Source organism: Mesocricetus auratus, unplaced genomic scaffold, assembly GCF_017639785.1.
Source record: "Mesocricetus auratus isolate SY011 unplaced genomic scaffold, BCM_Maur_2.0 Super-Scaffold_100008, whole genome shotgun sequence".
NCBI lineage: Eukaryota > Metazoa > Chordata > Mammalia > Rodentia > Cricetidae > Mesocricetus > Mesocricetus auratus.
The window spans coordinates 25,266,781-25,410,959 of record NW_024429192.1 but is presented as its reverse complement, the minus strand read 5'-3'; positions in this window follow the sequence as shown (position 1 = coordinate 25,410,959).

Below are 144,179 nucleotides of genomic sequence, written 5' to 3'. Positions count from 1 at the left end.
AGAATACTTCATAAAATTTTGGAAAATTCATTTAAGAACATAGCTTTTCAAATAAAACTATATCATAAAGAGTGTAAACTTATATCCTGAGTTCTGGGAATATTTTTTTAAATTAAAATGCTTAAACTTGTTTTTGAAAAGCTTTGAATGCTGTTTAAAATACAATTTATTCCTCTAAAATTATTCTTTTATGAAAATATAACACTTCAATAGTTAGAATATTTTATTTCTTTTCTATTTTATTTTCAACTATTTAGGTACCGAGACAACGATATTCTGTGTGAATAAAATGCCATCATAAAATATAAGATATTAGGCAACTTAAACAGCAGAGATCCATTAGAATTTTAAAGTTTGGGTGTGGAAAGTGTAATATCAAGATTTTTATCCATTGACTTTTGGTAAGCATTGTCTACTGCCTTTTACTTCCTTTCTCGGCCATTTAATATCCTGCCCTTTAAAAATTCATATACAGAGATTTAATGTCCATTTTTCTTGTAGTGGCTCCAGTAATACTATATGAAACTCCCTTAAAATGATGTCATTTAATCCTAAATACCTCTGAAAACTTCTGCATTATTTTAAAGTTCTTGTAAGTTTCTTAGATGCGAGTGCATGTTGCCAATAACTCTGCTTGGATGAAAATATTAAGGTGGATATCAGCCGAATGGTTGGAGCATATGCCAAATAGGCCATATGGTACCATGCACACCAAGAGAACATATGTAAAATTCCATTCTTAAAGGAACTACATCACTTTTGAAAAGTAACCAACTGTGTGAGATTATTACTGTCAACCATTACAAGAACACAAGTTGAATTAGTGATGATTTTGAGTACTAGATAGTGATAAATGTCAAAATCTGTTCATTTTAATTAGTAGTAATTTATCTCTAGTAATACTGAATTGAGTTTTAATATCTTATGAAAATTAATATGTTGTTAATATTTATATTGCAATGAATTATTTATCTCATGCAATTTATCAGGATACTATATGAGAACTGTTTATGGAAGGATTCTTAGCTTGTATTTTTTTCTTTTTTTAAGTCTTTTTTATTTTAAATTTAAATTAGAAACAAGGTTGCTTCACATGTCAATCCCAGGTCCCTCTCCCTCTCCCTCCCCTCCTCTCAAACCCTCCCACCAACCCCCCTTCCCCCTCCCCCAATCCACATTCTTTTCCACCACAGAGGGTAAGGCCCACCCTGGGGGGGTATACATAGTCTGTAATTTGATCCAGGGCAGGGCTTAGACCCTCCACAAAGAGTTCAGACTGAGAGTGCATCCCTCATTGTGGCATGGGCACCCAAAGTCCATTTGTATGCCAAGGATAAATACTAATCTACTACCCAAGGCCCCATAGATTGCCTAGGCTCCTTACTGACACCCACCTTCAGTGGGTCTGGATCAGTCCCATGCTGGATTCCCAGCTAATAGTCTGGGGTGCAAGAGCCCCCTTGTTCGGGTCAGCTGTTTCTGTGGGTTAAACAATCCCAGTCTTGACCCCTATGTTCATCAGTCCTCCCTCTCTGTCTCTGGGTTCTTGAGTTCCCCTCAGTGTTTAGCTGTGGCTGCCAGCCTCTGCTTCCATCAGTTATTAGTTGAAGGTTCTGTTTTCCAGATTCTCTGGCCATGGGATTGTATGCTGGCACTCCCCTGATCCATATCTAAAATCCATATATAAGTGAGAACACACCATGTTTGTCTTTTTGTGACTGGGTTACCTCACTCAGGATGGTTTCTTCTAGTGCCACCCATTTGCCTGCAACTTTAAAGATTCCATTGGTTTTTCCACTGAATAGTACTCCATTGTGTACCACATTTTCTCTATCCACTCTTCAGTTGAGGGGCATTTTAAAAGAGATCACATGAAAAAATTTGATAGGTGCATAATTGATATACAATATTTGTTTTACCTTGGAATGCTATCCTATTTATTATTAATTCTGTAAGATTATCTGTTGTCTATAAGATGTATTACAGAAAACAATTTATTACCTGCATGAAATTTATATTATTCATTTTTCCTCAATATATGTTTTTATTTAAATTAGAAACATGAATGCTTCACATGTCAATCCCAGCTCCCTCTCCCACCCCTCCTCCCTTGTCCCTTCACCAGCCCCCTAGCTCCCCACCCAATCCCCATATCATTCTCTAGGGAGGGTGAGGCCCTCCTAGGGGGATCTCTAAAATCTGTCATTTCTTCCAGGGCAGGACCTAGGCCCTTCCCCATGTGTCCACTGATATACTACCCAAGGCCCCAGTGATTTCTGTGGCCTCCTCACTGACACTACATTCATGGAGTGTGGATCAGTCCCCTGTTGGCGTCTCAGCCATCAGTCTGGGATTCAAGAGCTCCCCCTTATCCAGTCAACTGTCTTTGTGGGTTTCACCATCATGGTCTTGACCCCTTTGCTCATCACTCCTCCATCTCTGTCACTGGGTTCCAGGAGTTCAGTTCAGTGTTTTAATTATTAGTTTTGGCCTTACATGCATTTCTCTCTTGACATTTTTAATTGCTATATTATACCTCTCTTTACCTTGAATTAAGAAGCCATGGATTAAAAGATGACTCTGCTCTATGCTATTTTTGTGAATCTGAGCAATTTTCTTATCTATCCAAGACTGCATTCTATTTGACAGAGACACTGATGCTTAGCAAGACTAAGGGTGAAACAATGACCTGTTACGGAGCAAGAGGAATGTAAGAATTAATGAAGGGACTCTTAAGGGACAAAGATTGTTGCATAGTTATTTCCTAAACAGAATATATATAACTGCACTTAAAACTGATTATAGGCCACGTATGACATATGAGGTTAATGCTCAGTTGAAATGATTTCTTTTTTGCTATCAAAGTTGATATTATATTTTTATATATTGCAAGTGTAAGCCAAACTTTTGTCACCTGTGCAATATGGCTTTCTAATATTCTGTCCCTCTCTCTGCCTTCCCCTCACCAAGAGGCATGTGGCAGAAAAACAAAATAAACAAGAACAAAAGACAAAACTAAATAGAAATCCCAATCTACAGAGGTTCTCTAGCCTCAAGCACCTAAGGGAGCTCATTTTTAACAATGGATTCTCTATCTATTGGTCTCTAGCCAGTATTCAACTTTTGCTTTCAGGTATTTATACATAAATTTTCTCTTTTCAAAGCCATACTAAAGGGAGAGATGTGAACAAGACTGTACCTGTAGATATTTCAAACTTGATTTTAGACTAATGCCACATTCACAAGATGAACTTTTATATTTGAAAATACTAATTCTAACTATGATTCAGTATGAATATTTTGCTAATTTCAGATGCTAATTTTTATATTTCTTAAAATTTCCTTTTAAATCTCTTTTTTATTTTAAAATGATCTTTTCTCATTTTACATATCAATCCCAGTTCCCACTCCCTCGCCTCTTCATACTCTGGTCACTTTCCCACAACACCATCCTGAACTAAGAGTACAAAAGAACGTAGGATAGAACTAAACATGACTGGCAAAAAAATAAGTCAATGAATACTTTGCTATACCGCTGGATTGTTGATATTCTAAATATCATTACAGAGGTTTTACCCTGCACCAGAGGCAGACCCACAGCCAAACATTAGGCTGGGCTTAGGGAATCCAGTGGAAGAAAGTAATTTAGGACTGTAGGAGAATGTGGGCTTAAAGGCACCACAAGAAAACCCAAAGAACCAACTAAGCTGGGCTCATAGAGATTTCCATGGGACTTATCTAGCCCTCTACATATGTATTAGAGGTCTGTAACTAGGCCTTCTTTTGGGATTCATAACAGAGGGATCAGGTGCTATCTCTGACTTTGTCATGGGAGGCTTGCCCTTTTCTGAAAAGAAACAGAGGAGGAAAAGTGGATGGAGGAAGAAGAGGGGAGGTGATGGGTTGGGGTGGTGCATTGGGTGGAAAAGAAGGAAGGGAAACATTGCTTGGGATGTAAAACCATAAAGAAATGAATAAATAGTAACTAAAACGTAGAAAGCCTTTAATAGGCTGGCAAGGTGCTTCAGTTGATAAAATACTTGCTCTATTGAGTTTAGATGCTTAACCTCCACATAAAAGCCAGATGTGGAGTCATGTGCACGAGGGAAACAGCAACCATCAGATGTGCAGCTTGTTGGTTAGCAAGAATGAATGAGGCACAGGCTAATAAGAGGTCATGCTTCTAAAGAGGGGAGAATAGTCATGGAAACACCTGAAGTAGATACCTGCCCTCCGTAAATATGCCCACAAACCTGCATGTGTTCATACACACAGCGACTCAAACACAAGAATATATACAGCTGTAAGCTCACACATTTTATCAGTACCCACCTTATCAAAATTCTTAATAAAGACTGTGCTGTACTTCAAATAGTAATTCTAAATACTACAACAGTATAATAATAATTTTCAACACTAACCAATAAATAAGGACATGTTGTGTTGAACTTGTTTTTCCACAATGAAAACCATAACCATGATTAGAAAGCGCTTAAAACCTGGCGAAAGGCTCACAAAATCAACTAAAATATTAATTACCAATTAAAAAGACAATATGAATATAATGACATGTTTTAATATATATGTATTCATCTACAATCAAAATTTTAATTATAAAAGTTTATTAATACTAATTTTATTTATAGACTTTTAGTTACCTAATTAATTTATGAATTAAAATAGTATTTGTGATCCAAAGAAATATTTATTTTTCAATGATAGTAAGTAATTATTGCCTTATGCAAAGAATATGCAAATAATCAAATGATTCTATTGACAAAGTATCATTATTTAACAAAGAAGGTTTTTCTAGTACCCAAGCTATCCAAATTCAGAATGCAAATTATGTTATACTTCAAACAGAAACTCTGAATACCATAGGCCATTTCCCTTATGAAGACATTTTAATAGCTATGTATTCAAAATTCAAGTAATGAGATCCTTGGCCTGCATTTGGCAATTATTCAAAGCTGTGAGTCAGAATATGAATATATTATGTGTCTTTATTACTATTACATTAATCTGTGATAGCTACACATGTACAAAGGCTCTGACTGGCTACACTGTGCGGTTAGAACAGCTGGTTGCCTGTGGCATCTATGTATTAGAGTAGTGAAGTGTTCTGGGGCTGTTTATTATGTGAATGATTACCTGCTATAAGGAGGAGATATTTTCATCTAGCCTTAGGCAATGAAACCCCTTAAGATGGCATTTATCTTGTTGCTTCAGCAAGAGGCACAAGGAACATAATGCATAAATTAGCATCTCAACTTGACAGAGGTGAGTAGTCTGTATATTAACCCTGGGTATTCCTGAGTATGATGAATACCTCTGAGTACTGCATTTTATACATACTCAAGCATTGCAAGATTAGTCAATGGTACTGTGCAGGTTGCATTTCAAAATAAAGGATTTCTAATATGTCTCTCTACAGAGTGGCGTTGCTTAATAAGTCGAATCACAGTGATGTTTCATTGAAACTTTATTCCAATATGCTATAAAATATTCATTATCATTATGAACTTAAAACATATACATAATGGCTACTATATAGGTAATAGAGTTGAAATTTATCTTTTATCATTAGTCAAGAACTGTCACACCTAGTATTCATAACAGAAATGCTTGAATGCCTTTTTACGTTAATTATTTGATACAATGGTGAGTGAAAAATGATTAGTGTCCAATCTTGTTTCACATCATACAAAACACCAGCAGGCAAATATATTGACTACTACTTGGAAACTTAAAGACCTCTGTTGCACAGGAACAAAGTGATAGTCAGGAGTTAATACCTGAGAAGAGCTTGCAGTGAGGAAAAGGACCCAAGGTTCACTATTATGAAGTGCTACATAATGACACATTCAGGGTTTTATTGTTTCCATATGTACTTTGAGTTGAGAACATACAGTGTAATTTAAACATACACTTCTCACCAGTTATGCAACCATAAAAAGGATTGAGAAATTCAATTGGAAAAATGTAATATGGTCCTTAAAAATTGGTTTGACTTTTCATTTTTTATGTTAGTATAAAATTACATTAAATGCCAGTATGGTTATAATATCACAAACAGAAAACAGAGATTATTATTGAAAGTGACTTTTTTGCCTCTTCTGAGAAGACAATGCATAAGTGTATCTAGAAGATAAACTTGACACAGTGATTTTAGTCAGTATAATACATATCTTATTGAAAAACTTGAACATTACTTATCAAATATTCATGAAGGAAAATGGAGTTGAAATAACTCAAAATATTTTTTATAGATAGAATAATATAGGGAAAACTCTAGGAAACATCCTTCAAATTCCTACAATGACACATATTGCCCTGGCTTGAGTTTCTTTCTGATGAGTGCCATGATGGTGTTGATAGACAATCAATTCTGTCAGTCACAATGGAGCCGATTACTGACGGGTTTTATTGTCTTAGACTCAGTAACATCATGTTAAAAAAGATACTTTGCTCCAGATTGAATTCCTGACATGCAATCAAAGCTATGAGAGTACAGAAGACTACAGAAAGAATTGTCACTAGGAACAATTGCCAAAGAATGATCCATAGGATCAGGTCAAGGATTTGTGAAATGTTTACACAGGATGGAATGTCAAAGCTCTAAAAGTAGTTAAGTGTACTGAGAAACTTTATTCCCAGCCAAAGTGTCATTTATGTCTGTGTGAAGAAAACTGCAAATTCTGAAACTGTGGTTGCAGTATTAGTTAAACAACACTCTTGTAAGCAATGCAAATGTACGAAACAATATCTCATAATAATTTTAATATATTAGAACACATTCTCCATATGTGAGACAAAAGTAATTAAGAGCTAATTTATTAATTAAATGACTAATGATCAAACCATAGAGAAATGTCATACAAATAAAGACATAAATTTTGTAAATAAATATTCTTGGAACTTTGACACAATGTTAAGTAGTTTCCCTATGCAATTGAAGTATGAAATTTCATAACTACAATCACTCTCCTGAGGTTTTTTTCTCATGACTATATTATAGATATTTAACGATAGGTTTTGGTAGAATGTTATTAATACTTGATAGTAGAACTATTTTTAAAAACCCCAGAGGTAAATCCTGGATAACATAGAGATTTAGGGTTAATATTTAAACTATTTTGATTTTTCATACCGACCCTGGGGCTAAATATCAACATTTTAAAAGTTGGATCCAAGTAATTCTACAATGATTTATATCAAATTCAAGACTAAGAACAGAATACTGATATTCCTGTCACTTCAGATACTTCGCACAAATGTTCTGACCACCAACTGCAAATATGAGTTTCCTCATGTGCTTTCTTTTTTTTTTTTTTTTTTTGGTTTTTCGAGACAGGGTTTCTCTGTGGCTTTGGAGGCTGTCCTGGAACTAGCTCTTGTAGACCAGGCTGGCTTCGAACTCACAGAGATCTGCCTGCCTCTGCCTCCCAAGTGCTAGGATTAAAGGCGTAAGCCACCAACGCCCGGCTCCTCATGTGCTTTCTTAAATTCAGTAACTCATAAGCAGTCAAAGAGTATGAATTTCCACAAATATGACTGTGAGTAGAGAATAGTTAAAATTAAAGAATAATGAAAAATTGAAATACCAAATCAATGATGAAACAATATACAGGAAGTTTCCATAACGTGTACCTACTTCAAAGTTGCAATAAGATCATAATGTAGAAATATATTTACATAAAGCTGACTATGTTGATTCATTGAAAATATTTTAGGTATGGAACATTAATAAACTAGACACATTTTAAATACATCATAAATTGAAGTTCTTCAAAGTGTTTAGAATTTAAATTTTCTTTGTTACTCACCTATGAAAAACACCCTACAATAGAAACAGACTAAAAGCCTTTTAGAAGATGTTGGATCATGAGCAGACACTGACAAGAGAAAACTTGGGGTGACAGAGTGCGCAGTTACTGCTCTGAATGTGCAAACAAACCTTTGTGCCTGGAATGCTTTCTTTCACATAGTTGATAAAGTCACTATTTTGCAATCGCAAATGTAGGGAAAGATTCCATCAGGTAGCAACAGAGATTCTAAACATACAATAGGTGAAGGAAGAGCTGGCATGAAACAAAATATCCTGAGACTACCAATGCATTTCTTCAGAGATTATTACTAATCTCAAAGCTAAAAAAAAGGTATCAAAACATAGAGATTAACAGGTATCATTTAATCAAATGATCATTCTTAAGATAACTACAATTAGGATATGCTCTGCTATGAGCATTGTTTTAAAAATGAAGTTTGAAACAAAAACTGAAAACTCTTTTTTAAACTGAATTAAGGAGTATATGAATTCAGCCAAATTTACCAATTATAGTGTTCTGTACAGAAATTATTCTAGATTGCTAAAAGTCAGTTAGAAAATATATAACAAAATGTTCCTGATTTAAAATTTTGATGAAAAATGTAAACATAAATATACCATTTTTATAAAAATTGTATTTCTCTTCTATATTATTAAGATAAAAAGCAAACAATGCAAAGACACTGGGATAAAGTTTCTCATATATTACTCAGTGTTACATAATTATTGGAAATGCTTTCAGGTATAAAAGGATAGTGTTAGGGTGGAGAATAATGACAGTTTTCATAGAGGATCGATTTGAATAAATGAGTGCTCTACTGTGATCTTACAGTTTATTTTTGTACAACTCAGAATACCGAATAGAGAAGGAAAGTAGTAAAACCTTAATTTTGTAAATGTATGTGCTGATATATTTTAATACTTTATCACAAATGTTTTGATTTTCCTACAAAAATAATTTTTCAAACTAATATTCTCTTGCTTCCACAGCAAATATTCTGAGCAATGTAGCCTTTTCCTGAATTTTTAACACCTGCTTTATTATTTTACCTATATTGATTTAAAATTTATCACATTGTTCTGATGAAATTGAGGTAAATGCAAAGAACCATTCTCTGTTTCTTCAAAAGCTTCAACACATGAGCTATGGGAGCATTTATATTCTAACCATAATTGGCCCTTTGATTCTGAACATGAATCAGGTATGTGCTAAGATTGCTGAGCAGATTTAGCAGTTATTAGCCAATGCACAGATAACATCTCCCAATAGTTATCTAATCAATCACTCTCATGTGCCTATTAATTTTCAATTGTAATACCCTCCTCTCAGTGGCTACTGACATCCAACTGTCCTATGACTTATAGAGCTGAGATCCTTTAAATTATCTAACAACGGTGATTTAAACCTACCACTATGACCACCACTCTTGTTTTTACACAATGTGCATGGACAGAAAGATTTCTGTCCATTTCTCCTTGGTCCTCTGGCTATGGATTATTGAAATTACGGACCCATCTTCACTCATTCAAGATTTTGTAATGCTGTTTTCAATTATCCTGTTCTTAAGAGAAGGTACCTTATTAAATATTTGACTCCAACACAATAGATACATACAAAATACCGGGTAATTATTTTAATTTTTATGAAAATTTAAGATAAACTAATGCTATATAATCACCTCAAATATCTGTGAAAGTTGCTCTCAAATTAATTCCTTTTCTCTTTTTATTTATGTATTTATGTTTGGATTTTCATTAAGATACTTACATTTTCATTCAGTATACCTTCAACAATTTTTCTTCTCAAAACACCTGTCTTTCTGCTTCCTTTTGTTGAACAAAACATCAAAACAAAAATGAAGCTGATGAAATGCAAATGTTCCAGGCAGGTGTTTTCATTTATCCCTCTAACTGAATTGAGTGCCTAAGAAAGGGGGGAAAGCCATGTTGTCTCCTGGATACGGGGATGTTATATAATGTGCAACACTACTTGTAATTTGAAAGAAATTGCCCAGCTATTATGAAGTAAATCCTTTTGAAATTATGGTAATTCTGAAGTCCAGGAGCTTTCACTCATCACCACTCCATTGTATGGGGCATATTTACTACAGTCTATTTAAATAATAGTTGTCACATATTTATCTGTTTAGCTATTCTTGTCTTCATGAGATAATAGTGACTGTTGCCAATGTTTGTATCAGAGTTGCTGTCTAATTTCTCTATAAGTTAATGTATTTCTTGGGAGCATTTTGCTAAAAGAAGTTACATACAATGAATATGCAAATATATAAAGTATTAGATATTTTCTATTGAAAGTATGAGCTAATATTTTCAAAAACAATTGTAAGACACACAAGTCAAGATTGATCCATACTGTTAATTTATCAAACTGAAAGGTAATGCTTTCACATCATAAATTTTTTGTATATTATTCTCTCTTTTCTTTCAATTCATCTGAATGTCTTTAAGAGATTTTTCGCTGCTGTCATTGCAGAGTTGACTCTATGGCATCAGAATCTTTCGAGATTAGGATCTGGCTCAGGTTGAAATTATGTACACCCCTCACTTTCTGCATCCCTACTCAAAAGTTTCACAATCACATCTTCATAAAGTGCTGAAATTGGCAGCTTTGATGTATTGTCTAATTGAGTTCTCTCTACCTGTATGTTTCACATCTCAGTGAGGAGGCATTAGATATTACTGTATACAAAATAGATACCAATAATTAGTTCTTGATTCAATGAATTAATGAAGATAACAACACTTTCATTGGGCAATGACTTATTGATGAAATTATTTCGTTTCATGAAGGAATTTTTTCATTTATCTGTGTGCCATACTGTGCATATGTGTGCATATGCAGATGTAGGAGATTCAGATGACAGCTTAGATACCAGTCTTTGTCTTGCTTTATCTTTAGCCTGAGAGGTAGGTTCTCTCCCTGTGTCTAAAGGCCACATGTCATCTACAATCCAGTAATCCAGAGACCTTCATGTCTTCACCCACCTTAAGCCTGTGGTTACAAGAATTTGAAGGAATTCCTGGCTTGTTTTGTGGTTATTCGTATCTGAATTCCGGCCTTTGTTCTTATAGAGCAAATGCTCCTTACTGCTTAACCATCTCTTTACCCCACAAGTTCATAACATTTCTCAATGTTACAAGGTTTTCTAAGACTCAAAAAGTATGTTTATGACACATTAAGAAAATGTTGGTTTTATTTTGCTTCCCCACAAGAGCAAATTCCTATGCAACTTGTCTTTGAGATAATAAAACACACATATATTAAAAATTAACATATGTCAATATATATCTATATATATATATATATTCTCCATGTTTTGCTGTTTCAGTATTGAATGTAATGTTTCCACCATACAAATTTAGGGATTATGTGCATTAGAAAATACAGACAAAAATTTTCCCATTAAAGTATAGTGGAAAGCTTGTACAATTTGAAATCAGAATGATCTAAATTTGAATGTCTCGTCATATTAGCATCTAAGTCTTTAGGATCAAATACCTATGTAGCTTGACTCTTTTCTGACTTCAAAACTGGAGCAATAACTCTTATAGTTTTGTTGAAATGCACTTCATAATTTAATAAACTTCATACTGAAACTATCACAGGGCACACTATTTACGTGCTTTCCATACATACTAACAAGAAGCAAGTGTAGCAAGAAAAACTCTAATAGTTGTACTTTAGAGTAAATAATTTTCACCTTTACAATTTGAAGATCTTTAAGGAAATTTTGAAAATAATATGTCATGATAAAGAGACCAATTTATGGAAATTATAAGGTGAAATCCAAGTAATACAAAATTTTTTAAAGTCAAAATCACCTTCTCCATCTGGAAAAATGGAACTTTTCTTACTCCTGAGACTATATGGTTTGTTGGCCCTCAGTTGTATCTAGTGAGAGGCAAACCTTATATATTCTTCACTTTGCTTCCTATCCAAGAAAATTCAGTCGGGGTGACTGGAAAATATATTCAGCATTAATGCAAATTTCTCAGATAATCAGTATGTACCATACAGTGTTAACCCACATTCCCTATTCACTGTGAAGCTTCGGAATATGAAAAGGGGGTTCAGAGTAAACAAAGAAATAGGAAAGGGGGCTGGATGATAAGTGGACTCGTGTTATTTTAGTATTAATTGATCTGTCTTTTCCTGTCTGCTTCTTTCTTATCAGAATGGCCATTTTCCATACAAAGTGTTTAGAAAAGCATGCTGCATTTTGAGAAACTCGCTGCCAGAAAGGTTATTCACTAGAACAGAGTAAGAGACTTTCCCTTTTTTAAGCAAAACAATTCACAGTGGGCAGTACTAGGCATGGAACCAATTACTTACCCACTTGGCCGTATACCTTTTGTTACATGAATATTTTCACAGTGTGATTATCTGGAAGACTCACAAAGATGCTTTCAGCAGATCATCTAAAATGGGTTGTACTTTTAAAAATACTTTTAATATAGGCACAGTAATCTTGATCACACTACGGGAAGCACAACACATTATAAAAAAAAACAATAAGCACATATCCGCACCAATTAGTTCTGCTTTTTGTATCGACTTTAGAGGAATTTGGAGAGTACATATGCAGACAGTATTCTGTGTTTTCCTTGCCCTGTATGTTATAAACTTAGAAGGAAGAAAAGTTTCAGCATCGCAAGGCAGTCAACATATCTACTTAGACTACTTGATGAAGGTCTTGCATACAAATGGATGATGAAATAGCAATGATTCAATATCTGCTTCTTTAGTTTGTGTGAATGCTGCATCTTCATCTAGTTTCTACCCTCATCTCTTTCAAATTTGTTTAAAACCTATGCAGACAAGAGTGAGGTTTGACTAAGTACTTTTTATCTTCACAATTCTTCCCTCTCTTCTGTGCCCACTCTCCCTTCTCTCTCTCGCATCTTCTAAATAATACACACCCACACATGCACAAACGCACGCACACACAGAGAATGCTAAAATCTTGCTTGGTTATACAGACTTAAAAAAGGTAGGGTTTCATAACTTTAATTCCCAACTACTCATCAAATGTCATTGATTAGATTGGGTTATCTGTTTCTTATTCATTACATCCTGTTTATACCTGGTAATTTGTCACATTAGACTGAAAATCTGTTTAACAAATAATGGTGATGTGGCTGGAGAGATGATGCAATAGTTGAGATCATTAGCTGCTTTTGCAAGAGACATGAGTTACCTTCCCAGTACACTTGTCCCTTAGCTCATAGCAATTTACATATCCAATTGCAGTGGATGCAACTAGTCTGTCCATCATGAGCAACTGGACTCACATGCTCATTTATGCAGAGATACAAATTTTTCAAAAAATAATAAAGCTAATAAAAATTTTAAGTAGCGAATATTACTCCAATTGCTCATACAGTCTCATTCAATCCATTCTAGTTGTTTAACAAATAATTTAGATATAATTCACTTGTGACGAGTTTAATCATTCTAAAATATACAAATAATCATTGCTCCAAAAGGGATTGTCTGAGTAAATTGTCCTAGACAACTTTGCGTTTTCCTTAAAGCTAATAGAAGTATTTGTTTCTTATTCTTTTCAAAACCATCATGAAATTTTCGTGATGTCTATCTTACTAAGGACAGTCTCTCTCTTTTTCTCTCTGTCTCTCTCTCTGTCTCTCTCTCTCACACACACACACACAAACACATACACACACACACATATATATACATAATTATAGCTATTTGGCTATTATTTGACTATTTGTAAATAATTTTTTCATGGTATTTTTCACTCAGTCCATCTCCAAAATATCTCCATCATATTAAATTTAGAGTCAGTTCACCACAAAAAAGCTCCATCTCTCCATCCCTTTGGCAATCACCATTTGACCTTCTCTTACAATCTGATTGCCCTTTCTAGCTAGTACAATAAAGTAAGGCAATGTTCATGACATATTCATGTCATTCATGACTACTTTGTTTTATTCAGCATAATATTTTCTATGCTGATATGCTACACTGTTAAATTTTTTATGAGACTTAATTAGTGTGAATAAATCATTTCATTAATTATTCCATTATAAGCTTTTCAAGTTTATGATTCACAAATCTGAAACTAAAACACTGCAAAACATTTTGTATGTCTTTCTGGCCCCCTTATCAGGACAGAAGGCTGCAATTCTGAAACATTTGCACATATGAACTCTTTGTTAGAATAATAGGAACAATGTAGTTAGTGATTAGTCCCCATACATTCTAAATGTTAATGATGAATGTTATATACAAACAGTAGGATTCCTCTGGCCACAAATGTTTATGAAATAAATTCCTGCTTCTTGGTTTTATTGTGCACATCAATGTGGAATGTCCAAATGCTTCAAGAAGGTTTGGATTATACCTTCATTCTTCACCACATTCAGAAATTAATACATTGTAATCAATCATGTCATCCGCAGATAATTTCAACAGTACTATAACACAGAGATTAAAAAATGTATTTAAAATTATTTGTAAATTTATACTAATTCACTAAATTGTTCACGTCTCATTAAACAACATTTTATGTGTTGAGTTCAGGTTTTCCCTTTTATACTTTGTCCATGCTTCATCCCCAATCTCAGATATCGGCAGGGTGTAGACATAGGAAACAATTCTGCTATTGTCTTTCTGGGGAGAATTCACGTTGATCTCTAGCATTATCCCCCAAATTTCTTCAGTGCAACAATATTTTCTTAGTTAATTGGATCAGTTTTGAAATCCAAAGTCAGTCACTGCTCACAATGTGACTAGTTAATTATAACTTAGTGAAAAATGAAAGTCCCATCTTGCATAATGGTACCACAAGACCATTATAGTAGTAACCGTTTAATAAGTAGTATCAGTATCATGCAGACTGCTTCTCCACTTTCTTCAGGAATACCATTAGCCCTCAGAACAATTTATGTTCCTTTATTCTAATATAGAAGGCAACTGTCTCCTTTCTGATTAAACTTTCTTAAGAGAGCAAACAGAATATGCCAAGTCCTTAATAACATATGCTCTTTTCAACATATATTTTACTTTTATCCCGCAGAAAAGATGTAGCTAGTATTATCTTTCTACTTATCCAAATTTCTTCTTATTGATTGTTCTCACAATCTCCTGTTGGAAAGAAGGTGGGATATGCACTGTTTTTAAAGTCATCCTTAGTGAAACTAAGCATGCAACACCTACAGAAATAACTTGAAAACAAGTTTACACTGTGGGGATACATGCTTAGACAAACATAGTAATATCTAAACTCATTAAAAATATTACTTTGAAATTAAAACTCTAGCAGTTAAAATACATATTCCAATACATCTTATGGGTTAGAATGATTTATACAAAGAAAATAAAAGAATCAAAATACCAATATTTTTATCAATCCAAATAAAGCTTAGAGTCCTCTAAATATTGATTTTATTATTAAAAAATCAAAACCCTCACTGAAAAGAAAAGAAATGCCTTAGGTTAAGCTGAAAAGGCAATGACTGAAATTAGACTGACTGTTTTATTCATTTAGCTATTGGTAGACAACAAAGTCAATCCTCTGAAGACAAAAGCCTCCAAAACAAGTAAGGCCACACTGAAAATCGACTTCCTATTCTCAACTAATGGGCAATGGTGAAACACATGACAAATAAACACACACTGATTTTAAGGTGCTTATTAGCATGTAAATAGTTAAACAGAAACAATATTCTTTAAAAGAGTTCTTGGAAAAAATATAATATCAGGTTCATACCTGGCTAAATTCTTATTTCATGTTGAACTTTCAGTAGCAAGAGCCACATGTGAAATCAAAAAGGTGCACTAGACAGTTATCTAGAAACTACCTTTCATTTTTCAAATCAGACAATATCATCTTTTATTAGGCAGCAGTTTCATATAATGGCCCTGAGATGTATGATTTGCAGAAAGATAGACTTATTAAATGGACTTAATTTTTTTATTTCTCTCTTGCTTCCAGATAAAACCTCATACTGAGAACTTAAACAGGATCTCTCTATGAAATTACTTGTCATTCATTTAATTAAATTTATTTTATTATTAAGTGTTACATAACTAACTTATAGACAAATGCAATGAATGTGTTTTCCATATGACCTAAAAGAAACAAAGCCATTAGTATGTACCTATTGTGGGGTATCAGGACACCTGATCAAGACCATATTTCACAGATACTTAAAGGAAATTAAAAATATTTATTGTATTTTGAAATACATTGATTGACACAATGTTAAAAGTTTTCCTACATTAGTAGTTCCTCAAATATGCAACTTATAACTTCATTCTGTGAAATTTTATGTTCCTTTATTCTTTGCCAAGAGCTTTCCTGAAAATGTTGCTCTTAAAACATCCATTTTGAATTAAAATGTGTCTCAATGCAAACAAGATTTTTATTATTGAAAACTTTTATAAAGCTTATGTCTTTGACATTGATTTTAGAGACACATGATGTGTTTGAAGTAATCATACATTTCACTTATTTTGAAATATTTACAATAATCAAGAGGTACCATTTTCTGTCCCTGTTGTGGGACACTTGGACTCAGCGTTGGATTAATGCATAAATGTACTTGACTTAACACTAAAATACATGATAATATTGGTATCTATGGATGAGCTATCTATTGAAAACCATGACTCAGATCTTTCAATTCATGATGCTTTTTATCAAGCAGAGAATTTATTCTCTTAATCACTCTCCAATGGTAAAGACATTACGAATTCCAAGAAGAAAACTAGGGGTTGGTTAACTTCATTAATCTAAAGAAAATAAACATCCATGAGACCTACAATTTGGTCATTTCAAGAAATAATAATATGAAGTGCATTTCATATTATGAAACAATTTCTGCATTAAATATCTGACAGATCACTCATAAAAGCTTGTAACAGGGACTTGAACTCTTTAAAACACTGATGTTAAATAGTGTGATTCTCAGGTTAACTATTCATAAAAAAGGAAGTAAATTTGAAGTATAGATTCCTTAGGATTTCAGCTCTTTGTGATTGCTCTCATGTCATCTCTATTAAGTTGTACAATTTGTGACTTTTCTAGGCAAAAGCCAACCTTGGCAATGAATCAACTTAAAAATCCAGCAGCAATGAAAACAATTCTAAATGACGGGTCTATCACCCAGACAAAGTTTTGTTTCAGCCACTGGGAATTTAAGAAAAGTTAGCTCTAGAGCCCAGAATAGAGATAAAGTAACAGGTTTGCCCAGGATTCTTTCAGTTTCAGTTAGGAAAGAATACCTAGTCTAAGCCACCCTTCTCTGGCATGATTTTATGGGAAGAACTACAAATAGAGTCTATTTAGAAAAGACCTGTGTAAGGTGACAGAAATTGAACTTATGTTACACTTAGGGTACTCTCATTCCTCACTGAGGGAACTTCAAGTGAAAAAACTGACAGATGAGAACACATCTTTGTTAGGGTATAAAAGTGAATGAAAGGACATAAAATGGGGGTCTGTATTTGCTTTCCTTTAAGCCAACAATTTTTGAACATGAAACCGAAGTTCTCACTAAGAGCAGGATTCTTTTTTTCTTCTTTTATTATTTATTTTTAAATTTGGATTTAAATTAGAAACAAGGTTGCTTCATAAGTCAGTTCCAGGTCCCTCTCCGTTTCCCTCCCCTCCTCCATTATCCTCCCCCCAAACCCCCCCTATGTGCCCTCATTTTCCCAGGGAGGGTGAGGCCCTCTTTGGGGGTGTCCATAGTCTGTAAACTGTTCTCAGGGAATGTATTATGGATGGGAAATAAAGTAAACACAAACTTAACCAACTGAATGAGGAAAAGATTTTTCCAAGAAAAATTTAGAGAAAGTAAAGTCTATACATAATTAACAAGCCCCCAGATATCACTATAGATACTGAGATAAATTTTAATGTTGTCAGGGATTTTAACACACCAATTATTAGACATTGATAGTCATTAAAAAATTAAATATGCTAATTCTCCCCTTAGGTTAGAATTACAAAAGACAACCAGAGAGGATATATATTTTTTAAAAAGAAATTCAAGATGTTTTATATATAAGCAATGTTTATGAAAAGTGACAAGAGATATAGTTATGTCTATGGGGAAATAGAAAGATAGATAGAATTATATATATATATATACATATATATTCTTCAGATATTTTCTATATATTCTGCATTAATTGAAAAATATGTCAGGTCAATGTAATAAATAATAAAGTCTTTCTCCTATGAATTCAAGCAGTAGAAAAAAATTTTAAAATTATTCTTGAACTTTATATTATATTAATGTCCTTAATTTCTACAGATGCTGTAATACTTTCTTTTGTTTGGATTTTCATTGTTGATGTTGCTATTTTTTATTTAGACTGATTCTTTATTTGAAGTCAGAGCTAACCTGAAACTTGCTAGGTAGCATATGTAGGCCTGGATCAAAGAGAAATCGTCCCAGTTTGTTTTTTTTGTTTTTTGTTTTTTGTTTTTTTTTTGCCTCTCAATTGCCCAAATGCAGGTGTCAATGTCAGCTCACCATTAAAAATATAATGGCTGTCATTCATATATTTTATAACTTGATTCTAATGAACAACAGTACCATTATGGAGAATAAAGGAGCTTGGAAACAACCAGAAAACACACTGCTTGAAAAACAAATTCTGTCTGATTAAGACGGTTCACTTTATCAGCTTGAGAGTTCCTGGGAAGGTCTGTGAGGACATCACAAAACAACACCTCCCCTCAGGCTAACAAGTATCTTTCTCAGTTCAGAATATAGACTGCAGGAAAACACTACTGTTGTGTGCCTTCCTTTTCTTCTTCCTTATTGGTCTATCTATAGTATTGCAGGTCCTGAGGGTGATGCCTTATTGGCCTCCTAATAGGCATTACAAAATCAATTAAACTTACTGGGATTTCTCATGTATTCATTGCCAGACTGGAGCTGATAAGGTATCCAGGGTTAGTCACCTTCCTAAGGTAATTGTTGGATTGTTGGATGGCCCAGTAACCTTTGTGAATTACATTTTAAAATATGTATTCATTCTATTCCATTTGTTCATTTTGATAATCATAATAAAAAGTATATGAAAATAATTTTAACTTGCAAAAGAAAATATATTTGAAAAGAAATTCAATTTAGGACTTAACAAATTAATATGAGCAAAAAAATCTGAATACTTAGACATTAGTCATAAAATAAAATATAGAGGTAAGCTCTCCTACAAAATAATCTTGAATGTTTTCTAAACATAATAAGAGAGTTTAAGGGTAAGAATAAAATATAAAATGGATGATATTTAATTCCAAATATTTATAAGTGTTGGAAAATGAACTTGTAAAATTTTGGATTTTTTAAAATATGCTAAAGTTATAGTTGAAAGGTTATTACTTCACAAGGGTGAAAGTGCAGTTTCGTGAGGAGCCTCCCAGCCACCTAAACGGCCCCACTTCATAGATTCTGTTCACAAAGACCCATCTCACTGCAGACTCCCTTAGACTTCTTCACCCTCTCTGAGACCAGCCCCTACATCCAATTGCAGATGACATCCGCAGCACAGGAAGAGGCCACACCAGTCAGAAGAACAAAGACACACTGTTTCACCAAAGGCCAAGTCAACTGCCAAATAACCAACCCTCAATTTGGACAGAGGGTGCCAACTGTCTCAAAGTCATGCTGCCTGCCAGAAATTGAGGCCACAAACACCAGAAGACCAAAGAAACAACAGAACACAAAGAACAGGATATCCATGCAACAAAGATAACTTTTAAATAAGTACCTAAGCCTCTTATCATCCCAGACCCAGACGCCTAAACAAAAAAACAGTCAGGGCAGCATGGCACCATCAGAGCCCATCTGTCCTATGCTAGCAAGACTTGAGTATTCCAACACTGCATGCAGCCTGAACTGACCACCTTCTGTAAGCAGGAAAGGCCTCAAATGGAGGGATTGCAATTTCAACACGGCCACAAAACATTCGATGTAAAGATTGCCCTGGCTACAGATTTTTCTGAGTACTGAGCCTAGCTGAGTTCTCATCAACAAGACCAGAAGAAACTTCATCTATAAACTGATGGAAACAGATTCAGAGTCCCGCAGCCAAACATTAGGTGAGCCCAGGAAATCCTGCTGAGGTGGGGCAGGAAGGATCACAGGAATCAGAAGAGTCAGGGACACCATGAGAACATGGTCAGGAACTCATGGGACCTCACAGAGATCAGGGAGCCTGTAGGGGTCAAATTTAGGTCTTCTGCATATGTGCTATGGTGGAGTAGTTTTCTTGTGAGATACTGAATAGCAGAAAATGGGATTTCATTGATTCTTTCGCCTACTTATGGGACCCTTTTTCTCCTGCTGGGTTACCTCATCCAACCCTGATGTGATGGTATGCACCTGGGGGTACAGTAGAATATTATGTCATTTTTGATAGATGTTCCCAGAATGTCTGATTTTTTCCCATGGTAATCCTCAATACTTACATAGTAAAATAAAGTCTATTTTTCTGTGCACATATACTTTCCCAAAGTTTATAGATTATATGAAAATGTGCATAATGTGTGTATCATATACTGACCTAACTGATGCACTTGCTGATATGTGACTATACAAGTGATTACAGTGAAACTTAAATACCCGAGAGAATTGGTTTGTAATTAACTTTTTAAAGCTCTATAAGCTTCTATATGTTTCTAGGAATTACCTTATATATTAACACATTAATTCAACATTTGGGTCACAGAGTTCTAGATAAGTAGTAGCTGGTTCTTCTATCTTTTCTTTAGTTCTGTATTTCACAGAGTTAGTTTAGATAAGTTATCTCAGTATTCATCAAATATCTGCCCATTATTCAGTATTTCTATTTTACCTTCTTTGAGGAAAATATTATTTCTATCATTATTAAGGAAAAAATTTTACAACACAGCAAGAAAAATTACTGGGGAAAGATCAGAATGCCTTTTAAAAGAATAGTGGGGATTTATGTTGCTCACATGTAGAGTATAGAAAAATTGGACAATAATCCGATTTTGAACTAAATTTGTCTTACAAAAGTATTTAGAATATAATAATAAGCTGAAAAGATTTTGAGATTTTTGAATGTTTTAAGTTCTACCACTTAAAATAAGCACACTTTTATTTCTGCAACGTGATGATCCTACATTTGATAAAGAAAATATGTGTTTATTAAAATTCGGCTCTCCATGTAATCAGTTTTGTTTTTATTTGCGTTCATACTTTATATTAACCCTATGGACTGAAAATACATGTTTCTAAACACTTTAGGGTTTTTTAAAAGCCAATTATTTTGCGTTATAAAAGTAAACAAACAAATTATATCATAGTTTTATTATAATTATATGTTATTTGATACAAAGGCAAGGAAATAACTGAGAATATTTAGTATTTAAAAGCATTTAAATGCATTGGTGCCATGAGACTCTACTTGTTTCCGTGGGTCTGAGGTAATTCCTTCTTTGATTTATGTTCCTTCACATCAAGTTGACAAACTGTGGAAAGATGTATCTATTGTAGTCATCATTAAAGTCTGGTGTTAACTAATCCATTACAGCATCATAGACCTCAATGTTTAAGGATTTTCTTTAAGTTTCCTTTCAAATACAAAGAAGCTTCATTGTTATGGACGAGTCTAAAGTGATCTCCATGATTCTTATGCCATGATATCTGCAACCTAAGTAATTTCCTCTGCTAGACTATAAAGGAATGTGTGCAAATGGAGGAAATTTTGACCTTCTATTTCTATTGTCCTTATGTCACTATTATCACATGCCTCATGCCTTACAAAAGCCAATTAAAAGAGGAGAGGTACATTTTGGCACATAGTTTCAGGAGACATGGTATATCATTGAGGGAGAGTGTTGAAGCAGCATAGTGTTGAGTGGTGGGAATATGAGGTAGAGGCCTTGCAAAATTTGATGTATCAAATCAGACTCTAGGACCAGAAATGGAGCTGAGTTATAACCCTGAAAGGACTGTGCCAATGGCCAACATTAGCTATCTAGTCTGCACTGTTTCCCAATGGACACCTCTGCATATGGACCAGGTCTTCCAAAATAAGTGTCCATAACATACGTTTCTACCTGCAGCCATAACAATTATACCACTACATTATTAATATCATGGAAATATCTTCCACTAACCCAACTTCTTCTTTATTAATTTTTTCTCTTATATTTTTCATTTTATATGCCAATTCTAGTTTCCCATCTCTCCCCTTATCCCGAACCCCATGTCCGGTTTTTCCCCCTTCCCAACCCAACCCACTTCTCAGAGGTGGTAAAGCCTTCCTTGAGGAGGCCAAAGTCTGGCATACCAAGATGAGACAGGATTGTGTCCCTCCCCTCTGTATCAAGGCTAAACAATGTATTCCTCCATAGGGAGTGGGCTCCTAAAAGACAGTTCATATACCTGGAACAAGTCCTGTTGCCACTGCCAGTTCCCCCTCTCCAACAGATCAAGTCACATAATCATTGCCCATATTCAAAGAGTCTAGTTCGGTCCCATGCTGGTTCCCCAGCTGTCAGTTCATAGCTGTGAACTCTCACTGACTGGGATCAGCTGTCTCTGTGGTTTTCCCATCATGGTCTTGACCCCTCCTCCCTTACCTCAACTGAACTCCAAGATCTCAGTCCAGTACTTGCCTGTGGATCACTGCTTCTGCTTCCATCATTTACTAGACATGGGTTATATGACGACAATTAGAGTGATCACTAGTCTGACTAAAGGGAAGGTATATAATGTAAAAATTCATGTACAATTTTAATCATCATTATGACAGATATTTTAAAATTTTACCTCTTAATCATTTTTCCAATTTATTTAAAAAAGAAGTAAGTCAATCAAGTAATATATTTTCAGATGTTTCAGTATTTGTAGAGGATTTATTTGATTCTGATATTTATATAAAATAAAAATCCAATGCCAAATTTCATGATGACAATAAACACTGAAAATAAAGTGTTAAAATAGGTGTCATACAGCTCTTATATTTTATTTATTGCTAATAAATAAATCATAGGAGCAATGATATCACCAGATAATTTGAAAAATGGCTATATATTGACATTAGTAAACATATATCTTTTTCATGGTTATCAAATTTCCACCCCTTGATTAATCATCAAATGTCACAGTGACTAAGTACTAAGTGAATTTTCAGAAGACATAGGTTCAGTTTGAGGCACATACTTTGTTGTTTTGGTGTCAATGGTTACCAGGTACACATGGTATACTTAAGTACATGCAGGCAAAATACTCAAACACATGAAATAAAATTACAACTACTTTAAAACAGTAAAATGAAATACCACTGCAAATAAAAAATATGGTTTCCAATTATTAAAATTATATTACAATAACCCTACAGCCATATATAAAGCAATATATTTTTGACAATATTATGCAGTAACTCTAATGAAATATATACAGAACTAGATCAATGAGTTGATTGGGTAAAAGGTAAAGGAGAAAATCCATTCATTTTTCATTTTTCAGTAAAGGCCAGACAGTGTGTTAGTGCTGGAGAAAAGCTATGAATCAAACCAGACAAACAGTTTGCTTTTATGAAGCTTAAGCTCAGGTAGGGACAGGTACCATAAATGGAAAATATGTCATTTGTCAAGGGGGATAACTGCCTTGAGATAAAACACAGGAGACTAAAAGAGCAGAAAGTGATGATGGTGGAGAAGTGTCTTGTCACATGAAATAGAGGAGTGCTATCGCAGAAGGTAAAACTCAGAAGGAGTGAAACACATAGTGTTCAAGACAAAGGTCTTCTCAAGAAAGAGTGGGAAAAAGTGGTGGGCAGACAATAAAGATAAATTTTTAAAAGCTTTATGTTTTTGTACTTGGAAAAGTGTGCTTCTTCTTAAGTGAAACTGTGGCGCTTATTTATATGAAAGGATAAGAATGTCAAGATGATTATTATAGGCAATGATTCCAGGTTGCAATAAGCATGATGCTTTGGGGCAAAGATTAATCTCCAGTGAGCAAGCATTAGGGCAGACCTGTGGAAATCACTTATTTGTATAAGTTCTCACACGTTTTCCAAAGTGTACAGGTTGCAACACAAGGTGGTTTTAGCCTCAGTGTAGTAGGTTTCAGAACATTTCTCTTCTCTGAGAAATGTACTTCCTCTCCTAGAACAATTGAGAGAGGCTAGGGGATTTATTTAATTATTTAGTTAATTATATGCTTTTAATACCTAATGAGAAAAATCAAACAATTAATGCTCATTTTTTCACTTTCAACCAACCAAACATGCCAACTCCAACTTATTCCCAGAGTCCATTTATATGTAAGATTTTATAATCTAAAACACAGAATATCTACTATATAATTTAATTATATAAGAATGTTATTGAAAAATGTATATTTAAATTTAGAGTGTTTATGTCTGTTGTGATATATTTTTTATGATTTGATAAAGATTGCCTGAAGTATCAGAATGCAAAGCACTAGTTAGCTATAGAAGATAGGTAGTGGCGGTAGTGACCAAAATTATTCCCAAGACTCAACAGACAGAGGTTGATGGATGTCTAATAAAGGAAGAGCACACTTAGCTACACAATATTGATCTAGTCTAAAAGAGAAACAGTTCACAAAAGGTGATTTCAGTACTTGGGATTCCATGCCTTTAATCCTAGGACATGAAAGGTATATGTGTCTCATGAGAGAATTAGTCTCTAGCCATGCTGAGGAGAGGTAGCAGTCTGAGAATAGAGTCTGAGGCTTGGTAGAGTCAAGCTACCCATTTCAGTCTGAGGTAGAGGTAAGAGTTAGTGGCGAGCCTGGCGGTGGTGGCGCACGCCTTTAATCTCAGCACTCGGGAGGCAGAGGCAGGCGGATCTCTGTGAGTTCGAGGCCAGGCTGGACTGATAGCCTCCAAAACAATACAGAGAAACCCTGTCTCGTAAAAACCAAAAAAAAAAAAAAAAAAAAAAAAGAGTTAGTGGCGAACTGCTTTGCTTTTCTAATCTTCAACTTGAAGATGGAACCCCAATTTACGTCTGTGAGATTTTATTTTTCATGTTACATATTTCTTTGAATTTGCTTTACCCTAAATTTTTTGAAAAAATATGAAAATACACTACATTAATTTCCTAGGCTGCTGAATAACTCACATTTATTTGCTTCTTGTTTTTGAGATAAAGTTCTTTCAGTGATAGTTATTAAGATATAAATAATTTTCTTCATTTCCATTATCACTGTATTTATTTGTGGTGGATGGCAATGTATTATTTCATTACAGTTATGCAATTTATAAGAAATTAGCTTAAACTGGAATACGAATAGTGAATGATCAAACACTTACAGAAACTGCTTAAGACAGAAAAACTTTTAAGTCTCATGATCTTTAGGACATATGCCTAATATAACTGTCTTATATTTAAATATTTATACTACCTATTCAACCTTGCTTATGAGGAACAAGTTCAGGGTCTTGCACATGAGAGGCAAACTCTTTCTCTGAGCAATACCACCATAAAAATGCATTTAGTGAAGAAAGAAGTTATAACTTATAAATCAATGAGGCAGAAATGAATAATAACAGAAAATTTAAAAATATTTTTGTGCCCAGTGTGCTCATGAATGCAAATTTCATATATTGCAAAGTAGAAGCTCTAGATTATTAGGAATTGACAACAAAATAAACAGACATATGTTTTAGAAACAAATATTAATTCTACAGATAACACATGTTCTTGATTTACTGTCTCAGAGAAGGCATGATGATATAGCTTTTCTCATCTGACCGACCTCCAAACACTAGTGATGTTTGCTTCCAGGTGCAAAAAGGATAAACAGACTGAGCAGGTTATATTTGGGAATATATAATTATATACTAATACATATAATAACATAATGAAAAAAGGATATACATTTGAAAGAGGTGTATATAGAAGGATTTGCAGAGAGAAAAAGGGAAGATGGCAATACTGTAATTATAATATAATTTCAAAAATAAAAGAAGAAAGAATCCTTAGTTTATCTTTTTGAGTTTCTCAGTAATGCCTTTATCTCTAAAAGTTATAGTCTACATATATTAAAGTTAAAGAAATAAGAATTAGTTTCTCAGTATTCTTGTGTTGATAGTACTGACGTTAGTATTCACCCTATCACCGTGGCATGGCACAGCTTCTACCTTTTGCTAACACTGTTGGGACTAAAGAAATCTTACATGGATGAGGAATAGTGAGAATAAAGAGACATGGTAATATCTGGGATGCCTTTCTTATATCAATAGATAATGAGAGAATGGAATCAGAAGAATACTTTGTAAAAATCCAAGGAGAGTTCCTCAGGAAATACAGTATTGAAGAATAAAACAGGAAGAAGACCAGGGAAGAAGAAGGAAAAATCCTTAGATTCTGAGTGCTAGTTTTGAAATCCAGTCCTTGGGCATGTTAAACAGGTTCATTACCACTGTGATACATCTATAGACCACCTAAGTGCATTGTAGCACTCACAGTCTCAACCCAGTTTGAGACAATTTATGTTACATTCATAAAATATTCTTTTAATAAATATTCTCCATTCCTATCCAGCAAATGTTAACTCAACAATTAAACTTAATATATGAGTCTCTAACACTTACAATCCATGTTGCTTCCTTCTTCTTGGACAAAATGTAAGTTTTCAGTTTCCTGCTGTTATCATCACACTTGCCTGCTGCCAAGATTCCCCACATCGATGAACTCTTATCTCTCAGGAACTATAAGCTCCAGAAATTCCTGACTTCTATAAGTTGCCTTGGTAATGATGTTACATTATAGCAATAGAAGAACTTATGCACATATTTTGTTCAAAGGCCAAACTTCTCTTGACTGCTTATGCTTGAAATAGGGCAATCTTTTCTCTTTTTTCCATAAAAAGAACTTTCTGGAGTATGCAGTGAAGGAACATCTTCTCCTGATGCTAGAAACAGAATTATTATCTCTGAATGAGAGGTGCTTTTCCACTGTGTCTCCTACCTTAACTCTAGTAAATGATGCTTACATTATTTATGCAGGATTTGGGAATGTTAAGTATACTGTATATGCATATTGAAAATTTTGGAGTAATCTATAACAACAATAAATATAAATTTCTTTTAACTGTTATATTAATTCCTGAACCTACTGAAATGCGATAAAAATCACAGCTAGTCAGTGCAGAATTCTACCAGAAATTCAAAGAAGAGCTCATTCCAATACTCGTCAAAGTATTCCACACTATAGAAGCAGGAGGCTCACTGCCAAACTCTTTCTACGAGGCTACAATTACCTTGATGCCCAAGCCACACAAAGACACAACTAAGAAAGAGAACTATAGACCAATTTCCCTCATGAACATTGATGCAAAAATACTCAATAAAATACTTGCAAACCGGATTCAAGAACACATCAGAAAAATCATCCACCATGATCAAGTAGGCTTCATTCCAGGAATGCAGGGATGGTTCAACATTAGAAAATCTGTCAATGTAATCCACCATATTAACAATCTGCGAAAGAAAAACCACATGATCATCTCACTAGATGCTGAAAAAGCCTTTGACAAAATCCAACACCCCTTCATGATAAAGGTCCTAGAGAGATCAGGGATAACAGGAACGTACCTGAATATAATAAAAGCAATATACAGTAAACCAACAGCTAACATCAAACTAAATGGAGAGAAACTCAAAGCAATTCCTCTAAAATCAGGAACAAGACAAGGCTGTCCACTCTCTCCATATCTCTTCAATATTGTACTTGAAGTTCTAGCTACAGCAATAAGACAACAAAAGGAGATAAAGGGGATACAAATAGGAAAAGAAGAAGTCAAACTTTCATTATTTGCAGATGATATGATAGTTTACATAAGTGACCCAAAAACTCCGCAAGGTCACTCCTAGAGCTGATAAACACCTTCAGCAATGTGGCAGGATACAAGGTAAACTCAAAAAAATCAGTGGCCCTATTATATACAGATGATGAAGTGACTGAGAAAGAAATCAGAGAAACATCACCTTTTACAATAGCCAAAAACAGCATCAAATATCTGGGGATAATGTTAACCAAGGAAGTGAAAGACCTGTATATCAAGAACTTTGTGTCTTTGAAGAAAGAAATCAAAGAAGATACCAGAAAATGGAAAGATCTCCCATGCTCTTGGATTGGTAGGATCAACATAATAAAAATGGCAATCTTGCCAAAAGCAGTCTATAGATTCAATGCAATCCCTATCAAAATTCCATCACAATTCTTCAAGGACCTGGAAAGAACATTAATCAACTTTATATGGAAAAACAAAAGGCCCAGGATAGCCAAAACATCCCTATACAATAAAGGAACTTCAGGAGGCATCACCATACCTGACTTCAAGCTCTATTATAGAGCTATAGTCCTGAAAACAGCTTGGTATTGGCACAAAAATAGGCAGGTAGACCAATGGAACCGAATCGAAAGCCCTAATTTTAACCCACACACCTATGAACACCTGATTTTTGACAAAGAAGCTAAAACTGTACAGTGGAAAAAAGAAAGCATCTTCAACAAATGGTGCTGGCATAACTGGGTAGTGGTATGCAGAAGACTGCAGATAGATCCATGTTTATCGCCTTGTACAAAACTTAAGTCCAAATGGATCAAAGATCTCAACATACATCCAGCCACACTGAAACTTTTAGAAGAGAAAGTGGGAGATACTCTTCAACGAGTTGGTACAGGAGACCACTTCCTAAACATAACACCAGTGGCACAGGCACTGAGATCAACAATTAACAAATGGGACCTTCTGAAACTAAAAAGCTTCTGTAAGGCAAAGGACACAATCAAAAAGACAAAAAGGCAGGCCACAGAATGGGAAAAGATATTCACTAACCCTACATCTGACAGAGGGCTAATCTCCAAAATTTACAAAGAACTCAAGAAACAAGTCTCCAAAACACCAAAGGATCCACTTGAAAGGTGGGGTACAGAGCTAAATAGAGAATTCTCAGTAGAGGAGGCTAAAATGGCCAAGAGACACTTAAGAAAGTGCTCAACATCCTTAGCCATCAGGGAAATGCAAATCAAAACAACTCTGAGATACCATCTTACTCCTGTCAGAATGGCTAGAATCAAAAACACCGAAGACAATTTATGCTGGAGGGGATGTGGAGAGAGAGGAACACTCCTCCACTGCTGGTGGGAATGCCAACTCATACAGCCTCTTTGGAAATCAGTATGGAGATTCCTCAGGAAAATGGGAATTAATCTACCACTAGACCCAGCAATTCCACTTTTAGGCATTTATCCAAATGAGGCAGGTTCATACAACAAGGGCATCTGCTCCACTATGTTCATAGCAGCATTGTTTGTAATAGCCAGAACCTGGAAGCAACCTAGATGCCCCTCAACTGAAGAGTGGATAGAGAAAATGTGGTACATTTACACAATGGAGTATTACTCAGCAGAAAAAAACAATGGAATCTTGAAATTCGCAGGGAAATGGATAGCACTGGAAGAAACCATCCTGAGTGAGGTAACCCAGTCGCAAAAAGACAAACATGGTATGTACTCACTCATATATGGATTTTAGATATGGATCAGGATAGTGCCAGTCTGCACTTCCACAGATAGAGAGTCTGGGAAACAGGAAAGAACCTAAAAGATATGCATATATGCATAGTACCCAAGAGAAGAGGATGGAGACAAGATCCTCTGAATGGATGGGGAACAGGGCGAGGGGGGGTAGTGGGACCTGGGAAGAATAGAGGGGGTAAAGAGGAAGGGAGTTGGTCATGGGGGAACAGGAAGTTGAGGGGGTGGGGGTAGAATAGGGGGAAGAGGGAATCATAGGATCGAAGACAGATCAGGCACCAGAGTGACCTCGAGTGATCTAAAGGTATAACATCAATTGGCAAGCTAAGCAATAGTGGAAGGACCACCTCGAATGCCCATTCCTGATAATGAACTTGATGTCTATAACTATCCGGGAACCTACATCTTGGGACTGATGGAAGCAGAGGCAAACACACAACTAAGCACTGAACTGAACCCAAGGAACCCAGTGACAGAGAGAGAGGAATGATGAGCAAATTGGCAAAGAATGGGCTGGCAAAACCAGCAGAGACAGCTGATCTGAACAGGGGAGTGCTCTTGGACCCCAGACCGACAGTGGGGAGGCCAAAATGGGACTGATCTGGACCCCCCAAATGTGAGTGTCAGTGAGAAGGCCTGGACAACCTATGGGGCTCTGAGCTGTGGATCAGTGTCTATCCCTGGTATACAATCTGTCTTCATGTGCCTATAGCACAAAGAGAGATGCTCTCTCAGCCTGGACTCTTAGGGGAGTGCCTTGACCCTACCAAGAGTAAAATGATAGACTCTAGACATCCCCTATGTGGAAGGATTTGGCAATAGGGTGGGAGGGAGGGTGGAAGGGGAGTGCGGGAGGAGGGGAGGGAGAGGGAACTGGGATTGACATGTAAAACAAGCTATTTAAAATTAAAATAAATAAAAATAATGTAAATCATCAAAAAAATCACAGCTAGACCTCCTAAAGTTTAAAACTATTTTATGAGTACCACTTCTTATCTGAATTTAGAGTTGAAACACTATATCAAAATAAGATATCTATAAGATAATCCTTAAATACAGCACATTACTTTTACAGAAGAATATTGGTTTTTTATATTGACTCATTAAGCAAATTTTAGCCCTGCATTATTTGCTAACCTATGTTTGTATGTATGGATGAGGAAGAAATCTTCTTATATGCAAAAACATTCAATTTCTATAGACATAAATGATATAGAATCAAAACGAAGCCTCGGAGCAGAGAATGTCTAAATTTCCTGGAAAATACTCTCATATACTTATTTGTTATAAAAGGCATGATATTTTAAAAAATAATATTATGAAGAAAACTGAGTTGAGAAACATAGTGGATAGTTTTATATGTACTTGTGAATAAATGAAATTTTACTAAAAATTTTAAAGCTGTTTATGTATCATTATTTAATACAACCCCAAATAACAATTGGATTACATAAGACAAAAATGAAACTGGGCTGACAAAGTATTAATTGTTGTAAGCTTTGCTTTCATTGGTACACACTTAATATACATGATGCCCTTTGATACAAAAGAGAGAAAGAGGTACACACACATACACATCAACATATATTCATACTTTAAATTTAATTACAAGTCTATGAAACACAAGAACATAAATTTGATCTGCATTCAGGTATCTGTTCTGCTGAAAAAGCACCATCCTGTGAAAAGCAGTATGTGGCAGACATCAGTTCTTATCCTTTGCCATGTAAGTGTGTCCTTGTTGGGTTAGGCCCAGTGGTAAGCTATGTGAGAATCTATATGTTGAAACACTTTTACAGTGATCTCAAACTTTTATTTCCACTCAAATTACAGAAAGTTGTGCTCAGGCTACTTTCCAGATCAGCAAATAGATCTTGGTGATTTAATGATTTGGTAAGGACCCTTAATAAATGTCCAAGATGTGGCTATAGCTTGCAGTTTAGATAGACAAGATTTATAAAATTACTAATCTGAAGTAGAGGCCAGTCTCCACTGCAGAGATAACTCTTGATGTTCACTGCTATTGAATGACTGGATATTTGCCATTTACATATAAGAGCATATCCATTCATATATTCTATTTTGTGATTTAAGGAAGAATTCATTGTGGTAGCAGAACTCAACTTTATCTGATCTTCTTAGATCCCCAGTTTCTTATATGTGCAATACTCACAAAATTCTGCAAGGGCATCCCTTTTGGGAATTGTCATTCAAGTAATAAAATCATTTTTAGCCTCTTGGCTCCTGTTATAGGAACAGATGGTTTACAATGAGAAAAAATTATAAATTATAAAGGAGAGGCAAAATTAGACAACAGTGTTAAAGATATGGTGAAACCCTGGCAGTTCAAAATGGAAAAAAAAACTCATGCCAAATTCAAGGCTGGATGAAACTCCTTTATATTAAAAGAGAATAAAATCAAATTTAAGTTATTTCAATTGACCATGAAGGTTAGAAGTTATACTTTTCTCTACTGTTACTGTTTTATGTCACTTTCTCAAAATTAAGTTCTGCAATATCAGGAACTGAGAATTTAAAGGGAACTAATTAAAGTGAGCAAAATTTTGGAAACTGAAATGTATATTAATTGATAAATATAAAAGGTTTAAGAACATGTTCAATAACTTTAGTTTCTAAGATACTTTGATAAAAGAAGTTTCAGATACATTTTCAATCCTAAATAGGTTTTATGGTGGTTAAAAATAATGCATAATTCTCAAGGGATAATAATGAAAACATAATATTTAATTATATGAGATCCCTACATTTATGGACTATCACCATTTGCACTAGTTTGAAATGCATTTGGAGACAATATTATGATTTACTGTCCAAACAAAGGAAGAACGCAATTTCTTTGATGATTTAAGCATCACAAAAAATATACTGCTTATTCCAAGTATATGATACAATAACAGCCAAAGGAAAATAAAAGGTAAAAGTAACAGTGGACGGGAATTGGAAACTCAAGGAAGGATCTCATTTCCATTGCACTCAATGATACATTCCAAGTTAGCCATGTCCAACCACAACTTTTAATAAGTTTGCTTTTGATATGTTGAGTTCTGTAAATGCCTACTGGAAAATTTGCTCCTACAATACTAAAAACTTAATAGTATTAACTGTACAATTAACTAAACATTTGATATTTGACCATGTGGAGTTTGCTCTTGCACTGTTTCCAGAACAAGAAACATCATGAATCCAATATTTTACATAGAAGACTAAATTTACCTAAGGGTAGTGTGTAGTGGTAAACTGTTCCTAAGGAAACATGAAAAATGTCTAAGCACCTCACATGTAAAATCAAGAGCAGCTAAAAGGAAGGACATCACTAAAATCCATCAGGTTGAATCAGTGTATTTCATTGTGGCTACTCAGGAACATGGATGACGGAGTACTTGCAGCAGTAGAAATGACAACTGCGTCACCAAAAGTCCACCTCACTAATACTCATACAATTTTGCTTCACTGCCAAGCTTTTCTGCTTGACACCATGTTTCCCAACATGATGGGCCATGAAGTCTAACCCTCAGGAACTATGAACTACAAAATGAAATGCTTTCTTTATAAATGGCCTTGGTCACTGCCTTTCTTTACAAGAATATAAAAATAACTAAGACACCTAAGTTACTAAATTTGAAATTTCTTCAATTTTCACTTTGGAAAACGTATGACATTCTTGTGAACAGATATATCAAGGTTTGTCTCTTCTTCTGGAATAAATTTTCGACTAAGATGCAGAAATAATGTTCTTTTTGTTCTCATTTTAAATCTGTGATTTTAATTTAAGTTTAGGAATTCCTTATAAAGAACTATCCTTTTTTGCCATCATTTAATTTTAGTGAAGAAAACTCATGCCATCCTCTGAATTCCAATGACCCTTTGATCTTCATGTAGATGTAATAAGCTAGATATGTAAATATTCTTTAACAGTCTTTCTCTGTCTGGCCTAGACAGCAATATTAAGACAAATCCAAAGGGTTGAAAATGTGGAACATCTGGATACATTTTGTAATTTGAAGGTGATATGACCTAGTATGAGTTTCCCATCTGGTATACTGAGAAGTGTTTGCTCTGAGAGTTTTCAGTATTAGTATAGTATAAGAATACTAAAAGACTCACAATTAAGCAGTATTCAAGGGACACAGCGGCCATAATGTTTCTGACACTAGAATTAATAGATATATAAGAATTTTAAAATAGAGGATTCAATTTGGTCTTTTTTGATGCTTAAATAAAAGTCCTTATATTATGTATTTATCTGAAAGGACTAGGAAAATAGTAGATTAGTTAATAATGATAAGTATTTTCTTTCAGTTTTAAGATTTCTGAGTAGATTTAGCAGCTACCATTTACAGAAAGTTAGAAATATGAATATTTTAATTTGAAAAATATCATTAGTTTATTCCCACACAAAAATTTTGTGATAAAGCAAATCAAATAGTATGATCCCTTTCTTGTGAAAAATGTACGATCAATTTTCATCATTGGAGCTGCATAGTATGAGTGAGTCTAGGTGTCCACCTGTATTTGTTAGTAGCAGAGACTTGTTGACTGTGGGCTTTGATTACTGCACCATTGAATTAAGGTTCATAGCTATCTTTACATAGTCTTTTATTTTCATTACAGAAGTGTGAAGTTAAAGTCATGAAGCCAAGATTAATATCCTCTGTAGTAAGGATATTAGACTCAAAGGGCAAACATTTTTTGAGAAAAAGTTAAGTAAAACAGGTTATCATAGTTTTATTGTATTTCTATTTCTAATGCATTTTAATTTTTTCATTTAAATGGAGTTTGAGGGCCATGTGTTATCTAACTTAATCCGCACTACAATCCTCTCACCAATTTTTTTCGTTTTTAAAGACCATAAAAGTGAGGTTCATGCTGAAGATTTTCCCTTAGGTATCATGACATGAATCTGTGTTCCAAATTTATGTTCATCCATTCATTTATGCTACACCTTCTGTGTATTCCCATACCAAGAAAAAAGTTATCATCATTGTAATATAACCTACTCACTTAGAGCAAATATGTCACCTTTGTTATTTTTACAGATATCTTGAGGAAATTTTCCTAATATTAGAGTCTTTTCAAAGTCTAAATCAGTCCATATTTTATTTAATACAAAAGTTTACATTTTCAAAATGTAAAGAATAAATAATACTTAATACAGAAGACATACACATATATACAACCACAGATACTAAAACACTACTTCCCACTTTGAAAATAAATATTAGCTATAATTCATCCTCTTCTACACAATTACATTCCCCATAGTGCATCATTGCCATATCATCATTGGTTTAAGAAATATTAGTAATCATCACAGTTAGCAATAACTTTATGCTTTTGATCCAGGTACTAAATTAAAGCATTGTAATAGGATAAGATGAATCTCCTCACCAGATGGCTGCTCTCTCAGGGAGCAAAGTCCTGTCTACAAAATTAGCAGAGCTGACAATTTCTCTTTTCTTTGACCTCAGTTCATATACTCTTGGTTCAACCTACTTTAAAACTTTGAAAAATAACTCTTCAAAATATTTCTCTTCCTTTACTCCTCAGTCTGAAGGATCTATTCATGCTAAATTAGGTTCTTTCATTTAGCAGTTAGAATAAGGAAGCTTATTTGCTCATACCAATTTTACAGCTTCAAGTTCAATAGCTTTATCTCTTGAAATACACAATAAGCAATAAGAGCTTCTTTCTCCTCCTCTTGATTGTCATCTCATGCAGCATTAGAGACACAGTGACACCATGAGCTATCCAGGTCAGGATTCTGGGAAATGGACTCATCAAATATGTTAAGCCCTACATTAGACATAATGACACTTTTTTTTCCCCTGTCATTGTAGAAAGAATGTGACCAAAGTTTGCATATGGCCTTCATGGACTACATTTAAAATAAGTACTTTCCAAATTCTTTTGACAAACATTTCAGAGGGACCTTTTTCAGTGTAATCTAAAAAGTTAATAGACATTGTTTTAAATATTGGAAGAGAATAACTATAACGAGGAGAAATGATGGCGAGAGCTCAACCGCATGCTTTCTCTATATTATGAGCATGTGCTATCTGTTTTAGTCACATATCTATCTCAATCTGGAGTCAATTAAGATTCATATTAAATCCATATCCAAACCTGAAACACATAGATATCATTTATCATATGCATATATTTATTGCTGTGTATATATTTTAATATATAAATATTCACTTTACAGATATATTTGATTTCCTAAATTATTAACTAGTGTATTTCACACAAATCGTTCAGCAACTGCTTCCCAGTGAATCTTGCATTATTAAAAGGTTTATATATTTACATATAGATGTGATCTATATTTTATCACTGATACTGCAATATGAGCAAATTTAATGAGGACATAATTACAAAGCTGATGGTCAAGTTTCATTATCCTTCAACTTTCAACTCAGTGACAACTGTCTTTGTAAGACATGGTTAATAAATATACATATAAATATATAATATATATAAATATATAATATTTAACCATCATTGTGTTGTGTGAAGTTTTACTCCTTTTACTCTGGACTTTTTGAGGGGCCCACAACATAGCTCCCAAATAACTCAAAGGGAGATGGAGACTTATTCTTGGTTATGAGTGCCTGGCCTTAGCTCAACTTGTTTTTTGCCAGCTTCCCTTAACTTAAATTCTCCCATCTACCTTTTGCCTCTGGCCTTTTCCTTTTCTTACTTCCATGATCTTACGTTCTCTTTTACTCTGTATTTGACTGTCTAACTGGGTGGCTTGTCCTTAATGTCCTCCTCCTTCTCTGGCTCCTCCTTTCCTTGTTTCTCCTTCAATATGTCTATCCACCTGGCAGCCTTTTCTATCCTTGCTTCTGTCTCCCGATTGGCTGCTCAGCTCTTCATTAGCACCATCAGGTAATTTAGACAGGCAAAGAATCACAGTTTATCTTAGAGTTAAACAAAAGCAACATAAACAAAAGTCACACACCGTAAAGTAATATTCTACCACACCATTGTAATCATGATGTCACAGCAATTCTGTCTTTCTGCACTTATTCTGTATAAGATTAAACCTCTAAATGAATGGTAACAGGTCAAGTAACTTCTCACAGGCATCTCCCTCACTATTGATCTAGTGACTATTGATGGACTCTGGGGCAAACAAGATATTGCCTTCAGTTTCATAATAATTGATGAGGCCACCATGATACTATATGTAGTTCCAGACCGAGGGTTCTGCAATCAGGCAGGTTTAACTCACTATGTCAGAAAACAAAACAAAAAGGCATGTAAATAGAAATAGGACCTGTGGGGGAGAACAGAGGATTGAAAGTGTTGTGAAGAACTGAAGAGGAGACAAGGCAAAAGTTATCAGATTGTGTTAGACATGAACACTTGCACAAAATTGTTAAGAAGCAAGTGAAATAAGAATTATAAGTACAAAACAATGCAGCACATTAACTTAAAAATTCAAAAAAATTGATGGAACATAACAGAGGAAGATAGCCCATGGAATTTTCTGGCCCTTTACAAATGGGTGAATCCACCAGCCCACATGTGTAAACATAACATTTATGCATAATACAGACATACTATCTTTTATTCATTGTGTTTGTGGGATGAACACCATGACCCAAGCATCTAGCAGGTTGTCTTAGTTACTTTTCCATTGAATTTATGACACCATTGCCAATGCAACTCACTGAAGAAAGCATTTAAAGGAGTCTTTCAGTTCCATATGGTCAGAGTAAACGGCCACCATGAAGGGAACATGACTGCAGGCAGGCAGGCATGATTCCGGAGCAGTAGATGAGACCTTACCTCCCACCAACTGGCATTAGGCAGAGAGAGAACTAGCTAGGAATAGTGTGGGCTTTTGAAAGTTAAAATATCACCTCCTGAAACAAGGTTACACTCCTTAATCATTCCTGAACAGTTCTGCAAACTGGGGATCAAATATTCAAACATATGAGCCTAAGGTGGCTACTCTAATTTAAACCTCCATAGTGCATTATTTGTCTCCTTTAGTCTTGTGGTCATAATGTTATATAACGTAATATGACTATCAAGGCTAACTAGGACACTCTAATCCTCCTGAACTTCACAAGCAAGCACATTATTTTAAACCACATGTTAATATCCCCTTTGTCCTCAAATGTTCATGTTAATATTATAGCATAAAATATAGTGCAATTGTATAAATCCATTGGCTTATAAAAATTCCAATGTCTCGGTAGCTGTCCCTCTGGCATCATCAGGTAAACAGGCCAGCTTCCCGGCCTGAGTTCCAGAGCCTGCAGATCGCCTGGGAACTGCACAGAGCTCCCAATCCCGGCGGGAGCATCAGGTAAACAGGCCAGCTTCCCGGCCTGTGTTCCAGAGCCTGCAGATCACCTGGGAACTGCACAGAGCTCCCAATCCCGGCAGGAGCATCAGGTAAACAGGCCAGCTTCCCGGCCTGTGTTCCAGAGCCTGCAGATCACCTGGGAACTGCACAGAGCTCCCAATCCCTGCGGGAGCATCAGGTAAACAGGCCAGCTTCCCGGCCTGTGTTCCAGAGCCTGCAGATCGCCTGGGAACTGCACAGAGCTCCCAATCCCGGCGGGAGCAAAGCACCCCAGACTCCAGATCTTCTCTCCCACCAACGATTCCAGGAAAGGAGAGGAGGCTGGGAGTACAGGGAAGTAGCTGTCCCTCTGGCATCATCAGGTAAACAGGCCAGCTTCCCGGCCTGAGTTCCAGAGCCTGCAGATCGCCTGGGAACTGCACAGAGCTCCCAATCCCGGCGGGAGCATCAGGTAAACAGGCCAGCTTCCCGGCCTGTGTTCCAGAGCCTGCAGATCTCCTGAGAACTGCACAGAGCTCCCAATCCCGGCGGGAGCAAAGCACCCCAGACTCCAGATCTTCTCTCCCACCAACGATTCCAGGAAAGGAGAGGAGGCTGGGAGTACAGGGAAGTAGCTGTCCCTCTGGCATCATCAGGTAAACAGGCCAGCTTCCCGGCCTGAGTTCCAGAGCCTGCAGATCGCCTGGGAACTGCACAGAGCTCCCAATCCCGGCGGGAGCATCAGGTAAACAGGCCAGCTTCCCGGCCTGTGTTCCAGAGCCTGCAGATCGCCTGGGAACTGCACAGAGCTCCCAATCCCGGAGGGAGCATCAGGTAAACAGGCCAGCTTCCCGGCCTGTGTTCCAGAGCCTGCAGATCGCCTGGGAACTGCACAGAGCTCCCAATACCGGCGGGAGCAAAGCACCCCAGACTCCAGATCTTCTCTCCCACCAACGATTCCAGGAAAGGAGAGGAGGCTGGGAGTACAGGGAAGTAGCTGTCCCTCTGGCATCATCAGGTAAACAGGCCAGCTTCCCAGCCTGAGTTCCAGAGCCTGCAGATCGCCTGGGAACTGCACAGAGCTCCCAATCCCGGCGGGAGCCAAGCACCCCAGACTCCAGATCTTCTCTCCCACCAAAGAGACCAGGAAACTACAGGAACCAGGGAGACCAGGGGAGTAGCTGTTCCGGATCAGGTACAACAGGACCCAGCATAGGGTCCAGGGGACCAGGTAGGAGGCTAAGCGCCCCAGATTCCTGTTCTTCTTCTCTACCCACGGACCAGCATTTGGACAAGGCATAGAAGAACCACCAGATTACTGGACTTACTAGCACCCACCAAAAGGGAACTCTGGTCCCCAGACCAGGAAGGGGCTCTTTCTGCACCCACTAAAAGAAGAGATGGGAAAGAGACAATACAAAAACACAGTCAGCAACAGAAAAACAAATATGACACCGCCAGATTCTAGAGACTCCACACCAGCAAGACCCCAATATTCAAACGCGAAGGAAGCAGAAGAGAACGATCTTAAAAGCACTTTCATGAAAATGATAGAGGCCCTAAAAGAGGATATTGGAAAATCCCTCAAAGAAATGGAAGAAAAAACAAACCAAAAAATGCAAGAAATGGAAGAAAAAACAAACCAAAAAATGCAAGAATTGGAAGAAAAAACAAACCAAAAACGGCACGAAATGGAAGAAGAAATGAAGCAAAAAATGCAAGAAATGGAAGAAAAAGCAAAGCAAAAAATGCAAGAATTAGAAGAAGAAACATACCAAATAAGGCAGGAAATGGAAGAAGCAACAAAGCAAAAAATGCAAGAAATGGTAGAAAAAACAAAGCAAAAAATAAAAAAAATGGAGGAAGAAACAAACCAAAAAAGGCAGGAAAGGGAAGAAGAAACAAAGCACAAAATCCAAGAAATGGAACAAAAAGCAAACCAAAAAATGCAAGAAATGGAAGAAAGAACAAACCAAAAAATTCATAAAAGGCAACAAACGGACGAACAGATAAACAGAAAATTGCAAGAAGCAATGCAAATGCTGCAAGGGTTGAAAACTGAAATAGAGACACTAAAAAAAACACAATCTGAAGAAAGGCAGAAAATAGAAAAGCTGGACAAACAGTCAGGCACTACCAATACAAGCATTACCAACAGAATAGAAGAGATGGAAGAGAGAATCTCAAGTGTTGAAGATACATTAGGAGAAATGGATTTATCAACCAAAGAAAACCTTAAATCCAACAAATCCTTAACACAAAACATCCAGGAATTATGGGACACCATGAAAAGACCAAACATAAGAATAATAGGTATAGAAGAAGGAGAAGAAATCCACCTCAAAGGGGCAGAAGGCATATTCAACAAAATCATAGAAGAAAACTTTCCCAACCTTAAGAAAGACATGCCAATGAAGGTACAAGAAGCCTACAGAACACCAAATAGAGTGGACCACAAAAAAAATCCCCTCGCCACATAATAATCAAGACCCCAAACATACAGAATAAAGAAAGAATATTAAGAGCAGCTAAGGAAAAAGGTCAAGTAACATATAAAGGCAGACCTATCAGAATTACACCTGATTTCTCCATGGAAACTCTGAAAGCCAGAAGGTCCTGGATAGATATTCTACCTACACTAAGAGACCATGGATGCCAGCCCAGACTACTATACCCGGCAAAGCTCTCAATCACTATAGACGGAGAAAACAAGATATTCCATGACAAAACTAGATTCAACCAATATGTGTCCACTAACCCAGCCCTACAGAAAATTTTGGAAGGAAAACTCCAACCCAAGGAAGCTAACTACAACCAGAAAAACATAAGCATTAGAGAATCCCTCTCTACCAACAGCCAAAAGAACAAAGGGGCGAAATTCCACCCATAATTCCACCAACAACAACCATCGCAAATCGAAGAAGGATGAGCAATCAATGGTCATTAATATCCCTCAATATTAATGGCCTTAACTCACCCATAAAAAGACACAGACTAGCAGAATGGATTCGAAGACAGAACCCTTCCTTCTGCTGCATACAAGAAACACACCTCACCCTCAAAGACAGACATTACTTGAGAGTTAAAGGTTGGGAAAAAATTTTTCAATCAAATGGACCCAAGAAACAAGCAGGGGTAGCAATCCTAATATCTAACAAACTAGACTTTAAAATAAAATCAATCAAAAGAGATGAAGGAGGTCATTACATACTCATCACAGGTGAAACCCACCAAGACGAAGTGTCTATCCTGAACATCTATGCCCCCAATACAAAGGCATCCACATTCGTTAAAGAAACATTATTAGAACTTAAATCTCATCTAAAGCCCCACACAGTTATAGTGGGAGATTTCAACACACCACTCTCACCACTAGACAAGAATACCAGACAGGAACTCAACAAAGAAGCAAAGGGTCTAATAGAAGTAATGACCCAACTGGGATTAACAGATATCTATAGAACATTTCATCCACATAAAAAAGAATATACCTTCTTCTCACCACCACATGGAACCTTCTCAAAAATCGACCACATACTTGGCAACATATCAAACCTCAGCAGCTACAAAAAAATTGGAATAACTCCATGCATCTTATCAGACCACCATGCCTTAAAATTAGAATTCAACAACAACACAAAGTGCAGAAAACCTACAAACTCATGGAAATTGAATAATGCTCAACTGCACCATCCCTGGGTCAAAGAGGAAATAAAAAAAGAAATTAAAGACTTCCTCGAACTCAATGAGAATGAAGACACAACATACCCAAACCTATGGGACACTTTGAAAGCAGTGCTACGGGGAAGTTCATAGCACTAAGTGCTCACATGAAGAAACAGGAAAACAGTTATACCAGAGAATTAACATCACAGCTAAAAGCTCTAGAACACAAAGAAGCAAACTCCCCCAGGAGGAGTAGACGCCAGGAAATAATCAAATTGAGGGCTGAAATCAACAAAGTAGAAACCAGGAAAACAATACAAAGAATCAATGCAACGAAGAGTTGGTTCTTTGAGAAAATCAACAAGATAGACAAACCTTTGTCCAAACTTACCAAACAGCAGAGAGTGAACACGCAAATTAACAAAATCAGAAATGAAAAGGGGGACATAACAACAGACTCTGAGGAAATCCAGAGAATCATTAGGTCATACTTTGAAAACCTGTACTCCACAAAATTTGAAAATTTAAAGGAAATGGATGACTTCCTGGACAGCTATCATTTGCCAAAACTAAATCAAGAACAGATAAGCAATTTAAATAGACCTATAACCCCTATGGAAATAGAAGCTGTCATCAAAAGTCTCCCAACCAAAAAAAGTCCAGGTCCAGATGGCCTCAGTGCAGAATTCTACCACAAATTCAAAGAACAGCTTATACCAATTCTTCTCAAAGTGTTCCACACAATAGAAGCAGAAGGGTCTTTGCCAAACTCTTTCTATGAGGCTTCAATAACCTTGATCCCCAAGCCACACAAAGATACAACCAAGAAAGAGAACTTCAGACCAATATCCCTCATGAACATTGATGCAAAAATACTCAATAAAATACTGGCAAATCGGATCCAAGAACACATCAAAACAATCATTCACCACGATCAAGTAGGTTTCATCCCAGGGATGCAGGGATGGTTCAACATACGAAAATCCATCAACGTAATCCACCATATAAACAAGCTGAAAAACAAAAATCACATGATCATCTCACTAGATGCTGAAAAAGCCTTTGACAAAATCCAACATCCCTTCATGATAAAGGTCTTGGAGAGATCTGGGATAACAGGGACATACTTAAACATAATAAAAGCCATATACAGTAAACCAACAGCCAACATCAAACTAAATGGACAGAAACTCAACGCAATTCCTCTAAAATCAGGAACAAAACAAGGCTGTCCACTCTCTCCATACCTTTTCAACATGGTACTTGAAGTTCTAGCTATAGCCATACGACAACAAAGGGGGATCAAGGGGATACAAATTGGGAAGGAAGAAGTCAAACTTTCACTGTTTGCAGACGATATGATAGTTTATATCAGTGACCCAAAGAACTCTACCAGGGAACTCTTACAGCTGATTAACACCTTCAGCAAAGTGGCAGGTTACAAGATCAACTCAAGAAAGTCAGTAGCCCTACTATATACAGATGATAAAAGGGCTGAAAGAGAAATCAGAGAAACATCACCCTTTACAATTGCCACAAACAACATAAAATACCTTGGGGTAACGCTAACCAAACAAGTGAAAGACCTGTATCGTAAGAACTTTGAATCTTTAAAGAAAGAAATTAAAGAAGCCCTCAGAAAATGGAAAGATCTCCCATGCTCTTGGATAGGTAGGATCAATGTAGTAAAAATGGCAATCCTGCCAAAAGCAATCTACAGATTCAATGCTATCCCCATTAAAATCCCAGCACAATTCTTCACAGACCTTGAAAGAACAATAATCAATTTTGTATGGAAAAACAAAAGACCCAGGATAGCCAAAACAACCCTGTTCAACAAGGCAACGTCCGGAGGCATCACTATCCCTGACCTCAAGCTCTATTATAGAGCTATAGTCCTGAAAACAGCTTGGTATTGGCACAAAAATAGACAGGCAGACCAATGGAATCGAATTGAAAATCCGGGTATTAACCCACACACGTACGAACATCTGATCTTCGACAAAGAAGCTAAAAATATACAATGGAATAAAGAAAGCATCTTCAACAAATGGTGCTGGCATAATTGGAGACTGGCATGTAGAAAAATGCGGATCGATCCATGTTTATCGCCATGCACAAAACTTAAGTCCAAATGGATCAAAGACCTCAACATAAATCCAGCCACACTGAACCTCTTAGAAGAGAAAGTGGGTGGTACCCTTGAAAGAATTGGTACAGGAGACAGCTTCCTGAACATAACACCAGTAGCACAGACAGTGAGATCAACAATTAATAAATGGGACCTACTGAAACTGAGAAGCTTCTGTAAGGCAAAGGACACAGTCAGCAAGACAAAAAGGCAGCCCACAGAATGGGAAAAATATTCACTAATCCCACATCTGACAGAGGGTTGATCTCCAAAATTTACAAAGAACTCAAGAAGCAAGTCTCCAAAACAGCAAAGGACCCAATTAAGAAGTGGGCTGCAGAACTAAATAGAGAGTTTTCAATAGAGGAGTCTAAAATGGCTGAGAGGCACTTGAGAAAGTGCTCAACATCCTTAGCCATCCGGGAAATGCAAATCAAAGCAACTCTGAGATACCATCTCACTCCTGTCAGAATGGCTAAAATCAAAAACACCAATGACAATTTATGCTGGAGAGGATGTGGTGAAAGGGGGACACTCCTCCATTGCTGGTGGGAGTGCCAACTGGTTCAGCCACTTTGGAAAGCAGTATGGAGATTCCTCAGAAAAATGGGAATAAACCTACCACAAGACCCAGCAACTGCACTCTTAGGCATATATCCAAAAGATGCCCATTCATATAACAAAGATGTCTGTTCCACTATGTTCATAGCAGCTTTATTTGTAATAGCCAGAACTTGGAAGCAACCTAGATGTCCCTCACCCGAAGAATGGATAGAGAAAATGTGGTACATCTACACAATGGAGTACTATTCAGCAGAAAAAATAATGGAATCATGAGATTCGCAGGCAAATGGATGACACTAGAAGAAACCATCCTGAGTGAGGTAACCCAGTCACAAAAAGAGAAACATGGCATGTACTCTCTCATATATGGATTTTAGACATAGATCTGGGGAGTGCCAGCCTACAATCCTATGGCCAGAGAGTCTGGGAAACAGAAACTTCATTTACTGGCTGGTTAAGTACTGAGCTGAACTCAAGAAAGCCAGTATCAGAGAGGGAGGACTGATGATCAAAGGGATTAAGACTGGGCTGGTTGAACCCCCAGAAACAGCTGACCAGACAAAGGTTAACTCTGAATCCCAGGCATCAGCCTGGGAATCCAGCATGGGACTGATCAAGACCCCTGAATCTGGGTGTCAGTGAGGAGGCCTAGGTAATCTATTGAGCCTTGGACAGCAGATCAGTACCCATCCCAAGTATACACACGGTCTCTGGACTCCCATAGAACAATGTGAGGTGCACTCTCACCCTGAACTCTTGGGGAAGGGTCTAGGCCCTGCCCTATATGAAATGACAGACTATGGACACCCCCATGGAGGGCCTCACCCTCCCTGGGGGAATGAGGGGATAACGGGGGGGGGGATGGGGGGTGGGCACAGGAGGAGGGGAGGGAAAGGGAGAGGGACCTCGTACTGACTTGTGAAGCAACCTTGTTTCTTATCTAAATTTAAAATGGAAAATAAAAAAAATATTAATATAAAAAAAAATTCCAATGTCTCTTTGTAAAAGTCAAAATCTCTTATGCAGGGGTTCCTGTTACAAATTTATGTACTTTATTATTTCAAACTGGAAGTGATCATACGGAATACAAACTACCACCCTTCAAAAAGAAAAACCAATTCAGCATCGCAAACCCTGGTCCTTTCATTTAGTGTCCAACATGTGGAGCTCTCACATCGTGTTGTCATTGTCTTCTGGTTCCAAAGACTTTGACAGACCACCTCTGCAGCTACACCATCTGAGGAGCACACAGTTTATCTTATAGGTTCAGAACAGCTCAACTTCACAGCTGCCATTGTACATGGTGGATGACCCATGGGCTTTCATTCTCTGATATTCTGGTGTTTACCTTATGATAAATGTAGTACCTTCACAGTATATTATATTGGCTTCTCTTCAAAAACTCTGACACTGACACATGGTCTCAAGCCTTAGACATTCTTCATGGTACCCCAAATCTTGAATCTTACATTTCTTTAAAACTATTGTCACTAAGGAACAGTATATAGTGCCAAGTTCAGCTGCCAATTTGAGATGGAGTCTGAGGCCCTTGGGTAACAGTATTGAAATATTTTCCTATTGTTCAAATATTTCAAATAAATAGAGCTAATCTTCCCTAAATCCCAATTCTTTCTCAACCTCAGCTGTTGAGCATATTAATGTCCCCAGGAAATATTAAGTTTTCACTTCAGTGATGTTAATCACTTGTCATTAACAGTAGATTTTTCAGGCTTCACTGAGTAGCACATAACTGATACTTTATCCAAAATATAAGATATGTTATTAATCCAAATATAAGATTGAGAACCACTGATCATCAGTGGTTCTCAATCTTATATTGAGAACCACTGATCATCAGTGGTTCTCAATCTTACTAATGCTGTGATCCCTAAACAAAAATTATTTTGTTGCTACTTTATAACTGTAATTTTGCAACTGTTATGAATTATAACATAAATATCTGATATGCATGATATCTGACGTATGACATCCATAGGGGTTGTGATACAGGGGTTGAGAAACAGTACTGTAAAGCCAACCCTCTACTGTTTAAATGTCTCTGGGAACCTGATTTTTGAGATCATATAGAATATCCCATGAAGGTCTGAACATCAAAGATCTTTCTTAGTTCAAAATTCCAAAATCCTCCACAAATATACAATAAAAGCATTCAAAGGCATAAAATCCTCATGGTCAGGGTATTCCAGAAACTCTTCACTGGAAACTAGTTTGGACTTTGGTATCATTCTACTGCCATGATGAGTACCATAAGTCAGGGAAACTGGAGGATCATCTTAGCAAGGTTTCTTTCATTGTGATAAATCACCATGATAAGAAGGTATTTGAAAATGAAAGGGTGTATTTCTACTTACAGTTTCACATCACAACCAATAACAGAGAAAAGTCATTTCTGGATCTTAAACAGGAAAAGAACCCAGAGAGAGGAACTGATGAAGAGGATATGTAGAATACTGCTTAGGGGCTTACCTGCTCATGGCTTGCTCAGCTCAGACTGCTTCATTATAGCAGCCATAGGAACTAGACTAGGTATTGCCTCTCACACAGTGAGCTGGGTACTCACACATCAATCACCAAGAAAGAAATTGCACCACAAGTTTGCCAACAGGCCTATCTAGTGGGGAAATTGTCTCAGTTGTGGTTCTCCGTTTCAAAATTATTCTAGCTTCTACAAGCCAAAATAAAACCAGACAGTACCACTGATTTTTGTCAACTTGACCTGCAATATCATTTTTAAGTTATTACATTTTTCTTGTTTATTCCCAATAGCCCAAAGATTCTGGAAACTGTTATAATGAAATGAAAACAAAACCACAGACCAACAGTTTAAAGCTCAGAGTTGGTCTTCTGGGTTCTAAAGGGCATCCAACAACTCATCAATTAGCATGTTTTCTAGGTGCAGACTGTTTCCATTTCATAGCAGCTACAGGCCTTAGTGGCCATCCTATGATATTACCATATCCAAAAATGCTGTGGTCTCCACTGCTACGGGTCTGCTTCTTCACCAATTGCTTCCTACTTGGCTCTAATCCAGATATGTGGTGCAAAACTTTAACATTTGTTCATGATTCCTTCAGCCCTCAGCCTTCAATTGAAAGTGAAGCTTCACCTTCTCCAGTAACCTCTACTGGTTCATATTCATGGAAACTATTTCTGCCAACTGGTTAAGCATCATTTATTCTTCATGGCCACTTAATGGCTTGAAACTCGTACTGCCTAGGTGACTCTTATGTATTACTAAGTTTGCCTGCCAGCATGAAATGCATTCTCAGTCTATTTTTGACCCCATCTTCTGATTGATGACACTGAAGAAATATTCTCAAATTTCACATGAATGATACTTGTCCCTTCTTAATCACAATATATTCTTCATCATCAGATGACAGGCATTAGCTGCCCTGGCTAAGCAAAATTTTCCCTTTACATGGCCTTAATTAAATGCATAATACACATGTTTCCAATAGTCATTGAAGGACTCAAAAACTTCCCCCAAAACTTTACATTTCAGGTTTAAATTGCGTACATTATTCTTAGCTATAGACTTCATCTTCACAGTTTCTACAATAGACCATTAATCTTTGAGCACCTGGTAGCTTTTCTTACCCAAAGTTACAAACTGTTAGCACAACACTCCCTCAATAACATGAACTGGCCAATCTTAGTTAGGGTTTCTGTTGCTGTGATCAAACACTCTGATGAAAATCAACTTGGTAAAAGGTTTTAATTCTGCTCACAGCTCTACATAACAGACCATCACTGAGAAGTGATGAGGGTACAAACTAAAATATGGTAGGAACCTGGAGGCAGAATCTTATGCAGAGATCATGGAGTTCTGCTACATGCTGATTTCTTCTTCATATCTTGTTCTAAGTACTTTCCTATAGCACCCAGGACTACTAGACAAGGAGTAGTTCCTCCCTAAATGAGATTGGCCCTTCTAAATGAAGAAAATATAGCATAGGATTGCCCACTGGGCAATCTGGTGTGTCATTTTCTCAATTCCAGTTTCCTCTTCTAAAATGAATCTAAGTTGTGTCAAGTTCGTATAAAACCAGCCAGTAAAAGTAGAAAAGTTTTAATTGTATAAAACTTGCAGGCCAGACTCCATCATTGAGGGAATTCATGCCAAAACCCAAGCAGTAACTTGAAGCACAATCCATAAAGGAATACAACTTCCTGCCTTGTTCACAGTTGGTTAATGCTTGGCTGGCTTGTGTAGCACCGGCCACTTGCATGAAAAGCTTACTTTCCACAATGGGTTGGGACCGCCTTCACCAGGTAGTAATCAAGGAAATTCTCCACTGGTGTGACAATTCTCTGATATGATGTAGGCAATCTTACAGTTGAAGACTCACTCTCTTGTCAGGTGAATCTAGACTATGTAAGGTAACAAAGAAAAGTAGAACACATCTGCAAACACACACGCACATATATTCAACTAACAGGCAGTTTCAAAGGTCCTTAATGTGTTTAACTTATAAAGATCCTAATTCTCATCATTAAACAGATTATAACACTAGTGTTTTCATTCTGGTTTGTTAGAACTCTTTAGTCTAATAACTTACTATACCATGGTATTGATGAGGAAAAAATATTAGTGAAGATTTTTAGAAGTCATTAATACATTTCTCACATCTGCTAAAACTATGTATTTTTGCTTGGCTCAAAGGTTATATGAAACTTGCATCTGAGTTATATCCTATTTCCAATGGTAGTTGGGCTACAGTTCTGAACTGTGTTCCCAAGAATTGTTTCCCTTATGTCACTAGCTCAAATAAGTGAAATAAGTAGCTCTTTCAGTAAGATCCAAGATAACATCATTTTTCCTATATCCTAAATTTCTTTGGTAACATATTTGTTTAATTTTATAGCTAGAACTTACAGAGAAAACTTTCAATGCCAGAAATTATCAAATATAAGTAACCTTAACCTAAATAATGCAAATCTATCAGGAAGCAAACATAATTGTTTTATTTCCCTGATAACAACAATTTAAGCCATGTCAAATAATTCTTAATCTAATACCTACTTGGCCTAAAACAAAAATAAATAAGACCTGACAGAAAAATTAAATTTTATCAGCTTCTCTAACTTACACATAGGCTAAGAGAATTTCATCTCCTCAGGGCTCAGTCTGACACAGAAATTATATAATAAGGATAGGAAAGGAGTTTCACTGGCCATTTATTATTTTTAAAGACCAATATTTCTGCCAAATTCCTAACTTCCACATGAGTGTCTGCAGAGGGACATTGATCAATGTGCCAGACACAAGTATATGACCCAAGAATACAAACCAGAACTGTTTTATTTTATGGTTCTGTTTTATTTGTTTATTTGTTTTCATAAGTTTCCTGGCTAAAACACCCCTTCCCCATTAAAATGTAGGTTATGTGTTTAAAAGTAAACCTTCTTACTAATACATGCACCCTGTGGGTGTAGCTCTTTGTGAAAGTGTGGCATATGAAAATCATTCAAGAATATTTAACAAACATAACTTTTAACTTTCTATAAACATTAATCATGACAAAGAATGTAGCTACCAAGTACAAACCTTCTTAGAAAAATGTAAGGAAAATATTTTCATGATTCTAGAAAATCGTATCTTTTGATGTATATTATCACAGAAAAGTGACCTTCAATTTATAAAAATTACAGAAACAAATCATAAGTTCTTCACCACAAAATATTTAAGACTACATCACATTAGTGAAATAAATTATGAGTCTGACCTTGTGATAAGATTCAATTATCTTTCTGCTTCATATCAACCAATCCTCTTGCATACCTAGTGATATTAAAGTGTTACTCAGTCGTTTAACTTTGCTATGCTGAAAATTCTCTGTTTAGATGTGCACCCCATATTTCTAGGGTGTTTTATTCAGGTATATATATTATTCAACTGGTTTAAAAGGAAACCATAAATTTGAAAGAGAGCAAGGGGGAGTATATAGGAAGGTCTGGAGGGAGGGAAGGAAAAGGAGAAATGTGATTATTGGTTATATTATGATTTCAAAATTAAAAAAGTACTTATTTTCTTTTTTGTAGTTGTTTTGTTTTGGTTTTTTTTTTGAGACAGGGTTTCTCTGTATTGCTTTGGAGCCTGTCATGGAACTGGCACTGTAGACCAGGCTGGCTTCGAACTCTCAGAGATCCACCTGACTCTGCCTCCTGATTACTGGGATTAAAGGCATATGCCACCAACACCCAGCTCATAATTTCATTTTTAAGCCTCTACAATACATAACACATAAACACATAGACATAGGGTTGGTGGAATACCATCATGTACACTAAACATTCATCTTCAAGATTCACTTTAGGTTGGTTCTGTTTCTCACACACCTTTCTGCTCCCTAACATCACATCATTGCAGGTTTTCAATGTGTACCTCCAAAAGACAAGCATTAATTTAAAACACAAAGATTCTACACTGTAATTTGGGGTTCTTGTCAATACCATGAAATACCATAGTCCAGAGCAGGTTGGGGAGGAAAGGCTTTATTTGAATTACACTTTCACATTGTAGTCCATCACTGAAGGAAATCAGGGCAGGAACACAAATAGGGCAAGAATTTGGAGGCTGGAGCTGATGCAGGGACCATGGAAGAGCTGTACAAAATTTTTAAATTGGATTATTTAGTTAGTACATATTTAGTTTGAGTTCTTTATATATTTTGGATATTAGTGGTCTGCCAGATCCGGAGATGGTAAAAATCTTTTCCTGCTCTGTAGGTTGCTATGGAAATTCATGCCAGAAATCCCAGCACTGAAAGACGAAGGCAGGAGAATGTGCATGCATTTGTAATCAGCCTGGATTATATGTGAGTTTCAAATCATACTAAGATGCGGTGTAAGACCCTGTTTGTTAGCTTGATGTTATGTGGGACACCTAAGAGTGAGAATCAGGAAGTCTCTGACTCTTTTGCCTGCGTTTGCCATCCTTTTCCTCCTGCTGGGTTGCCTTGGTCAGGTTTCATATGAGGATTTGTGACACATCTTATGTTATGATACGTTTGGTCAATATCCCTTGAAGGCCAGACCTTTTTTGAAGGAAAATGGAGAAGGAAGTACCAATGGGAGAGGAAATGAATGACAGAGGGACTGGAAAGAGAAGAGGAAGGGGAAACTGTGATCAGGATGAAATGTATAATAGAAGAACAAAAATAAAGGCTAAAAAAAAAGAAATCAACTCCAAAATGTATTACTTGGTCAGTGTATGATAGGTTAATTCAAGAGATAATATACCTGTAGCTATAAAAGGCAGATTATATTTTAGTATGGATAATACTCTCATATTGGTCTTTAATAGAACATTATAGTCCACATTGCAGTGACATCATAAGAAATAGGCAGACATACTGAATTTTACACTTATATTTTAATTTTAGTTTTACATATGTATATATATGTATATATATTACACTGACAATGGTATTCATTTATCTCCTAAAATTAAATAACTGACAAAAGTCAAGTGCTTGCAAATGTGTTGTGTTTGAAGAAAACAATTGAGAGAAAAATGTTCTAATAACCGAGATTTCAAAAATAAATCTATGATAAAAGAGAATTTTTAAAATATGCATAGTATTAAAAGAGATTAAACTTACAGGCCAACTCATTTTAGATGAATACTTTTTTCCACCTATTTTGTCATGAATGGTTGCTTTTCAGGACTCATATTAACTAAAAGAACACTGATCCTTACAATAAAATAAGACCATTGGGCAATTCCAAGTCACAGAGTTTATGGAATGCAGATGGGCATTGCCATGTGGATGAATAGGGAAGTGCTGGTTCCATCAGAGTCATTAGATGATTATCTCTGGAGCCATCTGCTGCTGTTTTTCAGATGTACCTCCAAGGACACATCTGATGTTTAATACAGTAACTCTTTCCCTACTACTATGTTGGCTGTAAAAGAAACTCTTGCCATTTTCACACCTACAATTTTTGCAAGGGGTATTTCTCAGCATTATGAGAAGTATTATATTTCTATTTGAAGAGTGGACTTTGATAACTGTTAACTCATTAGCTTAACTTAATTGTTACTGAAGTCTATAAGATGTTATCCCTGAAATTAAGTTTGAATTTGTAACCTGGAGTCTAAAAATTATTGCATATGTTTATGTGTGCATTTTCAAGTTGTGTGGAAGAATATAAACATTATATACCACATTCTTAAAGAAAATGATCTGTATATTCAATATTAGAGGAAACACAAATTTCTGTGAAGATAAAATCAATAGAATTATACTCTTTAAATTTTATTATATTATTGGATATAAATAATGTTACAACATTTACGCAAATATATTTTAAATATCAATTATAAATATTTCAGTAAAATGAAATTTAAATATTAGGAAGATCAACCAGTAATGTCATTCCTTACAAATGTAAGTGGAAACTACATAAAAATAACCATATACAAGATAAGAGAAAAGCATTACCTTTAACTTTAGAATACTTGAAATATGAGGAATGTTTTCTGACTGTAGGTACACACATAGACATTGATAATTTGACATATTTGCTGAAACACTTAAATATTTGGGAATTAAAAATTAATCATGGTATTTATTTAATCTAACTCCATTGGTACAATAATCTTACATCTCACAATTTGTGAGATGAATTTAAATCACATTTCTACATTATTTTAGTTCTTGGATGGAAGATATTTCTACACAAATGTATCATTTCACCTGTGAAAATGTTTGTATAAATTTGAAAATTTATTTTCTCTCCATTTAAACACTAGAAAATATGGAGAAAACTGTTATTCTCCTTTATATAACCTAAAAAATTGTAAGAAATGAAGATAATCTAAGTGAACCACAGAATTAATTACCCCACTCTTTATCCAGAGGAATTTTCCAGAATTTGGAAAAGAAAAGCACTCATGTAAGACCACAGTTGTCTCTCTGACTTGCAGACAAAGAGAACAGATTGTGTTCAGATTTCGTTTGCTTGAACTCATAGAGCAGAATTCACAAATGATGCAAATATTCAGAAAACGAACTCTAGAATTACAAATGGGGTTATATGAGTTTGTACTAAATGAAATATTCATGGGGTAAATTTGACATTTTCCTGAAACTGGGCAAAAACTTATTAATACTCCACAATGGCAGGGAGGCATTGACTCAAAACTGGTAAACTGTATTGCCAGGGTTCTCCACATTGCTTCCAGAATTCTGACTCCAATTAGTTCAGTATAGACATTTTGTAACATGCATCATTATGTCAAATAGTACCCAGCCTTATGTTTTTTTTAATCAGCTATGCCTAATAGAAATATCCATTGCAACAAAAGGTAAATTTTAAATGGGGTGCCTTAATGAAGTTAGATTACTCAAGGAAAAAATAAAGAGACATAAAGGACATATAAGTAGAAGTGTTTGAGTTAAATATGGAACATGTATGATTCAAAAATGAAAAAGTACCCTTATAGAGTAGATACTATGAATGACGAGTGATGTATACAAGTAGTGTACTTTAAGCACAGTGAAAAACTAATGCACAGAATAGAAAACATGAATGATGAAAAGCAGAGCTATGAGATCCTTGAGAATTATGTACAGCTTAATTGTGTACATGGGAAGAAACAAAAGTATATGAATAAAAAAATAACAAAATGTCTAACATCCTCAACTGTTTATATAATCTGAAGACTCAAATCCAAAAAGCTCAATGAATGTTAAATATTAAGACTGTGGTGAAAATTATAACAACAGTCATAATAATCAAATCATGAAAGTAAAAATGAAGAAGAAAAAGCAGAAACAATGTAATATCAAAATGCTCTGTGGTGCCTGGAAGGCCATTTGCTTGGAGCTATCATCTTCCTCCAACTCCTACAATATGCTTGCCTCCCTTTCAAATAATCCTTGAGCTTTTCAGAAATGGTTTTATAAAGTTACCTTGTTGACTCTAAAGTGTTTCAAAGTCTCTCACTCTGCACATTGTCCATTAACTGTGACAGCAGGCACATGAAATACCCAATTTCAAACCAGACAAAACCCCAGCACTAACTAAAGGAACTGGAGATAAAGTGACACTTTTAGTCAGGAAGTTATGTATAATTTGTAGCTGTTGGGAAGTGTTCCCCTAAATAATGTTTCTGTATGTATCATCCACTATGCAGGGCAGGTCCCATACTCAGAGGAGTTTGTCAACATAAGATGTGCTCCATGTTTTATTGTTCAAGTTTGATTTTGCTTTGTTATTTTTGTCTTATTACTTTTATAAATTTTTGTTCATTTTAATTTTATATACATATATGATAGATGATAGATACTACATAAATCATTTATATAAGATAGAAACGTATGATGTCAAGTAGGTAGGGATTTAAGGAAATTTTGGAAAAAGAAAGAGGGAAATAATATGATCAAACATATTTTAGGAAAATAAAAATATAAAATTTTAAAAAGAAATAATATAACTAGTATATCCAGCAATAAGAAAAATTAAAAGTTGAACAGTTAAGGATAACAGAAAATAATGAATATCAGAAAAATGAAAGTAAGGAAAACCATTTATTTCAAAACACTCCAGTTTAAAAAAGGATGCAGAATGAAAAGCAAAGTATTTTTAGCTAAGTATGAAGAACAAGTATTGTGGGTAGATGTTTTTCAAGTCATGTTTTTGTATGTTTCAAAGGTGAGAAAATCCGTACTGTTGGTATTCATAATATGAAGTTGAAATAAAGAATGTTCTACCAGAAATGTACAGAAAACAGTTGTAATTCCTTGAATTGACCAGTGTAAATTGAGTTTTTAAATTTGCTGTATTTCATTAATTTATTTTTCATCAATCTAGACTGAGTGCGGGTGCATGCTCACTCACACGTGCTGCGTTCCTATAAGCCATTCTTTCTTACCATCTCCCTCTTTTCATTCACTTCGCTATTATTTTCCCCTCCATTTTCCCATTGCTATAGCTGTGCAGCCATTACACTATTAAAAAGGACCCTTTTGGTGGTGGCACAGATGAGCAAACACTGAGGGCATGGAGCAAGATAGCTCAACCCACCACCCCTCATCAGTTATGCCTCCCCTTGACTCCTGAGGCAGACAGGAGAGCAGATCCTTGTACCACAGATAATAAAAAGCCAGAGATATATATTGGGGTTAAAACTGAATATCTGAGAAGCAAAAAGGACAGCCACATGAGAGTTCTCACCTCTCGGAATGCTAGACGAAGGGGTGATCATGTCCTCAGATTGCATCTCCAGACTGCACTGCTCTTCACCAAACCTCAGACTCCCGTCATTTCCTATGTCTTCCCACCTGCTATTCCTCTCTAGTGTTGGGATTAAAGGTGTGGGATCCCATGTGCTGAGACCATATTTGTGGGACCTTTGTTTCTCTTTTAGACTGATTGACTCTCATTTAGCCTAATGTGGCATTGAATTCACAGATATCCATCTGCCATCTGTCTCCCTAATGCTGGGATTAAAATTGTGTACCATCATTTCCATAGTCTTTATGGCTAACTAGTTTGTCAAGCTTTGCACTCTGTTCTTCGGGCAAGGTTTATTAGATCATAAACAAATTTTCAGTTCAGGCACTGGGGCATACAAGAGCTGGTCCTGCCCCTCACCTCTGAAGCACGTAGGAGAGAAGACCCTGCACATTGCCGGAGAAGCACACTGGAGCTGATGCTGTTAGCGAGGATACAGGTGAGTCAATACTGTAGGCCTGAAAGCAAGACAGTGGAAACGGCCCCGTCCATTTTATGCCTTATGGTGGCATGGGTGGGGACATATGCCCTCCACATCCTACCCTTTGAAAACTGCCTTAGCTTTGTTCCCTGCCTCAGAGGCAAATGACCGGAAGAGCTGCCCCTGTCTTTCACCAACTGAAGCAATTGGGAGAGTCGTATACCTCAGCTGGGAGAAACAATAGAAGTCTCTCTGGTTCTGTGAGTATGGGAGAGCTGGACCCTAACTCGAGGGTGTGAGAGTAGAACTGGCCCTGCTACTTACTGCTTAATGTATTGGGTGGGCTAGCTGGAGCGGTGTTGGAGATCTCATCCGGGTGGAGACAATGGGGAAAGCAAGCTAGGTGACAAAACAAGCTGCCTCCCAGGTCCAGAAACAGAGTAATGACTTATCCCACCTCAACTTTCACCTCATCTATAAATTGCTGAAGTATGTGAACGGGGCAGATCTGCAAATCCAAAGCTCCAGGATCCCCACAGCAGAGTACAACCATAGGATCTCCAGGAAGAGACCCAGCAGGGCCTCAATATCTATGGAGCAGCAGAAGTCACTTGCTAGTAACAATGTATGGACTAAGAGGTATACTGTGTGACTCACTGGGTCACACTCCAACTTCCACGTCGATATTTTCTTTCTCTTTCTTACTTTTTTTTACTTTTGTTTTGTTCTGCATTTTGTTTGTAAGCTATATTTTGAAATCTCGTTCTGTTTTGTTGGGGAGGTCAAAGGGGCAGAGGCAATGGGACTGGGTGATGAGTGGGTCTAGGTGGATCAGAATGTGTGATGTAAGACCCACAAAAAATCAATAGACAGTTAAAAAAAGGAAGAGGCATGTATGAATCTCCAGAATACATGGTGAAAATCATAAAGTAATGAAGCAAAGCATACAGGTATTGGTAGTCTACATTTGAACTAATAGTTATCTTCAGCTTTGTGTTTGTTTTTTGCTGAATGCTTTTATTAGGATTAAAATATAGCAAACCTTCATGTTTAAGTTTCATGTCGATGGGTTCATATTTGAGGCATAGAGCACTTTCTGTTTAGTGCACAAAACAGCAGTATCTCAATGTTTCTGTTATGTGTGGAGAAATTACTTGCTAAATGGGAAAGGTGTTGTTAGAGAATGTCACTAAGAAAAATGTATTAAAAAAAACACAGTGTGGGGCTAGAAGAAATCACCTCAGTGAAATGATGCTTCTGTATCTTCTGAAATTACTCCTCATGTATTTAGCATTCCATGCGCTTCTAACTTGGCTTCTCAAGGTACATTGTTTTTTATCTGCTCTAAAATTACACACAATTGAAGCCATTCTGTGTCTGAAGTTTATTCTTTTAAATTCTGTGAGTCTTTAATTCAATTTTGGACCAAAATCTGTGGAAAAATATTGTTCTTTTAATTGCCACTTTATTTCAACTTATTCATGCAAACTAAATTTGGCCAGTGAAATTAATCTAGGGAATTGTAGCTATTTTATTTGAATTAGTTTATCTAACCTGATTTTTTAACTTGATGAAACATCTAAAGTGTCTGTTTATGTCAGTATTCCACTAGTATTCTATATATTCTTGCTATTTTGACATGGCATGTTTCTAAATATAAGAAGATTGTTTAAATAAAAGTGATTGTCTTTAATGGGCAGAGATTTTAATGCCTTGATACCAATGACAATTATTTATTTTCTTTTATTCTACAAACAATAAAGTTGTGCAATTTAGATCTGTCTCTATTTGAAACTGTTTGTGTTGTGTGTGTTGCCCATGGTAACATGCTTCAAGCAATTATAAGCATGTTTCTATGACTTCAGAACGCACGCAATCTTAGTGTATTGGCTTTTGTCCACTTTCAAATACCCCTAATGATGCATTTATCTTGTATATAACAATGACACACCAATGTCACAATTATTCCATGTAGTACACCCAAACCAACACAAGAAATTTTCTCCTACTTGTTATAATTTTCAGCCCATTTAATTAATCTGAAATGTTTAATTTTAACCTATAATCAACTATCTAATATAAAACCCAAAAATACTGTTGGACAATGAAATTACTAGACATGATAATGACTATTAAAAATTATAAAATGAAAATAGCTGATTTTAATCATTTATATTAGTTTCTTTATTTGTTTTCTTCTATATTTGATGTCATTTCATGGTATTAATTCTAATATTTCATTTTTAGTTTGAGTATTAATTATACCAGTATCAAATTATAGTAAAATATCAATGCTAATTCAAAGTATATCATATTACAAATTTACTATAAACACATGCATTCATGCATATGCTTTATAAGATATGCAAAAAAGGCATACTTCTATGTTTGAATTTAGGAATCTCAGGATGATTTAGCATGAAATTTGTTGTGCTAAATACCCAGAAAAGAGGAGACCTTGAAATTGACTTGACATGTTAATATCATACTTTATAGTGGGTCACATTACAATTAAATGGGGATTTTTATTGTAACTAGATATGGTGCATTTGCCTTCTGAAACCAGTTACTTCACACAATTATATGGGGGATATTATTAGCTCTATGGCGAGAACTGTTTGGGAAGCTGCTAAAGTTTCTGAGATTTATGTATGTCCAAATTTAAAGAGGTTTAGGGCTTATGTATTCATAGTGTGTAGTATGAATATAAGAAAATTGAATGAGGAATCAAGATACACAATATTTAAACTCTGAAATTCTGTCTTTTGAAATGATATATAATGCATTTACTTTAGGCTCTCATTTTCTAAATAAGTGCTGAAAAATAGCTTACCCTCAAAGAGAAGCATCTGACCACTGATGCTATTCACTTGATTCATTTTAAAAATTGAGAATGTGTACAGCTTTCTCTCAAATGCAACCAGGAGTTTGCATCTTCTGATGTCCAATTTCAATTAGTATTTTAAAGCTAGATGTACTATGCTAGTACAGTGGACTAAATTAAACACAAGTATTAATATTTTTTCATTAGCTAAGAAACAATTATTGGTTTCAGTTAGCATCGTGAGATGCTATTAAACATCTATTAAAACAATTCCTCTGCTCATAATCAGCACCATGTAAATAACGTTGACAGTTAGGTTTAATATCTTTTTCAATTGATTATAAAGGGCTCATCCTTAAGAACAAAGTGAAAATCAAAAAACAAATTGAATTACACATGGTTTTGATGATGAGCCAAAGTCCAATCTCAACTTTTCCTTTTAACTCTCCCCAAACATTTGAATACCTTTAAAATTTTGTTTGCATTTGCACACAGAAAAATGACCTTTTCTTTGAAGTCTGTATAGATTTTGGCTAATTTATTCGTATAAGTGTCGACTGTAGCAAGATATTTTAAGCTGAGTACTTCCAAGGCCAAACAAAATTATTTAAAATGAATAGTGGCTACATAATTTTGCCTTCACAAAATCTTTTAATAGGTGCTTCATTATTAAGGAAACTATATGAAGCAATGGTTAAAACATTAGCTTTGAGAACAGTTTAGAATAATGAAGAACAAGCACTTGGCTCTGAAGAGTGCCTTAAGTGTTAAGAAACGGTATTTTGTGGAATGCTCCATTTATCCATGTTATGTGTTTATGTGTATACATCTATGGATATTTATCATTATATGTGTTTTACATAATGTGCTTATAAACCATAATATAGGTATATATATAAATTATATGTGTTGATATATTAATATTTATGTGAATTTATTATGAATTAGTAGTTTTCACAAAGCACATGCAATGGTTCCTAGGGCAAGTATCTTATTATTAATGCAATGTTTTAAAACAAATTCATAAAAGATATTATATGTTTTGTTTTCTCTTTAACCTTTACACTTATTCAAAGTATCACAACCTCTCCCCTGAACACATTATCATATATTCTAATTTTTAAGTATTCATTTGCACAGAATCATACATATATTGATTCCATTTTATTTTTTATTTCTGTTACATATTTGAATATTTGTATTTTGAGGGTTCCTTACAATGTGTTTTGATCACATTAGCCTTGTCCCTAAACGTTTCTCCTTTCCAACTGTGGTATGTATCTAAATTGTTTCACTACCAATAAAGACTCAGATGTCAGATATTGGAGTGAAAGCAGGATAGAGAAAAAAGCAAAAGAAGCACAAAGAGCTGACCTTCCCTTTCTTACCAGAAACCCAGCAAGCACCTGCCTCTCCACTCATCACAGATGGAAGAGACTATGAAATGTCTTAAGTCCTGCTCTACCCTGTGTCTTCTCTATCCTTATCCCTGGCCTAATTATGGCTTATTCTGATCAGTTAGTTGTAAGATACAGCTCCTGACTCAATGTCAACTTTACTAATACAGTCTTGGTTTGTCACAGAGTGATCAAACATCCTGCAAAATTTACTCCTTTTGGTCTAAATAAAAAGTAAAGGCTCTAAGTCTCACACAATAAAATAATATACAGTAAAAAATTATCAAATAAGAGTAACATTCACAATGTCTACTCCATTTGTGTTTGCCAAAATTGGAGAAAGTACTCTACTATCTTTCCTAACTTGATGAGTCCAAAGGTTTATACCTGAACCACTTTCTATCAGAACTTTTATTATCAAACTATAAAAGTAATTTTAGACATTAAAACATTTTCTTAGAAAAACAACTTAAGCTTTTATGTATCTCAAACTTACAAGCTTTACATCTCTTTTTGTATGATTCTTTATGAATTTGGCAACAAAGAAAATGCCATACCCATCTAGTCTCCAACCCCCATCAGAGACCCAAGAAGATAAAAATATTACTTGAGTAAGTAGTAAGTGCAGAGAAACCCACTTCCAAAACTCTAAAATGACAGAGACAACTTGCTGCCTGGAGTCATCTATGGTTCCTTTGTGATCGGGGCATCCTTTTTTAGAATATTGGACAGATTTTTCTGTGAAGAAGGAACTTTGTAGTAATAGTATACCTTGTCTTGGAAAAGTCAGTAAACTTCCTTTGTGACCTGCTAGTCAAATTTGGACACCATATTTTCAGCATTTGGGGCAAGTGCAATTTCTTGTCCAGTGACTAGTTTTCCCACATGAAAGCAAACTCTGCGTGGAGGTACTTTGATGCTGATCATCTTTTTTTGAAGTAGATTAGTGTTGTCAGAAGCACACATGTTGCACTGTCATGAGAAGGCTTTGTTATTAAAAAATCCTAAAAGGCATATTCTCTAAGTCTCTGAAGTGTTTGAAGACCATCTGTCTATTGAGCATATATCTATGTTAGATAGATAAGTGTACTTTATTCTAACATGTCTCTGACCTTGAAAACATATCTTATATGGCTGAGTTTGATTGTTGTAAATGACAAACTACTAACATTTATTTGATTCTTCTAAATAATTAGTAATAATAGCTTTGAAAGACTAGAACTTTGCATTACATTTGTAACTTAGCTTCATACTTAAAATATATCAAGCAAGAGTGGAAATTACATATATATACGTGTGTGTGTGTATACAGTATGTTGTAACTAAATAACCTTAAATTTCTAACAATATACAAAATTCCATACCAATGAGACTGATAGTTGCTTTTTTAATTTAAAGGTAGATTCAATAATGTATCCTTTCATCCTATCATTGCTATATCTCCCCTTTTTTTCTTTTCAGAAAGAGACCCCTGAATCTAACCAATTTTTTCTATTTTTTCTCCTGACCATGACTTGTAACAACTTTCAACAAACCCTCCTTAACAATGGCAAACATCGATAATCTATTGAATAAGCAAAAAACACCAAAACCCCTCTTGGGAATGTGGGTGTCATGTTCTTAACACCGCTTCTTTTTAAGAACACCTATCTTCTTCATATATGTGGTTTTTAGGGCTTTTTCTTGTGCTTCAGCTATGGTGGTATATCCAGGACCTACTGTGCTAGAATAGGTGCCCTGGATTTTACTTATTGTGTTTTTTTCTTCTTCTGTCTTATAGGTGTCTAAGTTTTCGATGACTATAGTTCTAGGTATTGTATTGATTTCTGGATTTGTCTTAGTTGGGTGAATGTTTTGCTTTTGGTTTCTGGTTCCTCCCTATATTTTTAGAGTGATGACTGTGTGTTGCATGGTAGGAAATTTTGTTTGAATCTAATGGTTGTGTCTATTAGGATTGCAGGTAAAAATGGGTATTGGGAGTAACACATTCAAATAGGGATTTGCCAGTTGCCCGAAGGTGTTCACAGGAGGGAGCAGTGTAGATAGTTTGCTTCCTTTATCTCCCAGGTTTGGGGAGACAGTGAAGAAAGGCCAGACAGCTGGTCTGCTGTAGTACTGGGCATGAGATAGGGAGTTTGGATCTAGAGGAACAGAAGGGAAGGGGAATATCTCCAGATAACCTAACTGCTTCTCTGGAAGGAGTAGCCTATGGCTTAGTAAAAGCTGTCTGCTGCTGCAGTTGGGGGCTGTCATAGAGCAATAAGCAGGAAGAGGAACTTTAGGAGAGGAAGGTCTGTGAAATCCACAGGAGATAAATAAGGTTTAGCAGGTGTTCTCTTGCAGAGATAGATATGAGACTGGTTGATTGGGTTTGGAGGGGAAGAGGGTATGATGAATGCCTTTAGTTGACTTCCTGTTTTCTAGCCTGCTCAGATGGTAATATCCCATTGAAAGCGTGCTGGTTTCACAGGATAGGATATTGGGAAGAGTAGGTTGAAGGAAGGTTGTTGGAGCAGACCTATGTGATCCACTGGGGATGGGGTCTTAAAAGGAAAAGGAAACCATAGAAAGTTTTCTGCTATAAAACATTGGTGGAGGCTTCTACAGGGTATTTTGCCAGAACAAATAAACTTGGAAATTGCTCCTCTACTCTTTGTCTCCAATCAAAGCTTTTCAGAATTAGAGTTAGGAATGGTGAGGGAAAGAAGTTCCATTTCATATTCTCACTCGATTGAATCTCATTCCCTAAAGTAAGAGTCACATGCATGCATTCATTCTGCTTCAACAACAGTGGGAAAAAGCCAACTGAGAAAATCTGTGGATTCCAGCAGTTCAAATTTTCTCCTTCTTGAAACAGAATTCTTCTTTTACCTCATTTTACTTTTGTGTCTTTGTGCAATTTGTTTTAACTGTCAAAGTTTCATTTCCATATAAAATAAATTTGTGGTTTATTTTATGGTTATTTTATATCTAAATTATCATCTTGTATCCTAGAATTACTATTCACTTATTACTTATAGCATAAAACATTGGATATATTCAATATGTGAGACAGAATCAAGCATATTTTTTAAAGTATACCTTTTAAAAGTGTAGCATTGCTTTCTTAAAGATAATTCCTTTTATATCACACACACGTGCACATGCATGTGCGTGCACGCACACACACACATACACACACACACACACACACACACACATATATATATATATGTATATATATATATATATATATATATCATTCTTTTTTTTTTTGAGGGAGAAACTCACCATGTAACTTTGTCAGTCCTGGAATGTACTCCATTGCTCAGGCTGGAATTGAATTCATAAAGATCCTCCTGACTCTGCCTCATGAGTGCTAAGAATAAAGGGGTATGCCATCACCACCCAACAGTAGTTATTTTACTTTGGTCTTACAGGACTAATATCTAAGCATCTACTTATGAGATAACTAGAACTATTATTATTTTAAGTAGAATGATAGGATCATGTGTGAAAATCAACAACGTGATAATTTTGGTTGATGATTGAACAGGACTTTTTAATGGTGACTAGGTCATACTAATCTTCAATTTTCAACTGTATTGAAGAAGGTTTCATGGTTATTTATCGGAAGAGAAAAGGGTACATTTTTAGCAACATATACTTTTCTAAACCAAAAGGAATCAGATATTTTAGCTGCGTTCTCGTAGCAAAGACTTTTGAATACACAAGCCTTCAATGCAGATGACTGATGGTGATACTTCTGATGTGATAAAGATGTAATCTGTTTCTTACCACCAATAAGTTCCCTACCACTAAAGAAAAAGGCCTGTGGCATGCAGAAGGTTATACATAAAAGAAGGATTCCTACTCTGAGCTTGTGAAAGGACAGGCTCCAAATCCCATTCGCATAAAGTACTTCTGTAAGGTTTGTGGTACTTTGATTTGACAGCAAAATCTCACATGAAATTATGACAAATATTATAATCTTGAATTTGTAGTCATTGTGTTGAGTACACAATCTGATACCATTTATTAGTGTGTTGGTAATATATTCTATTTAATACCATAAACTTCTGTCTATCTTTAATTACATTTAAATAATGGAAAATAAAGTGAAATCAAGCAGAATAAAGTGTAGCAGGTAAGTACTTGTAGACTCAAATATTAGTTTTTGTATTTCAAATTTTGCTCTCCTCATTGTTGAGTTGTTGTTTACACTTGACTGTTCTAAATGTTCTATACATTACAGAGAAATTATATGTACTTTTAAATATATGCATATTATGATATACATGCATATAATTATTACCTTTATATGAAATCAAAGCATACTCATACTTTTCTAACTTTTTAATTGTCAATTTTTTATGTTTATCATGTAGGACAAATTCTTTACAGATATGAATGCACATATATATGTATACATGATATACATACATATATGTGCTAAATTTACAGCATATATAGAACCTTTTGAGAAAGTGAAGTCTTAGATGATAGGAGTAGAATGGAAATCCCTTGTAGCTATGGTTGTTTTGGAGTGTTATTTGTTAAAGAATCCAAAATTCAGTGAGAACTAAGGAATAATTCTAAGAGGTATGTACATTGTATAACATGTTCACAAAACTCAGTTATTGCTGCATCACTTCTTGAAATGTACAGGATTCTTCAAATTTGTTAGAAGAACAAATTGCATGAGTTAGTGCTATCTGACACAATGCACACAGGTAAGTCTAGACTTTCTGAATCACAAGAAAAACTGTTTTGATTTTCTCTTCTTTTGTTAAACTGTTTATTATTATTAGTAGTAGTAGTAGTAGTAGTAATAGTAGTAGTAGTATTACTATTATTATTACCATTATAAATATGGTTGGTACACTTAAAATTCCCTGCCTAGCATTTCTTAATTTTTTCTTTTATTTTTGAGATTATAATATAATCTCATGTTTTTTTCCATTTTCTTTTCTCCCTTCAAATATTCCCGTAGGTCCTTCTTTGCACCCTTTCAGAAATGGTCTTTTTGGATATAAATATGGGATTATTTATTCAGTATGTAAAACATAAGGATGCAAGCCACCCATGCCTACTCAGTCTGTATAACATTACCTATACATATGTTTTTATTTGATGCTAAACATTTTGTATTGATAAGCAATTGGTGTGCTCTTCCTTGAGGAAGATTCTTTCTCCCTCTCTCAACATTCCTTAGTGGCCTGTAGTTGTTTATGTAAATTTAAGGACTTTCCTATCTACTGTGACACATCTGTTAGTGTATTACAACTTGTGTTTATTTTTAGCATTTCTTGAAGATGAGAAATATTCCAGTACTCTGATAATTTTCAGCTTGTATTTTATAATTAATATATATATGCCAGTTGATCATTTGAAAAAAAGTATCTCGGACAATATTGATCCATAGAATTGATGAGTATTCTAGATCAACAAATATTTCTTATACATATTGTGTATATACATGTGTATATATACAAACCTTATCTTTACTTAGATTAATCTTATAACATACTAATAATGCATATCCTGATCATATTTTAAACTTTTTTAGTATAACTTATACATTTTCTTTATTACATCTCCTCCCAATGAGAAAAAGAAAAACTGGATGTCAATTTGTGTGGCTGGGTTGGTGAGGATTATCTGGTAGGAGAAGAGAAAAGGAAACCGTAATCAGAATATATTGTATGGCAAAAAAATCTACTTCAAATCAACAAAAATTAAAAATAAAAGTTAAAAAATAAAATACATTAAATGTTATTCATTTGTATTTAAGATTGGGTTTTAAAATTATGATTAACTGACAGCAAAAATTCACCAAATATTTCTGTTTATTTTTAAAATGTAATGTTTATTTATTATAACCTGTGTGAAATGCATATTTCAATAGAGTGAAAATAATTTCCCTACCTTAGTCAGTTATGTACATTTTATTCTAAGTAAATTATATAGGATTAGACAAGAAATTATACCTACACATCTCTGTATCTATCAAAGAATAATTTTTATAAAATATTGTTTTATTTTTAGGTTTCAGTTTAATTTGTGTATATATGTTTTGTCTGTTTATGAGAGGGGATGTATGCCACATGTGTGAGTATTCAGGGAGAACAGATAATGATGATAGACCTACTGCAGCTAATATTTCAGAGAGTTGTGAACTTAGGTACAGAGAATAAAGCTCTGATCCTCTGGATAAGCAACAAGCACTCTAAACCACTGGACATCTCTCCAATTACTCTGTTTACTGAATGGCTGGGGTTGTGTAGACAGTAAGGAATTATGTCATGACACTGTATAACTTAAACAATCAAGCTGAAGTGTAATATCTATAATAATGCTAGTGTATTGGGTAAATGTATACCATGATTACAAATTGTAAGATTTTACAATGATTTTTTAAATAATTAATACAATTTATAGTTGAGACAATAAAATGTAAAATTTTATAGCACAGATTAGTTATTGAGACCACCTGCACTCCTTGATTTCCTGGGGTTAAGATCTAAAATCCAGGATTTTTGTTTCAAAAAACTAATTTGAATTGAGCTGTCAGATAACCTGAAAGGTTCTTGGTCAAGTAATTATACACCCTGAGAAAAACCCTTCATAATTAATATAACCACATGATTTATCATCAAATATAGGATGCTCATGAAAATGAATGGGGATTGGTAGACTGCAACTGAAAATTGGCACAAGCCCAATGTCTGTCACATTACCTGCAATCTCCTTATAATCCACTCTAAATTGGCAAGGATCCATCATGGCATTTACTCTAACAGTATTCTTGTACGTCTTAAACATAACTAAGACAACATAGGGAATAGATAGTTATGTAACCATATTTAATTTAAAAATTATAAATGGAAAGGACTTAATAGTAAGAATAATGATAACTTAAAATATAAAATAAGGGTACATAATAGTCAAATCTCACAACCACCCTACCTATTTACTAATGAGTACTTGCCATTGAAATTTTTCAACATTTATTTTTACTTGTTTGTGTATGTGTGTATGCGGGTATGCATATGTACATATGTCTCTGTGAGAAGAGAGAGAGAGAGAGAGAGAGAGAGAGAGAGAGAGAGAGAGAGAGAGAGTTGTCTGCAGAGAGAAGAGGACTATCAGATCTTAAAGCTGGAGTTTCAGGCAGCTGTGAAAAGTCAACTGTGAATGCTGGGACAGCAGATCATCTGTAAGAACAGGAAGTGCTCTAAGTGATGAGACATTCTCTAAGAACTACCTCTGAATTTTAAATTAGATTGATTCAAATAGTAGATTATCTATATGTCAAATGTTCCTTTATTTGTATTTGTTTATGTGAGGTAAGATCTCATTATTAATCCTTGTTAGTCTGAAAGAGGTAATCCCCACATGTAAGCTTTCAGGTGCTGGGAATTAAGTATGTCACCATGCCCAGGAATACAAAGTAATTAGAAATTCACCTGAAACAAAAATAAAAAAATAGAAAATAAGGGTACATGAGTCTATGCAGTTTCTGCTTTCATAATGTGAGACCTGTTAGTTAGTATGTAAATGTACATTGCAGGCTATCTCCAGGACTTCCTCAAAAGTCTCTACATAATCAAAATGTGTTCTGGAACCACAGATGTTTTCTTATTTTTAGTGCTTGATAAATCTTCCTCTGAATACGAGGCTTTATGCCTTATAAAGAGGTATTTTTTAATTTGTGGGATTCCCTGCATAAAACATATTAACTAATATATACAGCCTGTGATTCATTTTAAAGTCACCCAACCACTTGCCTTATTTTTCTTTCTTAATATATATTAGAAATAAATAGATTATTGGCAAATTCTATTATTATACTTTCTCAAATCTATCACTGACTATTATATTTTAACTGCAAGGCAGACAGTGTGAAGAGAAGTAAATAAATATATAACACTGGTTATGTTTTTTGGAATATTGGAGGCAAGCCATAATTTACAAAACGTAGTCTTGTTTAATCTGAATTTTGGTATGGATTAAAAATATCCATTAAAAAATATCAGGGTGCATGTTGTTTTCACTAGAAAACTTTTAATATTATTTTTCAGTGTTACTAAATATATTCAGTATTATGACATAATTTAATTATATTAAAACTTAGAAATGTGCAAAGCTTACAAAAATATATATCATCATTACATAGAATAAGAGGCAGAACATATTTATATTTCCCAATTTCTATCATTTTATTAGCTGATTATTATGAAACGATACATTGATTTTGTCAAAAGTACCAAGAACAATGTTATAATTTATTGAGAATATAGTCTACTATTGATAGACATGTGTTAAATTAATTATGAGTAAAATGCAACACAATATCATAGGTTTCATTTCTTTAATTAAAATATTATTATTTGAATTTTAAATATTATTATTTCATAGTCATTAACTTATACTTTCAGCCATTCACTTATTTGCATTTGGTATACATCTTCTACATTTATATCTATCTATATAATATGTATATGATTGCCTGCATATATTATTTACAATTTATCTGCATAACAGATAAAGTAGGTACAAACTGATGCAGTGTTGAAATATATAATATAATCCCATTCATCCAATGTGCAAATGTACTGGCTGGAACGATGTCTGGGTGGTAAAAGCACTTTATGTTCTTGAAAATAACCTGGATTTGCATCCTAAACCTCATATCATACCTCATAATGAGCTGTTTTTCTAGCTCCAGAAAATTTCAGCCCCTGCCTGTTCTCTGCATTCACCAGGAAAAGACATACTACAAATATACACTTTTAGATAAGAAACTCATCCTTTAAAATAAAATGAAGAAATCTGAAATTACTGAAAGTTTAAATCTATGTTTGATTTATATATATATATTTGTGGTGATGTACATCATGTATAATAAATATATTTGAATAAGTAATAATGAATTTGAGAGAGAGAGGGATGGGTGGCATGGGAGCAGTGGAAGTGAGTATCTGAGAGTAGAAATAATGTTAATACAGTATGTGAGTCTCAGAATAATTAAATCTTAAACAACAAGCAAGCAAGAGTGCTAATGCAGAGGAAAAGAGACTTGAAGCATGAAAGAGTCATGGTAAAAACATTTGGGAAGAAACGTTTTTTATTTTTTTAATGGGATATGGTTAAAATACTTTTAACTGAAAGCAAAGGCAGAAGTTAATATTGGAAATTAAAACTGGTCTCCACTGGAAAAGATATGGTCAGTCAACCTTCAGCTAGTACTGAGCCATCATTAAATACAAATACATATTTTCTAATCTGTGCTACCATTTTTCTTAATGAATCAAGACTAAATTGACAAAAGTTACTTAATTCATTCAACTTTGAATGGAGACTTATTTATTTTTTAAAATTACCTTTATGTAAATTCAGTTGTCTAGGTTACTTCAGTACTGATGAGATTATTTTGTGCCCACAACCAATAGACGTCATTTATCTAATGTTTAAATATTCTATATTAATTAATTTTTATGGTTGTAAGAATTTTTATTAAATTGGTAACATGTGTTTTAAATTTGGATTTCATTTCACTTGACTATGTCTATCTCTGGGGTCAAATTTTTAATATTTTAATGAAGCCTGAAAGGTTATAGCATCATGCTACAATTTTACTAATGTAAGAGCATAAAACATTCCTAGCCATAGCCAGTGAATAATTTAATTAGGTTATTTCAAAAGAGTCATTGGCTCCATGGCTGACTTAACCTCGAATCTCAAATACTCTGTAGAAACTCACATGTGTATTGCATAATCTAATTTGTCTTGTATTAATATAGCTTATAAGTTCATTTTCTTTTCCTACTTTTTTCTTTACTACAATATAAGGAAATGTGAAAATCATTTCTTTATATATTCTTCCCATCTCAGTTCCCATAAAATTGCTATTTATACACTTATCTATGGCAATTATGAACCATAGATATTTTCTCAGGAGTTTAATATGGAGTAACTAATGGAAAGGTATCGAAGAATAAGGGTGAACACTTGTAATGCCATCAAATAGAGCACATATTTAAGGCAAGCTTGTGCTATGTAACTAAGCCCTATATCTGACAGATAACGAGGACAGAGTCAAGTCTAGGAATGGTGGAATTAATAGAAATAAAAATACAGTCAATAAGCTAATAGTGAGACTAAGGTATAGTTTAATAACATTCCAAAATATTAAATCATACATATTTTTGCACATGTATGTTTGTATACTTGTGTATTTTTGCGTTTTGGTATGTTTATGAGTTTATGTGTATGAGTGATACAAATGCACAGGTTTGAGATTTGTTCAGATTCAAGGATATATATTTAATATGTTTCTTCGTTACTCCTTTATTTCCACAGACAGGATCTCTCTCTGAATTTAGACCTTGTCAACAATCGAATGTTTTTCTACAGCTTTCCCCAGGAATCCCTTATGTCCAACTTCTGGGTTCTTGGGTAGGTCACAAAGTGGACTGTCTAATACACACTCCATTCCTGATTCTTGCACATTTTCCATAGAGCCAACTCCTCAGTCTAAAAGAACAAGTATCTTCTAAATGAGAGAATATTAAGGGTCAAAACATCAAAGAAAACATAAGAAGCACCGCAAAAATATTTGCTTACACTCAATATTAATAATGCTCTGGTGGATATTGTTGCTGTTAACATTTTCATTTCTTTCATTTATGAAACAATGACCATAACAACATTAGTACAGTAGCAAATTATCCCAAGGAACATCATTATAGCACAATATACTGCCTTTTAAATGTCTCACAAAAACTATCTAATCGCATTTGCTATGGGCACCAAATAATAAATGTGTATTTGAAAATGCAGCAGTACATAGGGTCATTTTTACTTACAATTTCAAAGGATTTATTTTAGTAAGAACATTTGTCTGAATCAGACTACATAAAAAGATGCAAACATGCCTTAAACCTTTAATGAGACAAGTTATAAATTTATATTGTTTTTGGCTATAGTTTCTTCATTGGCTATATTTCAATAGCTTGCAATTTAAGCCTGCAATTCAAACTTCATTTTCAAATGTTTCTTTAAAATATCCAATAAATAAAAATAGGAGAGTAAGTGTTACATGTATGCACATGGGAAAGAAACACAATTTTACTTTTCAAAACAGTCTAAGAATTGAAACACAAGGGACTGGAATGTAAGAAAAGAAGGCAAGTGTTGATTAGGCTGTGATTTGCACAGCTCACAGAGGACCATATGTGACAAAAGGAGAGATGTGAATGCATGAAGATAAGTATATAGTTGAATCAGGGAGAGGAGGAAGGTTCCTCAATTATAGAAAACTTAATAAAATAGCGGAACTGGAAAGATACCAAAATATCTACTAATGACCTACAGAAAATTCTCTTTAAATGCTAATCGGATTAAACAACTTATATGCTCAAACATAAAATGATGACTATTGTTTTTGTTAGACTATTAGTGTTTTAGCTTCTATGCAATATAAAAATCAGTCAATGAATCAGCAACATGGTATTCAGTTGATTTCTTCTATGTCCTGTAGGATATCTGGCAGATTCTTTTATGAAGTAAAAGAATGCCCAATTTTGTTTTGGAAAATTCAGCAGTCAGTTTTCAGTGGGTCCTCCATGTCCAGTTTTTACAGAATGCAGTCAAGCAATTCAGGCAAAGAACAGTTCCTTGCCCAAATAGCTACTTTTGTCAAATTGAAGGATACTCCATAAGGAGATTCTTCAATGCCTATCATCTCTTGAAGTAATTGGTGATGCTAGGAGCAGATGTGTCTCACTATCTAAGTTTCTAAAACATTTAAATACCATATTATGTAGGTTTTTGAAATATTTGATGATTATCTCTTCATCTGAATTATGTCTATATTAAGAAAATCTTTCTAACTTGACTACATATACCTTTATCAAACACACCGTGATGCATTTAGAGGTCTTATTTTTCTGGATCTGTCTTTATTATGTATCTGTAATCATTTTCTGACAAAGAGTTTTTAAAATGGCAAGTGGGCTTGTCTAGGACTAAAGTGACAGACTCCACCCCATTCTTGGCTTCCTGAGAATCTAGATTCGTGGTAGAGATACTGGTTGAAGCCATTTGTATCACCCCTAACTCTGGGGAGGTTTTATGTCCATGCTACCAGCTGCTCATGAACTCCATATAAGTGTTTGGTAGTGGGGCCTCACTTGGTATCTATCACATGCCTTTAATCTCAGAACTAGGCAGGTGAACACAGGAGTGATATGCATGGGCAGAGAGAGGTATATAAGGAAGTAGCAAAGTCAGTCTCAGATAATCAGTCTCTAGGCATGCTGAGAACAGTACAGTCCCTTCAGTCTGAGGTGTAGGTAAGAGCTACTGACTTGGCTATTTTGCTTTTTTTTTCTTCTGTATCCAAGATTTGCAGAGGGTGCTTCCCAATCAATGTTGATCTGAACAGAACAATGAATTTTGTTTCCTATGAAGCAAAGACTTAACCTTTAATTCAATGAAACACAATTTCTGACTTGTATTTGGAAAATAAGACATTCTTGTAAATATTTAAGTAGATTTAATTGAGCAGTGTACATAATCCATTGTCTTTCGGCACTAACTGTGTTTTTTTTTCTTTTGTATATTGGCCTTTAAAAAAATTCAAAGTCAACAAAGTACCAAACAGGATTCAGAAACCTTGTGTATGTCCCATCTTTCTTTTGATATTACTTTACTCTCTCTTTAAAGACTTTATTACTTTTAAACTATTTACTTTTTCTATGACTGTCTATATCCATTTTCTTCACTTTTTCAGCATATAAGCACATTTTTAAGCATACTGCATCTGTTCCATTGTTTTCTCTGTCTGGACCTAACTTTTTGTCCATCTATAGCATTCTCTGACTATGGAAGACACGCCTACAATGGCTACACTAACACTTCAGCATGATGCAGATGGCTACCTCCTCAGTTCTAGCCTTATGCTGGACTGGAGAATTTACCACCCCAGCTCTGGGAAGCTGATGTGTCCACAATATGCCAGGCATTTTTATCTAGCATAATGGCTGCTCAATGGCTATACAGCAGGACCTCTTAAAAGAGCAGCAGGTCTGTATGCCGAGCCTACCCAAGATACCATTATCTCAGGCCCTAAGTGAATATCCAAGCCTCCGTTTTGGATGATATATGTAAGGAGTGTTTTTATATCCCACCAGCCAGCTACCAAATAATGACACAGAGACTTCTCATTAATTATGAAATCTCAGCCTATAGATTAGTCTTGTTCTTAACTAGCTCTTTTAACTTAAATTAACCCATTTATGTTAATTTACGTTCTAACCTGTGTTGTTACTTCTTTTCCATCTTTCACCTCCTATTTACTCTCTGTCTCTCCTGACATTTTCTATGAACCTAGATTTTTCTTCTTCTTCCTTTCTCTTCACATATATCCTGCCTATAACTCCTGCATAGATTTTTTGCCATTTAGCTTGTTTTATATCAATCAAAACAATACCACTTCACACAGTGTATTAATATCACACAATACATATGTTATTTTATTCTTTTATTTTAATTTACTTTATTTTATTCATATCTGGTGTCTATCTAACTATTTGAATCAGAAAGAATTCTTACATTTAAATTTTTCTTTATATTTAAAGAACACAGGTGCTCATGGACTGTCAGATGGTTTCATTATTTATAGTGAATAAGGACAGGGCTGGCATCTGTTTGGTTTTGTTTACATTTTTGTTTTCTCACTGTTTTATTTTCCCTTGTGATAAGTTACTTTAGTTTCTGTTCTGCTCATTTTCATGTTCTACAACTTGTAAGAATTCCCAAAATCCTAGTTTGAAGGTGTGAAGGCTGTCTTCCTAAGTAAAGAATTTGCATTTGGCCTGTCAAACACTTGAAGTGCTACAGATACAGAACTGTGTCTAAACAGCCATATGTATGAATTTTTTTCATATTATGAATGGCATATTTTTATTCTGTTTACATGAGCTAGTGTCCCAATAGGATAAATTATGAATAGCTATGCAACTTAATTCACATTTGAAGTATCTACATTCAAACCATCCCCTAAAATGATTATATATTTTTCTATATAAAGTTTACAAAAGTGTCTCAGGTATCCTAAACTTGCTGTGTTGCCAAAGGGTGACCTGATGTCCAACCTCTATCTGCTTAGTCTCTAGATAAATTTTTCTTTCATTTCTGATTAAAAATTTGAAGTGCATAGCTGAGATGATCCAGCCTCATATATTACTCTAGCCAGGACTTGAGACAAACCCTACACTTTCCCATTACTCAGAGAATGGACAACAAATGATACCTCTCCCAGGACTTGACAATTAACCCAAATTTTTGTTTGAGGATCCCCTAAAGATGTCATAACTTACCAGACAACAGGAAGTAAATTTAAGAACATGATGCCCACATTCCCAAAAGTTAGGTGTGTGATTTTTGGCATTCTATGGATTATGGATATTGGTCATTTTTTAGGATGTTTGGTTATAAATTGTTTCTGGTAATTTTCAAGAAATGCTAAACAAAGGAAATTAGATTCAGAGTTCTTGCTTTGAAAAGAAAAATGCGAATACAGATATTGTAGGATAAAAGTATATCATTGGATCTACTCTGAAAAGATAAAACAGGATATATATATCATATATATCATATCATATCTGTATATGATATGATAAAAAGGTAGGTTATTGAATTTACTTTGAAAATCAACTACTAGTTTTAAGTATTTCACATTGGCTTGGGTTTTTTATATTGATACATAGTTAAGGTTATTTTCTAAAACGTACTTTATATACATTCCTATTCTTGTTCAAGGTATGGTACGTATACAACTCATTTAACAATTTAATGAAAATGTTTAACCCTTGAAAGTTATTACTACCAACTATATAAGATAATAAGGAAATGCAGGATAATAATTAGTCACCTATTACAATTGAACTTGTAGTCATACTAGATAAGTTTTCAAGGTAAAATGGAGATATATTTAGATAGCTAGATCATTTTCAAAAACTTCAAAAAATCTGCAGAATATGACATAAGAGGGCAAGAAAGGAGATGCCTTGATAGAGGGAGTCAGCATATGTTTGGAGAGAGGTCTGGCATAGGGGAAATGTTAGGGGATCCACAGGGATGACTCCAAACAAGAATCTAGGCAGTGGTGGAGAGGCTGTCTTTGATGCCCTTCCCTTATAATGTGATTGATAACTACCTTGGTTGCCTAGGGACTTCATCCAGTAGCTGGTGGAAGCAGAAACAGGCACCCACAGCTAAACCCTGAGCCATACTCCTGGAATACAGTTCTGGAGAGGGAGGAGGGATGAGCAAAGGAGAAACAGACAGAAACAGTTTAACTGACCTAGTAAGAGAACGGAGACCCTAGTCATAAAGCTGGGGAACCAGCATTGGATCGAACCAAGCCCTCTGAATGTGGGTGCCAGTTATGAGGCCAGGGCAGTCTATGGGACCTCTAATGGTGAAACCAGTGTCTATCCTTAGAGCACAAATGAACTTTGGAGGGATACTATTGCAGCCCATATAAGGGAAGCAGAGCCTAGGACCTCCCCTAACTGATGTAAGGGAATTTGATGTCTACACCCCCCGTGGAGCGGCACACTATCCCTGGGAAGTGGGTGGGTGTATTTTGGGGGGGGGTTGGTGGGGAGCATGGGAGAATGGGAGGGCAAGGGAATGGGGAGATTGCTATGTAGAAAAGAGTGCTTCTAAAAGAAAATAATAGGTTCCTTCCTTTATTTTTATGACGATGAGACATAACTGTTTCTGGCAGCACCAATCTTCTTTGGAAATTATTATGGACATCAAAGAAACACCACATGGAGTTTATTTTCTTTTTCCCAGAAGTTAGCCACTATCAAGAAACTGCTCTTACCCTGACTGCTGAAAATATGTTGTCAAATTGGACAAGCAGGACACAAAACAAAGGACTTCTGAAATTTGCCAAGACAAAGTAGGACAGTCCTTCAGAATATCCTAATTCACATACAAATCTCTCAGATATACTATCCCTGTAAGTCAAATATGGATGCCCCAACATTGCAGAGGATCCTTGACTGGCATTCAGGCAGCCAGCTGTTTCTGCCATTTCTCACATAACAAGAAGGGCAAGTAGCCTGAAGAGTTAGTAAGGTAAGAGTTGGCTGTGGCTTGCTCTTTTCTCCTTTTTTTAAAAATTTAAGTTAGAAACAAGCTTGTTTCACATGCCAATCCCAGCTCCCTCTCCTTCCTGTCCTCCCCTGCCCTCCCTACCAGGCCCCCCAGTTCCCCACTCAGTCTCCACTCTGATCCCTAGGGAGGGTGAGGCCCTCCATGGTGGATCTCCAGAGTCTGTCATTTCATCCATGGCAGGGACTAGACCCTCCCCCAAGGGTCCAGGCTGAGTGAGCATTCCTTATTGTGGGATGGGCACTCAAAGTCTATTTGTATGCCTGGGATAAATACTACCCAAGGCCTCATAGATTATCTAGGCCTCCTCACTGATACCTACATTCAGGGGTTCTGGGTCAGTCCCATACTTTCCATACAGTCATCAATCTGGGGTCCAAAAGCTCCCCCTTGATCAGGCCAACTGTTTCTGTGGGTTAAATCAGCAAAGTCTTATCTCCTTTGCTCTACATTTCTCCCTTTCTATCACTGGATTCCAGGAGTTCAGTTCAGTGTTTAGCTGTGGGTGTCTTCCTCTGCTTCAGTAAGTCTCTGGATGAAGGTTCTGTTTCCCAGACTCTCTGGCAGCGGGATTGTAGGCTGGCACTCCCCTGATTCATGTCTAAAATCTACATATGAGTGAATACCTACCATGTTTGTCTTCTTGTGACTGGGTTACCTCACTCAGGATGGTCTCTTCCAGTGCCATCCATTTACCTGCAAATTTCAAGATTCCATTATTTTTTTCCACTGAATAGTACTCCATGTGTAAATGGACCACATTTTCTCTATCCACTCTTCAATTGAGGTGCATCTAGGTTGCTTCCAGGTTCTGGCTATTACAAATAATGCTTCTGTGAACATAGTTGAACAGATGTCCTTGTTGTATGAATGTGTATCTTTGGGGTGTATGCCTAAGAGTGGAATTGCTGAGTCTTGTGCTAGACTGATTCCTATTTTCCTGAGGAATCTCCATACTGATTTCCAAAGTTGCTGTACGAATCGGCATTCCCATCAGCAGTGAAGGTATGTTCTCCTTTCTCCACATCCTCTCCAGCATAGAGAATTCTCAGTAGAGGATTCTAAAATGGCTGAGAGACACTTGAGAAAGTGATCAACAACCCTAGCCATCCAGGGAAATGCAAATCAAAACAACTGTGAGATACTACCTTCCTCCTGTCAGAATGGCTCTTTTTAACCTTTCATCATTTGCCCGGATTTCTGGCTGTGATTTTTTATTATTAAGGCCAATTAGAAGTCACGTTACAAGTCTCCAAGAACATGTTTGACAGAACTAATGTGCTCCAAAGTCTTTACTTAATGCACCAATTTAAGAAATAATTGAAGATTTTCTGTATTATATTTTAATTTGATTTTGTTAAAATGTAATATAGTTTTCTATTATTATTTGACTAATTTAACTCTAATTACAAACATCTGTAGTCTATTTTTAATTTATTTCTGTGGTAGATTTTATCATATAGTACCTAAAAATGTGCATTTCACATCTCTTTTGCATAATCCATCATCTTAATTAAATTTAGACATTGCTGTTTTTTGTCTTTTTTATCTTTATATATTGTTGAATATGGTTTATGCTTGATGTAAAGTCAACCTTTACCATTGTAATGTGTTCAATTTCTATCCACTATTTATATATTAAAAAATATCAATCTCCTCTTGAAACTCTGTACCAGTGACACATTCCTGAAAACACAAGAATGGAATGATTGACAGCCTCAATATTTCAGATGTTTCAATCCACAATGAGAAACTGGCGTTTTCTTTTCTCTGTGGTGATACAGAGCATCAGTTAAGTAGGTTGTGATATAATAGAACTCAGCACCTTCTTACCAGGGAAGCCAAATGAAACAGAGGACTAGAATTTGACATAGCCTGGAAAGACATGTACCAAAGGATTCATTTCCTTTAAATAGAACTTCCTGGTAAAATTTTTATAACCTTTCCAGATTCCAGAAAATTATGAATGTACCTATGGAAATCCATCAACTGTGTTAATATCCTTTTGATTTAACTGTAAATCAATGACTAGTCTAAAATGTGTATCAGAATTACCTACACAGTAACATTCTTATTCATTTTACTATTACATGCTAATTAGTTCCTGTGCCAATTATCCCATGAAGTAAGCTATATATAATAACAATCTCCTAAAGATTAAAAAAAGTTTTCAGGGCTCCCAGGGATATCAATCAGACACAACAAATAAGATGCAATAAGGATAGATATAACCCCTCATTAACAGAGTAGCAGTGGATCTGGAGAAGAAAGATGGTGCCAGTGAGGACATAGAGGGGGAAGGGAGGTAGGCTGCAGTCTGTGTGTAATAATATATGTGAAAGAATAATAAAAATATTAAAAAACAAGTTTTCAGAACATATAATACACCCTCTTGAAATTAATAATGGAAATTGTTTAAATGTTTTAGTACATTCTTACTAAATATAGTTTTTTGGTAGTATTATTTAGGTCCCTGAAAAATGACAGAATATTTGAATATTCTCTCCAATGCACATATCATGAATTATCTTAATATCAGCAATACACATACCTAATAGTGATTACAATGGCCAATGAACCATTCATTTTAATTTGACCAGCATTTATACATTCATTAACCTAATTAACAAATCTGATTTTGATAAGTATTTTTAAAAGGGGATGGGTGTGTTTGTAATATCACCCTGTAAGTGATATAATTTTTCTTGAAACTACTAAATGACATCGTACAATGTGCAAATATAAAAAAAATGAATTGGAATGGAACTTCAATTTTTATAGACATGCACTTAATAATATAGTGTCTGAATTCAGGAATTTAAAAATAAATCCCACTACTGTAGCAATAATTGCAACTTTTATTATATTATTTAATATTTCTTTTATTTTATTTGTGAGTGTGTGTGATTGTGTGTGTGTGTGTATGCATGTATCTGTATCATTTACAAATTAGTTCAGTTTCCCATGGGATCCAGCAAAGGGCCTTGAATTCATTAGAGAAACAGTTAGAAGCAGTTGTGAGATACTTGAAGCATGTTCTGTAAACAATTCTATAATCTTCAGGAAGAGGCATTCCTACTCTTAAATCTGAACCTTCCCTCAACTCCATAAGTCTTATTATTATAACAAATACTACATGAGATGTTCTAGAAGAAAGTTTGTAAGAAATGCAGATGTTCTGGAAGAAAGTATAGGGATTGGTATCTTTTTTCAGAAAAAGAAAATGGAGAAATAATAATAACAAGAATACTGCACAAGACACATCCAATTCACTTTTTAACTGTTGACTTCTTATTCTCGATTAGTAGTTTTTGTCAAAATTCAATAGCTACCTCAAAATAAATTTAATGACATCTAATGTGATGAAACCACTTAGGTTTTATACACCATCCTTCTTGTTGCAATACTGAAAGCAGTAGGGGAAGGTGGTTTAGCCTTTCACCAGATCACATAGTTCAATTTTTAACTCCCTTTATTTTTCAAGGTTAAAATTATCTAATTTCATCCTTCACTTTCCTTCTTAAATATATTTTAATAAATACAGGGCATTATTAATTATCATCATTACTAATAATATACCTTCATTTGTTACTTTTTTATTCTCCATAATGGAAACCTATACAATTGTAAAACAACATATGTATCTGTCTATTCAACAATGGCAAATATTCCTCTATAAATGGGAAAAGATTTGTCAAGTATTTTGATGAAGGAAATTCAACATGAATTTACCTGTGTATGTTTATCTTTATTTTTCAATAGGAGAATATAAAAGAAAATACAGTATAGAGTTAAGCACAGTATATATGAAATTAGTGTTATATGATATAAGTTTCTGACAATTTTACTATAAAATAGCGCATAACTACCAATAACCTTTGATTTTCATATTTTACTTTTATTAATTAGTATCAAAAGCTTGTGATTTTTAAATGAAATTTTTAAATTTATATTTTTGTCATACATTAACCAAAATTCAAGTACATACAGCAAAATAAAATTGCTCTATGATGTGCAAACTTGAACTCTATAAGAAAATAATATCCACACATCCATTTACTTTTTTCTGAAAAAAGGTGTGATATTTATTTTTTTAATGTTTCTGTTGTATAAAATCATTAGTCCCAACTTCTGCAGCTACTAGATTCAACTATGCTTTGAATTATATATTTCTAATAAATTTCTCCTGATAGGCTATATCATCACAATACTAATATTGTTTTGATATATTTTGACATCTACAATTAGCTGCTTCTCCCTTACTACCTGCTTTTATGATAATGTTGTATCTTCAGTAGCTATTTATTTATGTCTTAGATATGAAGATCACTAATAGAGCACCATTGATGCTAAATCACTACACTATATAGTATATGAATGTACGCTTGTGAAATTTGAATAAAAAAGCTTTCTGCAAGATCAGAAAAATTACAACATATTTTAAAACTATATGTGTATAGCAAAAACAGATTTGTTATTTTAAAATAACAGATAGACTAGATTCTAAATAAGCAATAATACCAGTAAAAATTATGAAACAATTGATGCATAGAAAACAGAAATTATCAGAAAATGAAAGAGTTTTGTTATTTTGTTATTTGGTTTGTTTTGGTTTTTGTTTTTCAAGACAGGGTTTCTCTGTGTTCCTTTGTAGACCAGGCTGGCCTCAAACTCACAGAGATCTGCCTGCCTCTGTCTCCCAAGTGATGGTATTAAAGGTGTGAGCCACCACCACATGGCTGAAAAGATTTTTTTTTAATTTCTTGACTATTTTCTCAGCCAATAATTGACATGATATCCACACCATTCAAATTTTTGAAAAGTAAGCTCTTGAGAGATAATAAACATGAGTGTCATTGAGTTATTAGAAAAATAGCTGTGGCAATTCTCAAGTATACTAACAATTTCAGGTGATCAAAGACCTCAACATAAATCCTGTACATTGAACATGATAGAAGAGAAAATGGAAAATAATCTTGACCACATTGGCACAGGACACAGCTTCCTGAAAAGGACACAAATAACCCAGGCACTAAGATTGACAATTAATAAATTGGATCTCACAAAATTGTAAGTATCAATAAGTGTGGCAACTGGAATAATAAGTGAGATGCAAATTTGATACTTTTTAATAATATAAAAATTTAGAGGTTAGAAGATGGTGCTTGCAGTAAATGTCATGAGTAAAACTGATGGTGAACAATAAAAGCTCCACTCTAGTATGGTTGGGAGAAGTCTGAATTTTTGAAGTGTATCAAATTTCTTAATCATTTATACATTACTAGTACAAAAAGTTAACATATATCTGTTATGCCATACTTATTTTGACATATGAGTATTGATCTTCAGGAACACAAAAACTGTAAATAAATGTGTAAACAGTTTGTCTATATCTGCTTTGTAATGTTATCACTCTTATCCCCATATTTTAATGACTTTCCATTACTCAAAATGCATAACAATGATACAAAATACTATCAAAATACTATTAAATTAATTACTAGACTATAATTGACAGAGATACATAGGCAAAGAATTTTGTCTTTCCTTGTGTTTCTTTGTGTAATTGAATAAGAATATCACATTTGAAAAAACCTGCTTCTCAGTAATTAATTTTATATTTAAGTAGTTGTCATTTAATTTCACAGCAAAAAGTTTTGCTATAGCTTATTTATAAATGCATGGAAATTAGTTGCACTTTGTTGAAATATTCAACATACCTGACAGCTGGTATTAAATATCCCAGACCTCGGTATTTTGATAACAAGGAGCATTATGGACAATGTGCAGTGTTTCGTTCAAATGTGAGAGTTAAATATGGTTAATTAAGTTGTTCAGATGTCTACAATAAGATGAAGTGAAACACAAATGACTAGGAAGAAAGAACAAAACATATCATGACAAGCAGTTCATGTGACCTCTGTTTATTAATAAGGGCCAAGTGTAATATTTATCCATTATTCCTTGAATAAACATGGTGAGAAATGACATACTATAAAGGTTACTTTGTATACATATTTTCATTTTAGTTCTAAAAGTGAAAGTAGGATATTTTGTATTCATTTTTATCACAGTTTCATGTGTCCATGACCTTATACTCCTGTCCAATGCTTGGTTGGCTTTTATGACTACTTTGTGAAAGCCTTTAAGATTACTCTAGTATTCATGAATCTCCTAATATTTATTTCATCTGAGAACAACTTTTGCTCCCTTTCATCAAGGAAGGGCAGTTTTGTTGGGTTTACTTCCATTGGCTATATATACATATATATACTTTTTTTGGTTCCTGCACTACACAATTAATGATGACAAATTCTCAACGATTTATGCATATTTCTTTTATCCCAATGACTTGATTTCCCCTCAATGTTTTCAAAGGTTTTCTTTTTTTGCCTTTGATTTTTAAAATTCAAAAAGTCAAATAAACCAATTAAGAAGTGGGGTACAGAATTAAATAAAAAATTATCAATAGAGAAATTTATAATGGCTGAAAGACACTTAAGAAAGTGCTCAGACATCTTTAGCCATCAGGGAAATGCAAATCCAAACAACTCTGAGATATCATCTTGCTCCTGTCAGAATGGCTAAAATCAAAATCACCAATGACAGTTTATGCTGGAGAGGATGTGGACAAAGTATAACACTCCTCCACTCCTCATGAGAGTGCAAACTTGTGCAGCCACTTTGGTAATCAATATGGAGATTCCTTAGGAAAATGAGAGTCCATCTACCACAAGAGCCAGCAATTCCACTCTCAGGCATATTCCAAAAAGAAAATTCAAATATCATTTTTTATGTGGATTGTATTCTATTCACAGCAGATAGAATTATTAGAAAGTTTATATTTTGTTTGTAATATGTTTGTACAATTTGAGAAGTTCTAGCCATTGTTTCTTCAAATAGAAAACACACAGTTAGTTCTATTTTCTTACATAAATGCATTTTCATCTGTTAATATCCTTTGGATTTTTACTCTTATTTAGTTTTTTCTTCTGAAGTAAAAATCTTATTTGATTTTTCTTTGTTTGATTTTTATTGACATTTTCCAAATCTACTCTCCAATACTATTACTATATCTTCACAATAGGGACTTAAAAGAGTCAAATTTTATCCTTTGTAGTCACTGATATATTTAATGCCTCATTTTCCTGATAAAATTTAGCTTGTATGGTATGTCCACTTACTATTCACTGTTTTCTCTTTTTTTAATTTTTCATTTAAATTAAAATCAATCTTATTTTATATACCAAATCAAGTTCCCTTCCCCTCCCATCCTCCCACTCTCCCCATCATCTCCCCATTCCACCCCCATTCACTCCTCAGAGAGAGTGAGGCCTCCCATGGGGGATCATCAATACCTGACACATCGTTTTGGATAGGACCTAGCTCTCTCCACCCCATACAGTCTGCAAAAGTATCCCTCCATAGGGAATGGACTCCAAACTGCCAGTTCATGCAATAGGGATAAATCCTGGTTCCACTGCCAGCCCCATACACTGCCCAAGACCCCCAACTGACACCCACGTTCAGCAGGTTTAGCTCAGTCTTATACAGTCTAGAGTCAGTGAGTTTCTACTTGCTCAGGTCAGCTATTTCTGTGGGTTTCCCCAATATGTTCTTGACCCTTTTGCTCATCACTCCTCCAGGAGTTCGGCTCAGTGCTTAGCTCTTAGTCTCTGCATCAGCTACTTGATGCAAGCTCTATTGATGGCATTTAGGTAGCCATCAATCTCATTATAAGGGAAGGGCATTTAAGACAGGATCTCCATTATTGCTTAGATTCTTAGTTGGGGGTCATCTTTGTGGATTCTTAGGAATTTCCATACTGCCCCATTTCTCACTAACCCCATAATGGCTCCCTCTGTTAAGATATTTCTTTCCTTGTTTTCCTTCTCTGTCGTTCCCCAAACTCTACCTTCATGTTCTTCTCCCCACTCTTCTCCCTTTTTCTTCTTTCTGTCTCCCGCCCTCCTCCCCAATGCTCCCAATTTATTCAGGAAATCTTCTTCCCTTCTCAGGAGGGCAGAATAGGTGATGTATGCCTCTCTTATAATCCTCCTTGTTTCTTACCTTTTCTTGGGTTTACTCTATGTCTAATATCCACTCATGAGTGAGTACATACAATGTTTTTCTTCCTGTATCTGGGTTACCTCACTCAGAATGGTTTCTTCTAATTCCATCCATTTGCCTGCATATTTCAAGACATCATTGGTTTTTTTACCACTGTGTCATACTCTATTGTGTATATGTACCACATTTTCTTAATCCATTCTTTGGTTGAGGAGCATCTAGACGGCTTCCAAGTTCTGGCTATTACAAATAATGCTGCTATGAACATAGTTGAGCAGATGTCTTTGTAGTGTAAGTATGATCCTTTAGATGTGTGCCTAAGAGTGGAATTGCTGGGTCTTGAGGTAGAATGATTTCCATTTTCCTGAGATGTTGCCATACTGATTTACAAAGTGGCTGTACACGTTTGCATTCCCACCAGCAATGGAAGCTATCTCCCCTTACTCTACATCCTCTGCAACATAAGCTTTGATTTTAGCTGTTTTGCCAGGTGTAAGATGGTATCTCAGAGTTGTTTTAATTTGTATTTCCCTGAAGGCTAAGGATGTTGAGCAATCCCTTAAGTGCCTTTGGACATTTATGATTCCTCTGTTGAGAATTCTCTATTTAGATCTATATTCAATATGTACTATTAACTGTAGTTCTCTTAATTATTATCTTGATTTTTTCCAGGACATTGAAAATCTCACCATTTGGATAAGCTTCTGCCTAATTGTTGCTTATTTGATTGGCGTATCATTGTGTATTTCTTTATATACAATGTTTTTCTTTCTCTGATTTAATGTTGCACTCAAATAACATTGCATAGACTGAATAGGTTGTATTTGTGTGCTTGCAAAAATATACTTACTTGCATACATATACTTTTGTAATAAAAATAATGAAAAAAGTCTTAAATATGAAAGAGACCAAAAAGAGCTCTACGGGTGTTGTAAGAACAAGGAAAATTGATGTAGTTATCTTATACATTCAAATAATAAAAGAAAGCTTGAAACAGAACAGTAATAGTCCTTTTCTGTCTGATATATTTTCATCACTTTCTTCTCTTTCCCTACGCTTCAAGAGAGTGTCTGCTCATTTTCCTGGCCATGTAAACATGACTTTCTATTTGAGGAGTGGCACCTTTCCTTCCTAGGATACTATAAGCTTTTGTTGTGGGTAGCATCCCTGAGTAGTAGGGGAGATGCTCTCAAATGGTGTGCAGGGGATATTCTGTTTACAGCAGGCAGAAGGTATCAAAACTGTCCCAAGACATTTCCCTAAAGTCAAGATGCTGGATGGTTTTTTTCTCCTCTTTTACCCTCTTGTGAGAAAAGCTGTAAAGTGACATTTTTCCTACTGTGCCAAACTGATTCCACTTCCTTCTGAATTTTGACAAGTTCCCTTGTACTAATACAAGTCAATGAACATATTCTTCCTCTTGGGGAACTCAGGTTACTCAAAGAGAACAGTTTAACTTGACAGTTATATTAGAAAACAGAGAATCCAGGTGCTTGTGTTGGCATTCCCTGCTCAGGGCCCTCACTCATACTTTCTGATTTTATATTTATATATATGTGTGTATATATATATGTACATATATATATAGAGAGAGAGAATGTGTGTGTGTGCATGTGTGTGTGTGTGTGTGTGTGTGTGTGTGTGTGTGTGTGTGTGTGCATCCACACTTTACTTTCAAGGAGTTATGATGTCAGTCTTTTTATATTTTGTTAGGTTCTATAGTTTTGCAGGAGGTGTTCATAAAATAAATTTTAGTACTTTTTATTATAACTTATTAATATTGTTACCATGGAGTCCTACTGCATTTTACATAATGTTCATGTACCCATAAGACCTTTGGAATTGTCTATAATTCTGTTACCGCCTTTCTGAGCATGAGTTTTATCAATTCCTATTTAGTTCTTTGACAAGAATTAAATATAGCTGACATTTGATACTTGAGGATAAAAAAGAAAGAAAATAAGATATCTCTACTAACCATGATGAAACAATTGATTGTCAGAAAATACATCTGAATTCAAACATTACACACTATAAAATAATCACTGTTTTTTATTATCAATTAACGTTATTCCTTTATTCTGACAGCAGGTTCACCTCCCTTCTATATGTCCATTCCCCCGCAAGCCCCCCAACCCCCCAGTCCACTCCTTCTCTGTTTCAATTCAGAATGGTCAGGCCTTCCATGGATGTCAACAAAGTATAGCATATCAAATTGAGGTAGGACAAGGCTCTCCTTCTTGTATTAAGGCTGGGAAAGGCAACCCAGTATGAGAAATAAGTGCCAAAGAGTTACCCAAAGCATTAGGGGCAGGCCCTACTATCACCACTAGTACTTTAGCAAGTAGATCAAGCTGCATAACTGCACAGATGTCATTCAGACACTAGGAGACCATAGTGGCAAAATTTTCAATCACTATAGAAGGAGAAAGCAATATATTTGTTAGAAAATCCAAATTTAAACAATACCTACCACAAATTAGCCCTCCACAACATAGTAGAAGGAAAACTCCAACTCAAGGAACTTACCTACATCCATGAAAGCACAAGTAAAATCATCAACTTTTAAAAATAAAACTAAGCTTTCTGAAGAATTATGGGAGAATATGCCTTATCCATAGCAATGTGAAGGATTTTTCATCTTGACAGCAAACATAGAGCATGTAAAATAATTTTCATAATTATATTTTTTTCATAATTAAATGAAGTCTTTATGAAATACCATTTTAAAAATAAAATACATTTTATCCATGAAAAAATGTTATTGAAAATGACACATAACAATATACCTGTGTCTTTTACTTCTTTATGATTTTAAATTTTTATTAAATCTTGTCAGAACTCCTATAGGCCTCTACTTATTACATACTTTTGCTCTTGTTCTTAGAACTTCACTATTAGACCTTACTGCTAAAGGCAGGCATATTTGCGTCATTAAACATGATGCAATCAAGATGATAATGACCTTGAATCTTCATGGTATTGACTAATTTTCACAGAACTCTAAGTTGCTATCCATAGTACTAAAAGGTAAAAGCAATAGTGACCTACACACATGTGTGAGTGCTATGAAGTACAGTAGTAATTGGCTTGACGAGACATGCCAATGGGTACAATTGCACCTGGAACATAAAGAAAACAACCAGAAAATTTCTGATTGGATTTAAATTATGCTTCCCAAGAAAATACCTTTAACTGACACCATATTGTGACTAAGAGTCTGTGGCTACATAGGTGACAGAAATCTAGTATCATTTTTCAGTTAAGTGTAGATAGGAACAACCTGACTCCTAATTATATACCATTACACACATAGTTCAGTGCACCTATTCGTAAATTTTAGGTGACTCAGTATAATATCTAATCTCGTACAAAACTTATAATGGGCCTGTGGTCATAAATTATTTTTCAGTTATAATATTTGTGTATATTATTTATATACATATATATGTATACACATATCAGGTACATTTGCATACAAGTGGGGCCGAAATGAAAGCCTCAGGTGCTGTTGCTCTTCATGCACAATTCATTTAGATATTTTTATTATGGATCTCCCTTTGGCCATACGTACTTACTAGTTCAGCTACCTGGAGTAACCATGAGTGACAAAGGTTCCTCCTGTCTGTAACTTTCCAGATCTGGAAAAAAAAATGGATTTTTGCTTGCATTCTAGCAATTTAATTCAGATCCTCATGCTTATGTGGAAAGTTCTCTGTGGACTGAGTTTCCCTCAAACTCTTACACTGAATGTTTAAACAATAAATAACATTATGAACTCCACAAGTTTTCTTTGTGGTTGGGCAAAACTTAAGGCTGATAATTTTTTTAAATATTTATTTATTTATTATGTATACAGTGTTCTGTCTGCATGTATCCCTGCAGGTCAGAACAGGGCACGAGATCTCATTATAGATGATTGTTTTTTTAATTTTATTATTTTAATTTTAAATACCTTATTTCACATGTCAATCCCAGTTCCCTCCCCTCCTCCCACACCCCTCACCATCCCCCCCCCAGTCTCCCACCCTTCCTTCCACATAGGGGATATCTAGAGTTTGTCATTTCACTCAGGGCAGGGTCCAGGCACTCGCCTAAGAGTCCAGGCTGAGAGAGCATCCCTCTTTGTGTTATGGAAACATGAAGTCTGTTTGTATGCCAGAGATAAACACTGATCTACTGCCCAGGGCCCCATAGGTTGCCCAGTTCTCCTCACTGACTCTCACATTCAGGGGGTCTGGATCAGTCGCATGCTGGCCTCCCAGCTGTCTGTCTGGGGTCCATGAGCTCTCCCCTGTTCAGATCAGCTGTCTCTGTTGGTTTTGCCAGCCCATTCTTTGCCAATTTGCTCATCACTCCTCTCTCTCTGTCACTGGGTTCCATGGGTTCAGTTCAGTGTTTTACTGTGGGTGTTTGCCTCTGCTTCCATCAGTCACTGGATGAAGGCTCCAGGATGGTTATAGACATCAAGTTCATTATCAGGAATGGGCATTCGAGGTGGTCTCTCCACTATTGCTTAGCTTGCCAGTTGGTGTCATCCCTTTAGATCATTAGAGGTCACACTGGTGCTAGATCTGTCTTCTATCCTATGATTCCCTCTTCCCCCGATTCTGCCTCCACTCAACCTTCCTGTTCCCCCATGACCTACTTATTCTTCCTCTTGTTATTCACTACCAATAAATTTTAATTTGTTATAAAATAAATGTATAAGACTCTGTTGTGTATTTTTCTTAGTTTTAAAAGTCGTGTATAGATATATATGCTTTGTAAATATTTCCAATTTATTTAAAGTATTTGATATGCTAGTAATTCAATTAATTAATCTTATAAATCGAATTTGAATTAGCACAGCTGAGAAACTAATGTATATTTACTAATTTTATATGCAGTAGTGTAACATTTAAAAAGGATAGGCTAAGCATACCATCTTAAATTTATATGAGTTCTTTAACTATTCAGAAGGTTTTATTTGCTAATTAGACAATTGGAGTACTTAAAAAGAAATTGAATATATTAAATTTATGAGTGCAGTTTAAAATGTTGAAGGTGTTTAATTGACCAAGTTTGTAAATGGTACCAAACATTATTCAAAAGCCTAGTAAAATAGGTGTAGAAATTTACTAGGTTTGGAAATATAATATTCATATGTAGAGTTTAAAAGCTTAAAACAGAGCTAGTTTCAGAATATGTAGCTTTAATAAATTGAATATTAATTTTTAAAACCTAGCCAACTCTAAATAAACTTTCAAAGCATAAAAGCCTCCTTTGAGAATGTAATGAATTCCATAACTATAGTTAATTTTGTGTTTTGTTTGGCTAATACACAACATGGTAATATACTTTATGGTTCAGTTCTTCTTTTTCTGTTTCATTTATTCTCTTTTGCAACTTTATTCTTTCAATGAGAAATTAATCTTAGAATTTTATCGAAGACATGGGCCTGTATTCTTCCCCAAGGATCTAATATTCTTGTATGTACTCCTTCCCTACATGTAACCAAATTAAAGAGATAAAACTCTCCTTTCTGTGTTACTTGAGATTATCTGTAGATTCAGACTTAGATATGATACATATCATTTTACTATGACTGATCCACAGACTAGATAATGAAGGCTAAGTCCAAAGAGGCTGCATTTGTACACTTCAGTCTCAGATTACTCAATATTATAGATCTAGTCTAAACCTGAATCTCTCAATACCTAGGAAGCCATTGACATGAATTACAACCCAGAATCAGAGGTGCATAAACATCAGTGATATCCAAAACCCTAAGGTCCCAAACACTGAATTCTACCTTCTAAAGAGGATGGAATGCCTACACTATGTATAGAGCAAAGTCTATATCATGTTGAGTTTCATATTTTTTCTGCTGTAGTCATGACAGCAAGAAATTGGAATCACTGCAGATTTTTTCCTAAAATGATTAGATAATGAAAATGTGCAACATATTCAAAATGAAACTTTACTCAGCTATAAAAAATTAAATTATCAAATTTGCAGAAAAGTGGGAAGATATATAATTATGTGAAAGGAGTTAAGAGAGACTCATAAAGGGAGTCACATATCTCTCTCTTATGCAGGTCTTACATTTAAAAAATTAAGTGTGTGGAGTGTGTGTGTGTGTGTGTGTGTGTGTTAGTGAATGCATGGGCATGTCTGTGTGCCTGTGTGCATGGGTATGTTTGTTTTGGTAATAAAACTGGAAGGTTGAGGTGGGTGAAGAAGAGAGAAGAGCAGGAATGGAGTGGGGATTGAGTGGGAGGCTAGGGAGGTTGGTGGGGGGGAGTGGGTGTGGAGGGGAGGGAGAGGGAGCTAGGACTAACATGGGAAGCAAGCTTGTTCGTAATTTAAATATATAATACAAAAGTGTAATAAAAAAAACTGCCTATGGGAGAGGCAAAATGTTTTGTTTAACAGTATCTGGATAATTTAATCCATGTGACATGAAGCATGAAGGAAGAAAGGGTACTAATGTGGGTGGAATGGTAGAAACACGGATGTGACAATATTTTCAGGAGATGAAATAGATCTCTAAAACCAAAGAATGTAGCAACATACCATCATGGAACCTACTGTTTCATATGTAGATTTTTAACTAAATCTCATCTAAAGCCCCACACAGTTATAGTGGGAGATTTCAAGACACCACTCTCACCACTAGACAGGAATACCAAACAGAAACTCAACAAAGAAGCAAAAGGTCTAATAGAAGTAATGACCCAACTGGGATTAACAGATATCTATAGAACATTTCATCCACATAAAAAAGAATATACCTTCTTCTCACCACCACATGGAACCTTCTCAAAAATCGACCACATACTTGGCAACATATCAAACCTCAGCAGCTACAAAAAAATTGGAATAACTCCATGATCTTGTCAGACCACCATGCTTTAAAATTAGAATTCAACAACAACACAAATTGCAGAAAACCTACAAACTCATGGAAATTGAATAATGCTCAACTGCACCATCCCTGGGTCAAAGAGGAAATAAAAAAAGAAATTAAAGACCTCCTCGAATTCAATGAGAATGAAGACACAACATACCCAAACCTATGGGACACTTTGAAAGCAGTGCTACGGGGGAAGTTCATAGCGCTAAGTGCTCACACGAAGAAACAGGAGAACAGTTATACCAGAGAATTAACATCACAGCTGAAAGCTCTAGAACACAAAGAAGCACACTCCCCCAGGAGGAGTAGATGCCAGGAAATAATCAAATTGAGGGCTGAAATCAATAAAGTAGAAACCAGGAAAACAATACAAAGAATCAATGCAACGAAGAGTTGGTTCTTTGAGAAAATCAACAAATAGACAAACCTTTGTCCAAACTTACCAAACAGCAGAGAGTGAACACGCAAATTAACAAAATTAGAAATGAAAAGAGGGACATAACAACAGACTCTGAGGAAATCCAGAGAATCATTAGGTCATACTTTGAAAACCTGTACTCCACAAAATTCAAAAATTTAAAGGAAATGGATGACTTCCTGGACAGCTATCAATTGCCAAAATTAAATCAAGAACAGATAAGCAATTTAAATAGACCTATAACCCCTATGGAAATAGAAGCTGTCATCAAAAGCCTCCCAACCAAAAAAAGCCCAGGTCCAGATGGCCTCACTGCAGAATTCTACCAGAAATACAAAAAACAGCTTATACCAATTCTTCTCAAAGTGTTCCACACAATAGAAGCAGAAGGGTCTTTGCCAAACTCTTTCTAAGAGGCTTCAATAACCTTGATCCCCAAGCCACACAAAGATACAACTAAGAAAGAGAACTTCAGACCAATATCCCTCATGAATATTGATGCAAAAATACTCAATAAAATACTAGCAAATCGGATCCAAGAACACATCAAAACAATCATTCACCACGATCAAGTAGGTTTCATCCCAGGGATGCAGGGATGGTTCAACATGGGAAAATCCATCAACGTAATGCACCATATAAACAAGCTGAAAAACAAAAATCACATGATCATCTCACTAGATGCTGAAAAAGCCTTTGACAAAATCCAACACCCCTTCATGATAAAGGTCTTGGAGAGATCTGGGATAACAGGGACATACTTAAACATAATGAAAGCTATATACAGTAAACCAACAGCCAACATCAAACTAAATGGACAGAAACTCAACACAATTCCTCTAAAATCAGGAACAAAACAAGGCTGTCCACTCTCTCCATACCTTTTCAACATGGTACTTGAAGTTCTAGCTATTGCCATACGACAACAAAGGGGGATCAAGGGGATACAAATTGGGAAGGAAGAGGTCAAACTTTCATTGCTTGCAGACGATATGATAGTTTACATCAATGACCCAAAGAACTCTACCAGGGAACTCTTACAGCTGATTAACACCTTCAGCAAAGTGGCAGGCTACAAGATCAACTCAAGAAAATCAGTAGCCCTACTATATACAGATGATAAAAGGGCTGAAAGAGAAACCAGAGAAACATCACCCTTTACAATTGCCACGAACAACATAAAATACCTTGGGGTAACGCTAACCAAACAAGTGAAAGACCTGTATCATAAGAACTTTGAATCTTTAAAGAAAGAAATTAAAGAAGCCCTCAGAAAATGGAAAGATCTCCCATGCTCTTGGATAGGTAGGATCAATGTAGTAAAAATGGCAATCCTGCCAAAAGCAATCTACAGATTCAATGCAATCCCCATTAAAATCCCAGCACAATTCTTCACAGACCTTGAAAGAACAATAATCAATTTTGCATGGAAAAACAAAAGACCCAGGATAGCCAAAACAACCCTGTTCAACAAGGCAATGTCCAGAGGCATCACCATCCCTGACCTCAAGCTCTATTATAGAGCTATAGTCCTGAAAACAGCTTGGTATTGGCACAAAAATAGACAGCTAGACCAATGGAATTGAATTGAAAATCCGGGTATTAACCCACACACGTACGAACATTTGATCTTTGACAAAGAAGCTAAAAATATACAATGGAATAAAGAAAGCATCTTCAACAAATGGTGCTGGCATAATTGGAGACTGGCATGTAGAAGAATGCAGATCGATCCATGTTTATCGTCATGCACAAAACTTAAGTCCAAATGGATCAAAGACCTCAACATAAATCCAGCCACACTGAACCTCTTAGAAGAGAAAGTGGGTGGTACCCTTGAACGAATTGGTACAGGAGACAGCTTCCTGAATATAACACCAGTAGCACAGACAGTGAGATCAACAATTAATAAATGGGACCTACTGAAACTGAGAAGCTTCTGTAGAGAAAAGGACACAGTCAGCAAGACAAAAAGGCAGCCCACAGAATTGGAAAAAATATTCACTAATCCCACATCTGACAGAGGGTTGATCTCCAAAATTTACAAAGAACTCAAGAAGCAAGTCTCCAAAACACGAAAGGACCCTATTAAAAAGTGGGCTGCAGAACTAAATAGAGAGTTTTCAATAGAGGAGTCTAAAATGGCTGAGAGGCACTTGAGAAAGTGCTCAACATCCTTAGCCATCCGGGAAATGCAAATCAAAACAACTCTCAGATACCATCTCACTCCCGTCAGAATGGCTAAAATCAAAAACACCAATGTCAATTTATGCTGGAGAGGATGTGGTGAAAGGGGGACACTCCTCCATTGCTGGTGGGAGTGCCAACTGGTTCAGCCACTTTGGAAATCAGTATGGAGATTCCTCAGAAAAATGGGAATAAACCTACCACAAGACCCAGCAACTCCACTCTTAGGCATGTATCCAAAAGATGCCCATTCATACAACAAAGATGTCTGTTCCACTATGTTCATAGCAGCTTTATTTGTAATTGCCAGAACTTGGAAGCAACCTAGATGTCCCTCACCCGAAGAGTGGATAGAGAAAATGTGGTACATCTACACAATGGAGTACTATTCAGCAGAAAAAAATAATGGAATCATGAGATTCGCAGGCAAATGGACGACACTAGAAGAAACCATCCTGAGTGAGGTAACCCAGTCACAAAAAGAGAAACATGGCATGTACTCTCTCATATATGGATTTTAGACATAGATCTGGGGAATGCGAGCCTTCAATCCTATGGCCAGAGAGTCTGGGAAACAGAAACTTTATTTAGTGGCTGATCGAAGAAGAGGCAGACTCCCTTGGTTAAGTACTGAGCTGAACTCAAGAAAGCCAGTAACAGAGAGGGAGGACTGATGATCAAAGGGATTAATAGTGGGCTGGTTTAACCCCCAGAAACAGCTGACCAGACAAAGGTTAACTCTTGAATCCCATGCATCAGCCTGGGAAGCCAGCATGGGACTGATCAAGACCACCTGAATCTGGGTGTCAGTGAGGAGGCCTAGGGAATCTATTGAGCCTTGGGCAGCAGATCAGTACCCATCCCAAGTATACACATGGACTTTGGACTCCCATAGAGCAATGTGAGGTGCACTCTCACCCGAACTCTTGGGGAAGGGTCTAGGCCCTGACCTATATGAAATGACAGACTATGCACACCCCCATGGAGGGACTCACCCTCCCTGGGGAAATGAGGGGATAACAGGGGGGGAGGAGGGCTCGGGAGGAAGGGAGGGAATGGGAGAGGGACCTGGAACTGACTTGTGAAGCAACCTTGTTTCTTATCCAAATTTAAACTGGAAAATAAAATTTAAAAAAAATTTTACAAAATAAAGAACTCAGACATTTCTTTTTTGTTTTTTGTTTTTTGGTTTTTTGTTTTTTGTTTTTTGTTTTCTATTGTTTTGGAAGCTGTCCTGGAACTCACTCTGTAGACCAGGCTGGCCTCAAACTCACAGAGATCTGCCTGCCTCTGCCTCCCGAATGCTGGGATTAAAGGTGTGTGCCACCAATGCCCAGTTGGCATTTCTTTCAATAAATATTCTGCTGATGAACTCCTTGCATTTTCCCCTAAATTCCAGTATACATTTGACTGGCCTTATGTTTGAAATACTGAAAAATCTTCATGTATGAATTTCATATTCATCCTTTTTATGATCATTGACTTATTTTAATCTTCAATTCAGAATGATAGATTTCCTGGCTATTTATAAAGGATTAACTTAGTGCTTAAAATTTCAGAAACAAATCTATGAATATATGCCATAATTTTGAAAAGTTGTTCAAAGAATATTACCCTGGCTCACAGATATTTTATGTCCACTCCTTCTGTCCAGTATCATGAGATCACAAGGGATATTGCTGGCCTTAAAAATGTCAATATTTATTTTTATTTATTATTTGAATATTTTATTAACCTGTACACTGTATTGTCTCATCTGCTACGCGGCCTGTGTTCGAGAACGTGCGGAGGGTGTCGGGGATTGACAACACAGAGACTTGTTCAACGATGTAAAGAAAACTTTAAGCAGGCCCCAAAAAGGTTCAAGAAAACTTCCTAAGAAAGGCTCCCACCAGAGAAGCTTCTGCTCTCTCCTCTACCCTGGCTGGTTCTGCTCTCACCCAAAAACTGATCTGGGCGTGGCAGAAGAGGTGGTTAGTCTTTGGACAAGGTCGAGGTCAGGGTGGTTTCTGTGGGCAGGCCTTTTCCAGGAACTTAATGCCCCCAGGCATTGTATTGTTTTTAGTAAACATGTTTTTAGTAAACATTGTCTTACAGCTGCCTACTCCCAGGCAGAAGGGGAAGTGGGTCTCTGCTCAAGGTCTGGTGTTCCCACACTGTATCTTATCTTAGTCATATCCAATTCTTAGCTCTGCCATCTTACTACAGACATTTCCTCCTCTCCCTCCAAAATTCACATTGTCTCCTTTTTTAAAATTTATTTTTATTTTGTGCACATTGGTATTTTGCCTGCATATGCCTATGTTAGGGTGTTGGATCCTAGAGTTAAAGACAATTTTGAACTGCCATGTAAGTGCTGGGAATTGAACCTAGATACCCTGGAAGGGCAGTAAGTGCTCTTAACTGCTGAGCCATACCCCAAGTCTCCCATTCCAGTGTCTCATATGAGTATTGATCATCAAGTGGAATATGGGTTGCAGGTCAACCAACGGCTTCCAACCACCTAAAGAAATTTGATTCTATCTCCACCAGCAGGCATTAAAATTGGAGTTTAAACAGAGATACCAGGTATGGCTGAAAATCATTAATTTCAGAAGAGAGTATGTAAAAAATCTCAGTTCTTGGGGCAAGTTATTCCCAAAGGATCCCTTAGTCAATGAGGTTTCAAAGACACTCAAAACACTATAGGCTATTATTGGCTTCCATAAGTAAATAGTGAGACCCTATTGCTGAAGCCATCATGTGCTTTGGGTCATTAAGAAGTTAATCTTAGACTGAAGTGATTCCTCTGGGATTAAAAGAGTTGAGTGCTTTCCAGAGGTCTGAGGTTCTATACAGCTCCTCTCCTGGCCTCCATAGCTAGTGCATGAACAATGCAAAGTTACACATGTCAGCAAAACATACATACACATCAGATAAAGGGTTTTTTTCATTTTAAATTAAAAGTAAGATAAAAGAAATCATAATTAAACTGACTAAGAAACAGTAACTAGGCTGACTCTCATGGTCCTAAAAGGTATTATGTCAGCTTCTAAAAGATAAATTGTTTAATTTAGCAATGGCACCTTGTATACTGACCTACCTGGCAAGAAAGTACCCCCTGGTATGTAGTTGCAAAACTGTTTATAGTAACAATTTACTACTCTCAGTGTTTCTCAGAGGAGAGAATTAATGCATGGAATGAATTCAGAATTGATCTTGCAAAATACAATTATAATCCTTCAACTAGTATAAAGTTATATGATAAATTTTGTAAGAATAGGGAATATATCAACATGTCTAGAACAATATTAATCAAAGTTGAGGCAACTCCCATTATTGAAGCACTGTACACAAAAATGGAACAAACATTTTGAAAACTTTAATTCTATATAACTATGTTAAGTGAAGCTTTCCTTGTTAGCTGCTTTGGTTTATCACCCGCCAGCTGCCTGGGCTCTGCCGCTTTGTAGTCCCCAAATAAACACACAGGAGGCTATATTCATTATGAAGCTGTTGGCCTTGCTTGTTTCTTACTGGCTGGCTCTGACTTAAGTAATTACCCCATAATTGTTAATCTAAGCATGTCTCTTACCGGAGAATAGTTCCGGGCTCCTACCCCATGGCGTTACATCTCGAACTCTCTTGTGTTTCTCCTTCCCAGAATCCTCCTGGATTCCTAGCCCCACCTATCTAGATTCCTATTGGCCAGACAGTGCTTTATTGACATATACACAGGACTTCCTCAACATCTCCTCTTTTCTGTTTAAACAAAAAGGAAGGTCTTAACTTTAACATAGTCAAATCATATATAACAGAACAGTTATCAAGTAAGAATACAGTTACAATATTTTGTCTATCAACATTTAGAAAGATTTAAAGAAAACATCATCCATCCCATCCTTGTGAGTCTAAAGTTCTATGTAGCTTATCTTTTATCATAACTAAGGAAAACTATAACTATAACTATCTGTCTTCAACTCGATCAAAGACCACAGAAGGATAATATATAATCACTAGGATTGACAAAGAGACATCTTACTGCCTGGACAGTCACCCGAAATTCTTCTGTAACGTTGGGGCATCCATCTTCAGCCCATAGGCCACAATGTGTCTAGAAGATTTCTCAGCAAAGCAGGAAATTTCAAACAGTCCATCTGCATTGGCAGTCTATCATTCATTTTTCTTTGTCCTGCAGAAAGTCTCGCGGACGCTTCCATGAAGCAGGAACCCTGAAAGACTGAGTTCAGCAGTCACTTTCCTGTGGGTCCTGCATGTCCAGTTTATACAGCAACAGTCAGTCTAGGCAAGAGCAGTTTCTTGCCCAAATGGCTAATCTTGCCATGTTGAAAGCAAACTCCATAACGAGTTTCTTCGATGCCCATTTTCCTCTCATAATTGGTGCTGCCAGGAGCAGACATTTCTCATTGTCAAGAAAAACCCTAACCATTTTAAATGCCATTTTCTGAAGGTCTTTGAAAGGTTTGAAGACTATCTCAAATACATCTCTATATATCTAGAAAACCTAACTTACCTAACTATAAATTCTGACTACTATAAGTAACTATCTATAGTCTGTATTCAATTATGCATTACGTTTTAAAGGATCAGTATAAGCACAATACTTAATCAAGAGGAGAAATATACATATCACAAAATTGACCTTGAATTCATATAAATAAAGGAAAAACAATACCCATAACATAATTCCCCTTTTTACCATTAACAAGAGATCGGCTGTGATCATTAGCCAATTATAAACAATAGCATTTAAATGAAAACAAAGATTTATAAACAAGATAGGAATTAGGACGTCGCTCATTCCAAACTGCCTCGTGCTGGAAGGGGGCGCTGTTCATACCATGGGGATCCTGACAAAACTCAGAAACCTGTATAAGTCCTTATTTTCGTGGTCTGTAAAGCTGCATCATCTTAGCTGTTTCAGTTGTTGGAACACCTGGTCCACTGCTTCCGGGGGTCTTGGTTCGTCAAACCACAGAAGCCTGGAAGGAATCCTCAGCTTTTCATTTTCTGTAGAAACATAAGCAAAATCTCCTTTTCCAAGTAACACATCCTTATACTTAAATTTTGAAGTCAAGGTATTTTCAAAAGATATAAATTGAATTAATTTAGCAGCATTTATAAGCAAGTGTACTTTATCATTTGTTCCTTCCTTAGCAATGAAAAAACTGAAAAACACAATAGCATACAGTATCCAGACTCTCTGTGTATTTTCCATCTTTACGTGGCTTATTTATTTATCTATTATTACTTTATTTCTTTTACTTTTATTTCCTTTTCTTTGAGACAGGATTTCTCTTTGGAAATCTGCCTGCTTCTGCCTTTGCAGCAAATCTTACTCTGCCTCCCGAGTGCTGGGAATAAAGGCGTGTGCCACCAAAGCCCGGCTTTTCTATTTACCACTTTGTCGTTTCATTTTCTCTCTCAATTTCACGTATATTTTAAAACACAATGTAAACCTTTAGAGGTTTTTTTTCATCCAAGTCTGACTTTACTGTAAATCTTTATGTTTTTCTGGCCACATGTCTTATCTGTTAAAACCACGGCTGTTTTAAACTGACTTTTTTTTTTTTCAAGATGGCGGGCATAGGCGTGACCCAGCTGCTGGCTTGGAGTTGTGGTCACTGCCACTTCCAGCTGTACGTATAACTTTTCAATTGTTAGCAGAGTCTCTTAAAAGAACCTTGCTTTTTTTTTCTTTTTATGCCGAGTCAGGAAGTCTCCTGTAAGCAAGCTGCATGAATCTCGGCTTGTCACTAGCAAAACAGAGAAAAATGTTGCTACAAAAATCTGTGCTTCTCTCTGTTCTTCTGTTTCTAAAATTCCTTTAAAGCTTTTGTTATTTTGTGTGGGAATTCAATCCTGCTCCTGACAACCATTCTGTTAAGTGAAGCTTTCCTTGTTAGCTGCTTTGGTTTATCACCCGCCAGCTGCCTGGGCTCTGCCGCTTTGTAGTCCCCAAATAAACACACAGGAGGCTATATTCATTATGAAGCTGTTGGCCTTGCTTGTTTCTTACTGGCTAGCTCTGACTTAAGTAATTACCCCATAATTGTTAATCTAAGTATGTCTCTTACCGGAGAATAGTTCTGGGCTCCTACCCCATGGCATTACATCTCGAACTCTCTTGTGTTTCTCCTTCCCAGAATCCTCCTGGATTCCTAGCCCCACCTATCTAGATTCCTATTGGCCAGACAATGCTTTATTGACATATACACAGGACTTCCTCAACATAACTATGGGATATGGTGCAATCAATCACTGAAGGCACATCATGTACAATGATCAAATCATCAATCCCCTAAACAATGGTCTTAATTAACAAAAATAATTATCCACATTTTTGGAAATAAGTATGATACTGCAGAGCATAATTTTAATGTGTGTCAATCAAATCTGTATGTTTTATGAATGACTAGCAATAAGACAGTATAATTTACACATTGAATGTGGTGTCAGGGAGGAGGCCTCTGCAAATCTCTGGGGCCTTGGGTAGTAGATCAATATATACCTTGGTGTATGAATGAACTTTGGGAGCCCATTCCACATGGAGGGATGCTCTCTCAGCCTAGATGCATGATGGAAGGTCTAGGCCCTGTCCTGAATTAAATGACAGACTCTGGAGATTCCCCCATGGAGGGTGTCACCCTCCCTAGGGAAGAGTGTGGGGATTGGGTGAGGGACTAGGGTATTGGTGGAGGGGAAGGGAGGAGGGAAGAGAGAAGGAGCTTGGATTGACATGTGAAGCAAGGTTGTTTGTAATTCAAATTAAATACATATATATATATATATATATATATAAAATAAAAAAGTTCCAAGTGAATTACTCCTTCTAAATTAATAATTGGAAAATGAACATTTTAGCATAAAGTAAAGTAAAAAGACTAGAAGATATCAGATTACATATTTACTTTTGAAATAATAATAAAATCATTCTCACTTCTCTTTCCTTGCTTTAAACTCTCTCATATACCAGTATGGCAAATGAAGAATCAAGTTATCATTTATTAGAGGTAGGTATAAATTCACAAATATCTCCACAAAGTGGATGAGAAAGGAGACAGCACATAAAATTAACATGGTAAAACTAACCAGACCATCACAGATAATCCTATAAGAAACAAAATAAAATGAAAATGAGAAACAATTTGTATTAATGATTAAAATAACCTAGACAAATATAATATGTGTATTAATTGCTAATTACATGTTCTCATTCAGTGAAAAAACTCAAAGAAATAATTCCACACTGGGGATTTATCTGGCATAAGCGTGTCAAACTCTAATACAGGCATTTACAATTTCTGTGAGTTCACATGTGCAACTTCCCTACTGTTTCTAAGGGTGAAGAGGGGATTCCTAATGACTTGTTGCTTACTCATTGATCAGGACATCTGTCATCCCTTATCAGAGAAGCTCTCTGAATTAGGTTGCAATGAACACAGAGAGCTTCACCTTTTCTTTGTAAGAAAAGGAACATATCATATCCTTCCCCCAAACTTGGGGATAGATAGGTTCTAAGAGCTAGAAGTGGTAGGTAAATTCAGATGTTAAGCTTTTATATTTATTTCAGTGTTTGAAGTTCATTGTCTGGTGTCAAGATAGGAAGTAGAAATCAACATTTTCAAGTCATTCAGAGGTTTATTACTTAATGTGAATTACAAAGACACAGTTATAAAGAGAACTAATTGCTGAATACACATGGCTTGCATAAAGTGCATGAAACAATGGAGAAGTAAGCTAATGATAGCATAGTTTTCTAAGTAACAAAAGAAAAAACACATTAGGTTAGTACATATCTCCTTGGCAAATCATTACCCAAAGTGAAAGAAAAAAATTTAACAAAATGTTGGATTAAAGCTTTTTTGTTTGTTTGTTTTCTGAAAGTCTTCTTAGTTGAATTCCATTAAAGGCCCACATTTGTTTGAAAAGAAAGTTCTCTTACATTAAGGTAAAATTCTCTACATTTTAAATTATTTTAATGATAATATACACAGAAGTATACTCTAGAGCACTACTGATATTTGTCTTTCAGTCACATAGTGCATTGTTTTGATAAATAGTGATAAATGTTGCAAAAATAATTCATTTTCAAGCTCAAATAAAATTGGTGGTAAAGATTAAACTTGTATTACACTGGAAAGTAGGGAATTTCAAGTTGAGCCTCAAGCAACTGTAAGTTCTAGTTAGAAATATGTCAGTAAGATTAAATAGCTCAGACTTTCCTCTGGAAAGTGTGGACAGGACTGAATTTTCAAACATGCTTTATTATGCAAGACTTGTACTTGGTATTGGGAAGTAATTTTCATTGAACAAACATTAATCAACTTTATTTTGTGTCAGAAGCAGTTCTAGATCTAGGACACAGCAAGCAAAAATCAAAAAAGTCTTTCCATTCTGAGGTTTATAACTGAGCAAATATCCATGATTACTTTTAAGACATGGTGTTTCTAACATAAGGAATGGCAATACTGTGTTTAAAACACATTATAAGTTGAAAAGATACTCCTTAAAATTAGAAGAAACTTCTCCATTTTCTTGTTATTTTACATTTTGTTGACTGCCAAAGAACTGTCCTCTTTTTAAATCAAAGAAATGAGACACATTTATTACTGAAATGTATGGTGGGATGACATGCTAAGTTGCAGTAGGACCATGATATAATCCTGGTATATGAGCATCTATCTTGTGGGAGCCCATTCCCTATGGTAGGATGCCATGCTCAGTCGCTCAGTCTTAATGCATGGGAGAGGGCATTGGTCCTGCCACAACCGGTTATTCCATACTATGTTGACTCCTCATGGAAGCCCTTACCCGTGGGGAGGAGTGGTGGGAAGGAGAATTGTAGTTGGAATGTAACATGAAATTTAAAAGAATAAATTATAAAATATCTATAAATCATGTTTTATAGTTATGTGTAATTTACTGAATTTTAGATCCCTAGTAATATCAAAATCTATATCAATGAAGTCTCAACAAGATGACTGTCCAAACTCAAGGAAAATGGTAATTTTTGATTACCAAGAATAGCACCAATAGACATGCAAAAATATAAGGAGAAAAGCACATGGGGCCTCAACTTAAAAAAAAAATCAATAAGCTTCCAAGGAAAGTTGGAAATCAGAGAGATGCTCTTCCCCAGGGTAGAACACAATAATTCATTGTCCAGTGATGAAGAGTATGTACAAGTACATGGACTGAAAATAGGCAAGTACATGGCTTGAAATGTTTGTATATAAAAATGTATATATTGTATATGCAATAACTGCTAATGAAAAATGAGACTATAAAGATAAAGGACATTAGGATTGGTTGGAGAAAGAGTTTGTCATGTGGAATGGAAGGCAGATATTTTGTAATTATACTCTAGTCTTAAAACTACCAGACTTTGTTGTGCAGTGATGGTGTAAATCTCCCCCCTCTCTAGGAGGCTGAGGCAGATCGACCTCTGTGAACTCAAGGCCAGCCAAATATACCATTTGAGTTCCAGGAAATCCAGAACTCTTACAAAGAGAAATCCTTTTTTAAACAACCAGTGTTTGTGTGTGTGTGTGTGTGCGTGCGTGTGTGTGTGTGTGTGTGTAAAATAACCATATGCATAAATTTCTGTTATCTCGTCAATACTTTGATATTAATTTATTTTCTTTTTGCCTTATTTTAATTAAAGTGTAATGTTCTAATTATTGAACTATTAACTGCAATAATCAATGGATATCAGCTCATATTCAAAGTAATACATAAACAAAATATATTTCATTCACATATTGAAATTCAGCTGACAAAATTAGTAACTAAAGTAATTTCCATAAATAAAGTTTATATTTTTCAGTTAAGCTTCAGTCATAGCCATGCTTATTTGTAAAAATTATAATAATTTCTCATTTTTAGTAACTCTGAAATAGTTGAAAGTAAAAACTGGGTTTTTTCAAGACCAGAGATAAGGAATTTGTAATTGAGAAGAAAATCCATGCAATTTACAATTGTCATTAAAGGCTCTGGCTAATAACCAGCCATGCTCAATTGACTTTCAGTACATTAAAAACCAATTTAAATTAGTGTTTTAAAAATCTACAGAAATAATTTCGTAAGCTACATAAATATAGATATAAACATGGCTGTCATAGTATTTAGTATCACCGAGTGTGGTGGCTAATTTTTGTGATAAATGGCAGTTTATTCTTTAAACCTTTTCTCAGTTAGCTGGTGTGCTTCATAGTAGACATTCTACTGAATTCTACGTTTCCTTCCTTCTTGAGTTTCTTGTTAGAATTTAAACATCATTTCAGTACAATCTTTTTGGTTCATTGCCTTACTCCTAAGGATATTGGAAAAGTCTCCAGAGTCCTCACGGGCTCAATGTGAGAACCACTAAAATTTTCATTCAGTGATAATCTCCTGTTAAGTGTGACTTGTGTGGTAAACGTTCACTTACTTATGACTGACATAGTCTTGTGTCAAAAGAACATAAAATTGAACTTATAGTTAATAACCTGCCACTTGGTATTTTACCTGTATTTTTGCTCTTTTGCAGTTAAGGTTGTATGAGTATTTCCATTAAAAATTGATTTTCAGTGGTTTGTAACTTAACTGAAAATGATCTGTCCATGAGAGATGAAAACTGATATATAAGTGCATCCCTTAGGAGCCAATGCATAATTAAATCTTCATGGCTGTTACAAAGTTGAATCACTGCAGGTGAAGGGTGGTATCAAAAAGCCATGGGTTTAGGGGAACATTGTAAATTAAATTTAGATTAGAATCTAAATAATCCTTGTAATTTCATATAAAATATAAAATACTAAAATGCATAGTATAATACATTCGGATATTCAATAGTTCACCTATTTATAATATATATATATATTAGAAAATACATATATTAGGAAATCTCCACAGAAAACTTTTTTGTGTTTTTACTGTTACTAATTATTTGGTACTAATATATACTATTTATTGTTTAAAAAATGACTGACTGAGTTGAATCAACCAATTATGATGTTTGCTTTCTATTCAATAAATGCTCACCAGGTACTAAGGGATGTCAGATTGGTTCAACAGTAGCCACCTGTGACAATAAGTAGAGAAAATATATTAGAATATTACTTAAACAGTTGGAGACAGTGATGGAAGCCAAAACATAAGATATTAACCTCTGCGCTGATAAAACAATTGAAAGTGGAAAAAGATCTTGAATGAATACAAATTAATTCACCCATTAGTTTAGGTGACCAATGGGGTAATATAGGAAAAAAACATTAGGATTGGATTCCCAAATTCAAATAGGGCACCAAATGATTTCAAGCAGAACATTGTCTTGATTACAATATTTCAATGAAATAAATCATTAAAAAATACAATGTAGAATATTGTATAAGTGTTTTTTGTCTCCTTTACAGAACTTTCAACTTTGCAGTCACTGGGCTGAAAATACTATATGTAACATTCATGTAATAAAAGTGCCATAAATTTTAAATTAATACTATTCTATCACCATTCCAATGGTTACTGTCTAGGATAATTATCACCTTTTTGTTGTTGAGTATGTGCCAGTCATGTGCAAATTATCCTGGAGCTGTGTAGATATGAGTACCATGTCTATGGGTTTGTTATACCCAGCCACTAACTGGAAGGATAGAAGTATCTTCATACTGATAACTTGAAGTTTGGACCACCATGTCTTCTTTGATAATATCCTTTGTGGAAAGATTCCTGGATTTAATTATGAGAAAAAAATTTCATTAATTTGTGAATATAGAAAAGTCTTTATCTGTCTAATTTATAGAATGTTTAATGTTGAAATGTCAAGATAAGGTAGTTTGTACTTCTTTCTGTGAAGATAGAAGAATTAATGACATTTTAAGTTTGTACATAACATCATTCATAAATATATGTCGTAGCTCTTACTATTATTAAACTTACTGAATAGGAAGAAAGATTAATGCTCAGAACAAAAAGTATGGAAATCAATAATGTTTCTAATGAGATAATCGAATCACTGATGTAACTAAATGAAGGTTTTAATAAGCAGGAATAAACATTAAATTGGACATCTTAATATAGAACACCTGAAGACAGAATAAATGAAACTTGGGAATCAATTTGAGTACTAAGAGAAGCACGATAAAAATAAGTATTGTTGGTTTCAAGAACAGAATAAGGTTAACCAGGAGGTATTCTCATGATTATAAAAGCATATTTTTAATAATTGACTTACAATATGAGATTCAAAATAAACTTAAAATAGTTAATTTTCATAGGTTTAAATACAATGAAATGAAAGACCTTATTTCAAAATTCGACTTCAAACAAATTAGAAAAGTCAGTGTTTCCCTAAAATATAAGAACTTGCACCAATGCCACTTTATAACCCCTTATTTTTCAATACACTCAAATAATGAACATATCTAATTAAATTATTATGAATAACAACTGCAGAAGATTATCTAAGATATTTACCATGGAAAATATGTATAAGAAAACTATATTTTGTTGAATTAAAATAATATATAACACTAAATGTTAAAAAAATGCCTCTTATATGACTGAAATAGAAACGAACAATTACTCCAAATCAATACATACCCTAAAATTAAGGAACTAACAAATACTATGTATTTTATGTTCAAAGTTATTTATACATTTCCCTAAAAATGTTGTTGAACATGTCTCATAATTCCTAGACAAAATTATAAAAAATAAAGATAATTTATACTTTCTTCAAAGTAATGACCTGGATCTATCACTCAGACTTTTACAAATTTGTGATTAACTAAGTAAAACTATGATATTGACCCACCCACTAGATTTTTTCAAAGTAAAATGAGTGAGTTGAGTACTAGTATGTGAGCATTTGTTCATTATTCCCTGCTCTTCAAAGTGGCCATTAAACGTTAAGTTGCTTAAATTTCTTACTCAGAGAAACCATATCTCAAAAAAAACAAAACAAATTAAAAGCAATAATAGTAAATATTAGCCTTGTCTTAGTCATTTTTAATGAATAGTGATTCTAAAATATGCAAAACATAAAAGAATAAAAATGGTTAAATTTAAATATCACGTATCTCTGATTTCAGTAGGACCTTTATAAAGTAATCATTTAGTACAAATAAATTTATTTTGATTAATATGATTATTCAGAAGGTCCCATTCAAAAATACTGTCAGGAAGAATAGGTCATGTTTGGTTACTTACAAAATTGACGTTACTGTGCAGTGATTTCTTAGTTTTCTCCTGTTTAATGTGCTCAATTGTGAAAAATTTCAATGCTTATACTTTGGAGTTAGTTCTAGAAATCAAAGTGCCATTATAGGTTTAAATAGAAATGTGGCACTAGGGAAACGACCCCAACTAACAGTCTAAGCTACAGTGGAGAGACTACCTCAAAGGTCTTCTCCAGTAAAGAGATTGATGACGACCTTATACGCCATCCTAGAGCCTGCATACAGTAGCTGATGGAAGCAGAAGCAGACACCTACAGCTAAACACTGAGCTGAATTCCTGGAATCCAGTTGCAGCGAGGGAGAAGTGATGAGCAAAGGGATCCAGACTATGCTGGTGAAACCCACAGAAACAGCTGACCTGAACAAGGGGGAGCTCATGGACCCCAGTCTGGCAGTTGGTGAACCAGCATTGGACCAAACCAAGCTTCCTGAATGTGGGTGTCAGTTAGGAGACCTGGCCAGTCTATGGGACTTCTGACAATGGAACCAGTATGTATTACTAGTGCACAAATGAACTTTGGGAGTCCATTCCCCATGGAGGGATACTCTCTACACCTAAACACACAGGGTAAGGTCTAGGCCCTACTCCCAAATGATGTGAACAGACTTTGAGGATTCCTCATGGAAGGCCTCACTCTCTCTCATGAGCAGATTGTAGTTGGGACGGGGGAGTTGGTGGGGATCATAGGAGGATGGGAGGGAGAAATAACTGGAATTGATATGTAAAATAAGATTGTTTCTAAATTAAATTTAAAAATGAAAACTAAACAAAAAACAAAGTGTCCATGGGCAAGCATTATTTCCTTCTTTAAATCTAGCTCTGGCATAGTTATGTTTTACCTGTTTTCTTAAAAGAACACTATATTATAAATTTGTATTTCTGCTATAAATTATATTCATGCATTCACCCCTAGAGCACTTTACCTAACCTCTCTGGACTGGTGGATTGTAAATCATGTATTGACCAGCTAATGTTCTCTTATCAGTGGATATATGCCATATTCGTCTTTCTTTTCTTTCACTCAGGGTGATTTTTTTATAATTGTATCCATTTAGCTAAAAATTTCATGATATCATTTTAAAAAACTGGTAAGTAATACTCTATTGGATAAATGTACCGTTTTTCTTCCATGTTCCACTTGAAGAACATTTAGGTTTTTCCCTGTTTCTACCTATTATGAATAGAATCACAGTGAACAGAATTGAGCAGGTGTTCTTGTGGTATGACACACCATCCCTTGAGTATATGCCCAAGAGTGGTATAGCTGCATCTTCAGGTAGAATTCCCAATTTTCAGAGAAACCACCATATTGATTTTCATAATGGCTGTACAAGTTTGAATTCCCACTAGCAACTGAGGAATGTTCCAGCTGTTAGACATCCTTACAAGCAAAAACTGTCACTTGTCGTATTGATTTCAGCTATTTTGGCAGGTATAAGATGAAATCTCAAATTAGCCCAGAGACCCAGGGTAGAAACAAATATAACTGGCCAAGAGAAAAAAAGGAAATAATTACTAATGCTATTCTGCTATTCTGATAGATCAGTGACTTCTTCAGTCATCCTCAGAAAGGCTCCCTTCTACAGTTGATGGGAGTGTGTTCAGAGACCCACAGCCAAACCATGTGCAGAGAGAGAGTCTGAATAGGAGTTCTCCATATGGTCTGGTCCCTTCTGTCAGAGGTCTGAGAATACAGTAGAAGAGGGGAAATAAAGATTGTAGGAGGGGATAGAGGGCACCAGGAGAACAGGGCCCACTTATTCAACTAAGCAGGGTTCATACACAGGATCACAAACACTGAAGCAGCAAGACAAGGCCTTCAAGCAACTGAGTCATGTCCTTTGAGTGTATGTTACAGCTGTTAGCTTAGAGATTTGTGGTGCCTAACAGTGGTAGCAGGTGTGTCTCTGACTGTTTTACCTGCTCTCTTGACTCTTTTCCTCCTATTGGGTTGCTTTGTCTAGTGTTAATATTAGAGCTTTTGCCTTGTCTTCTTGTATCTTGTTTTGTCATGTTTGACTGTTGTTTCTTGAAAGCCTGCTCCTTTCTGAAGGTAAACAAGGGGGAACTGATCTGAGGAAGCAAGATTGCAGGGGAGAAGAAACTAGTTGGTATTTTTTGTATGATAGAAGAATCTAGTTTTCAATAAAACATATGTCAATGACAATTAATGTGCTTGTATAAAATGCTTAACTATGTTCTTTTTATTTATGTGTTCATGACTATATGAACTAGGGTGAACCATCTTCTCACAAGTGCACAGAGAAGCTGGAAAAAAGAGGGAAATACTCTGGAACTGGAGAAACGTGAGGTTGGGAGATGATTTATATAAGAAATGGATAATGAGCCCAGGTGGGGGTTTTTGTTTTTGTTGTTTGTTTACTCTTTATTTTGCAAAATATTCAAATGCTTTTAACATGCTGAACCAAATCTGATTCCTGGAGGTGCAATTTTGTTAACACATACTTTGACCTACATGTTCCAGAGCTAAGTCTGAGATGTTTGGTGTTTGGGGCAGTTTTTTTGTTTGTTTGTCTGTTTTGTTTTTCTTTTATTCGTGATAGATTCTAAGTAATTGCCTTGAAGAAAAGAATATGGTTTCATATAAAACCCTTATATGGATCTTTAGTCCTGTCACTGGTTTACTGTTGTTATTATCTATCAGTATAATTTTCTTTTGATTTATGCATGAAAGGAAGTTCTTTAGGTTTAAATTTTTCTGTAAAAGTAAACAGCATAGGGAATAAAATATTTTATCAGATTTATTTGCTTCATTTTATGTGTGAATATTTGGGCTACATGTGTATATATGTGTACCACTTGCTTCCTTGATACCCAAAAAGTTTAACAGAAGGAACTAAATACTTGGCAGCTTGAGCTACGCAGAGTTGGGAAGCACCATATCAGTTCTGTGAATAGAACCTAAGACTTCAGCAACAAGTGTTCCTAACTACTGAGTTATGACTTCAGCCTAGAATAAAATATTATAGAAGATGCCTTGAGTTTTTTAAATTTTCAAATTTCCTATCCCCCAGGTATCATTCCAATAATTCTTATTATTATTTCAAATTTCAAACCAAGTTCTATTACACACACACACACACATACACACACACAACTTTTATTTCAAGGTTTTCTTTAGCATTTTTCCAGTCTAATATTAGATTTACCTTTCTTTGGAAATTAACCATATTTTTGTCATGTATCATAATATAGTTTCAACCTGTCCCTGCATTTTACCTGCTATCTCCATATTTTTATTGAAAATTGAAAGAAATATAAAGTGATATCCCTGGCTCCAACATGGTAACATTCTATAAATCAGTCTCTTATATCAAGCATAGACTGTCAGGAACTTTATGATTATTTCTTCTGTTTTCCTCATTTTTTTTGCTTCAAGAAATAGTTTGTTTTCCCTTTGAACATGTTCTCATTCTTATTTCCACAGCCATTTACCCCTTGGGCATAAGTGGTTGTAACTAAAATGCTTGTATTTGGAAAAGAAGATTCTGCTTTGGAATAATCTCTAAATTTACTATGCATTGATTTACCTTCCTATAAAATAGGTAATCATACTAAACTAACTTATGTGACTGGCAGGCTTCTCTGACTTTGGTGAGTTCTTTGACGTACTTGGATGCAAAAAGAAATTGAAATCCAGGACGTTATTACTGTTGTTATGTAGAAAATGATATTAAAATACAGCTGTATCTTTATACTTCCCTTGGGCCATTGTCCTTTATGTTTTCACATTATTCACTCTTTTCTGTGTTAGACTGCCATGAATATAAATTTCATAGGAGATCAAAGGCTACCAGTACAATGCAAGTGCTTGAAACACTCCTGTAAGGCAAGAATTAGATAAGCTCTGAGGTCTCCTCCCCTAAATTTATATAAGGGTGTATTCCTTTGGTAAGTATATTTTCTTTTATAGAAGTATAACTACATGGTAGTTCTGAGTGTGTTAGAAAGCTAAAATATGATAGCTTAAAATCTCTAATTTTTCACATGAATTACTGGCCTTAGTAGGTTGAATGGTCCATTCCTCAATCATGAATGACATATTTTATTTTCCCTTTGGACCATTTCTAATAAATGTTTTGTCTTATAATGGTTTTGATGTCAGTTTTCCAAATTTAAAATGCAATTTTAAGAACAAATCACTGAACATAAAGTTTATGGAGGTGCATCTTTTCAGACTATATTTTGAGACACCATTTCTGGAGCTAAGTTCATGACTCCATAATGCCTTTTGATTTTCATAATTTTTATCCATGTATGTAATTATGTGTAGGGAAAAATGCTTTATATAAAAGCTGTTGGCATGTTACTTGGGATAAGCACAATCTCTTTATCCCATGTGATTTTTATAAAAGATTAACATATACCTACAAATGTCCAAATAAGGAATGGAAAAACTGAGAAATATATGCATATGTTCCTGGAGTTCTCAACACAAGTTTTACAGTGCCATGTATTTGGAGTACTTCAATTTCCATAAATTGGGAGGAAGTAGAAATCTGATGAACAATATAATTTAACCAACAGACAGTGGGATTGCTGACATGTAGTTATGATTACATGTTTTGAGGTTTTGGTGTTGGGAATGTGACCTTTTACATACACAGCAAATTCTCTAGCACAGAGCGAAACGTAAACTAGTTCTACTTACTGAACATTTAATAATTTGAGTACATGAAGTTATTGTTCATTTTAAGAGTGAAAATGGTGATTTCTATACACTTCTTGCTTGTGTTCATCTTATCATTTCATAGAAAGGTAGCAATAACAATGGAAAGCCTTTTCTTTTTCCAAATTTTCATATCTTACTAGTTGCAAATACAGCATTCATTTGCTCTAAAGCATTCTTCAATATATAGTAACGAAGAAAATAAGTTATTGATCAATGTTTTTTGCATAATCAACCTACAATAGTACAAATTATACTTTCAGAAAGTTATCTACAATCTAGTGTTACTAACTAATGCAGACACCATTCAGATTCACCAAGAATTTCATGTTTGTCTTCCAGAGCAAGGGAAAATTCAGGATCTAGCATAACATCAACTGCCCTGCCATGGCTCTCCTTCCTTTTAATCTACAATAATTCTTCATTTTAATTATGCTTCATGATATTGCCATCTTTATTTTTTTTTTTTTGTTTTTTGAGACAGGGTTTCTCTGTAGCTTTGGAGGCTGTCCTGGAACTCACTTTGTAGACCAGGCTGGCCTCGAACTCACAGAGATCCACCTGCCTCTGCCTCCCGAGTGCTGGGATTAAAGGCGTGCGCCACCAACGCCCGGCGATATTGCCATCTTTAAAAGCTCACGTTGCATGATGATATTTTGGAGGATTATGTCTATGGTCTATGATGCTGTGAGAACTGTAACAAATACTCTACTATTATGATATTTTACATGTGCCTTCTTGAGAGGCAGATAAGATAGATTTCTCTTTTTCAGCAAAGATGTCACTGTTCAGGTACTGCAGTCTCACTAAGGATTTCCCACTTATAGTCACTTGAAAAAATGTCTTACAGTTTCTGCCTGAGGCTAACTGCTACTACATAAAAGCTGAGTTAAAATATTCCATAGTTTCCTAATTAGTTAATATATAAGCAAGACTCAAGATATTTTCAGCAATCTAAGTGTAGTTTATTATAGGAAAGAAAGCTAGATAGACAGGAAGGAAAGTAGAGACAGGAAGAGAGAGACATTGATAGAGACAGAGGAAAGAAGATAGAGAGAAAAAGGCAAAGACAGAAAGAAAGAAAGAAAAAAAGAAAGAGAGTGAGATAGAAAGAAAGAAGAAAGAAAGAAAGAAAGAAAGAAAGGGGAAAGAGTGAGGAAGAAATATAAATAAAGAAGTAAGGAAAAATAAATTTAAAATGAACAAAAAAAGATATACATAGAAACAGAAAGGAATAACTTTAGTATAAGCACACTGGTGTTTTAATTTTTGTACTGTTTATTATGTCTCTTTTACAATAGCCACAAACACCATAAAATATCTTGGGATAACTCTAACCAAACAGGTGAAAGACCTGTATAACAAGAATTTGAGTCTTGAAAAAAGAAATTAAAGAAGATACCAGAAAATGGGAAGATCTCCCATGCTCTTGGATAGGTAGGATCAACATAGTAAAAATGGCAATCCCTATCAAAATACCAGAACAATTTTTGCAGACCTTGAAAGGACAATCCTTAAATTTATATGGAAAAGCAAAAGACCTAGGATAGCCAAAACAACCCTGTAATAAAGGAACTTCAAGAGGCATCAACATCCCTGACTTCAAGCTCTTTATAGAGCTATCGTCCTGAAAACGGCTTGGTGTTGGCACAAAAACAGACAGGTAGACCAATCAAAATGAACTGAAGACCCTGTTATCAATCAACACACCTTTGAACACCTGATCTTTTACAAAGAAGCTAAAACTATACAATGGAAAAAAGAAAGATCTTCAACAAATGGTGCTGGAGTAACTGGATGCTGGCATGTAAAAGACAACAGATAGATCCATACCTATCACCATGCACAAAACTTAAGTCCAAGTGGATAAAAGTCCTGAACATTAATCCAGCCACACTGAACCTCTTAGAAGAGAAAGTGGGAAGTAACCTTGAATGGATTGGTACAGGAGACCACTTCCTGAACATAACCCCAATAGCACAGACACTGAAATCTACAATTAATAAATGGGACCTCCTGAAACTGAGAAGATTCTGCAAGGCAAAGGACACAGTCAACAAGACAAAACGACAGCCCACGGAATGGGAAAGCATATTCACTAACCCCACATCTGACAGAGGGCTGATCTCCAAAATTTACAAAGAACTCAAGAAGCAAGTCTCCAAAACACCACAGGATCCAATTAAAAAGTGGGCTGCAGAACTAACTAGAGAATTTTCAATAGAGGAGTCTAAAATGGCTGAGAGGCACTTGAGAAAGTGCTCAACCATCAGGGAAATGCAAATCAAAACAACTCTGAGACACCATCTTACTCCTGTCAGAGTGGCTAAAATCCAAAACACTAATGACAGTTTATGCTGGAGAGGATATGGAGAAAGTGGAGCACTCTCCACCGCTGGTGGGACTGCCAACTTATGCAGCAACTTTGGAGATTCCTCAGGAAAAGGGAAATCATTCTACCACAAGATCTAGCAATCACACTCTTAAGCATATACCTGAAATATGTACACTGATACAAGGACATCTGCTCAACTATGTTCATAGCAGCATTATTTGTAATAGCCAGAACCTGAAAGCAACCTAGATGCCCCTCAACTGAAGAGCAGATAGAGAAAATGTGGTACATTTACACAATGGAATACTGTGCAGCAGGAAAAAAAAAACAATGAAATCTTGAAATTTGAAGGCAAGTGGATGGCACTAGAAGAAACTGTCCTGGATGAGGTAGCCCAGTCACAAAAAGACAAACATGGTATGTGCTCACGTATATATGGATTTTAGACATAGAGCAGGAGATTGACAGCCTACAATCCCACCAACAGAGAGTCTGGAAAGCAGGGAGGACCCTAAGAGAGATGTTCATGGTAGCCCAGAGAAGGGTTATGGGAAGAGATCTCCTAATTGGATTGAGAGCAGGGGGAAGGGGGGAGGAGAGGGGGATGGGAGAAAGAGACAGGGATAAGGGTAGAGCAGAGGAGGGCAAGGGAGGACAGGAAGGTTGAGCCAGAACAAGAATAGAGGAGAGAAGCATGAGAGATACCATAATAGAGGGAGCCATTATAAGTTGGAGGAGAGATCTGGCACTAGTGAGCTCTTCATAGCTCTACAAGAATGACACTGACTGGCATTAAGGCTATCTTAAATGCCCTCCCTGATAATGAGATTGATGACTACCTTATATGCCATCCTAGAATCCTCATCCAGTGGCTGACAGAAGCAGAGGCAGACACCCACAGCTAAAAACTGAAGTCCTGGAACCCAATTACAAAGAGGAGTGATGAGCAAAGGAATCAAGACCAGGCTGGTGAAACCCACAGAGACAGCTGACGTAAACAAGGGGGAGTGCATGGACCCCAGACTGATGCCTGAAAGGTCAGCATGGGACTAATCCAGACACACACACGCACACCCAAACCTGGATGTCAGAGAAGAGACCTCGGCAATCTATGGGACGTTGCAAAGTAGATTTATTCCTGGCATACTAATAGACTCTGGGAGTGCATTCCACATGGGGGGATGCTCTCTCATCCTGGACAAATGGGGGTGGGCTTGTGCCCTGCCTGGGATGATATGACAGACTCTGAAAATGCCTCATGGAAGCCCTTACCTTTCTGGGGAGCAAAGGGGCGATGGGAGGACTAGGAGCCAGGGGGTGGAGGGAAGGGAGAGGGAACTAATAGTAACATGTGTAAAAAGTTAAATAAATAAAAATAATAATTTATGTTGTGAGAATGGAGTTCTTTCTTTATTGGTCATCTGTAAATTAAAATCTATGTCACAGTATGTTCAGTACATGAAAAGAAAATGTGATCAATATTTAATCTCATATGCTAACTACATAAGTATTGAATGATTACTTATCAACAATAATTATGAGAAGTTAGTGTTGACTTGTATTATTATTTAAATTAGCAGAGTGCCTGGACATTTTTCGTCTGGCAAAATTCATATCAGCTGTGGTATGCTATGCCATAACACTCATTCTATCAAATATATGTGAATAAAATTTGAGCCTCCCAGTTATGACAGTAAATTCTTCCATGTATAACTTGCTGAGTTAAACTCAAATCATTGCTCTCTCCAGGCTTTGTATTACTACATTGCAAACAAAGCCTCCCAGTTATGACAGTAATTCTTCCATGTATAACTTGTTGAGTTAAACTCAAATCATTGCTCTCTCCAGGCTTTGTATTACTACATTGCAAACAAACTTTTACATCTACATGCTGGATATGAAGGATTGTAACTAAATAGCATAATTCCCTTGTTCCCTTCAAAACTGCTTTAGAGATGCCCCAGAATCTCAGTGGATGAGAGGTATAATACTCATATTTGGTTCAGGCATGAAGGTCCCTCTTCATGAATGAGTCATGCCAATGTCTGTTCAGTGCATTACTTGCAAACAGAAGAGCTCCTCTTAAATTGTGTGTTCTCCTCCCTCTCATTATCTTCCTTCCTCTCTTCGATACCCATCCCATGCCCATTACTATCCTTTCCTCTTTTCCATTCTTGCCCTTTCCTCCTCCCTCACTCCTGCTACATAGGCTCCTTTCATCCCGTCTGCTGCAGTGGTGATTTCTTTTGTCTTACATGAGTTGAAACAGAAAAAGTAACTCACCAGATACTGACAAAATGCTAACACAAAACTCTTAGGCTTTTGTAATCTCTAGAATTGTACTGGGGCTTGGGGAACCTTTTAGTAAGTTACTCGGTGTATGGTATTTGACCCCAAACAATATACACATTTAATTATACATCATTTATTTAACTTTTAGCATAGGAAAATAGAGACTATACCAACCCCCCCCCAATATCCCCTCATTTCCCCAGGGAGGGTGAGGCCCTCCATCGGGGGGTCCATGGTCTGTCATTTAATCCAGGGCAGGGCCTAGACCCTTCCGCAAGAGTTCAGGGTGAGAGTTCATCTCACATTGTTGAATGGGAGTCCAAAGTCCATTTGTATACCGGGGATATATACTGATCTACTACCCAAGGCTCAATAGGTTACCTAGGCCTCCTCACTGATACCCACATTCAGGAGGTCTTGATCAGTCCCATGCTGGATTCCCAGGCATCAGCCTGGGATTCAAGAGCTGTTTCTGGGGGTTAAACCAGCCCAGTCTTAATCACTTTGGTTATTAGTCCTCCCTCTCTGTCACTGGATTTCTTGAGTTCAGGTCAGTGCTTAGTGGTCGGAGTCTACCTCTTCTTCCATCAGCCACTGAATGAACATTCTGTTTCCCAGACTCTCAGGCCATGGGATTGTAGGCTGCCACTCCCCAAATCTATCTCTAAAAGCCATATGTGAGAGAGTACATGTCATGTTTCTCTTTTTGTGACTGGGTTACCTCACTCAGGATGGTTTCTTCTAGTGCCATCCATTTATTTGCCTGCAAATCTCAGGATTCCATTGTTTGTTTCTGCTGAATAGTACTCCATTGTGTAAATGTACCGCATTTCTCTACCCACTCTTCCGGTGAGGGGCATCTAGGTTGCTTCCAAGTTCTGGCTATTACAAATAATGCTGCTATGAACATAGTGGAACAGACATCCTTGTTGCATAAATGGGCATCTTTTGGATATATGCCTAAGAGTGGAGTTGCTGGGTCTTGTGGTAGGTTTATTCCCATTATTCTGAGGCATCTCCATACTAATTTCCAAAGTGGCTGAACAAGTTGGCACTCCCACCAGCAATGGAGGAGTGTTCCCCTTTCACCACATCCTTTCCAGCATAAATTGTCATTGGTGTTTTTGATTTTAGCCATTCTGATTGGAGTGAGATGGCATCTCAGAGTTGTTTAGATTTGCATTTCCCGGATGGCTAAGGATGTCGAGAACTTTCTCAAGTGCCTCTCAACCATTTTAGAATCCTCTGTTGAGAATTCTCTATTTAGTTCTGTAGCCCACTTTTTAATTGGATCCTTTGGTGTTTTGGAGACTTGCTTCTTGAGTTCTTTGTAAATTTTGGAGATCAGCCCTCTGTCAGATGTGGGGTTAGTGAATATTTTTTCCCATTCTGTGGGCTGCCTTTTTGTCTTGCCGACTGTGTCCTTTGCCTTACAGAAGCTTCTCTGTTTCAGAAGGTCCCATTTATTAATTGTTGATCTCACTGTCTGTGCTACTGGCCACACACCCCTTTTTAACTGATCTACTTAGTTTAAACAAAACACTCTCTTGAAGTAAAGATCCTGTTCCAATGTCTCTTCCAATTTTTCTGTTCCTTCTTTTATGGTGCTCACAGAACCTTCAGTATACAATTTATGATATAATGGTATGAATTGGGGACAGTCAGTCTATATTTTATTTTGTAGCTGTCTGTAATGATCTCTATTTGCTTTAAAAAATAATCTTCGTTGGAGAGATCTTACATAAAAGTAAGTATAGATTCAAAGATAAATATATAGAAGGCAATTTGAAAATATAATGGTCTAGGAAATTTTTCAGTGGTAGGCTCTTAAATTCTCTTCTAAGTTCCATTTTCTCACCAATCCAGAATAAGGGGTAAATTTATAGTCATAGGCATCAATTCCCTCCTTTTGAGAGGGCATTAAGTCCAATTAGTTTTCTGTTCACTCCAAAATGTACATGCCAGTATTGACCTTGAGGAATCTCTGTCAGTTATGTTAAGGATGCCATTCATAGATATTACAGTTATAAAAGACTATTTCCTTTTCTCTCTGGAGAAACTGAGTACCACATTCTGAAATGCTAAAAAGCAATGAAAGTGCAGGGAGGAGGCTTTTATCCTTCCAAGCTCTGCATTCAAAATGCATAATACCTTCACCAAAAATCAGGATTTCTGCTTTGAAATAATCAACATTTTCAAAACTCGTTTAAAAGTACTATGAAGCAGCCTAAAATAATAAAGATAAAAATGTCTCCTTGAATTCCAAGATAGTTTTCAAAGAAATAGCCTGATTACTGTTGCATCATACGTAGAATACATATGTTTTATTCCTGAGAAATAAGCTTTATTATTTCAACTAAAATGGAAATTTAAGTGTAAATTTCAGTGTACTTTATATAATTGAGTATTTTTATTTCTTTCTACATAAATTCAATAGCTTAGCCCTTTGTAGTTTAGAGTTGATGTTTCACTACAAAGTGGAACAAATAATTCTTTTGGTAGTATTTCTTCTAGAATCATTGTGAGACCAAAATGTTAAGATGTCATTTATTTTATTTAATTTAATTTTTTCTGAAGCATGTATTACAGGTAATTCTTCAAATGTCTTTACATTTTTTATACACCTGTTTAAAATGTGTTTAATTAACTAAGTGGAAAAGGACCTGAAGAAAACTCCCTGACCCAGGAAAAAAAGTGATGCTCAGTTCACAAACCAATGTTAGGATATTTTTGCATGAAAACATAAAGTACAATCAATAACTGAGTGAATTATGAAGTGTGGTCTGGTTGGATAGTCTTTGATTAGATACACTTTGATTAGATTGTAACTAATTTTTGTAAAATTTGATGCTCTATCATAAAAGTTTCTCAATTATTGGAGGTAGGCAGGACAGATTGATCTGCAAATGGAGTGCGGAACATAAGTTAGGTTGGCAATTGTTATTATTACCAAAACACTAATCAGTCAACCTAGGAATCTTAGTTTTGGTTGTGGAGAAAATACAACAGCCACACCCTTTAACATGTTAGATTTGTAATTTTGATAACGGAAGCAAAAATTACCCTATCTACTTTAGCTATTTCTAAATGAAGCAAGATGACTGTCCTCTGTTCATTCCAAAACATTCAGAACATCTGCTCTGCAAATCACTGTCTTGGGGAAAGCAGCTGGAAGAAGTGTCAAGGAACACCTTGACCCATCAGTTGATTGTTATCAAAAGTTAAAATTGGAAAAAATTCAAAGTCTTGAATAAAAATAAAGAATAGAAATTCGTATAATAAAACAAAACACAAGAAAAGGAAAACAGTTCAGTGAAGGAACAGACCCTTAGAACCTTAGCTATGATTGTCTTAAACAGTTTAAGGCAGAGTTAAATAAGATAGTCCTAGGACAGTATAAAATCATGACATATATCAATCATAGTAGTATATAGGCTACATATTGCATGAAAAAAACTGTATAGCATGCTTATTTGTTCTGAAAGAATAAAAAGATTTATGTAACTATAATGAAAAGTATACAAAGCTGTGAACAAATGCTGTTACATTTTAAATTATTATTAAATCAGAAAGAAAAATTGTTACTTTGTTTTACATGCAGAAAACAAACAACTTTAAACTTAAAATTGTAACAAAACTTATTGATTTAAAGTGGCATTACTGTATTAATAATAATGTAACTATTAGTGTGCACCGAACATCCTTTTGACAAGGAGAATACCTCCTCTTGTAGTTACTCACAAGTAGTCATTAAAGCCAGCTAAACAATGATTTTTACAAACTATACTTTGAGAAAAGTGAAATTGGGAAACCTTCTCATCCTAGTCAACGAAACATGAAAATGTTATCAATGATTATTACTGACATGTTAATGAAAGCCCCTCGGAACAGATAAGGATGTAATCCTACCTCCTATTCCCCCACCCTTCATAAGGGCAATTCAAACATTGGCATTTGCATGTCTGTTTACTTTTTCCTCCATCATATCGGTAGTTTGTCACTATTTCCTTGCTTGCTTGGAAGCATTACTCTAAGAGAATATATTCAGTGGGTAGAAGACTCCTCACTCATCAAGGCTGTCAAATTCACCACTTCTCCTTTTAGTTATTCTTGTTAGTTGTGCTCCCTCTTCTTTTTCTTACTTAAGACATGTCACTCACTCGGCAGATGCACTGACAGATACTTGACTGACGTGAAAATTTATTCAAGGGAAAGAAAAGAACATTTTTGTTCTAATGTTTTATTTTTATCTCTGTGTGCCATCTTTATTTGACAGATTATGAAGCCATATTCATATTAGAAGCATTTTTAAATACAGGGCAATTTGTCATATCAATATTTTCTTCCTACTTCTTTTATTTCTCTGGCCTTAAAAGGCTTAGCGAAAATAAGATTTCTCACATGTAGTGACAGTAATCCAGAGAGCAGTGAATAATCATCTTTCTTAAGTTGTTTACTATTATTTTTATTATTAAATTATTATTATTGTTGTTATTATTATTATTATTGGGTTTTTCAACAAACACAAGCAAAAATTGTGTAATCTTCTTTTATCATGAAGCCAAGTAGACTGGCATATATACCTAATTTTATTTTCTGAAATGCTCTAAGATAGCTTAAATTTCAGGCAATGGGAAATAAAATAATGAAGGAGTGCCACAAAGGACAGGTAGTCTAGAGGAACAATGTACTTTATTTAGGACAGAGCTTATCTGCCAATGACAAAATTTCTTTCTTTGTGATGCAAAAAAAAGTTTATTGCAATTAATTAACGAGCTTGGATTTTTCCATTAAAAACATGTTTTGAGACTTTATAGAAATATGGATCATTTTCTAAATTAAAAGTACATATATTTGGTATAATTATTATAGATGTGTGGAAACCAGTCCAAGCTTACAGAAAAGTTGACAGCTGTGAGCATAAGTAGAGTAAGCAGTGTGAGTACCTAATACTGCACATATTGTCAATATGTGTGACTAGACAGTTTACAGGCCATAGAGGAGAACCTGCTGCTACTACAATTTTATTAAGTCAATGTGGATTTTAGTAGAATTCTAAATACCTAAATTCCTAAAGAGATGTGCATTCTAACATTAGATGCATAGGTGTTCATGTGTGCGTGCGCACACACACACACACACACACACAGAAGTAAGCACAAGAAAGAGAGAACATAATAATAATAATGTACAGGGATACAAGAGGGAATAAAGGGGACCATGAAGGGGAATGTAAGGGGAGTGGAAGAGTTGGAATCGATGTAAATACTATATTCATGTATAAAATACTCAAAAAGTAATCTTCAAAGACCAGTAAAATCTTAACCTCATACTACATCTACATTGTACTTTTTTTGTCTCAGTTTATAATTCTAATGAATTGAAATCACAATGAATATCAGGAAATTTTATTTAACTCATCTTTCACTAACAAAGTATGAAATATATGTTTTACGCATACATAAATCTCTACCTACAACTGCTATTGTTGCTATTAACATACAGTAAAACAAGTGGTCCAACAACTACTAATTCCTTCTTCAAAAACATGATCAGTACATTTTTACAAAACTTGAAAACAATGAATTAAGGAAACAACAAATACAATGATGCCATTTATCGTTTGAACAAATATAGAGTTATTGAGAGAGTCCAAATAAAAATATAAGGCAATAAAAGCCTATTATTATGATGGTGGTTTTCATCGAGCTCTGCAGAAACGATACAATTTGCATCTCAGTTTTTATTACAAAATGAAACTCAGCACTAAGAATTGTACCCTGGGCCAATTGCATGGCAGCCCAGAATTCTACCACAATACTATATCCTCAGCTCAATATTACTGAATTTTATTTCAAATAGAATTTCACTGATTGTCAGTTTGGCCATGAACTTGATATATAGTCCAAGCAGACCCAGCTTTCAATTCTCTTATCTTGACTTTAGGAGTTGTCGTTATAGTTGTTTACTCTGTAGCTGTGATAAAAATATATTCATTTTACTGAAATAAGGAAAAACTGTTATCACATGCATAAGGGAGCACTATTAGAAAACAAAGGTATTGGTATTCCATATCTCTGAATTTTAGTTAAAATCAATGAAAAGGACAAAAGATACAAGGTGCACTATCCATTCAGGGATTTCTCTTAATGTAAAAAGACATGCTTTCAGCTTGTGACCTTCTTAAATATAAAATAAAGTAGGTGAGCAATAAGTGAGCTCAAAGGAACTTTTCCAAATGTTTGAAGGTGATCAAGATGCTAGTTTTGACTTTTCCATTATTAACCACTCCTCTGCAGATGTGTCTTTGCAGTTTGCATGAAGCCATGCCAAAAAAACATGTTTAATTAAATATATTTTTAGAAATGCTCTCAGGGGATTTTAAATTATAGTGAATGTTCTATAATATTAAAGGTCCCATGGATGGTAAAGATATTCAGAAGTGAGAGAAGAAAGTTGAACAATAAATGCAACTGGGTAACTCATAAACTGTCTTCAATCAGTGCCAGTGCCTCAGGCTATATGAATATTGTGGAAACTTTCATTTTAAAATTGTATTCAGAAATTTTGCATCTAGATTTCAAGTAAGCTTATATATGTGCATTCATATTGTTTTGTTATTGTTATAAAATGTTTCCATATACAAAATTAAAATCACAGATTTTAAGGAATATACTGACAGTATTATGTTTATGTCTACTTGTAGGTTTTGTCAAAGGTGGTCCATAAAAACACCAACTCATAAACCAAAACACACTTTCTCATGATAATGTAGTTTCCAGCATGCTAATGACTGCTTGAGGGGTAAATCAGAAAAATAAAAGCGAGCTTCCCATTTATGGAATATATGCACTCACATGAAAGTTCCTTAATTATGCCCATTTTCCAGTGATCATTTCCAATCTTTTCATCAGCCTTCTTTCTCACTGTAAATTAAAATTTCGTGACCCAAACAAAAACCAGGCTATCTGTAATTCATTTGCCAGAGTTTCTGAGTGTGTATCCAGGTTTGACAAAGGATTGATACTGTCAGTCAGCGTTCTAATTAAGGAATGGAACAATGTGAGAAGAAAAGTTGCACTTGGAACTTTTTTTCTAGCAAAGTTTTAAATATGGATTCTTGTTATGGGGTGATGTGAAAGGCAGCGAAGTAGTGATTATGAAAAAAAATCATTCAACCTTTCCACCCAATATTTCAAGTCTTTGGACTAACAGCTGTCAGTTAAAATCCACATGCTTAGGTTTGAGCCCTAACAAGTCTTTCACATAGAAGTACCAAACATTTTTTCTTTATTTTATAGAAAAAGCCAACTATATAATTTTGGCTATGAGCTACAAGTGCCTGATTAGAATAAAAGCTTATGAATATAAAATCTACATCATTGAAGTAAGATACATTTTTAATTCATTCTAAGAGGTATATTATTGTTTTAAATTATAATTGTAAAATGCCTTTCCCCTCTTGCAATAAAATTATAATATCAAAAATAGGCCTACTCAATTTACAACTACTTTGAAAAATAAATGCAATATTTGTAATCATTTTTTTGTGTTTAAGTCGATTTTATATGAAGCAATGCTTAGTTTTAGTTTTTGTATTATTAAGGCTACTGAATCTAAGGAGGCATGTCATTTGTGCATTAAGTAGTTCATAGAAATCCAACACATTTGTGGGACATTTAATATACTCTAATAAATTTGTTACCCAAAATTATTTAATCAACACCTAAGATCTATTTTACTGTCAATGGTATGATGATAACACATGGACCTATCCACACTTCTTTCTTCTGAGAAACAATTGAATCATTCATGTTGGCATCAATACTGTGGGGACAGATGTATGCATAAGATCATAACACAAAGCAAATAGTGATAATAGAAATAACAACATGATATACAACTAAGCTGTTGCACTGTCAGATGATGCATTGCCAGGAAGATAGTCAACATTCAGGATAAGTAATTTAGGGGTTGTAAAACTGAGAGTTAAGGAACACTTTGATGAGTTTTTTTTCTCTAGAGAGCTCAACTTTATCTGGTAAAACATAAATGAAAGTAGAAATCATTCTATTGCCTGGACTAAACTCTTAAAGTTCTTGCAGCAAATATTGGTGTAGTAATATCTAAAACCACAAAATGCATGTTTCATGAGGCATGCTGAGGAGCACACAGAATGACATGGAACATGAGGGGTCACATGCATTGGGAAAGTTTAGCCTCTGGTCAGGTATCTCTAAGTTGTTATAAAGCCAGTAAGGATCCAGACCTTAAAGTAGAAGTTTAAGAGGTTTCTTCTGTGATATTTCTTACAGGGAAGGTGATGAGAATCTGTGCAAGACCTGATAAAATAGAGAGAGGTTAAGCATTTGATATAGAAACTCTTCAACCAAAGCTCTTGAGACTGAGTTGCCTTAAATAAAAGGGTATCTGAAGCTGTTCCAGATTATAGCCAGAAAAGAACAGGTACAGGAGTGAGTTCTTCAGCCACCAGCAGCCAAACCAGATAAGATTCTGACATAAATCGGCTCTGCCTGAGAGGCAAGGGCATTTTTATCATGACAATTTGGGAAATGAAAGCATAAAATATTTACAAGGAACCAACTTTGTCTGTTGAATAAAGGGAAGGATTTTAGGTAGCAAATGCTGTTCAGGGTAAAATGTCCACAAAAACCAGCAATTTTTTATTGAATATACTAAACTCAGCAATCCACAGTGTTCATCTAAAGCCCCTGCTCTGAGGCAAGGATCCAGAAATGTGGAACATTGGGTTTTGTTGTTGATTTGGGCCACATCTGTAAACATTATTTTTCCTTACCTCATCTGCCCTCCTTCTGGTTCTTGAAATAAAATTCAGAATATTGTAACATGAAAAACAAATGACCTTGGGGTTCAAGCTTCAAACTGGATATCAGAAAATCAAAGAAGGTGGCCACTACCTTCTTACCTCTTCCTCAGGCTGAACGTGCCTACGCTATCTCCTCGAGCTCTCACCAAGCCTCAGACTGCAAACTTTCCTCAGCATGGCTGGGGAATAAATGCCTCATACTGAATCTGTCCTTGTCTTAAATACCTCTCATGAGTCCTGGGATTAAAGATGTGAGCTTGTTACTCTTTTAGATAGATTCCATCTTGTGTAAGCCTGGGTGGCCTTGAATTCAAAGCGATCTGTATGTCTTTGTTTTTTGAATCCTGAGATTAAAGGTGTGTGCCACCAGTGCCTGACCCCTTTAGCTTGTAACTGACTTTGTTTTTCTGAATAGTCAGTGAAGCTTTAATAAATCATAAATAATATGTCACTACAGAACATTCAATATTTGCATTATCCTTTGTTTTATTTCATTCATATGAATGCTTTGCAAACGTGTGTGTGTGTGTGTGTGTGTGTGTGTGTGTGCGCGCACGTGCGCATGTGTGCACACTCAGTCCCTGCAAAAGTCAGAAGAGAGAGTCAGATTACCTAGAACTGGGTAGGTATATCTATGTTTGTGAGGTTTCTTGTAAGTGCTTAGAACCAAACTTGTATCCTCTGATAGGGCAATAGTTGTTCTTAGCTGCAGAGCCCTCTGTCCATTCTCTCAGTACTTCCTTTTCTAGGAAGGCATGTATAGAAGATAAGCATACTGTGGCAAAGTAATTCCTGAGATTCCTTACCTTTGACAAATTCAAAAAGCATTTGAAGAAAACACTCCAATATCTTCTGAAATCAATATATAAATTTTTCTTTGCTTTTACTCTTTTATGCTTATGCACAATATGATGTGATCATATCCCCTGCTGTTTCATTATCTCATCCCTCCATTCCTCTTGATTCTTGACTTATTTCCACATAGTCTCCTCCGTCCCTCCCACAATGCTATTTACACATTTGAGATGAGAATATGGCAGTCACTTCTGGCTTTGATGCACAGTGAATTGCCATTATCTGTACTCTGTTTGCAATGAAGTACCAGACTGTTTTCCCTCATTTACTACATAGTATTAGTTAGTGATTCTTCCTTTATCCCTGTTGTCCTACTCTCTCTGTCCTCCAGTAGGCACCATCCATATCAGTGTCTCTGAGACCACCTGCTCAGATCCTCCTTTGTAACTATACAATATTGTTTTTCTGTGCCTGTCCTAGTTCACTTACTATGAGTTACAGTTCCTTTAGTGTTACCACAACTGACACAGTTTCATTTGTTTTCATTGTTTCCATTATTTCAGCCATTCTCTTTAGGAGTGGTGGCTTGCTTCATCACTCAAGGTACAGAAATCATACTAAGTAAACTAGGACAGGCACAGAAACAAACAAAAAAGAGAAGATACTCTTACAAATTGACACATGCTTGGGAAGGAATTTAATTGTTATTTAACCTATTTAGGTTCATTGCTATATTATTAGAATTTAATTGCTCCGTTCTGTATCATGATTCTATCAACTTTGTGTAATAACACTATATGTAGACCAGATTTTGTTCTATCAGATTTTCATTATTATTTCTTCCTTATTAATCATTAACATTCAACATGTCCTCATTAGTGTTACTAACATAATTTCACATAATTACAGGTATAGAATTATAGAAGCTATTCCCAAGTGATTTCACTCATAATATATCAAAGAAAATTATAAAACAATGTCTCCTAATTTAATTATATAATATTTGAAATTTTAATTTTTAGACTGAAATAATTTCTCTAATCCCAACATAACTTTTCTAAAAGAAATCAAACACTCTATTTTAATGCAGAAAATATTGACAGATTTTAATTACTTTTTAATGAGTTACTTTTATATAAGATGTAAAGGTAAAAGATATTGTCATATATTTTTCACACATATAATCATGATTTTATCCATTAATTAAAAATTTAAACTATAAATCCATTATAAAAGTGAAATAGATACCTCATTAGGATTCCACCTATGATGGAATTATTGAATAATAATTTATATTTGAAATATTTTAATGTCATATTTCCAAGTGTATCAAAATATTTTCAAAAAATCAAATTCATAGATATGGTGCTATCTGGAAAAGAAATAAAATTACCCTTCAGATTTCATTTTAACCTCATAATACTTATTTAATGAAATCAACTGAAATAATTTTAGTGGTTTCTAAAGGATTGCTTTCTTAAACTTCCCATCACCCCCTAAGGGAACAAGGCACAAAGCAACACAATTATAAATGCCAAATCTTAAGAGCAAACACTCACAAAGCACCATTAGGAGATTTCAACAGTACTGAGACCTGCTCGGGTTAACCTGCCAACTGTCCTATTTGCAAGTAAAATTTGCCCTCTTTCCTAATCAGCTGCTGGAGAACTGATGTTTCCCATTGATGTAATGTGATCTGCCAGCCTCTCAAACGTTTTAGTCCTTCCTTTAGGACCATCTCAGATTCATTAGCTTTCCATCTGACAGAGCCAATGAGACTATGTGACAGGCAGAGACAAGGGACAGTCAAGACTCTGAGAGGAAGGGCTTTCCAGGAAAACTTATTAAAAATATTAAACGATGGATGCCATATATTAAAGTGTCAACTTATGATCAATAGTATTATTACTAAATCAATGTAGTCTTTTTATTTTTTAATATAACCAGACTTAATGTATTTTCATGAATATTGAAGCAATATCCTTTCTGAAATATTCTATCTTCTCGTTAATGAACTGGCTTTTTAATCCACGTCTAGTTAATAATGAGAGCAATATTTTGGTCATGACCAATAACAATCAAATTGTAGTATTTTCATATTGGTCAGCCTAAGACAGTGTAAGGTAAACACTTTAACAGTATGAAAAATGAGTTCACATTTATAGATAAATTTTGTAGTCAGAATTCAAAATTAAAGATTCTATATAAAAAAGTATCAGTGTAAATATTTCTACCAAATAAAATAAATCCCTTTGTAACCTAAACTAACCAGAGTTGAATTAATAAAAACAGTTGTTTTAAAAAAACTCCAGTTGGTTAGTTATAATGAAAATTAAGTGTGCAAATAATTAATTTTAGTATGAGTTAGTCTGTACAAATGGAAAATATGGTGAGGGAATTTCAAGTAGCATTTCATTATAGGTGTAGTTCCTCAGAAACTAGCTCACATTGATAACCTAAGTTACTTATGTTATCTGTCTGGAATAAAACAAGACTGCCAGTCTATTTTGATTTCAAAACAAGCAAATCAATTGGAAGGGCATAGAATCTTACATCGTGTCATAAATTTACATAAAAGAAAAATAAAAACCCCTAGCTTTATGAATTTTGTGCTAGACACTGTATGCCCAACTATATAAAGATTCAGAGGCATTAAAAAACCCCTCTGGGGTCGCACAGTTATTGCTGGTGCCTGAATTAGAATCAGGAAATTCCTAAGGTTTGGCTCTCCCCTGTACCTCAGGCTACCTTCTTAACCATCCCATTGTATAAGTTCCTACATTGTTGTTTTCATTATTACTATTACTATTACTAATGACCAAACAGAGAAACAAAATTGCAACTTGCCTATGACACCTGCAAAATAGTTTAAAATAATTTCTAATGCAGACCACTTTTAAAATCACTGTTAGCATTAAATTGTGAATTTTTATTTGCAATATGAGTTTTTTAAAAAGAACGTTCATTGTAATATCATTATTTAAACATACATAGACCACAATATTTCATTGTAATGCAAATTGTGGATCATGTGCTAATGATATTTTGTGTGTGTGTGTTTACATATGTGTAGATGTATATGTCTAACTGTGCATGTAGAAGTCAGAGAAGTTCAAGCATTATTCCTCAGATACCATGCAACAATTTTCGAAATGTTTTCTCACTACTCTGGAAATCATCAAGCAGGCTCAGCTTCTGACCTGCAGCTCCTGATATCAACAGTTCTCTGTATCTCTAGAAATAGGATTAGAGTCATCCTTTAACATATCTGACATTTTAAACATGGTTTCTTTGAATCAAGCTCATATCCTGCAGATTGTGGAACAAGTAACTTACTTACAAAACTATCTCAGAAATCCTGCAAACGATGAATTAATAATTTCAATGACTACATACCAATTACAGGTGGGCACATGTGTAGAGTTTTCTCATAAAACTAAAACTTATAGTTCTGTATGATCCAGCAAAAGCAATCCTAGAGATATATCAAAGAACTCAGTCCTACCAAATAGACAGATACACAGTCATGTATATTGCTGATCTATTCACAATAGCAAGAAGATGGAATTAGCCTAGACATCCAACAACTGGGGGATGGCTAATGGAAAATATAGTACATATACACAGAGGATTTTATTGAGTTATAAAGAAAAATTTAAATTTCATAATTTATTAAAATGGGTATAACTGGAAAATCAGACAATACAGGCTTGAAAAGGTAAATACAACAGGTTTTCACTTAAATGTGAATCCTAATTTAAACTTCTAATATTTATGTATTTCTGGAATTGTGTATAAAGACAAGGAAGTTAGGAATAAGTCCATGAGATGAGACAAATAGACCTTAAAGGAGAAGATGAGGGAGGATAATAAAATACATAAGATTAGAAAGTGTTAGGATGATATTGTAGGTGAACATAAGTGAGTTCAAGACCACAAAGATGGGAGCAGAATGATGGGAGAAATGAAATAAAAAGTTGGCAGCTCAGACAAAACTGGTATCTGTGAATGTCTTGATGGGAAAACCATTTCATTCACTAATTAAAGAAAAAGAGGGTAGGGGACCTGGCTCAGCAGTTAAGGGAGCTTTCTTCTCCTTTCAAGGGTGACATACATTCACACACACACACATACACACACAGGTTAAAATAATGAAAATAAAAAAACAGCAACATAATTAATAAATGTCTTACAATCATTTGTCATGGCAACAAAAATAATTTCATAATGGAAGTTTTGTGAGTATAATTGTCAAGCAACTCAAATAAAAATAAATATGAATAAATAGCTGGAAGACATTGGAAGATTATTATAAATTCAAAATGTCATTGTGAGGAAAATCTAAAAATTTCAGAGGATCAGTTTGGATTCAAGATGTCTATCACACATTCTCATCTCACAGCAACTAATATACCTCATGATTTTCACCATTGTCCAAGTCAGATTTCCTTATGTGAGCAAGGTAAAATGGTAAATCAACAGTAAGAACTTAGTCATGTTATCGTTCCAATTCACATGTTTAGAGTATTTCATTCAATGTTAGAAACACCAATGAACTTAAAATTTATTTTAATACAAGCATATAACACATTCATATATATATGTTATATGTATGTCTATGTATCTATTTGTATGTTTATACATAATATGTAGATTGAATGGAAAAATAATGATCAAAGCATCATTTTATAAGATAGTAATTTTATAAGACAGTAAATGCCAGTCAACAGATACAAGGTTTATGTGATTGTTGTACTAACGCTGCCTTGTAATATATTATTTTATAGTGTTTGCACTATGAAAATAACAGAAAATTTATTGTCTCAAGTAATGAGATGTTTCAGAGACAATAATCCAGAGATGTTGGCTTCCACATGATAAAAATCTTAAAAATATGGCTCTTTTCCATGATTCTATTATACCTTTAATTTTTTCCATTAATCTTGTCTCTTCTTGTTTCCAGTCACTGCTTAACATTACATCACAGCTTTATTTGGCTTGTGTGAACATTATTTATCAATAGCAGATTACCTTTGCTTCCTTTGCTATTTCTTTAGGTCTGCACTAGATCCATGTGTAAGGTCATAAGTAGGAAACAGAAGACTGCAGCCAAACTGGCCCTCTGCTCCCTGTGCACACATTATAGATAGGCTTACAGCAAGGTCAGCCAGTGAAGCAGTGACCACCTGCTCTCACACTGAGAACAAAGTCACCATCTGAGTATTCAGGAAATTTCTGCCACTCTCTCTTTCTCTATCTGTAGGGAGACACCTCTCTGGTGAGACTCTGAACCTGACCTTCCAAGCATGACACACCAGTCATCAGGATACCAGGCTGCATCGTGACTAATGCCACTGCTTAACACTGTTTCAGATTTCAACCTCTGACACACCATCCTATCTTTAAAGTTACAAAGCTGAGTTTTATTATACTGTTAGCTTTTCTTCAACTTAGTTCATGTTATGACTTCAGTCTTTCTTGATGTTGAGGATGGGAATATTTCTCATCTCTGTGTTGTTTTCTTCAATCTTTCAGTTCAAAAAAGACATATGATCATGGAAAATAATATTTCCTTATCTAATTTTGCTTATCACACACTCTAAATATTCTAATTTAAAACATTACCAGGATTCCAGTGCCTGGGGATTGACTGGGAACTGCCACAGAGCTTCCCATCCTGGCCGGAGCCAAACATCCAAGATACCAGGTCTTCTCTTCAACCAAGACCAGGGGGACTGATGGTACAGCAGGACCAGGTAAAACAGGCCCTGTATCCGGGAACGAATTCCAATGCCTGGGGATTGCCTGGGAATGGCCAAAGTGCTTTCCCATCCAGGGAGGAGCCATGCACCCCAGATCCCAAGTCTTCTCTTCCACCAAAGGGACCAGGTGGGAGGCTATGCACACCAGATTCCTGGTCTTCTTCTCCACTAATGGGACAAGAACTAGATAGAGAAATACAAGAGAAAGGGAACTCTGGTCCCCTAACCACCAGACCAGTAAGCAGCTCTTTCTGCACCCACTAGAAGAAGAGATGGGAAAGAGACCATACAAAAACACACTCAGCAACAGAATAACAAATATGACACTGCCAGATTCTAGAGACTCCACACCAGCAAGACTCCAACATTCCAATGCAAATGAAGCAGAAGAGAATGACCTTAAAAACAGCTTCATGAAAATGATAGAGGCCCTAAAATAGGAAAAAACCCTCAAAGAAATGGATGTAAAAACAAACCAAAAAATGCAAGAAATGGACTCAAAAACAAACCAAAAATGCAAGAAATGGAAGAAAAAATAAACCAAAAAAAGGCAGGAAATGGAATAAAAAAACGAAAAAAAGGCAGGAAATGAAATAAAAAACAAAAGAAAAAATGCAAGAAATGGAAGAAAAAGCAAACCAAAAAATGCAAGAAATGGAAGAAAGAACGAACCAAAAAAATTAATAAAATGCAACAAATGGACAAAAATATAAACCTAAAATTGCAAGAAACAATTCAAACAGTACAAGAGTTGAAAACTGAAATAAAGACAATACAAAAATACAATATGAAGGAAGGCTGGAAATAAAAAAGCTGGGCAAACGGTCAGGTACTACCGATACAAGCATTACTCACAGAATTCAAGAGATGGAAGACAGAATCTCAGGTGTTGAAGATACACTAGGAGCAATGGATTCATCAACCAAAGAAAATCTTAAGTACAACAAATCCTTAACACCAAACATCCAGGAAATATGGGACACCATAAAAAGACCAAACCTAAGAATAATCAGTATAGAAGAAGGTGAAGAAAACCACCTCAAAGGGGCAAAAAACATATTCAACAAAATCATAGAAGAACACATTCCCAACCTAAAAAGACATGCCAATGAAGGTACAAGAAGCTTACAGAACACTAAATAGAGTGGATGACAAAAACAATATCCCCTTGTCACATAATAATCAAGACCCCAAATATACAGACTAAAGAATACTAAGAGCATCTAAGGAAAAAGGCCAAGTAATATATAAAGGCAAACCTTTCAAAATTACACCTGACTTCTCCATGGAATCCCTGAAAAGCCAGAAGGTCCTGGATAGATATTCTACCAACACTAAGAGACCATGGATACCAGCCCAGACTACTATACCAGGCAAAGCTATCAATCACTATAGATGGAGAAAACAAGATATTCCATGACAAAACTAGATTCAAGCAATGTATATCCACTAAGACAGCCCTACAGAAAGTTCTGGAAGGAAAACTACAACCCAAGGAAGGTAACTACAACCATAAAAACATAGGCATTAGATAATCCCACTTTACCAACAGCCAAAAGAACAAAGGGGTGGAATTCTACACATAATTCCACCAACAATAACCATTCCAAATCAAAGAAGAATGAGCAATCAATGGTCATTAATATCCCTCAATATTAGTGGCCTTAACTCACCCATAAAAAGACACAGGCTAACAGAATTGATTCAAAGATAGAACCCGTCCTTCTGCTGCATACAAGATTCACACCTCACCCTCAAAGACAGACATTAACAGAGAGTTAAAGGTTGGGGAAAGATTTCCCAATCAAATTAACCCAAGAAACAAGCAGGGGTAGCAATCCTAATATCTAATAAATTAGACTTTAAAATAAAATCAATCAAAAGAGATGATGGAGGTCAATACATACTCATCACAGGTGAAATCCACCAAGACGAAGTTTCAATTCTAAACATCTATGCCTGATGGGGGAAGTTCTGTACATTTGTTAATAAAGCACAGCTGGCCAATAGGAATCTAGATAGGTGGGACTAGGAGTCCAGGAGGATTCTGGGAAGGAGAAACACAGGAGAGTTCGACATGTAACGCCATGGGGTAGGAAGCCTGGAACTATTCTCCGGTAAGAGAAATACTTAGATTAACAATTATGGGGTAATTACTTAAGTCAGAGCAAGCCAGTAAGAAACAAGCAAAGGCCAACAGCTTCATAATTAATATAGCCTCCTGTATGTTTATTTGGGACTGATGCGGCTCTGGACCCAAGCTGGTGGGAAGGCTTCTCTCAAAGAAAAAGCTTCTTTTAACATATGCCCCAAATACAAAGGCATCCACACTCGTAAAAGAAAGATTACCAAAATTTAAATCACATATAAAGCTCCATACACATATAGTGGGAGATTTCAACAGCCCAATCTCAACACTGGACAGGAATACCAGACAGAAACTCAACAAAGAAGCAAAGGGTCTAATAGAAGTAATAACCCAACTGGGGTTAAAAGAAATCTATAGAATATTTCTTCCAAATGAAAAAGAATATAATTTCTTCTCACCACCACATGGAACCTTCTCAAAAATCAACCACATAATTGGAAACGTATAAAGCCTCAGCAGCTACAAAAAATTGGAATAATGAATGCATCTTATCAGACAACCATGTGCTAAAATTAGAATTCTTCAACAACACAAATTGCAGAAAACCTACAAAATCATGGAAATTGAAGAATGCACAACTGCACCATTCCTGGGTCAAAGAAGAAATAAAAAAAGAAATTAAAGACTTCCTAGAATCCAATGAGAATGAAGACACAACATACCCAAACCTATGGGACACTTTGAAAGCAGTGCTATGGGGGAAAGTTCATAGCACTAAGTGCCCACATGAAGAAACTGGAGAATAGTTATACTAGAGAATTAACAGCACAGCTGAAAGCTCTGGAACACAAAGAAGGAAACTCCCTCAGGAGGAGTAGATACCAGGAAATAATCAAATTGATGGCTGAAATCAATAAAGTAGAAACTAGGAAAACAATACAAAAAATCAATGCAACGAAGAGTTGGTTCTTTGAGAAAATCAACAAGATAGACCTTTGTCCAAACTTACCAAAGAGCAGAGTGTGAACATGCAAATTAACAAAATCATGAATGAAAAGGGGGAAATAACAATGGGCTCTGAGGAAATTCAGAGAATCATCAGGTCATAAATTGAAAACCTGTACTCCACACAATTTGAAAATTTAAAGGAAATGGACAACTTCCTGGATAGCTATCACTTCCCAAAATTAAATCAAGAGCATATATCCAATTTAAATAGACCTATAACCCCTATGGAAGTATAAGCAGTCATCAAAAGTCTCCCAACCAAAAAAAGCCCAGGTCCAGATGGCCTCAGTGCAGAATTCTACCAGAAATTCAAAGAACAGCTTAAACCAAGTCTTCTCAAATTATTGCACACAATAGAAGGAGAAGGGTCTTTAAGAAAGAGCAATTCAGACCAATATCCCTCGTGAACATTGATGCAAAAATACTCAATAAAATACTGGCAAATCGGATCCAAGAACATATCAAAACAATCATTAACCACAATCAAGTAGGTTGCATCCCCGGGATGTAGAGATGGTCCAAATTATGAAATTCCATCAATGTAATCCACCATATAAACAAACTGAAAAACAAAAATCACATGATCAACTCACTAGATGCTGAAAAGGTCTTTGACAAAATACAACACCCCTTCATGATAAAGGTCTTGGAGAGATCTGGGATAACAGGAACATACCTAATCATAATAAAAGCTATATACAGCAAAACAACAGCCAACATCAAACTAAATTGGAAGAAACTCAACACAATTCTGCTAAAATCAGGACCAAGACAAGGCTGAACACTTTCCCCATACCTTTTAAATATTGTACTTGAAGTTCTAGCCAGAGCCACACAACAACAAAAGGAGATCAAGGGGATACAAATTGGAAAGGAAGAGGTCAAATCTTCACTGTTTGCAGATGATATGATAGTTTACATAAATTATCCAAAGAACTCTACCAGCAAACTCTTAGAGCTGATTACCACCTTCAGCAATGTGGCAGGCTACAAGATCAAATCAAGAAAATCAGTAGCCCTACTATATACAGATGATAAGATGGGTGAGACAGAAATCAGAAAAACATCACCCTATACAATTGCCACAAACAACATAAAATACCTTGGGGTTATGCAAACCAAACAAGTGAAATACCTGTATTGCAAGAACTTTGAGTTCTTAAAGTAACAAATTAAAGTAGCCCTCAGAAAATTGAAAGATCTCCCATGCTCTTGGATAGGTAGGATCAATGTAGTACAAATGGCAATCATGCCAAAAGCAATCTACAGATTCAATGAAATCCCCATTAAAATAACAGCACAATTCTTCACAGACCTTGAAAGAACAATAATCAATTTTGTATGGAAAAACAAAAGACCCAGGATAGCCAGAACAACGCTGTTCAACAAGCCATTGTCCGGAGGCATCACCATCCCTGACTTCAAGCTCTATTATAGAGCTATAATCCTGAAAACAGCTTGGTATTGGCACAAATATAGACAGGTAGACCAATGGAATCAAATTAAAAATGCTTATATTAACCCACACATGTATGAACACCTGATATTTGACAAAGAAGCTAAACATATACAATGGAAAAAAGAAAGCATCTTCAACAAATTGTGCTGGCATACCTGGATGCTGGCATGTAGAAGAATGCAGATTGATCCATGTCTATCTCCATGCACAAAACTTAAGTCCAAATGGATCAAAGGCCTCATCATAAATCCAGCCACACTAAACCTTTAGAAGAGAAAGTGGGTGACAACCTTGAACAAATTGGTACAGGAGACAACTTCCTGAACATAACACTAGTTGCACAAACACTGAGATGAACAATTAATAAATGGGACTTCCTGATACTGAGAAGCTTCTGTAAGGCAAAGAAACAATCAGCAAGACAAAAAGGTAGCCCACAAAACGGGAAAATATATTCACTAACCCCACATCTGACAGAGGGCTGATCTCCAAAATTTACAAAGAACTTAAGAAGCAAGTCTCAAAAACACCAAAGGATCCAATTAAAAAGTGGGCTACAGAACTAAATAGAGAATTCTCAATAGAGGACTCTAAAATGTCTGATAGGCACTTGAGAAAGTGCTCAACATCCTCAGCCATCCTGGAAATGCAAATCAAAACAACTCTGAGATACCATCTCACTCCTGTCAGATGGCTAAAATCAAAAACAACAATGACAATTTATGCTGGAGATGATGTGGTGAAAGGGGAACATTCATCCACTGTTGGTGGAAGTGCCAATTTGTACAGCCACTTTGGAAATCAGTATGGGAATTCTTTAGAAAAATGGGAATAAACCTACCACAAGACCCAGCAACTCCACTCTTAGGCATATATCCCAAAGATGCCCATTCATATAACAATGATATCTGTTTTACTAATTCCATAGCAGCATTATTTGTAATAGCCAGAACTTGGAAGCAACCTAGATGTCCCTCAACCGAAGAGTGGATAGAGAAAATGTGGTACATTTACAAAATAGAGTACTATTCAGCAGAAAAAAAAGAATGGAATCCTGAAATTGGCAGACAAATGGATGGCACTAAAAGAAACCATCCTGAGCGAGGTAACCCAGTCACAAAAAGAGAAACATGGCATGTACTCTCTTATGTATGGATTTTAGACAGGGATCTGGGTAGTGCCAGCCTACAGTCCCATGGCCTGAGAGTCTGGGAAACAGAACCTTCATTCAGTGGCTGATGGAAGCAGTAGCAGACTCCCACGCCTAAGCACTGAGCTGAACTCAAGAAATCCAGTGACAGAGAGGGCGGACTGATGACCAAAGGGATTAAGACTTGCCTGGTTTATCCCCCAGAAACAGCTGACCTGACAAGGGTTAGCTCTTGAATCCCAGACTTTTGCCTGGGAATCCAGCATGGGACTGATCAACCCCCCTGAATGTGGGTGTCAGTGAGGAGGCCTAGGTAATCTATTTAGCCTTGGGTAGTAGATCTGTATTTATCCCGGGTAAACAAATGGACTTTGGGCACCCATCCAACAATCAGAAATGCACTCTCACCCTGAACTCTTCGGGGAGGGTCTATGTCCTTCCCTGGATGAAATGACAGACTATGGACATCCCCATGGATGGCCTCACCCTCCCTGAGGAAATGAGGGGATATTGGTTGGGTTGATGGTAGGGCACAGGAGGAGGGGAGGGAAATGGAGTGGAACCTGGGATTGACATGTAATGCAACCTTGTTTCTAATTTAAATTTAAATTTAAAAATAAAATATATATATATAAATAAAAATTTAAAAAATAAACAACAACAACAACAACAAAAAGAAACAGCTATGGGTTTCCTTGGTATAATAACTAATACTGATGACAATAATGAAAATTAAGGGGCACTCAAAATAAAACAGTGCCAGATGTACTTTTTCTTCCATTAAAGATGGAGCAATGGGGTTAGACTTATAATAATCTAAAATAAATAACCCACAAAACCAAACAAGATAGATAACACAATGATCAGTAGATATATAAAAAGAAAGATTCATCGAACTTTTAAAATAGAAACAAATAATGTAAAAGCTTAATTTTATTTCTGTAGTAGCCAGGAACTTATACAAGCCAAGAATGTGTGAAAGTGTGCTTTTGTTTTAACAAAGAAGAGGCAATAATATTATTTATTTGAGTTCATATGTTATTTAAATGCAGTTAAATTCCATATAAAATGTAGCAATTTATTAAGGTCTTTAGAAGTAAAGAATTTAAGGACATTGCTTCATATATCCATTGAAATCTACAAGACTGATTATACCATACAAAGTACAATATAATGAATAATTAATAAAAATACTATATAGATTTATACAATGTATAAATATGCCAGATTTATTTTATTCTTCTTACTTTTAAGAGGAAAATTAAACCTTTGCATTAATATTCATAATGAGAGAAAGGATATTGGTAGGATTTTCTTCTCTGTTTAGGAAGAGGAGGAATTCCTTCTTAGATCTAGCTCAAACCTAATCAAATTTCTAAAAAAGGGAAAATATTCTATGGAAGTGAGACATACTTTTATATTCTTTATTTCCCCGTTAAGACCATATCAATCTTCTACCTACTTTCTAATTCTGCTTTTTGATTACAAGTGTGGTGATTTTCACGTTTTGTTTATGAAAGAGGAAACACTGCCAAAAACAAAACACTGTTACTTAAATTTGATTATGTACTATAAATAGGAGGTATGCTTAATTTGGTTCAATTTACAGTAAGTGTAACTTTGAAAGACAAAGTGGAAATTTAGAAATGAAATCCAAATGAAAATGCCAATGTCTGGGAAAATAATGGAGCTCCTTTTCTTGTATGGACACAGCACTTTTCCTTTTGTTTCCTATTTGGTATTTCAGTTCTTTGATCAGAATCTAGAAATGTGTATGTAAGGACGTCATATATTGGAAAGCCCCTTCTAGGTTGGTTTATGTGTGACTGGTGGAGTTTATTTTGTACTTGTGAATGTGAATCAAAGTCTAGACAGCTAATAAACTTAATAACGGTCATGGTCATTACGTAAGACTTTTCTAAAGAGTCATGACTATTTTTTACATTACTACCACATGCTATGAGAAGAAAAATATTTTAGAGAACAAAAAGAACTCACATGTATACTTCTAAATGGAAAATGCTTTTATTGTATTTAAGAGAGTTTCTAATCTTATTAGTGTCTTGATTCCTTATTTTATCATCACAATGAAAAGACTTTCATGTCATGCATGACTGGAATCCTCCTGTGTAACTATGATATACTTTCATAGATAGTCATAGTGGTAATGGGTCCTTCCCTTCTGTCTCTGTGTATGAAATAGGTCATCAAAATTATCAATTTTGTATACAAGTCTATGCATCTTATTTTCTGAAATACAAATTTACAATATGGAAAGTTATTTATGTTGATTTGAACATTTTTATTCAAAGGGAATGTCATTTGAATCATTGGTTATATCTTTTGGACTATTATAAGTGTCTTCCTAAAATGTTCCCTTTAATTTTGGTTTAGATGAGAAGCATCCAATGACTTTGGAATATATATTAGATACTCCTGTAGATTTGATGAAGGACTGCCAATCTTATAATCCTGCCTCAATTTATTTTTCAAACTTGTCGAAATTTAAGATGTAGAGTAACAGGTATTTTCTTAGGCTCCACAGGTTCTGGCTATGAGGATAAACCCTCCTACTTTCAGTCCACAGACACATGTACCTCTGCCTTTCTTAACACCAACATTTTTTCTATACTTTTTTATTTAACTTTTCACAAATGTCCCTTTCAGTTCCCTCTCCCTCTTCTCCTCCCCCACCCCCCATCCTCCCAACTCCTCATCCCCACTCCATCGCCCCTCTGCTCCCCAGGGAGGGCAAGGGCTTCCATGAGGGATTTTAAGAGTCTGTCACATCATCCCGGGAAGGGTCTAGGTTCTTCCCCATGTGTCCAGGATGAGAGAGCAATCCCTCCACGTGGTATGGGTTCCCAGAGTCCCTCTGTATGCTCTACTCTCTAAAGTCCCACAGATTGCGAAGGCCACCTCTCTGTCACCCAGGTTTGGTGAGAGGGATGTCTGGATCAGTCCCATGCTGGCCCCTCAGTAATCAGTCTGGGGTCCATGTGTTCCCCTTGTTTAGGTCATCTGTCTCTGTGGGTTTCACCAGCCGATCTTGATTCCAATATTTTGTCTTAGCACACATAGAAACATATTGCATTTGAAAGGGACAGTAGCTCCCCTAAGATAAAATCTATGATGCTGTCAATACAATTGTGACTTCTTTTTCTCCAGTATCTTACATATAATTATGTAACAGAGCATTCTTTCCTTGACTAGCTTAGGACATGTCCCTAAGTTATAAACAAGAATTTCAAGAGTAAAACTCTATACAATCTCTCTTTTTAATTTTCTGCATGGATTTCCATGTGTATGTATGTATTATAACTGTCTGAATGTCCACACCAGTATTTATATGTATTCAAGTACATACATGTGCACAGATGCATTAGCAGGATAGTATAATACAGTCTCTAGTGCCATTGGAAAAAACAGCATCCATCTCTTTTAGAACAAAGTCTCTCTAACCAACTGCTAACTAATAGGTCTAGACAGTCTGGTCAGCAAGCATCAACACTCTAGTCTCCTCTCCCAGTGCTGCGATTAGAAGCCTGCCTCATCATGAATAACTTTGTGAATTTGGGGTGTAGAAATTAGGTTCTCATTCTTTAAAGATAAGCTCAGACAACTATTTCCTTAGCCCTTTTTTCAGTATCTTAAACACCCCCTCTTTGTTTTGTTGTTTTTTGTTTTGAGGTTATTTACTGTTTTGTCTAGAATGCCCCACAACTAGTAAATCATCCATCAGTCTTACTCCTCCTAGTGGTGACCAAAAGCTGTCCTCATAATTTTTTCCATTTTGTATGTTTTATTTTTTTATTTCTTTTTACATATAACCACAGTTGTCCCTCTCCTCTTTGCCTCTGCCCACACCCTTCGGTAATTTTCAATAGAATGAGAAAGTTCCTGAAAAATGAGTTAAGTCCAATTAGTCTGCTTAGAGCAATCCTATATCACTCAAGGTTGTGCTTTTATGCCCTATTTTACTTTAGAGATAGGGACTCCATACATATCCCTGGTTGTTTTAAACCTCTCTCAGTAAGACCAGTCTGGCCTCAAACAAAGAGATCCATCTACCTCTGCTTCTCCAGTGATGGAACTAAAGTTGTGTGCCACCATTTTCTTGCCTAACAAAATTTATACTCTGTGATTCCAACACCAATATCAGCAGATTTATGCCTAATCACATAACTTGTATAGAAAGGAAGATGTATGCCTGCTCATCCCAAACTATTCATGAAAATGTCTGATCAAGCTCCCTGGGAAAAAAACATAGCCCTGTATGATATGATGCACAGTTTTGGGTTTCTTTATCACATTTCTCCTTCCAATTTGACTAAGTGGAATTTTACAATGCTCCTCTTTTACCCTTACATTTTGTTTGCAAAAGAGTCCAACCTCTTCTCTATTTGAATGAACTCCACTAACTTAAATACTTAAAGGAAATTTTGTTATGTGACTTGCCTATACATATAATTTCCAATCATGTAAAATTTTATTATACTAAGTTATTGCATGTAATGCACATATACTGACTCTTGATAGTTAATGGTAGCAGTTAGAGGAATTGTTACTTTCAAAAATAATAAAATGATGTAGCCATTGACAAGTTGCCCTTTCACTAATCAGTAGCTGCACACAACCTTACTAAAGAAATCTAATTAAACTCAGGGGATCAAACACAAAAAGAAAACATGAAACAAGGACAGAAACTATTGGAAATAAAGGAAGGGTAGACAAAAGCAATTAAACACTTATATAAATATATGGAGTTGCAACAAAGAAAACATTTTGTGAGACAGGCTTTCTCTGTAGCTTTGGAGTCTGTCCTGGAACTTGGAAGGTAGACCAGGCTAGCCTCAAACTCACAGTGACCCTACTGTCTCTGCCTCCTGAGTGCTGGGGTTAAAGGAGTGTGCCACCACTGTCCAGCAATGAAAGCAAATGTTAGGCTAAGAAACAATATAATATTTAATGGCTGTGGAAAGGTTTAGAACTAATCAGAATAGATTTCCAACTAAGTTTTTTCTGTCACATATATGTTGCTTACTTGATACTGGCATTAGAATAGGCAAAGCTATGTAATGACTCTCTAGTCAACTAAATTTGAGGAATGCAGGATATTAATTACTTTATCTGACTCAAGTATTTGGAAATCACTTAGTTAACTTGACATGTGTTATGACATAATCTAAATGAAGTTAATGAATGGGCAGTCTGTTATATATAGTAATTAAATACAAATGAAACAAAAGGAGATGCACTCTGTTAACATCCTGCATTCTTAACTTTGTTCTACTGCAGTAGAAAAAAACACAGATAAATCTTGATGAATTTTTATTTTTCTGTTCAAACCACAAATTGCACAAAATATGAATTCATACATAATTAAGATCAGGTTATATTTATGCATTTAGGAATAGATTTGTAAGCTTATATTTATACAGCAACAAGTAGTGACAAAAGAGGTAATGTATTTGAAAGAGAGAAAGGAGATGCACAGGGGATGGTTTGGAGGGAGAAAAAGAACAAGAGAAATTATATAATTGGTTTTTCAAAAATTAAAGGAAATAATTATTAAAGTTTAGAAGTACATACATAATTTTCTTATGTTGTATGCTAGTGACCACAATTACTTATCACCAGACAATCTAATATGAGGAGAGATATATATATTGAGCTAGTATAAAATAGTAATCTAGCCCCACCCACCGGTTCTGCTTCAGGTGAGTGTAGCCTTTGCTTAGGCTCCAACTCCTGCCCATCATCCCCTCCCTCGGTCTTTCTGGGACTGTTCTTCACATTGAGTAGACTCACCCAGCTAGGAAAGACTTGAGTTCTGCCACACACCACTCTAGGCTCCTTCCCACCATGAGCCGTGCTCTCTGATCCAAATGAGTGGGGCTCTGCTTGGGCCCCAACTCCTGCCCATCACCCCCTCCCTCCCTGAATTCTCCTGGGCCAGCTTCTTGAATTGAGTGGACACTCCTAGACAAGAAGGAATTGAATCCTGCCACACCCCACCCCACTCTTGGCTCCCCCTCCACCCACCAAGCTCTACTTGAGTGTAGAGAGTACCAGAAGAAGCCAGATGATATATAGTTGCAGACAGCAAAGTCTTGACACACATAAGCCACAAGAAGAACAATGGAGACTGAGAAACCCCACCTGCACGCACTCGAATAAGGGACAGGAAGACAACAGTATACGAACACACTCAGCAATAGGAAGAAAGCTGTGACATCAGCAGAATGTAGAGAATCCCCACCAGCAAGACCTGAAAAGCTCAACACAGATGAAATAGAAGAGACAGACCTTGTACATTGCTTTATGAAGAGGATAGAGACCCTCAAAGAGGAAATAAGAAAATCCCCTGAAGAAATAGAAGAAAAAACACACAAAAGAATACATGAAATGGAGGAAAAGTCAAACCAAAAAGAAAAAAATACTCAAGAAATAAGCAAATATCTTAAAGAATCTTAAAAAAATCCCAGAAAAAAATCAACCAAACAAGTTAAGGAAGAAATCTCAAACACTTCAACGCTTGAAAGCTGGAGTAAAAACAATAAAGAAAACACAGAATGAGGGAATTCTGGAAATAGAAAAGCTGGGTAAACAATCAGGAACTACAGATGTAAGTATAAACAATAGAATACAAGAGATGGAAGATAGAATCTCAGGTGTTGAAGATATAATAGAGGATATACAGTCATCAACCAAAGAAAATCTCAAATCCAAAAACCCCTAACACAAAATATCCAGGAAATATGGGACACTGTGAAGAGGTCAAACTTAAGAATAATAG